The sequence below is a fragment of the Phascolarctos cinereus genome, unplaced genomic scaffold, assembly GCF_003287225.1.
Source record: "Phascolarctos cinereus isolate Bilbo 61053 unplaced genomic scaffold, phaCin_HiC Scaffold_7;HRSCAF=346, whole genome shotgun sequence".
Lineage (NCBI taxonomy): Eukaryota > Metazoa > Chordata > Mammalia > Diprotodontia > Phascolarctidae > Phascolarctos > Phascolarctos cinereus.
In genome coordinates this window covers 10,423,950-10,564,489 of record NW_027556180.1, presented here as the reverse complement: position 1 = coordinate 10,564,489, position 140,540 = coordinate 10,423,950, and the positions used below count along the sequence as shown (strand labels likewise).

At 49.7% G+C, this 140,540-nt stretch overlaps 3 protein-coding genes across 5 annotated transcripts; all 3 read left to right on the top strand.

Annotated features, from left to right (window-relative positions):
• Nucleotides 1–18,852: 18,852 nt before the first annotated feature.
• Nucleotides 18,853–45,028, top strand: PDCD1 (programmed cell death 1). Of its 3 annotated transcripts, XM_020989028.2 has the most exons (6): nt 18,853–19,149; nt 31,808–31,910; nt 35,185–35,532; nt 35,886–36,044; nt 40,496–40,530; nt 42,786–45,028. In XM_020989028.2, exons 1-6 carry the CDS (start codon nt 19,096–19,098, stop codon nt 42,969–42,971), a joined length of 885 nt encoding a protein of 294 aa, XP_020844687.1. In that variant the 5' UTR covers nt 18,853–19,095; the 3' UTR covers nt 42,972–45,028. The 3 variants fall into 3 exon arrangements, with proteins under 3 accessions (XP_020844687.1, XP_020844689.1, XP_020844688.1); XM_020989030.2 differs by lacking the exon at nt 35,886–36,044 and having other exon boundaries at nt 18,859–19,149; XM_020989029.2 differs by lacking the exon at nt 31,808–31,910 and having other exon boundaries at nt 18,865–19,149.
• A 15,836-nt stretch (nt 45,029–60,864) lies between these two features.
• LOC110210215 (receptor-transporting protein 3) lies at nt 60,865–70,320 on the top strand. Its single transcript, XM_078147370.1, has 3 exons — nt 60,865–60,974; nt 63,019–63,343; nt 69,805–70,320. The coding sequence occupies exons 2-3, from the start codon at nt 63,185–63,187 to the stop codon at nt 70,318–70,320; spliced, it is 675 nt and encodes a 224-aa protein (XP_078003496.1). The 5' UTR covers nt 60,865–60,974; nt 63,019–63,184.
• Nucleotides 70,321–76,589: 6,269 nt separating this feature from the next.
• Nucleotides 76,590–138,241, top strand: MROH2A (maestro heat like repeat family member 2A). The gene is made up of 42 exons (XM_078147474.1): nt 76,590–76,720; nt 76,859–76,964; nt 77,644–78,010; nt 79,145–79,276; nt 82,054–82,216; nt 82,562–82,660; nt 83,573–83,724; nt 84,576–84,719; nt 86,390–86,482; nt 88,102–88,180; nt 90,371–90,484; nt 92,247–92,323; nt 93,527–93,646; nt 94,574–94,684; nt 97,564–97,708; nt 102,881–102,921; nt 103,468–103,609; nt 105,269–105,321; nt 106,264–106,371; nt 107,451–107,570; nt 108,605–108,727; nt 109,657–109,809; nt 110,293–110,412; nt 112,527–112,606; nt 116,160–116,268; nt 117,177–117,272; nt 117,603–117,707; nt 120,926–121,049; nt 121,750–121,865; nt 123,548–123,700; nt 123,784–123,938; nt 125,447–125,606; nt 125,844–126,037; nt 127,779–127,916; nt 128,712–128,826; nt 129,789–129,935; nt 130,012–130,194; nt 131,444–131,596; nt 133,211–133,339; nt 135,320–135,422; nt 136,231–136,296; nt 137,180–138,241. The coding sequence occupies exons 1-42, from the start codon at nt 76,627–76,629 to the stop codon at nt 137,323–137,325; spliced, it is 5,328 nt and encodes a 1,775-aa protein (XP_078003600.1). The 5' UTR covers nt 76,590–76,626; the 3' UTR covers nt 137,326–138,241.
• The last annotated feature ends 2,299 nt before the right edge of the window (nt 138,242–140,540 follow it).

The window sequence follows — 140,540 nt, the reverse complement described above, 5'->3', positions numbered from 1 at the left end:
GTGATCTAACGTGTTCAGAGAACCTCAGAAATGTCACTTATTATTTTGATTAGAGGATCAAGAAAAGAGTGGTTGCCTTCGAAGCAGTCAGGAAACAGTGTGCCATAGCCTGTGGTGGTTGTTTCCTGTTTTTATTTTGTATAACTGTCCAGGTTGCCCGGTAGAAGTAAACTGAGGAATAGCTGGGGTGGCCTGGCAACCCTGGACAGCTCCCGGGAGCCTCACTGTCTCCCAAGCAAGACTAGGAAGTGGTCCTCCTCCCCCTGCCTCAGGAGCAGGACCCAGCGAGCTCTTGGGGAGTGGATTTGGGGTAGATCACTTTGCCCAGGGCCCTGTTTCCTGTCATTCTCTGTGACCTGGGTGTGGTTAACTTCATTCTGATGGAAGTGATAACCAGAGGAGATAGTTGCTGTGGTGTCAGAGGGACAGCTTTTGTAAGAGATGCCTGAGCTAACACTTCTAGGAAATATATTGAACCCATTGCGGAAACCAGTCTTGGGTTGATCAGGAGGGAGACCCCCAGGCTCCTTCCTGGAGATTTTTAGAGCACCTGGGGCATGGTGCAGAATTCTTGGAGGCACCTCAGTGCAGGAAGCACTGGATGCTGAGATCTGAGCAAATCCCAGATCTATTGTCAATTATCTACATAGCCAAAGGCAAAGCTATGCTGTATGCCTCAGTTTCCCTATATGTAAAATGGGAGAATTGATCTGCCTCCAAATCCTGTGTGGAGGTGTGTAACTTTCAGTAGAGAGCAGCGGACCACGTGCCATGCTGACAGAGGGCCAGATGCCCAGGGCCACCCTCACAGCATTACTGCTGTAAGCAAATCATGGGCTGGAATAAAAAATGACTTTAGACACCTTGAAGGGGGAACAATGACTGTGAGCCCTGACTGTGCAGTGCAGCTGCTCATTTGTTGTTGGCAATAAAAATTTCTCCTTGAGATCTTATTCCCAAAGCACTTTCAAATAGGGAAGCATCAGGCTATCTGGGAAAGTGCATTACTTATTACTTAACTCCTTAACTTCCTTCAAGATCCCCCTCAGGTGCCCACCATTAGGGGAGCCAGGCCTGATCCTCCCCTCACTGTCAGAGAGAGAAAAAAAGCTCAGAATCTTGCCTTCTATTGAAAGAAGGGGAGAGTTCCTAGGCACTACCAGCCCTTTGGAGAGAAGAAGGTAGTGCCCAAGGCTCCCTCTATTTCCCTGCTAGACAATCCACAATGACCAAAGTCATGACAAAGGGGAGCAAAAGACGTGGACATTTCCTCCACTACTGCTAGCTGGGGTGGGGAGCAACCCAGTTGTGTTTCCTTCCTGGGAAATCCTTCAGGCCAGAGGCCTGTGTGGCTCCTCTAATGACAAGGCACTTGCTGGAAGCTGCCCCTCTCTACCTCTACCATGAGGCAGCTGATGGCACAGGAGACATAATGAAGCCTGGAAGCAGGGAGACAAGAGCTCACAATCCTGCCCCAGATGCACTGGGAGGGAGGGAGGGAGGGATTCTTCCTCCCTGGACATCTCCAAGCAAATGCTGGATGACCCTTTGTCAGGCATATTGAGGAGGGGGTAAGGACAATGACTAAGGATTCTGGCTCCCGGGGCCAGTCTGGGAGAGTCAGGTGAGGTGAGTGCTGGGGGAGGGGTGCTACCCTGGGGATAGGGATGCAAGGCACAGAGTGAGGCTTGGTGGGCCAGAAGGCTGCTGCCCAGAAGAAGCATGCCGCCTGCATCCCAGAGGGCAGCGCCAGGGTAAAGCCCAGGACACCTCTGAAATGTCTCCCACCTTTGAGATTCTGGGAGGTCCAGGTGTTACAACACTGCCATCTTGTGGTCAAAGTCTCAAACAACTGGATTAGCCAGCCTACATTGAGTACCAGCCAGCACATCTATCTGGCTGGGGAGGAGAAGCTTCTTTTCATCCGTGCTCCCATGAAAAGAGTGCTGGGTTAAGACCAAGAGGACCCAAGTCTGAATCCAGGCTCTCCTAATTGCTATGTTCACGAATTTGGGCAAGTCACTTAACCTTTTGGTGACTCAGTTTCCTCATTTGTAAAATGAGCTGGAGAAGGAAATGTCAAACCACTTTAGTATCTTTGCTAAGAAAACCCCCCCAAAAGAGTCACAAAGAGTCAGATACGACTGAAATGATCGAAGCACAAAATTTTATAGAGGGGGAAACTAAGACAAAGAGAAGTTAGGTGATTGACCCAAGGCCATGTGAGTAGCAGAGCCAGATTTGGGAACCAGGTCCCTTGACTCCAAACTCACAACTCCTGCCTGAGCCCCCAGGACTCAGTTTTCAGTCACTTCATCCAAGTCAGTGGTATCGTTCACTGCTAATCTTCCCACCCTTGTAACCCTCCAACCCTAGCACGTGAGACAACCTGTCCAAACATCTGATTGGACAAATTCTGAGACCAATTCTAGCCCTCGGGGTCAAGGCCCCATCACTTGTGACTTGTGTCAGTGTCCCATGACCTTTGACACCAGGATGTTGTCAAGCTGTTGTCAAGGATACAGCCGTTGCTGTCCAGCCATTTGTCGGTCTCTATCCAAAGACCCTAGGAAGCTTTCAGCATTGTTTGACACAAATGGAGAGCACAGGGGAGCACAGAGGTGTCCAGCAAAGGTCTCCGGAGGGAAAACAAATCTGCACTCTGCCGTCACCAGAGGGCGCTATTCTCAAGTGAACAATGAAGAGGCATTTATTAAGTGCCAAGCACTGGACGGAGAACTGAGGAGACAAAAATAAGGTTAAGACAAACAAACAAAGACCAGTCCCTGCCCTCAAGGAGCTCGCAGTCTAATGGGGAAGAGAACACGTGAGCAACAAGGAAGTACAAGCAAGGCAGAGATGGGACAAACAGGGAACTGTCAACAGAAAGCGGGATTGGGAAGGGCTTCTAGTCGAAGGTTTTCACCGGCATCTGAAGAAGCGCAGGGAAGTCAGGAGGCAGAGATGAGGCGGGAGAGAATCCCAGGCGCGGGGAGTCGGAGAAAATGCTCAGAGGTTCTCCCTCCGCATCCCTCTTTCCGAGAGGATGAATGGGTCAGAAAAACAGGTACTTTCCTTGAGCCCATTGCTGCTTGTCTCGTCTGCTGGCTGCAGGAAGTCTCACCGCGAGAGTGGCTGGTAAAATCCTCAGGGTTATCGCCTGGAGCTGCAGCCTTCCTGTCGGCACCCACCGCCCTAGAGGAGTGGCTGAGGGCAAACGGAGCAGGACCCGAACCCCAACCCTAATTCTAACTCCCCACTGGGCAAAGCTGGGTTCTGGGGGAAGCCGGGCTCCGGGAGAACAGGTAGTGTCAAGTGGAAACAAGCAGGGGGTAGCGTAAGTCAGGGGCAGGTGGGATCCAGGATGCACAGGTCAGAGACCCTGCTCATTGCCGCTGTCTCCCTCGGCAGCGACCACATTGAATGGACTGGTTTACCTGACTGTTCTGCACACAGTCCCTGCGTCCTCAAGTAACTGTGCTTCATGTAAAACCTTGAGGTTACAGGATCACAGGACCATGGAGAGACATCTCAGAAGTTACCAGTCCAAACCCCTCACTTTACAGATGAGGGAACGGAAGCACACGGGAACCAGGAGATTTGCCCAGGTCTGCTAGGGCAAGGTCATTAGCTGGGCTGCCCCAAATTTCCTTTTGATCTGGGGCAAGAAAGTGTCTTTGGGGTAGAAGGCTCTACGGTGGGATTCTCCTGTCCTTTTCCAGTCCCCCCTTGTCTAATTTTCTGACTCTGCCCTTTCTTTTGCCCCTGCTGGGACTCCAGGAGGGAGTCCTGGGTCAGATAGCATGGGGTCAGTCTTGCTCTTTATTTCTGCTCATTGACTCAGCCTGGTGGGATAGAAAGAATGCTGCATTTGGAGGCAGAGAATCTGGGTTCAGACTTTCCTTGCTCAGTGTGATCTTGGGCAAATCACTGAACCTGCTTGGGGTCTCCATTCCTCATCTGTAAAATAAATGTTGGATTAGCTGGTCTTGAAGCCCCCCTCGAGCTTTGAATCTGTGGTCTCTGATCTTGGTGTGCAAGTTCCTCAGGGGCTGGATTCCTTGCCTTATCCCACACAGAGTTCCCTTTTCTACACGATGGTCCTATTCTACAATGACTGGGGGTCTTCTTCTCCTTTCATCTGTATTCTCTGCCTTATATCTCTTCCCCCAACTCCCCACCATTGGCTGGCTTTTTTTGCCTGGTCCCTAAATTCACCCCTTGCCTAGGGATCCTGCCTTGTGTCATATTCCCTCAGATCCTGGGTTTGCCCACCCATACCTGGGTCCCTGGTCCTACAGAGCACATTCCCTGAGCACTGCCCCTTAGACTTCTACTTATTGCCTGGCCTCCTCCTGCTGGGCCTCATGTCTTATGTCTAGGACTTGGCGTAGACCTTGGCCAATGGTCCCAATTATCCTTAGGCAGTCAGTCAACAAGCATGAATGGGCTGCATGCTGGGGATATAGTGAAAGGAAAAAAAAACATTGTCCCTGTCTTGGAGGAGCTCACAGTCAAGGTGGGGGGGGACCACATGCACACAAAATGGAGGGGAGGGAGGGCATCTCAGAGGAGGAGGCGCTAGCAGCTAGGCAGGAGGAATGCAACTGGGAAAGGTGAGAATGGAACCAAGTTTTGTGGGAAATCAGGGAGGCTGAGAAGTGGAGGTGAGTATACAGAACGTTCTGGGCATGAGAGGACAGTTGGTGCAGAGGGTCAAAGGTGGAAGATGGAGTGTCATGTGTGAGAATCAGCAAGAAGGCCAGCATTGCTAGATTATTGAGTGAGACCAGAAAGGTGGGGAAGCGCCAGCTTAGGAAAAGCCAAAGAGATGAGGTTGAGGTTGACCCTGGAGGGCATGAATAGCCATCGCTGAATGGCAGGGATTGGTGCATGGTCAAACTCGGCTTTTGTCAGCTGAGAGGAGGCTGGGGAGAGGCTAGAGGCAGGCAAAGCCATCTGTGGCAGGAGGTGAGGAGGGCCGGCACCAGGGTGGGGGCAATGGTAGAGGAGAGAAGGAGGAGTCTAGGAGGGATGTGGAAAAGGAAGTCACTTAGTATTGATGACTTTGGTTTATTTTCAGTTCCCTTCTTTAGGAAAAGCTGGCTCCAACAGCTAAGCCAGACTAACAGAGATAGGCATAGATAAGCCTGGGTTACCTATAGATTTAGTGAATAGATAGATTGATAAGACTTCATTATTTAATAGTAGCTAATTCAGAGGAATAAAATAATCATAGAATTACAAGATAGTTTTTTTAAAGGCTAAATTCCCCTTTCTGGCAGCTGGTAAAAGAGGGGCTAGCCGAAAGTTAAGTTCCTCTTTCTAGTCTTAGGGAATAAACTCTTTTTTTTTTCTTGAGCCAGAGTCCAAGTTGAGTAACAGACTCTTTTGAGGAAGATGAAGGGAGTTGACCGCTAACTCCAAACCCTAAGTTTCTCTTTCCCAGTGAGGTTTCTGGTCACTTGGACATCTGGGTTAAGTAAGCCGGAGAGAAGCACGCTAGTTACACGACCTGTCTTGTCCAATTGAATTGTGTTCAAAACAAGTTTCCTGTATTTTTTATTCGTCTTTTCTGTTATAAAAATAAGTTCTGAATATTACTCCTTTGTCACTAATTACTGAGAAATTAATTAGTTGACCTGTTTTAGTTGTAATTTGCTAGTCTTGCTATTAAATCATTTTCACTCAAAAATAAGCCTCAGAAATTTTTTTATGTCAGATAATTAATTTTAACAATGTGAAGGCAGAATAGTTAGGGGTAGGGTGAGTGAAAGAGAAAAGTGGGGGACGGTGCTGAAGTTACAAGCCTATGTGGCTGAGATGATGGTGGCATCTTTGACAGTAAGGGTGAGCCTTGGTTGCGATACCAACTGGTAAGGAGAAGAAAGATGAAACTCGTAAATCAATGTCTCATTCATCCAGCTAGCTTTCTTTGGGAAATTCACCTATTGTGAATGCCACATGAAAGCATAGAAGTAAGCAGAGAAGTCCTCCGAGCATCTTAAATCCATGGCACCAGGTCCGTGCTTGAATCTGGGCAAGTTCCTCTTGTAGACATCTTACACAGCTCTGACTGCTCTGGTTGTTTGACTTTCTAGCTCCCAGCAAGGAGAGGCAGCAAATTAGAAAAAAGATGAAGCTTTGAAGGACAAGTGTCTGACATTACTTTCAACTGATAACTTGGCAACCTGGCAATAAGGAAGAAAGTGGTGCAATTAGAAAAGGCACCAGACAGCCACTTAAGAGTCTGGGCTGTGGAGCATTGGGACAAACCATCTTCCACACCTCACAGATCCTAACAGCATCATTGCCTTCTACCATGTGACTCTGGGCCATGTCTGAGGTTCTCAATGGTGACCCTGAGTCATCAAGAAAAGGTTAAGTTAGGTTCCACACACTGTGCTTCAGAAGATAGAGAGATGCATGCCAGGCAGCTTAGGAAGTTTTCTGTCCAAAGCAGTTCTACTATGCAGTAGTAGTGACTCTTGACTCGCTTATTGGGAAAATTCACTTCTGCCTAGCAGTCTCCTCAGAGATGGCAGATATACGAGGTGTGACTATGTGTCACTGAGGTGTGGAAGGCTATTATCTTTCCTAACTTCTGAGAAATGCTTCACAAACAGAAAAGTACATGTTGTTATTTGCAAACACTATTAACCATTTCCTGTTCCTGACACAAAAGCAGAAGTTAATTGAGCTTCTGGGGTCTTAAAAAAATCCATGTGACCTAGTGGTTTAAAATGGAAGAACTCCACCCTCCTCATGCTCCAGCTTGGAATTTTAACTTTGCTGCAGATGACTTTTAATTCTGATACATGCCCCATCCGATGCTTGTCTTACGCACATGTTGAAGCTGACTAATCATTAACTGGCCAAGAATAGCTTTATATATGTAGTATTTTCCATTGAATATTTTTTTGTGTTAAATGGAAAAATCTCATCCTCATTTTCGTGTCAGAGTTAAGTTGCTACAGCATGGAGAATGTTTTCCATCTGAGCATATTTCTTGTCACATCATAGCTAATAGCTATCCCTTTGTATATCTATGCCACTGTGCCTGTGTGTTTCCCCCTCTATTTTTTAGTCCTTTTTATCTTTTTGAGGGTTCTGCTTCCTCTGCTACCTACCCACAATGGCTCAGACACATCTAGGTAATTATATTCTTTCATTCAGTTACTTAGTCATCTATCTATCCATTCAACATTCATTCATCAAATATTTACAGAGTCCTTCTGATGCGCAAGTTACTTCGAGTGGTGTTGTAAGGGAAATAAAAGAAATAAGACATATATTCTGACCCCACTGAGTACTCAGTCTAACAGACGACAGAAGATAAGGACAGGATAATTTTGCCGCAGAGTAAAATGTGAGAAGTTCCATTAAATAAGTATGACTGAAGCTTCTTTGTTTCATTGATTAGATTTCACTGATTTCATTGATTTAGAAATGCTGGAAGGCACTTCAGAAGTCATCAGCCCAACCTTCCCCCTCCCCCCCCATTTTACAGATGAGTAGCCTGAGGCGGTCAGAGATTAAGTGATTTGCCTAGGGTCACAGTTATTAAGTGTATGATTTGGTATTCAAACCCAGGTCTACCTGACTTCGAGTCCATAATCTATCCCTCCACTGTGCCACATTGTCTTGTGTGTACTCGCCACGTGCTAATTTTCATTAAAAGTATCACGTGTCTTATCTCCTTAGTAGGTGGTAAGCTACTTGAGGGCAGAAATCATGTGTCTGAACCAGCTCAGTTTGATAAACCCTGATCTTGTCATCTTCCCCAACGCCAAGCACAATGGCCGATACCAAAGCACACACAAAGTGAATCATCACTGTAACAGACTTACCGGAAGGAAGCCCACCGTTCCAGGGGCTGCCCACTCCATTTCTGGACAACTCGAACTGTTAGGAAGTTTCAAGTCCAAAGCAACCCCTCTGGGCTTCCATTTGGTATTCCTGGTCCTGCCCTCTGGGGTCGAACGGTACAGGCTACATCCCCCTTCCATGAACAGCCCTCCAAATATGTGAAGACAACCATAATGACCCCATAATGACTTCTCTTCTTCAGGCTTGATCTTATATATCACCAGCTTCGTTCCCTGGATCCCATAATAAATGGCATTAGATGGCACCAGGGTTGGCCAGGGAGCAGATGGCAGGTGCAGGAATACAGGGCTGTCCCTGGGTCAAGAATACCAAGGCAGCACTGTATACGCTTCAGACCCCTCAGGTTCACCCAATCTTAAGAACTGGAAGGCATCGGAGAAACCAGCTGAATTAGGTTACCTTCTCTGCCTTCTCCACAGAGGAGACCTCTGGTGGGCATGAGCTCCCTTCCTCCCACAACAGTCCTTTTCCTTTGGGATAGCTCTCAGTGTTAGAAAGTTTTTCCTGACAAACTCTCCCTCAGCGACTTGCATTTCTTATCCTTGCTCTGCCCCCAGGGGCCCAGCTGAACTACCCTACTCCCTTCTCCACTTGGCAGTCCTTGGGCGGCTGCCAAGGTTCCACCAAGTCTCCTTGTCTTCAGGTCTCATACCTTCAGTTCCTGAATGCTCTGAGGACTCTGCTTCTGGGGGCTACTTGCTATGGGAACTCAAGGGCCTCGAAGGTGTGGAAGCCTAAGAAAAGCCAGGTCCCAAGCAGCAAGCAGTTGACCCAAGGCGGACTCACGTGGCTCATCTTCTGGATTATTTTTAACAATCACAGATCAAAGACTAAAGAAGTTTAATTTTCCCTCTCTCTCCAAAGGATAATGGCCCAGCAAGAGGCTTCTGAACGTAGAAAGAGGCACAATTGTAGGGAGAGAACCTGCAGACTGGCTGTCGTTAGGGGCAGCACCTCAGAGTTTGAATTTTTTGTGAATTTCCAACAATTCCCTCCTTCAAATAAGGGATGGAGAGAACAAACAGATTTGAATCCAGCAAGCATTTATGAAGTTCCTGCTCTGTGCTAAGCATTGGGCTATGAGCGCACATTGTAGATAAGGAATGAATGAACATGAATTGGTCAAGCACTTACCACGTGCCATGCACGGTGCTAAATATGAGGAGCACAGAGAGAAAAGCAGGACAATCCCTGATCTGAAGGAGCTTAAGAAGAACACAGATATGGGAGGCTTCAGCTGCAAGGACAACTAAGGGAATCAGAACAGGCTTCCTGTAGGAGGTGGTGCTTCAGCCCAGCCCCAAAGGAAGCTTAGGGATGGATTAGTTAACAGTTCATATTTTCTGAGGGGGAAAAGACAAGAGATACTGAGAAGAAAGGATCGGGACATGCCCTGGTGGAAGGACAAGTAGAATCTGGTTCTCAATAATCACAACATAAGCTAATAGTAATAGCTAACATTTCATTTTAAGGTTTGCAAAGCACTTTACAAATTTTGTTTCATTTTATCCTCACGATACCTGGAAGGTAGATGCTATTTTTATTCCTATTTTACAGATGAGGCAACTGAGATACACCAAGGTTAAGTGACTTGCCCAGGGTCACAAAACTATAAGTATCTGAGGCCAGATTTCAACTCAGGTTTTCCTAAGTCTACATCCAGTGTTCTATCCATTGTACCACCTGCCTGTCTAGGAGAATGTTAATATTTTAGCTTCCCAGAAGGATAAAATAAGGTCCACCTTGTATCAGACCATTGACCCATCCAGCCCAGTTTTCTGTCTTTGACAGTGGTGCCAAGGTGGGGGAAGGTGTCAAGTGAGAGAGCATGGTAACTGCTTTCCATGACACCATCCTCACAGATTAGGGCTGTTCCTCAAATACTGCCAAGTTCCCCTCAATGATTTTCTACTGAGAGGTCATGCCAGGGGGCTTGAAGGAGATTCTGGACTTCCTTTGTCTCAGCCTGCAAATATCAAGATGGTGGATGAGAGTTCTGAGACTCCACAGCTATGGCTTTGGATTGACCACATCTTTCTCTGGTCCCATTTAAGCCACTTCCCCCGCCCTCCCCCCCCCCCAGTCTTGTTCACCTAAATGCAAAACAAGTTTCGCAAGGGTAGATTGCTTCAAAGGGCATGGGAAGGAAGTGCTAATAAAAATATTGTACACGAGTCGGCATAGAGAAGCTGTCTTGTAAGCAGAAGTGCCGCCCACTCATCGATAGGGTATCAGTTGAATCTCTCTGAGCAAAATAATCTCACTTTTTTTTTTTTCCACTGCCTGAGAGAGTCAGTCAGACAAACTGATTCGAGGTGTGAGAATGGGGCTGGAAAGCTCTTTAGAAGCACAGAAAAGAATGATTCCATCTCTCAGCTCCCCGACTTGTGTTTCAAAGCCCACTCCTCTCCTCTGCCTCCCTGCCCAAGTCAACCACCTGTCCCGTGGCTTTCAGAGGGTCCCCATTATCTTTTATAGTCTGCATTCTTCCTTTCTTAGCAGGGCCAGAAAAGATGTGAGGGGTGAGGACAGAGTTGGAAGGGAGTAAGATAAAAGAGCAGCAGAAGGGGAAAAGTGGGGACAGCAGAGAACAGACAGGAGTCACCTTTTCCTCTTTTCCCTTTCATGTCTTAGCCTAACGGTTAATCAGTGGGTGGAAGCCTGAGAGAGGGTAAAGTGGCTTCATAACAGGCCTTGCAGTTAGGAAAGAGCTGAGTTCAGATTCTACCCCTGAGACTAGCTCTGTGGACATGAGAAAGTTCTTAATATTTCTAAGCCTCAGTTTTCCCAAATGGAAAACGGAAATATCAGACACTACAGTACTTATGGCACAATAGTCTTTATGCAGGACCCTTCACTCCCCACCTCTGTGCCTTTGCTCTGACTGACCCCCGTGTCTGGAAAGCGTCCCCTCCTCATTTCCACCTCTGAATTTCCTTCAAAACTGAACACAAGCATCACCTCCTACAGGAAGTCCTTCCTGATTTTCTCCAGACTCTGGAGCCTCCCTTTGATTACAAAATCTTTATTTAGTATTCATTACATATATACATATACTATATATGTGCATATTGTCTACTTTTCTAGAACTTAATCTCTCAGGAGCAGGGCCTTATTCTTCAACATTTGGCACAAAGTCTGCCACATATTAGGTGCTTGGTAATTGACTGAAATTAAGAGGTGTCAATACGGTGCTTTGTAAAAGTGAAAGTGTTGTGTAAATGTCCACTGATGGAATTAGCGGAAAGAGCTGTGGCCTTGGATGTGGACGACTGGCTCTAGCTCTCCACCATGGGTGTGTATGCCAACCCCTTCTCTCCTCTGACACTTTGTCTTTGCCAAAGCTGTCTCTCATGCCTGGTGTGCACTCTCTTCTTGCTTCTGCTTCATAGATTCCTTCAAACCTTGGGTCAAGGACTACCACCACCTCATAGTGCCAAGCACGCAGTAGGAGCTTAATAAATGCTATTTGACTGACTGACTACCTGAGGCTTTTCTGAATCTCCTCCCCCTGCCCCGATTCTTGTGTCCTACTCTTCTTCCTGAAATTACCTTTGTATTTACTTTGCCAATGTTTTGTATCTGGGCTGATGGAATTTGTTCAAGCCATAGACAGAAGGCAGTGATTTCCCTTCCTGTCTTTGGAGAGGGCCTTAGCCTGATGTTTCTTTCCACTAGGCATGACAGGCTTATCTTGATTTCTTTTATTTAAGATTAAATTTTATTTTATTTTCACATCTGCATTCTCTTCCTCCTCCCACTGAGAAACAAGCAAAACATCCTCCCCCACTATAATCACCGATAGGAAAAATAAATTCCTGCACTGGCCACATTGCCCCCTATCCCCCACAAGTGGAGCAGTGTGTCCTCTGAGTCCATCATCGCTCTGTCAGGAGGTAGAGGACGTATGTCATCTGTGCCTCTAATGTAAACACCTGGAAGCACAGCTTCATTTTTCTTCTTGTATCTTCAGTATCAAGTGCAGTGCCCAGCATCCAGTAGGGGCTCTCTATGGGTTAGCCTGGTCACTGGGTATCCCTGGGAAGAGGAAGGACCTTCCCCACTGCTAATCCCAGGTCTCTAGTTCCTCTAGGCTTAGCTGCCATTCCGATCTGGCTTCCAGGGAGTCCTGACACTTCTTTGAGGTCCAGGGAACACAGGAGGAGGGACCTCAGGGGCTGTTGAGTCGAATCCCCTTCTTTTATCGATGAGGCAGAAAACTGAGACTCAGAGTTTGCTTGTCTTGTCCTAGTAAATGTCTGAGGTAGGATTTAAACTCATCTCTTCTTGACTGCAGGTCTACTCTGCCAGCGTGTGTGCGTGTGTGTGCGCGTGTGTGTGTGTGTGTGCGTGTGTGTGCGTGTGTATACTGAGGAATGAATGCAGATTGACTTGCATTACCAGATAAATATTACAGCTCAAATCTCTGTCACATATAAAGGTATTCAAAGCTTAGGAGACAGTCCATTTATTTCAAGCTAATACAATGACACAAATACTGCAAAATGTTGGTGGCACATGAGAATTGAGACAGCTCTGGTAAGGCAGTTTGACTTCTGGCCCCAGAATCAAGACGATCTGGGTTCAAATACTACCTCTGATCCTTATTTGCAGTGTGATTCAGCCTCCTGGAGTCATCTCCAAAGTGTGGTGGACACATCTCAGGGTGGGTGGGTGGGCAAACCAGTGCACTGGAGCTCAGGAAGAAAACATTAGGATTTCTATTTATTTTTTCTTAAAAAGGAAAGAAATTAAACTTGACTAATATTAATGGAATGCCAGTTCTCCGTCCCTTTTTTTGGTTTGTTTTAGTGGCATTTTTTTTTTTTAGGCAATTGGGGTTAAGTGACCTGCCCAGGGTCACACAGCTAGTAAGTGTCAAGTGTCTAGTCTGAGTCCAGATTTGAACTCAGATCCTCCTGATTTCAGGGCTGGTGCTCTATCTAGTGTGCCATCTAGCTGCCCCCAGTTCTCCCTCTCTTGATCCATACGTCAGAGGGTAACATGTTACTATGGTATGCTCAGAATCCTTAGGGGGAGAGTGAGAATCCCACAGTGCAAAGGAGTTTGATAGTGGTACCCATCCTTAATTGTTTGCCTTCAGTGAATTGGAAAGTATTGCAGATTAAGTGGATTTATGGATTATATCATCTAGTTTGAACTAAACCACATCTCATAAAATGGAACCAGTGGCTCAAAAAGAGTCCTGTCAAGATAGTGTAGATTAAAGAGAATAAATAAAGAGATGTGGGCGTAGATGAAGAGCCAGAAAATGCCCAGACTGACATTTCTCCTACTCTTGGTATCAGCCACATTAAAATGATAGAGATCTCAGATCCACAAGAAGCTGACCCATAAGGATGCAATTACTTGAAATGTGGATTAGCACCCACTCTCGCCTTGAGGACTGCCCGATGATGGCCTTCCCAATTGGGGAATGACTTATTGCCATCTGAATCAGGACCTTCATAGCTTGGACGTGAGGCCTTTACCAGAGAAACCAGCTGCAAAGATCTTTACTCTCAGCAATAACCCTCACCCTAAATGTAGGTTGTTCCTTGAGATGTTAGCTGAGAATCGTGTGAGGCCATCATAATTAGCAATGTGTGTAAAACTTAAAGGTTTTTTTTTTCCAGATGATGCAAGCCTGTTATCTGTATAAACTTTCATATCTGCCCACTTAAAAAATACTTGGAAACAAAATTTTCTGGCCTGTTTGAACATCTTCCAAATGAAGAGTTTCAGTGGGTTTTGAACCCATTTTAACAAATCTAAAAAAAATGCAACACCCTCTGATTACTTTGGAAGAACAGCTCACTGGTATTGGGGAAGCTGGAAACTTACTATCCGCGTTTTAATAAAAGCCTTTGCGTTATGAGTGGAGGGGATGGAGCAGCGAGGAGCACGAGTTAGTAAACTCAGCCCATGATACATTTCTTCCATTTATATCTACATATCTCTGTGAGGCATCTTTTTCTTCTCTGCTAGCCAGGCCTTCAAATTGCTCTCACATCTTGTTAAACCAAGATGTTCAAAATGAAGAAGCAGATGTAACCACATTGCTCTTACAAAATATGATAAATTCTTATGATTAATGAATCATTTTAACAAGAGGCCCTCCTCACCTCACGCCTGTACTATTACAATAGCCTGATGATGGGCCTCTCTGCCATATGTCTTTCTTCACTCTAGCCCATCCACCTCTCAGTGGACAATGGGCAGATACGATCAGATCACGCCCCTATTCAGTAATTCCCATTGGCTCCCTAAATGTAAGATTCTCTCTATGGTTTGTAAGGCTCTTCATAACCAGACACTTCCTAAATTTCCAGTCTTCTTACATGTTAGGCAATCATAGCCACCTAGCCAATCATCATAGCCAATCTAGCAAGCTTGGCTTTCTTGTTCCTCACACTAGACACTCCCATCTTCTAAAGTCATACATTTTCTCTGGCTGTCCCCATGCCTGGAACAGCCTCACTTCTCATCTCCTCCTCTTGCCTTCTCTGGCTTCCTTCAAGTCCCAGCTGAAATCCCACCTTCTACAGGAAGCCCGCCCATGATCCCTCTTAATGCCTATGCCCTTCCTCTCTTGATTACCTCCAATTCACCTTGTTTATGTCTTATTTTTACATAGTTGTTTGGGTGTTATCTCTCCCATTAGACTGTGAGCTCCTTGAGGGAAGGGACTGGTTTTTTTTTTAACCTTTCTTTTTATCTCTAGTGCTTAGGCCAGTACCTGGCATACAGTAGGCACTTAATAAGTGAATGTTGACTTGACTTGTGGAGAGCAAAGAAGTTTTTGTACCATTAATAAATAACACAGAATAAACAAGTATTGTTCGCATCACCTTTATTGCATGCTTTTTAATGTCCATTTTTCAGTGTGGTTCACAATGTACGTGATATGTCAGTACAATGGTAATTTATATTATTTGTAAATAAATATACATTCAAGGGGATGTGTGCTCAGATATTTTCTACTGATAGGGATGCGTGACTTAAGAAATTCGAAGTCCCTTGTTCTGGAGGGATACCCTTGACAGAAGGCAGAAGACCTGGGTGCAAATCTTGGGTTCATTGCTTACTGACTCTGTGTCTGTGGAGACCATCTGACTCTTTGAGCTCCAGTGTCCCTGTCAGCAAGATGGGGATGATACCCGCATGGAAATCAATTCCATAAGCATTTATTAAGCACCTACTATGCACAGACACTGTGCTAGGGTCTGGGGATACAAAAACAAAGAGAGAACAGTCACTGCCTCAAAGAGATCACCGTCCACCGGTGAGAAATATAACATGTGTACAGATAGGCATTTATACATTTGTACAGAATAAATGCAGAGGATTGGGAAGCCTGGGTCTTCCCAGCTCCCAGAGATCAGCTCTCTGTCTATACTTCCACTGCTGGTGGAGGACTAATGTCAGACATAGGTAGATGTCAGTTGAGCTGGAGGCCTCCAGTAGAGTGCCAGGTTCTGGGTTCTGGGTTCTGGGCTTAAGCCTAAGCTATTAACATTTATAGTCAATGACTTGAAGAAAGTCTTAGATAGCTTGCTCATCAAATTTTCAAGTGACACCAAGCTGGGAGGAGCCATTCCTGAAGGAAAGGATAGAGTCTGGGTCCCAAAAGATCTAGGGATTCTAGTATTGAGACAGATCTAATAAGGAGAAACTCAATATGGGCAAATGTCAAGTCTTACATTGGGGTTAGATAATCAACTTCACAGGTACAGGATTGGGGAAGCATGGCTAGATAGCAGTTGGCTTGAAAAAGATCCAGGGATCTTAGTGGATTGTAAGCACGATATGAATCATCAGTGTGATGTGGCAGCCAAAAAAGCTCACATGAGCTTGGGCTGCATTGAGAGGCAGAGATAGCATTCAGGAAGAAAGAAGTGAGCATCCCTTTGCACCCTGTCCTAGCCAGACCATTTCTGGAGTAGTATATTGAGTTCTGGGTACCACTGTGTAAAGAAGACAGTAATGAGCTGGAAAGTGTCTAGAGGAGGGTGACCTGGCCAATCAGGGGCCTTGAGTCCGTGCCATCTGAGGATGGAATTGGGGATTCTTGGTATGGAGAAGAGAAGATTCAGGACAGACATGATGGCTATCATCAGGTATTTGAAGGACTATCATGCTGAAAAGGGATCAGACTTGTTTTATTTGGCAGAGGGAAGCAAGAACAATGGCTTGAAGTTGCCCGGGTATAAATTTGGGCTTGATGTCAGGAAGGGCTTCGCTGTGGCACCATCATGGATGAATGCCTGGAGGACAGTTCTACTCTTATAAATTTTAGGGGATCCTGTGGAACTATGCTTAGACTATGAGCCCCTACCAGTGAGCTTCCCTTTCACTGCCAACGAGTAGACACAAGTAACTTACAGGGAAGGCATTTATTAAGATTGCGTAGTAAGAACAGTAGATACAAAACATTCCCTCTTCCTCCCCTCACAAAAACCTGTGGAATAGTCTTCCACAAATATACACAGTGTCCATGGGAAGAGTGGAAACAAACTTGGAGTAGAATGGCAGTGAGGCAAGCAGATAGGGAACATGACATCTCTGGCATTATAAAATCTTGATGTTTATTCCCTCCTCCTGGAGTCTTCTCTGCAGCTCAACTCTTGAGACAGATTCATTTTTAAGCCATGATCAACTCTTTTCTCTGCTGTCAGAGATCATTTACCTCAAAGATGCTTCATGCCTCAAATGGCTGCCTCTCTGTGTCCATGTGTATCTGGAGAATATGAATCTCTGCTCACTCATCTAGGTCTAGGTCTTTCAAACTGACTTGTATCTCTACCAAAAATGTCATGGCCAGCGGGGGAGGGGAGGGAGAGCACATGCCCCTGGGGTATAGGTGCAAGGGTTGTATTCTGCAAGGTGGCTCCCTTCCTGGACCCCCTCAGAGCAGATGGACTCAGCCTTTTAAGGCCCACCAGGGATGTGGTCCATTGATGCTGGTCAATGGTGTTTAATCAAGGAAATGCTTTCACACTTAAGAAATGGATAGAGGGTAAAGAGCCATTCTTATGGTGTAACCCTTTGCTGTTGACTCCTTACATTCTCTGATTGTGTCCTGGGCTTTCTGGGCTAAAAGCTTGCTCAGAAACTATCTCCCCTGCACTAACCATTGTCCTGAAGTGGAATGTGTTGTGTCAGGAGGAGATGGCCTCCTTTTTGCTTCGGGTCTTCAGGTGGAAGCTAGATGACCACTCATTGTAGACATTGCTGAAGGATTCTTGTTCAGGTGTGGATTAGACCATAGAGCACTGAGGTCCTTTCTGACCCTAGCTCCCAGGCTTCTGTGGGTATGAGAGCTAGCCTGAATCTCCCCAAGAATCTCTTCTTCTCTCTTGGCAACCTGAGTGATCTTCATGTCTCTTGACACCCAGCTTCTCCTAACCTGTCCCTGGTTTGGATGCCTGGTTCCCTTTGAATCTTATTGTTTTATTATCCTAGAACCATAAGTATTCTCTAGCCTGCCATTGGTACTAGAGTTGGTGAGACCCATCCTTTTAATTGCATCTGAATATCTAGTTACATTTCTATGCTTTCTTCTAAGCCCTGGCCTCTGTTTATTCCAGAGCAAGAGAGTAGCTGGGAAGCTCACTCCTGAGGTTTTAGGCACGAATTTAGGGGGGGCAGTAGTAGTGGGGTTCTCGACATGTCATGCAGGGGAACAAGTTTGGGATTTGGAGTCAAGAGAACCTGGATTCTAATCCCTGTTCTTGTCACTTTCTACTTGTGTGATTCAGGGCAAGTAGGTCACTTTCCCTCTCTATCTCTGTTTCCTTGTCTATAAAGTGAGGGGGGGCCAGACCAGGTGACCTCAGAGGTCCTTTCCAGTTTCAAGTGTTTAATTCTACAAACTTCCACAATCCTTTTCCCTTAAGGTCGAGTCAGGAGCATAGAGCCATCCCTTCTCATATTTCAGCTGCTCCAAATCTCCATCCCTCCAGTCCTTCAGGGTCAGAAGAAACATGTCAAATCAAGTCACTGACTATTCACTCCAAAGTATTAGCCTGAAATTCCTCCTTCCCCACCAGGTCTCTTGATTAAAATTGTGTTTGTAGACAGTTTTTGCACCTCGAGGTAGGAGGGACATGGGATGGATAGGTTTTGGTTGAGTTTATTTCCAGTGGTGGGATTAGTCAGCTGTCCTTTTCTCTCCCGATAGTCTGAGTCTTAGCCACCCAAATGCTATTTACTGCCCAGTGGGATGGGCAGCAGAGATGAGCTAGGGTCTGGGAAGGAGGCCCTGAGAGGAAGGATGAAGGCTCGAGGACTGCGGGAATGGGGGGGGGAGTAGTCCATGGACTGGCTCTTTCCATGGGGATCAGGAAGCCCTGACTGGCTCTGTGTCATGAGTATCTGTGGTCATGTAGTTGTGTCCTAGGTTGCATGCTTGTGTGAGTATGTGTGTGTGTGTTTGTGCGTCTGTGTGTACATCCTGGTATGATTGAATCTGTGTACCTGTGTGTTTATAGGTGTCATGTGATTGTACATGTCTATCTGGGTGAGTGTCAGTGGCTGAGTCTCTGCATGATTGTTTGTTGACACTGTGTGTGTATGTGTGTGTGTGTGTGTGTGTGTGTGTGTGTGTGTGTGTGTATCCATCCACCTCACCTCTTCCCTTTGAGGCTGCAGCAGAGTCAGAGCCTTGGAAAGGAAACAGAAAGGAGAGAAGGGACAGTGACATGTCACCTGTGAACTCAGATCTCTCTGTCTCACACACGCACACACATCACAGGGCTCAGAACATGTCAGCATGCCCAAGAAATGCAGCTCCTGCTTTCCCTTGTGGTTTCTTCCACTCTGTCTGTTACCGTCTCCTTTCAAGGCCCCTCTTTCCTCTGCTCTCTTTGGTGGAGCATAGCTGCCAGAAACTGTCGGTTTTTTCTTTCTTTCTTTTTCCAGGCCTTGGGGTGAGATGATGAGAACCAGTGGTAGGAGGAAGAGCACGGGGTGGCGGATGAGGGGGCGGGGGCCCTGCCAGGGCTTCCCTCGCTGTTGAAATGGGGCTTGTTTCCTTTCCATTACCTACTGGTGTCTTGTAGGGCTGAGGGTGAGGACCCTCTGTGCTCTGGGAGGCAGAGGCAAGGCAGGCTGTTGCTGAACTGGTCCCATACCTGGGGTCTAAGGAGGCCAGCCCCCAAGGATCCCACCCTGCCAAGGTGGCCATGAGGCCCTTTTGGGGGAATGGGGTTGTCTTCTGCATTGGGCTACTTCTCTGGGCATCACGACTGGCACCAGGTATGTGGGGAGCCCACAGGGGCAGGACTCTTCTCCGAGATCCATCAGGCTCCAGCCTGGTGAGAGTCCTATGTCAGGAGGGTGATCAGCAGGCTGGGTGGGCAAGGGGGTCTCCTCAGGCACTGAATCCAACCCTGCTAGAAGGCTTTTGGGAATCGGGCTCAGAATGGAGATCAGCACACTGATCAAAGGGTACAACTGAGTGACAAGGGTAGGTAGGAAATGGTCAGGGGAGTGAAAAGATTCATAATAACAATGGACACTTTTATACTGCGTTATCTGGGATGAGAGAGAGAGAGAGAGAGAGAGAGAGAGACAGACAGACAGACAGAGACAGAGAGAGAGACAGAGAGAGAGACAGAGAGAGAGAGAGAGAGAGAGAGAGAGAAGGAGAGAGAGAAAGAGAGAGAGAAGAGAGAGAGAGAGAGAGAGAGAGAGAGAGAGAGAGAGAGAGAGAGGAGAGGGGGAACAAAGAGAGTGAGAGTGAGGGTGAGAGAGAGAGAGAGACAGAGAGACAGAGAGAGAGAGAGAGAGAGAGAGAGAGAGAGAGACAGAGAGACAGAGACCCAGAGACACAGAGAGAGAGAGAGAGACAGAGAGACAGAAACACTTTGAAGGGGCCTCGGAGGTAATCTGCTCCAATGCCTTCATTTGGCAGGTAAGGATGCTGAGGCCCAGGCTGGTAAAGTGACCTCCCCGAGGCCACACGAAAGGCTCAAAGGCAGGACTTCCCAGGAAGCCCCTTATAGGTCTTCTTGTCCAACCCCCTCATTTGGTAGAGTGTAAGTGAACTGCCCCAGATGACTCCGGCAATATGTGGCCAAGGCAGGATTTGAACCCAGGTTCTCTTAGCCCAAAGCCAGGGCTGCCAGCTCTTGTTCTAGTAGCCCACAACACCTTTCCCTTTGTACGGGGCCTTTAAGTCCGGAGACCTGATTAACAGCGCCCAACAATAATGAGGAATAAAAGGGAGCAGAGAATGGAGGGCTCTCTCCTGTGGTTCAGACACTGCTGCTAGAGGGGGAGCAGTCTGTGAGAACTTCATGGAGGCAGCTGCTCATGAAGTCCAAACCCTGGCCTGGATGGCAGGAAAGGATAAACCTCAGCGTGTCCCTGTGAAGAACGATGGTCAGTGAGATCTATTATATGCTCCTTGAAAAGCCTGGGGGAAAGGCAGGGAGAAGCCCCAGGCCATCTTTTATTCACAGAGAAGCTGAGGCACAGAGATGTTCTGCGGTTTACCTAGATTCCCAGTCTGAGAATTGGACTGAGAGCTCAGAGCTACCTCTGGTTCATAGCTTAGTCTCTGAAAGGGGCCCAGAGAAAGAAGCAAATAGCAGAAATGGGATTCCCACCAGGGGCTTGGGAATCAGAGGGCCTGGGTTCAAATCTCACCCTGGATGCTTTCTTACCTGTGTGACCCTGGGCAGTCCCTTCATCTCCCCAGGCCTCATTTTCCTCATCTGTACAAAGAAGGGGTTGGCTCTGAGAAAATCAGGCACCCTCTGCCTTTAGACAGGGCTCCACTCTTGTCTCTTCATCAGCGAAATGGGGATGCAGATAGTGCTGGCCCTGCCCACCCTGTGGACTTGAGAGTTGACCAAATGAGACAATAGATGTGAAAGCAGGTGACCAGCTGTCAAGGGCTCAGCAGAGGCTTTCCATCTGTGAGGAGCTTTCTCCATACAAAGTATTCATTGCCGCTACAGTGTGTCCTCCTTTGGAGATGTTTCTAAGGCACTTGGGAAGGATACTCCAGGGGTTTAAAAACAATTATAAAACACACACACACACACACACACACACACACACACACACACACACACGACCATGCGTCACATATAGGCACATAATATACTCTTTCAGGCTTATAGTCTTTTTTTCTACCACCTACATAAAAAAGAAAAAAAGGAACCCAAACCTTCCCCAAGCTTTGATAATCCTGTATCAGTTTTTCAGAAACAAAACAAGCTCGTATTTTCAGTTTCCTTCAGGGATATGTTTTACTGCTTCACACAAGACTAGGGGACAACCTGCATAACTTGGAGAGTTCTAGGTCTGGAAGGGGAAATCAGCCAATCATTCCTGGGGCTCTTGAAAAGCCTCCTTCCGCCATGTACATGGGAGGGGCCATGGCAGCTGCCAGCAAGGTCTCCATGGATGAGACGCCTACAGCTTCCCTGCTCTTCACTTTGGAGGGAAGGAGACTGCTGAGGTCTTGAGCTCCTCTTGTCCAAGTAGACACCTAAGGGGATGAATGACCCAATGCTGTGGCCGTGCCTCAGGCCAGCTCTTCAGGCTGCCAGGGAGCTGACCCTGGGAGAGATCTCTGCAGGTGATCCAGTCTCTTTGAGGCTGAGCCTATAGCTTACTTTTCATGAATCCACTAGTGCTTTGGTGAGAGGGTTTCTTCTACCCTCTGTGCCTCAGCAAATGGTCTTTGAATATTGCAGGGGCTGAAAATTTCATCACTCCAAGGCTGAGCTGGTGATGGACCTCTCCCAACTGATCAAGGCTGGAACTTAGATGATAAACATAGCCACACAGTTTCTCAGCAGATCTTTCTAGTTTGGCAGGGGACACACACACACACACACACACACACTTTCTGTTACGACTTTAAAACCAGTCCAAAGATTCCTATCAAATCCAAGTGTTATACGAGACACTTTCGTGGGATGGGGGAGGACACAGCAGAGAAGACCCCCAGGCACATGCTATATACTACATGGTAAGTCAGATTAGCAATGTTCAGGAAGGTTCCATGACTATAAGGTAGAGTTTGATTACATTGGATAAAGATTTTATTAAGCATCTACTTTGTACGAGGGGGAAGCAGATAAGTTGCTCAGTGGATAAAGCACTGGGCCTGGAGTCAGGAAGACCTGAGTTCAAATCGGGCCTCAGATACTTACTAACTGCATGACCCTAAGGCAAGTCACTTTACCTCTGCCTTAATTCATTGCAGAAGGAAATGGCAAACCACTCTGGTGACTTTACCAAGAAAACCTCAGGAATACTATCGGTGTGCTATGTTCCACGGGGTCACAAAGAGTTGGACACCACTGAATGAGTAAACGACAACTATAACAACAATGTGCCAGGCATGTCACCCATATCTGTTGGGGGCAGACCTTGCCTGATGGTCTAAAGGTGTACTTTCACTAATCTCTGATTGACATTTATTATTTCCTTCAATTATTGAAAAACATGATTCTGAGAAGTGATCCAGACTGCCAAAGAGGATCATGGTTCAGAAAAGGTAAAGAACTCCTGTACTAGCTGGTGTAGGGGTCCCTTCTGACTCTTAGATTCTGTGGTTCTGAGAAATAAAAAAAACCAAAACATAAGTGACTAGGAAAAGACCACAGATTTAGATCTGACAGGAACCTCAGAGGTGATCCAGTTCAATACTCCCACTTAACAGATGAGGAAATTGAGACTCAGAGATGGGAAGTGACTTGTCCAAGGAATCCTAAATAAGAAAATGACAAGAGTAAGGATTTGACCACAGTAGAAGAGAAAAAAACTAGGATCAACTTCGGATCAACTTCTGAGTAACCTGGGGAATAGATAATGCTCAGTGTGCCTCAGCACAGGACACATGAAAGAAGAGAGGGGAGGCAGGGAGGAAGGAGGGAGGAAGGGGAAACCAGGAGAGGGGCTTGAAGACATGCTGGGAAGGAATAGCTATGGATGTGTGGGTGGAGGAGAGATAGACTCAGCAGGAGGGAATTCATAGGAAGGCAGAAATTACTAAATGGAATGGCAGCAAGCAAAAATAACCACCTCATAAAGAGGAAGATTTGGGAGTAAAATGAAAGAAAATCAGCAATAGGTGGAGAGAAAAGCCCTAGGGTAAGAACCGAAAAAGGAGACTCATTCATTCATTCAACACACACTTATTGAGCCCTATCCATTCGGGTCTTCAAGGAGATCATAGGTTAGGTGCTTTTATTAAGTGGATTTGTTCTGTGGGGTCTGAATTCAGTCAAAGGGCCACACTTGAGGACCTAGAGGGCCACATGTGGCCTCAAGGCTGCAGGTTCCCTCCCCTGGGCTAGCAGATTGGCTGGAGGGGGTACCTCAGGCCATCTAGCCCTTCACTTCCATTTCACTGCTGGGTCAGAGCCAGTAAACAGCAGCAGAAGGATTTCAACCCAGGCCTTTTAATTCCCGGAGCCCTTCAGTTGTACCAAGCTGTCTTCCCCAGACCCCACAGGACCCAGAACAACATTGGGCCGGGGTGGGCATTCTACCTATGTGCTTTGCTTTGCTTAGATCACCCCCCAGCATGGCACTCACTCTGCGCCCCCCTCCCTGAGATGGCAGAAAACACAGATGGCATTAAGCAGAGGACCCACCTCCCCTCCCCCCCCTGCACAAAGACCCACATTCCCCAGTGGAAGAGGCTGAGGCTTAGCTGGAACACAGGATTTAGAGCTGAGAGGGACCTTGGAGGGCATTGTGGCTAAAGAATTAGGGCCTGTCAGCATGGAAAAGAGCTCTTAGAGGGAGTGACTCAGTGATAGCTTGGAATAAAATGAGAGATTTGAAGGACACAGAGAACTGGTCTCCATTTCAAAGAGACGTGCTCAAACTTGCACATTTGTATGAAACATAAGGCAGGGTGATACAGGCAAAGTAGCTCCAAGATTTGGACTCAGGAGACCTGAGCTAGAGCCCCAAGTTTCACCACTTACTAGCTTCATGACAATGGATCTTTTTGGAGCACCCCAGTTTTCCTTATCTGGAAAATGGGTACCATAGTACATTAACATTAATGGATGAATTAACTGAAATTTGCATTAACAGTAATCTGTAAGATGGCTATAATAACACATGGGTCATTTGCCTCACATGACATGGAAAAAATTATGCAAAGTGCTTTGTGATCATACAGAGATATGGAACTGTCAGCGATAACTGTTACCAAGGGCAGAATAGGCTAGGTAGGGTGGGAAGGGCCCTATCGTACTGCCTTTGAAAAACTTAAATTCAGTCAGTCAACTATTGAGTGCCTTCTCCCGTGTGATGGGAATTCAAAGACAGTCCCTGCTCTCAGAAAGCTCCCAGTCTGATAGGAGAGACGATATGAAAACAACTGGAAACTATTGACAGGATCAGCTGGGGACCATCTTGGAGGGAGGGCTCTAAGATGAAGATAGGAGGCTACCCCTTTATTTGGGGGTATTGGGGGAGGAAAGTACTGAACATGGAGTCAGAGGACCTGAGCTGAATCAGCCTTGGGTCTGACATTCTAGTTAGGTAACTTTGGGCGAGCAATTTCAGCTCTCTGAGTTTGGCATTTTTTCATCTGTAAAATGGGATAACTGAACTACCTACTTCACAGGAGTGTTTTGAGAATGATGGGGTCTTGATACATGGATCTGAGGTGCCATATATAATTCAGAGCTTCCTGGTGACCAGGGAAAGGTGGGGTGAATTTCTAAACTTCTGTGGTTGCATGTGGTGAGAAAGGATCCCTTGGGTCACAGGAGGAACATGGCTGCCCCAAGGTCCTTCATATTTCTACCTTTTTGACTTAGGGAAATTCTGAAAGGGTAAAAGCCTACCATTTAAAAAAGGTGTGCCCAAGCCAGGGAGTGAGATAAGGAAACTGAACTCAACTTTCTGGCCCCCACCATGGAAAATCAAATTCTGGTCTATACCTACTGGATGTCTAAATTGGTATCCTGGGTGAAAGGAAAAGGGAATAGATGTCAGTCCAAGGTCTGCTGTGTTTATGTGGTCTCCTGCCTCACTCAAGCCTTGTGTGTCCTTGACCCAAGCTGGGACAGTGGCTACACCCTCCTAATGTCAGGCTTGCTAGACTGTGGACAAAGAAGGGATGGGAGCCAGTGTTCTTTTTGGCTTCTGATGTCCCCCGCCAGTGCTCTGCTTTTTGAGATGAATCCCTGAAGGAAATGTCCAAATCACCATCTCTTGTCTTTGGCTATGACATTGAGTCAGAGGACTTAGGGATGGAAGGTCACACAACCACAGATGGGAAAAGACAGGGTTGGATTTTTTTTTTCATGGTAACTATTGAGAAGCTGTTGATGATACAACTGGTGTGTATGTGTATGTGTGTGTGTGTGTGTGTGTGTGTGTGTATGTATGTATGTGTGTGTGTCTATCTTCTGTAGTTTTGGGGCGACCTGTCTCTTACAGGACACCGTGAATTGCCTGAGATGGAAATCAAGATGATGAGGAAATTTGCAGGGATCCAAATGATGACCCATCTTTTGTCAGCTCACACACCTCTTGATTCTCTGTTGCAACTTTGCTGATAGAGTGTGTTTTTATTTTTTTTAAATAATTTTTACTGATTTTTTAAACACATCACAGAATTTCTCCCACTATCCTTCTTCTCCCCCTACTAGAGTTATTTAAAATTTTTTTAAAAGAGGAAGAGAAAAAGTCAGTAAATCTAACCAATACATCAAAAAAGTTTTTACACCCTGGCAACATACCACACCCATGATCTCCCACCTGGGCAGAGGAGTAGGATGAGGGGCCTTCTCATTTCTCTTCCTTGGAGGCATACTCTTTTGGAATTCGTCAACATTCAATTTTGATTGTTTTGTGGTTAATCTTTCCATTTACGTTGTTATGGTCACTGGGGAGAGTGCTTTCCTGACTCTGTTTACTCCATTCTGCAACATAACATGTAAATCTTTCCATGCTTCTCTGTATTTATTATATTTGTCATTTCTTACAGCACAGTCATATTCCACTAGATTTACGTACCACATTTTGTTTATCTAGTTCCCAATCACTAGACTTCTACTTTGTGGTGCTGCTATAAATATTTTATCTGAGAAATATGATAAGATTTTTCTTCCTTCGACTATTTCCCTTCTTATCCTAGATGCATTATTATTTTTTGCTGAAGCTTTTAAAATTCATGTGATCAAACTTATCTATTTAATTAAAAAACCTCTATCCCTCTTTGCTTAAGAATCCAAATCCTACTCACAGCTGTGAAAAGTACACAAGCAGGGGCAGCTAGGTGACGCAGTGCATAGAGCACTGGCCCTGAAGTCAGGAGGACCTGAGTTCAAATCTGGCCTCAGACCAAACACTTGACCCTTACTAGCTGTGTGACCCTGGGCAAGTCACTTAACCCCAATTGCCTAAAAGCAAAAAAAAAAAAGAAAAGAAAAGAAAAGAAAAAGAAAAGTACACGATCTACTTCTTTTCTATATATTTTTTGGAGAGTATGATCTTTAATATTGAGGTGCTGTATCCGCTGTCAATTTGTTGTGGCCTAAGCCTATTTTCTGTCAGACGGCTTTCCAGTTTTTCCATCAATTTTATTTAGTAGGGAGTTCTTTCCTAAGTAATTAATATTTTCTGTAAAGTATCCATTTGATAGTTTGATTGGTGTAGCACTAAAAGTGTAAAGTAACTTTTGTAAAATTTTCATTTTTATCGTGACTTTATTACAGGCACAGCCGGTCTTGAGCAGTGAATCTTCCTTCAGCCATTTGAGTTGTTCTTTATATCTTTAAGGATCCCATTGCATTTGAATTGACACAAATATTTTGTGGATTGAATACAAGCATTCTATATATTTTGTAATTATTTTGAATGAGATTTCTCTTTGTATTATTATTTGTTGTTGTTATTCAGTCATTCAGTCATACCCAACTCTTCATAATCCCATATACAGCACTCCAGGCCCTTCTGTCTTCCACCATCTCTTGAAGGCTGCCCAAGCTCACATTCATTGCTTCCATGACACATCTAGCCATCTCAGCCTCTGCCGGCCCCTTTTTCCTTTTGTCTTCTATCTTTCCCAACATCAAGGTGTTTTTTCCCCGACGAGTTCCATCTCATTATGTGGTCAAAGTATTTAAGCTTCAGTTTCAGTATTTGACCATCCAGTGAACAGCCTAAATTAATTTCTTTAAGTACCGACTGCTTTGATCTCCTTGCTGTTCAAAGGACTCTCAAAAGTCTTCTCTATCACCACAATTTAGAAGTACAGATTCTGTGGCATTCAGTTTTCCTTACAATCCAACTCTCACAGCCATACATTGCTAAAGGAAAAACCAAAGCTTTGACTATATGGACCTTTGCTAGCAAGGTGATGTCTCTGCTTTTTAGTCTGCTGTCCCAATTTGCCATAACTTTGTTTCCAAGGAGCAAACACCTTTCAATTTCATGGCTGCAGCCACTGTCTGTAGTGATCTTTGAGTCCAAGAATATAAAATCTGACACTGCTTCCGTCACCTCTCGTCCCAATTAGTATTATTGGTAATTCCCCGTATTTCCTAATTAACCCATCATGTCACCAAAAAAAAAGATCAGGATAGTTTTGTCTCTTCTTTACTTACCTTTATGCTCTTAATTTCTTTCTCTCGTTTATTGCTGTTATCTAGCATTTCTAGAATCAAATAATAACAGGGAGAGTGGGCATGCTTGCTTTAGTCGTGTGTTTTATTAGTGCAGGGGCAGTGAACCTGTGGCCTTGAGGTCACATGTGGCCCTTTGACCGAAGCTAAATTTCACAGAACAAATCCCCTTAACAAAAAGATTTGTTCTGTAAAGCTTGGACTCAGCCTTTGACTGATAAACACAGGAATGGGGAAATTGTGGCCTTCTAGGTCCATTCCTGGTTCTTGGGTATCAACATTGCATATGATATTTGCTTTTGGTTAGACACTTTTTATGATATTGAAAAAAGTGATTCTTCTAGGCCTGTACTTTGTAGTTTTTTTTAAAAACAAAGCATAAATAAGTATTGTACTTTACCAAAGGTTTTTTCTGTATCTGTTGAGATATAGAGAAGAATCATCACATGGTTTTAACTGTTTTTGCTTTTAATATGATTGTGTTTATTGTTTTCCTAATGGCATAACATTCGGAAACATTAATTCGTATAACATTGATTTCTTGAACTGTTATAGGGGGCTGTGGTTCACAAGGCTTTCACTTGGATTTCTCTCAGTTGATTTTAGTCTAGGTAAACTCTGACTGGCACACGTGACACCAGCTTTTCTGAAGCTCTGGGGAAGCTTCTTGTGAGAATCCAAAAAGGAGAAAGAGACGTCAGGATTATGAGAGCAGCCCTTGATGCGTCCTACTCAGTCCTTGGGGGCAACGCAATGGCGTGATCACTATTCTAGACATGCTGGGTCAGCTTGCTGCACCTATGCCCTTGCTAACTCTGGGCTCTGCAGTAGTAAAGGCACTCAAGCCAGAGTCAAAAGACCTGAATTCAAATCCTGGCCTTGACTCTTACTAGTGGTGTGACTTTGGGCAAGTCACTTTATGTCTTATGGCTAGATCCCTCATCTGTAAAATGGGATAATAATACTTGATGCATAGATTTACCTTATGAGTACATTGAAAAGCAAGCACACTGAAACTTCAAGCGGTGATGAAGTAGGTTCTGGTGAGCTAAAGCACATTCACGTATTGAGAGACGGCAGCTATTGGTTACCATGCATTTCTTCTGATGAATTAATCAGTCAGCATCTACTCAGTGTTTACTAAGTACTAGGCACCCTACTGGGGTACAAATGCAGAGAATGAAGCCCTCCCTACTCCCAAGCTTACATTCTATAGGGAGAGGCAACAGGTACCAGTGTAAGTGTGTAGAGAATGAACCCGAGGTAATTAGAGAGAGGGAAGCTCTAATGTTGGGGAGAAGAGGAAAGGCTTCCTTTAGGAGGTGATGTTGAAGGCAAGTTTCACTGGAGGATGGTGCACGTGATGGGCACTAATGGACGGGAGAATTAGAAAGTTAAGCTGGAGTCAGGTTGTAAAGAGCTTTAAAAGACTAACGTGGGCGTTTGCATTTGGTCCTAGGGAGCCTCTTGAGTTTATGGAGTAAGGGAGTGACCCAGGCAGACCTTTGCTCGGATATATCACTTTCATAGCTGGAGGCTTGAGGGATTAAGACTAAGTAGGAGGCTGTTGAGGTAGCTGGGTGAGAAGGGAGAAGGGGACGGACTGATACGGGAGATGTTAAGGAGTGTGAAGGAACTCTCAACATGGAATCCAAGGATCTGGGTTCCAATCCCACTCGTCACTTAAGACTTGCGTGACTTTAGGCAAGTTGTTTAATCTTTTTGGGCCTCAGTTTCTTCATCTGTAAAATAAGAAGGTTGGACTTTATGACTTTAAAAGTCCTTTCTACTTCTACGTCTATGGTTCTAAATCTATGAGAAGGCTTAGCAACTGTTTGGAAATGGCGGGGTTGAGGGGGAGGGTGTTGGGGTGAGGGAGGGAGAGAGGCTGAGGAAGACAATTCGGTTTGGAAGATGGGTCTCTGAGCTTCAGGAAGGATGGTGGTGACCTTGACAGAAAGAGGGAAATCTTTAATGGAGGTGAGTTTGGGGAGGAAAATAATGAGTTTTGGTTTAGACAGGATAAATCGGAGATGCCCAGAGGACGTTGAGTTGGAAATAATTATTGGATAATTTGTGGTGTGGGACTGTACCAATGAACACATACATGTTAGCGGTGGACACTTTTTTCTAATAACAAGTTAGTTTTAAAATGCCTAGGCCAGCTAGAGTATTAGAGTGAGTCACCCATATTTCTCTAACATCTGAACATTTACAAAGAGTTTTCTCCCAATAAGCCTGATTGGCGTGTTCTGCAAGGGTTTTTATTTCCATTTTACAGAAGAGGAAACTGAGGTTCAGGGTTGGGCAAAGGGGGGAAAGGAATGCTCCACTGGCCCTTCTAATGTTTCTAATGCTAGTGTGACTGCTGCCCCTCAAGGGAAGTCTACACCAACCCTCTTGTGGGCATAAACTACACACACATATACCAACCCAAATACAGACATTGATGTGCACGCTCACTATCCATCTGTAAAATGTGGCTATGTCCTACAATGATATCTTGAAATCAAGAAAGGCCAACAGAGTTTGAAGGCAGCTTCCCCAAGACCAACTCAGCACTTGCTTTGATGGCAGTCTGCCTCCTTTATGTCTTTATTTTGAAGCCAGAAGGAGTCCAAACCGCTCATTTAACCGGGGGGTGGGTGTGGGTGTGGGGGAAACTGAGGCTCTGATGTGGAAATGACTTGCCTCAGGTCACACTGTGAATTAGTAGTGGTTATTGACTTTTGAGATTCATTTTCTTGTGGCATAAAAAAGTTTTATGGTGAGTGTTGGGATTGTGCTGATAAAAAACATGCAGGCAATACTTTTAAGTTTGATTGGCATATCAACACGTCTCCATCATTTTCTTAAGTCTTACATCAACAGAACAATAAGCCACGTCCTGAAGTGTAGGGGTTTTTGATTTCTGAGGTGTAAATGTTCACCCTGGAAATTTAACAATCAGCTATCCAGCCTGAGCTGGCTCCAGCCATGTTGGGAAAGTCCCCTAGTCCTTGGGTGTTGTCAAAGGCTGTAGACCTCAGGGAGCTGTAAGAAAATCTAAGGATGCCACTTCTGCTGGGTGCCTTCCTTGTGAGCATGAGCAGAACTTGGAAGTCAGCCTTCCCACAGCATCCGGCCCTCAGGCCCCTCCAAGGAGGGGCACAAACTGAGGAACTCTGTTCCTTTGTTTCCACTTCCATCTTTTCCCCATATTCTTTCCACCAATCAGCAGCCAACAAGCCCCAACTCTGGGCCGGCCATCGTGCTGAGCACTAGGGATACAAAAGAAAAGCAAAAGCACTTCCTGCCAGTCCTCAAAGGGCTTACATTCTAATGGAGAAGACAACATGTCTGGAAGTCAGTACAATCCGAGATGAATGCTGCGCAGACAAAAGGCCATCAGAGAAGGAAAGCAGCAGCTGGGGAGGGAGTGAGGCGCATTCCAAATAATCCCTTGAGTTGGACGCCAGGAGGGCAACAGCCTTGCCTAAGGTCACAAAGTAACAAGCACCGGAAGCAGGATCTGAACTCAAGTCCTGAGACTCCCCTGCACCACACTGCTGATCTCAGAGCTCTTGGCTACAAACCCACCATGCTCCGTGCTCCTTGTCTCACTAGACCGTAGGGAGTGGGCTTCTCCTTACTGTCACAGACTAATACTGCCTGTCTCTCACGTTGACTCTAAGGATTTCTCCTCCCTGTGTGTTTTAGGCCATTCTTTTCGAACATTCGGTTGTGCATGTTAGTACAGATCTGGAATAGATTGTCCTCACTCTGTCAAAAGTGAGTTGAATCAGCCTCTGCAGCTGCCTTCAGGCTCAGTTGCAGCCTCCACAAGGCCTTTTCTGAGCCCCCCAGTTGATGGGGTCTGCTCTCTCTTAAAAACCCCTTTGTATTACTCTGCATATACTTTGTAATCTTGGAATTACTCCTCTCTCTGGGTCATAAGCTTCTTGCAGTCAGAAACTGATTGCTTTGCCTGTCTCCCCTGGGCCTGGCACACAGTAGGTGCTTAATTACTATTTGTTGGGCACAACTGGATTGCATCCAATGAAACTACAACCAGCCACAAGAATGGGAGGTGAGTCGAAGTTTCTCCCTTTGTGAAATGGCCTAGACCTTTCGAGTCCCTTCAGCCTTTACTCTATGACTGAGTGTGAATGGTTGTTCTATCTTCCCCCCTTCCTCCTCCAGAGCTTACAACTCAGACACTGCCTTGGGTTTATCATCGGTGACATCACTGATGTTTCTCTTATGTATTTCTCAGGCCTTGGAGTAATTGACTGGGTTTTTATTGTTTTTTAAAGAAGCTGAGCCCTCTTACTGTACCGTCCTTCCCTGGAGAGGAAGCCGCATCAGCTCAAAGGAGCTTGTGCTCCCCACTGCCTCGTCCTCTTATCTACAGAGCAGGTAGATGCCGTCAGCCCCTCTTCTCACTACCCTGGCCCCACTCAGGGAAGCTATTTTCCTTGAACCTCGGGGGTGGGTGCAGCTTTTCAGCAGCCTGGTGCCAAAGGCTGTTAGGTTTCAGAACACCCACCCCCACAGCCCCACCCACCTGAAAAAGGCATGTTGACTATGAAGGCAGAAATGGTGGCTTGGCCCTAAGTTAGCACAGTCTGGGGTTCTATACTGGGCGGGTTAAACAAAACCGGATCCAGGGTCCATTAGAAGCTTGTAGAATCTTAGGACTGAAAGAGAGCTCTGGGGGTAACTGTTCTGACCCACACCTCAGCAGGAAGGCCCATCATGACATCCCCTTGTTTATCATCTGCCCTCAAGGCTTAGCTCAGGGACCACCTCTTCCAGGCTGCCTTCCTTGGCTCTTTGGCTGGCATGGAAGATCTTCCAACACATGCTTCTAGTCTCATTTCCATGCTCACACCTTTATTTCTGCCAAACCGTTCATTTTCCATATTTGCCACCCCATCTCTGAGCCTTTGTTTATGTTGTCCCTCATGCCTGGAATGCCTTCCCTTTTCCTTTTGGAATTGACCTCAAAGGCCACCTCCTACGGGGGTCTTACTTAATCTCCCCTTCATACCTGCGCTTCATCCGGAAATCTACTTTGTATTTACTCACCTGTGTACCTGATGCTCTGCCCCCTTCCCCTCAGTGGAATGGAAGCTCCCTAAGGGCAGGTGTTGCTTCCTTTTTGGCTCCTCCCCCATTCAGTGATCAGCACATGCCAGGCTCTTGTTAAATGCTTGAATTTTCTCTCTTTTCAATTTCTATGAATCTCTACTTTATCTTCACACCCCATTTTATGTTACATTCATAGGATGAGAGATTGGGAAGTGGGAAGGTTCTCAGGGGCCAGCCGTCCAATCCACTCATTTTGCAGATGAGAGAACTCAAGCCCAGAGAAGGGAAGGGACTTGCCCAGGGTCACACAACTAAAAGGCATCTGAGGTGAGAGATGTCTAAGCACGATGATTGGAGCAGGGCTGGTTAGTCCCCAAACACAGCAGCTTTGGTTGATATGTACACTTGCCAGGTGTTGTGGGCAACACTTGACTTGGTGTCAAGAACTTAATTGCATTATTAACTGGCTCTGGTCAGCATGGCGATGCTGGCATTCTCTAATGTCACAGCAAACACTCATCCATTCCCCACAGAGTGTGATCTGTGGCAGGGCAGTTTGTCAAATGCACGATCAGGGGAGCCCTGGCATTGTCTGCTAGGATGGCTCAGCCATGCCCCTCTGCATATGGTTCTTAGGGACCACTGAGGCCAACTGGCCTTGGACAGCACAGTCATTTGGAAAACTTAAAATAACATGCCTCCCATTCCATCTCTGGTAATAATTCATTGTAGGCTGATGTTAATGAAGGCCAGGCTTTATTCATGCCTCATTAAAGGCAGAGGTCATTCTTCCTATTCATTTGGGGGAGAAGCTTCTTGCTGATGGCCGATGGGGTGGCTTGCTGACAAGGCTCAGATATCTCTGCAGCCCCACAGAATGTGCCTACTTCTCCTCCTATTTGGGGGTCCTTCAAATACTTCGACTCTACTCTGCTGTTTTCTCTAGATATCCTGGATATTCAATGCTCATTCAATTTGTTGAATCATTGGTTCATTTAATGCTCATAGAATATGAGCTCTTGGCCCTTCATTCACCATCCTGGTCACCACCTTATGGATGTTTATCAATGCCTTCTCTAGTATGTAAATGAATGAATAGAAAACATTTATTAAGTGCCTACTATGTACTGAGTATGATATTAAACGTTGGTGATACAAATAAAAAAGATGGCCCCTGCACTGATGGAGCTCATGTTCTTAGGGAGAAATGGTACATATGGGAGGGGTTAACTGCAGGACAGATAGGAAGGCCCCTGGACCTAAGGGTAGAAGGGTCCAGGTGGTCCTGATGGTGGCACTTCTTCTTTGATGTCATTCCCATTAACAAAATCAGATCTATTTCTGGTGTTAAACCATGGGACAGCACCAAGGACTTAGCTGGTAATAACTTTCTTTTCCATGTTATCTTAGCTGTGGCTGGTGAGGATGGAAACTATGGCTCCTGCAGGGGCAGTCAGCAGGTTCTATTTCCCCAGAGTTTGCTTGCCTGAACGATGGCTTTGGGGAGAGACTGGAAGTGGGGTCAATGGTCTGAGGAGGTGCTGCTGCTGTTCCTGGGGCTCTTGGGTTTTCCTGCTGTCCATGAAAGTTGGTTGGCAGTGGGTGTTGGTGTTGGCATGGATGGTAAGGATGGCTCCTTGTCCACCAAGCAAGATTGCCCTTTCAGATGCTATGTGGTTCCTTCAAATGAACATGGTTCTTCAGATGTGGCCTGACCAGGGCAAAGGACAGAGGGCCTACACTCTCTCTTGTGCTGAACATTTTGCCTTTGGTAAGGCAGCCCAAGGCAGCTTTTGTTTCTTGTGCAGCCATGCCTGCCTCACCTTGTACTAGAAAAATGGACTTTTGGGAACCTAAGTGGTTCCCTTCTCTTTCATAAATATAGTGGGGATGCTTGGTTCCCCCCCCCCAAAGAAAAGATTGTTTAGTCTGATTCTCATAGGGTCTGGTTTTCTTTCCTGTCACCATCATAGGAATATTTGATGATATTAGAATTCCTTCAGAAATGCTTGGCTTGGTGGGAAACATGCTGGCTGCAGAGTCAAAGGACCTGGGTTTAAATACTTGTGATGTTTACTACTTATATAACCTTGAACTAATCACTTAACCTCTCTGGGCCTCAGTTTCCTCATCTGTAAGAGGACCTCAGACGGCCCTTTAAATTTAAGATCCTCCAATCCTCTCACTGTGTAATCTTTACCTCCATGGAAAGCCCTGTGCCCAGGACACAGCTATCTTCAGTATATGCTGGACAAATGGCTTTCTTGATGGAATTCCCACCAGTTAGACTGGCTAGGTTGGGGCTCCAGAAAACAATAGATCAAACAGGGGTTCTATCAGCTTGTTCCAAATCCCCTACCTTTTATAGACAATCACTTCCTTTGCCTGGTGGCTCTTTCACCTGTGATAACTCTTCAGCTACCAAATCTCAGGGTTGGGCAGGTCTCTCAGTGACTGGCTAGCCCAACCTCAACAAGGCTAGAATTAGAGAGGAGGGTAATACGGTGTGGCAGAAGGAATGTGGTGTGGGTATAGATAAGGGGTCAGAAGCCAGAGATGTTGTGGACAACAAATTCTCACATTTGATTTGTTTTTCCAGTGAAAACCCAGTATAGCCTTGGCTTTTGGCCACTCCAGCTCTCAAGGGCAGAAGGAGAAAATGCCACTTTTGTCTGCAACGTCTCTCACAGATTACAAGTTCCCATCTTAAACTGGTACAGAGAAAAGAACGGCAGTCAGCCAGAGAAGTTAGCTGCCTACCCCAAAGACACGCCCAGCTCCCACCTGCAGGCCAGGTATCACATAGCCATGCGGGAGGATAAGCAGACCTACGAGATGACTATTTTGGGACTCCAAATGAACGACAGTGGGAGATACTTCTGTGGAATTATCAATTTTGAAATGCCACCAGTGGAAGAAAGTAACCGGTCAGAGCTCACTGTGACAGGTGGGTTAGTCCTCCTACAGAAAAATGGACAGCGAATGCTGTACCAGAGACTGAGAAAGGGCCCTGCTCCAAGGCTGGGTCCAGCGAACTCGACAGAGTAGTCTGGGGCCAAGTCCATTCCAGCCTGGGTCATGTGCAGCTGCTCTGGCAACTTAGCTGCTTCTCTCGCGCTTTCTTACCCTGTCCAGCCCCAGTCCCACTGTTAAGAACACCCCCTGTGCTCCCTGGCTCCCCATAGGCTCGTATCTATAGAGTCGTGGCTGACCCACTGAGGAAAGCACGAGAATGAACTTCCCCAGGTGTCACTTAACGAGAGGCTTGAGATGTCTCCCGCCTTCTTCTCCAACCTCTAGAAAGAATCGTGGTCTCAACAACGACTCCTCCCTTCACCACCCCAGTGCGTCCAGAAAAATTTCCATGGATCATTGTGGTGGTCTCTGTTGTCGTGGGGGCTGTGCTGCTGCTGCTGCTCTGCTGGATTCTGTTTGTGGTAGAATTCCGAGGTCGAGGAGGTAATGGCTCTCCTTAGCACCCCTCCCCCACCCAGCCTCACCCTCCCCCTGCTCCTGTCTTCCTTGAGAGGGTTACCCTCCACCTGCTACTGATGGTCATGTCTCCTCTGTTGGGACATTCGCTCCTTGGGGCAGGGGCTGGTTTTGCTCTCTCTTTGTGTCCCTGGGGCTTGGGATCAGACTGGCCCACAGTAAATGCTTAATAGATGTTTATTAGTTGGCTGTTTAATTGCCTGTCCCGGGCTTGGAGGAGCTCAAGAAGTCATTGCCACCTCTTCCTCTTCTCCTTCCTCTTTTCTTCTTCATCCTCATCATCAGTGAAGTAGTGAGTAGAACGCTAGCCTTGGAGTCAGGAGACTTGGGTTTAAATATTTTTTTTGGGTGAACATGGCATCATTGTATTCTCATCTCTGCATTTTCCTCATCTTCAGAATGGGAGTAATAATGCAGCTTGCTCCAGCTACCACCTCAGGAAAGGGAGTGTGAATGGAATGCTGTGTTGTTCAACTTGCCATCTTGGTGATTTTCCTGACCACTACTCCCTTCTAGATGCTGTCTCCCCATGTTAGAACGTCAGCCCCTTGAGGGCTGGTGGATGGATGGATAAATGGGTGGATGGATGGATGGGTGAGTGGATGAGTGGATGGATGGATGGATGGGTGAGTGGATGAGTGGATGGATGGATGGGTGGGTGGATGAGTGGATGGATGGATGGGTGGGTGGATGGATGGGCAGATGGACAAAAAAGCATGTAAGGACTTACCATGCCAAGCATTGTGCTAAGTGTTGGAGCTATAGATACAAAAGATACAAAAGCAAACAAGTCTTCACCATGGGCCAATCATTTAACTTCTCAGGACCTCAGTTTCCTCATCTGTAAAAAGAGATCAAAGTAGACAATCCTTCTAGTTCTAGACCTATAATCCTCTGAACTCTCAAAGACCAAGATCTACCAGGCATGCAAGCTCTATGTTAGCTTTTTTTCAGCTACAAGCATATAATAATAAAAATAAACAATTATGACATAGCTAACATTTATATAGAGCTTACTTATGTACCCGGCACTGTGCTAAGTGCTTTACAATTATTATCTCATTTGATCCTAGAAATAACCCTGGAGGAAGATGCTATTATGATCTCCATTTTATAGATGATGAAACTGAGGCAGACAGTGAGTAATTGACTTGTCCAGGGTCACACAACTAGCAAATGTCTAAGGCTGGGTTTGAACTCGGGTTGTCCTGATCCCAGGCCCAGTGTTCTACCCACTGCCCAACCCAGCTGCTATTGGTTATTAAATGCTTCCTGTGTGCCAGGCATGTGCTAGGAATTTGTAACACAAAGACAAAAAATAAAATTGTCCCTATGCTCAAGAAGCTTATATTATCTCAGTGAGATAATGCCTACGTATTTGCATAGATGCCCCTGCTATTCCACTTCTTCCTCCCTTGTCTTCCAGTGGTCTTCCCTTTCTGTCTTCTTGTGACATTGATTTTATAGAGAAGGAAACTGAAGTCATTGGGCCCTTACAAGCGGCAAAGTGAGGATTAAAACTCACATGAGCTGGCTCTGTGCCCACCATCAAAAAAGGAAGGCAGGGGCCCTCATAAATGCTCCGATTGGTATTTCTGACTTGGGCCACTTACCCCCTCCTTCAGCACTCTGGGGAGCTCACCATATGGATGCCAGTCTTGGTGTGGACACTCAATTGGCAGAGCCCAGTGCAGTATTCCTCAGCACTCTGTGAATCTGCCAGTCTCAACTTCCACAGCACCTGGCATTGCAGGTGGATGCCCTCACACCCAGCTTCTAATGCATTTTCTGTCACATCAGGCTGGCTCTCTCTGGTAGCTCCAGGACTGGTTTCTGGACACAGAGGTGAGATGCCTACCTGAGGTAAGCCTAGACCTAGGCCTGAGGTGCGTGGAAGGAGAGGGAGCTGACAGAGGTACTTCCAGAATCATCAAAGGAACAGACTTGATTTTGGCCTTTGTCACTATGATAATGATCCAGGAAAGGTCCTTGGCCCCTGAGCCAGGAAACAGACAAGAGAAGATTGAGCTCAGTATGTCCCAGCCTCCTCCTGTCCTCCATAACCCAGACCTTCTGCTTTCAAACACTTTTGTATTGTGAGAAACTGGGACAGAGGGTGAGGAGTGGAGGTGCTGGTGACTAGCCACCTGGGGTTCTAGGATCCAGAGAGAGACCTGGTCTGTCTAGTGGTCATTATGGAAGCCATAGCAGCCAAGAAGCTTGGAACTCTGGATTCTGGCTTTCACCTCAAATTGCTGTGTGACCTAGAGCAGGTAACGTTCCCTCTCTGTCCCAGCTGCCTCTCCAGCAAAGGAAGCTGTATATGGAAGACAGTCCTCCCCAGGGGATAGTTGCTTGGAGAAATCAGCTATTTTTTCTTAAACTGTTAGAGTCTTTCTAAGGTGTATTTTAGCTCCAAATTATCTGGTCCATATGGCATTGCTTTGAAAGTATAATAATGATAACAATTTCCATCACTACTGCTACTGCTGCTGCTACTACTTGCTACAACTACTACTACTATTGCTATTGCTGCTGCTGCTACTACTACTACTACTATTATTATTGTTACTGCTGCTGCTGCTGCTACTACTGCTACTACTACCACTATTACTACTACTGCTGCTGCTACTGTTGCTGCTCCTATTATTATTACTGCTTCTGCTGCTACTACTACCATTACTACTGCTACTGCTGTTACTACTGCTACTATTACTACTGCTGCTGCTGCTACTACTACTACTACTGCTGCTGCTGCTACTGCTACTATCTACTATTACTACTACTATCTATTTTTAATATTCATTTAAAAAATTGAGTTCCAAGTTCTCTCCCTTCCACCCTCCCACTTCCTTGTGCAAGCAGTATGATATCAATTATACATGTGAAATCATGTAAAATATATTTCTGTATTAGCCATGTTGCAAAAAAGAAAATGAAAAAGTCTGCTTCAGTCTGCACTCAGAGTTTGTCACCTACTCTGGAGGTGGAGACCATTTTTATCATGGGACCTTTGGAATTGTCTTGGGGTCACATCTTGGTCCCAAGGAACTACGACATTCTTTCCTTCCTTCCTTCCTTCCTTCCTTCCTTCCTTCCTTCCTTCCTTCCTTCCTTCCTTCCTTCCTTCCTTCCTTCCTTCCTTCCTTCCTTCCTTCCTTCCTTTCTGGCAACTGGGGTTAAGTGACTTGCCCAGGGTCACACAGTTAGTAAGTGTTGAGTCTTTGGTCTGAGATCAGATTTGAACTCAGGTACTCCTGACTTCAGGGCCAGTGCTTTATCCACTGCACCGGCCACTTAGCTGCCCCTAGTTCATTTCTTTGTAAGTTCTTTTCTTGATTTCGTTAAAGATTTCCCAGGTACATGTAAAAACTTGAGTGTTTTTGTTTTCAATGAATGTTTATTCATTTATTTATTCATTAAAATTTTTGAGTTTCAAATTCTGTCCCTTTCTCCCTCCCACAGCCATTGAAAAGACAAACAAATGATCAACCCATGATACACGTGAAGTTATGCAAGACATTTCCATATTAGCCATGTTGCAAAAGAAACAGACAAAGCTCCCCAAGAAAAATAAAGTAAAACAGAGTCTGCTCCCCTCTGCACTCTGAGTTCGCCAGTGGTCTGTGGAGGTGGAGAACATTTTCAGCATGAGTCCTTTGGAACTGTCTTGGGTCATGTCTTGGTCAGGGGGAGCTAGTACGTGTCTGACGTGGAATGTCAAGATTTTCCTGGCTCCGAGGGCAGCCCTCCTCCTCCGGCACCCCCTCCCTCATAGGCAGAAACATCTGGAGACTTTGATCAGCCGTGGGTTTCTATTTCCCCAAGGTCCCACTATGCTCGGTTTAGGATGGGGGAAGTGATGATTTCTCAAAGTCCCTTTTCCTCCCTGTTTGCAAACAGTTGGGACCTGGAGCTGCAGGCTGGCCCCTCCTTGGCCTGATTTCCCCGCCTGTTTCCTTCTCTTGCCCTTCCTCCTGCTCTGACCCTCCAAGAGGAGGGATCACTGAGGAGCAAGGCTGGTTTCTATGTGTTTGTTTCACTGGGACAGGAGCAGCTGTTCTTGTCCTTGGGCTATTTGTTGGTGAAGGAGAGAGTGGGAAACAGGGAAGAAAGGCAGCCTGGGAAGGGGTCGTGGAGATCTCGCTCCCTCACCCTCCGCCGTCCATGATGAAACCTTTATGCAATGATGCTGCCTTATGCAACACGACTCTCCTGGGGGGCTCCATGGGGCCTCTCTGGGCTTCCCAACAAATCTCTGCTCCGTTCCAATGTTCTCCTTGGGGGTTTTGCTTCAGATTTCTCACCTTTCAGGACCAGAGCTTTCCTCTTCCCTTGTAATCTCTTGGGGCTGGGGAATGGTAGATTTAAAAATCTCAGCTCCGATTTTTTCTGACCAGTAACCATCTTCTTTGCAGGGGCGGGTAAGTCTGAGAGCAACAAGGACTCTCTGGTGAGTTTCTTTAAAGTCCCCTTCCTCTTATTTATCCAGAAGTATGATGCTGTGCATGTTTGTGGAGGCAGATTGGCATGCATGTCTCCCTGGAGAATCCTCAGGAAAACCTGAGGACCTGGGTTCAAATCCCAGCACTGCCAAGTACATCTGGCTGAGTCCTTTCCCTCCTCGATGCCTCAGTTTCCTCTGCTGTAAAATGAGTGAGTTGGGCTAATTGCTCTCTCAGGCCCATCTGGCTTTAGCTCCTGGGGTCACCAGGGTATGGTGGAAAGAACACTGAATTAGGAGTCGAAAGGACTGGGTCTGAAGCTCAGTTCTACCACTTTTCACGGGCGTAATGTTGGACACGTCACTTCAGGATAACACCATGGAAAAAACACATTCTAGAGCCAGAGGTTCAAATCCAGACTTCTCTTTGTGATTCTGGGCAAATTAATTCCAGCCCCTCTGGGATTTGAGCCTGGTTATCCTGACTCCAAATGAAATTGCTCTTTCTCCTTCATCTCCCCAAAAAATGAAGAGAGAAAGAAAAAGGGAGGGGAGGTAGTAGAGAGGAGAAAAAGGAGAGAGAAGGCAAGAAAGAGTGCATCTGGTGGGGGGGGAGGTGGTAACAGTGAACAGTGGGCTTCCCTAGTCTCCCCTTTGGCCTGAGAACGTCTCTGGAATCACCATGGAATGGTTTTACAAAATCGTTTACTGCCTTGTGTCTCATGTCCAAAAAAACAATCCGTCTCAGCTCTATAGTTCTTTTAACATTCCCTCCCTCCCTCCCTCCCTCCTCCTCCCCTCCTCCCTCCCTTCCTTCCCTCCCTCCTCCTCCCTTCCTCCCTCCTCCCTTCCTTCCCTCCTTCCTCCTCCTCCTTCTCCTCCTCCCTCCCTCCTCCCTTCCTCCTTCCTTTCTTCCTCCTTCTCCTTCCTCCTCCCTCCCTCCTCCTCCCTCCCTCCTTCCTTCCTTCTTCTCTCCCCCTCCCTCCCTCCCTCCCTCCTTCCTTCCTCCTTCCTTTCTTCCTCCTTCCCTCCCTTCTCCCTCCTCCCTCCTCCTCCTTCCTTCCTCCTCCTTCCCTTCCTTCCTCCTTCCCTCCCTTCCTCCCTCCCTCCCTCCCCTCCCTCCCTCCCTTCCTTCTTCCTTGTGTGTGAATTTAGCCAAGTCATTTGCCTTTCCTGGGTCTCAGTTTCCTCATTTGTAGAAGGAAGGGGAAAAAAAACCCATTTCTTAAGCACCTCCTATGCACCAGGCACTGTGCTAAGTACTTTACAAATATTGTCTCATCTGATACTTACAACAACCCTGGGATGTGGATGTTATTATTATCATCCTCATTTTATAGTTTTTCATAGTGCCCAGGGTCACACTGCTAGTAAGTGTTTGAGGCTGGAATTGAACTCAGCTCTCCTTGACCCCAGAGCCAGGGCTCTATTCACTGTGTCACCTGGTTACCTCTAAAACAGTGAGGGAATATCTAAGTATTTATTATGCACCTACTGCATCCCAAGCACTGTCCTAAGCATTACAAGTATTATCTCCTTCTATCCTCACAACAATCCTGAGAAACAGTTGCTATTATTATCATCCCCATTTTCCAGATGAGGAAAGTGAGGCAGATAGAGGAAAAGCTACTTGCCCAGGGTCACACAGCTAGTGAGTGTCGAGTATTTGAGGCTGGATTAGTGGCTGTGTTCTTTTTCGACCCTCTGGTATCAGGATACTACTACTGCTGCTGCTCCTCCTCCCTCCTCCCCCTCCCCTCCCCCTTCTCTCCCCTCCCCCTCCTCCCCCTCCTCCTGGTAGCACATTAAAGTTCAGAAGCCCATATTATCTCATTTGGTCACCACACTCACCCTGTAACATGGGTGGCATTATGATCCCCATTTTACAGGTGAGGAAATTGAGGCAGACGTTGGTTAAGGGACTTGCCCAGGGTCACACAGCTGTTAAGTATCTGAAGCAGCGTTTGAACTTGGGTCTTCCTGACCCCCGAGTCCATAGCTGCCTTTCAAAAGAGGCCAGAAGGGGGGTGGGACAGTCCTCGCTGAAGGTGTGGTCAGATAATGGAGGGGCAGCGCCTTCCTCTCACTTGCACACTTGGTCGGTGGGCAGAGCTGGCATTAGAGCAAGGTGTCTCTGGCTCCCCGGTCCCCACACTATAGACAGTGAGTCGTTTCGGCCCTGCCGGATGTTGCTAATGCTGAATGCTGATGGGTATTTTGGAAGTGATAATGCTCAGAGAATCTTTTGCGTTTTCTTCTTTTAGGCCTTGAAGAAGGCTGAGCCGTCTGTCGCATCAGTGTCCACCGTGGTCTATGGCCAGCTAGATTTCCAGAGGACTGAGGTCCCCAAACAAGGAGGGGCCGGCTCGGGTGAACAGACGGAATATGCCACTATCATCTTCCCAGCAGAGAAATCTGCCTTCTACGGCAGCTCTCCCCATAGGAAGTGAGCTGCTGCAGCCTCCGGAGGACCCTGGCAGACTTGCAGAGCCCCTGGATAGGAAGTCTCTAGGATTCCTGGAGGACTTTCCTCCAAGCTCAGGCTGGTGGAAGGTCCCTGAGGAGTGGGAACCCAATTCATTTCCTCCTCCCTATCTGCTGCTCCACCTGGGAAGGGCCAGTCCTGACAGAGAGGCAGCGGGTCCTCAGCCCTGTCCAGGGGTCCCAGGAGAATATAGAGGCTTGTGGGACTGTTTGCTTTGCTGCCCACCTGGCGTTTGCCCTGGGGGGCTGGGAGTGAGAATGGGAAGGTAGGGCTGCTGAGCCAAGAGGACATGTGTCCCCTTGGACAGAAAGATCCCAATGCTGGTGCTCCTAGTAAGCTAAGAAAGTACTCATGGAAATCTGTCCTTACCTAGGAGCTAGGCAAGGTGGGTGTCATTCCTCTCATTCCACGGATGAGAAAATGGAGGCTCAGAAAGGCCCCCAGGAGGCCCAGCTAGTTGCTAGCAGAGCTGGGTTGGGATCCCAAGCCGTCCCATGCTGTTCCCTGTCCCCCTTTACCTCCCTTACCACACTGTCCCTTCTGGGGGAATGGATCCTGGTTTGGGGTGGGGGGAGATTCCTGGTCATTCATAGAATGTACAGCTGGAAGGGGCCTTTGAGATCCAGCCCCTCATTTCATAAAAGAGAAAACAGGCCAAGAGAGGGGAAGGGACTCACCCAAGAACACTGTATGGATGGAGGGCATCTATGCTGCCTACGCAGACCCGCGTCTTCTCTGAAACTTAGTCTTAGGAGCTGCCAATAAGAAGTTAAATCATTTGTCCCAGGCCACACAGTGGGTATCAGAGGCAGCACTCGAACCCAGGCCACATCCAGGGCTCTTCCTATGCTTGGATAGGAAGGCTCATTCAGGAGGATAACAGATGAATGGGGCCAGATCTAATCCTCAGGGTTAGGGAAGGATGACAGAGTTTCTACTGGGAGAGTGGAGGGGCTGGGGGCAGAGCAAGGAAGGAGAGGGAGGGAGCACGTCCTGGGGTACACTCAGCGCTACAGAGATGCAAGGAGGTGTTGGCAAACCAGACACCCTTCCCCCCAAATCGGCCTGATGTGGGCATTTTTCATGAGAGTTAATGCAGACTCTGTGGGCACAGACTGCTAACTGTGAAAGTGAAAACCTTAGAGGTCCTGAAGGGGGTGGGGCCTGAGCAGGGCCTAGTCCTCACCTGCCTGGGGCTGCTCTAGCCCACAGTTTGAGGGCAGGAGAAGAGGGGATGGAGCCTCCTCCTCACCCACACCCCGACCCAGATCCTATCCCACTCCACCAGCTCAGCCCTTTTGATCTGCCTTGCTCCCAGCCCCCAGGACACTGATTTGGCTCCGCCAGTCTAGAGCCCTGCCAGGGTATGCCAAAGCCATTTGGGGTTTGATTAGCTCCTTAGTGCCAAGGACCCACACACCAGTCTCCAGGGTGGCTCCTGGGTTGTGCCTGGTGGCTTCTGGGGTAGTCTCAGCCCGGTTAACAGCAATGGAACTGAGGCTGATCTGACCTTTTCCTTTAAAGAGGATTTCTCATCTCTTCAACCAGCATGGACATCCCAAATCTGGGAGCCATTTCTCCTTGAATCTGTGTAAACTGTGATTTGGCTTCTTAAAGTTATTATTATTATTATTATTATTTATTTTAACATGAGGTACAGGTGAGCCCTACACCCCTGGGCTCTTGCCAGGCACTACCTATGCCTCTGACGGTGCTGTGGGCAATCTGCTGGCATTGCTAAATCTTGTATTTAAAATGGTGACGAGCCATAATTCTTTAGTTATTTTGCATATTTGCACTTGATCTTGGCCGATGAAGACTATGAGGAGTGGCTGAGATGAATCTAGCCTGTAGCTGCTCCCATGGACTTCTGGGGTGGCAAGAGAGGGAAGTGGGTGGAGAATAGAAACCACGCTATGTGTTGACATCCCCTAATTTTTTCAGTAGGCCCATTTGGGCTTTGGTGCCTCATTTCTATGAGTTTGTTTTCTACTGTAAATTTAAAAAGAATCTGTCTTTGAAGCTGTTTGTGAACATGGTCTTGTTTTTGGGGGTGAAGAGGTTGGGAGAAGGAGAGGCCTAGAAGCAAGTGGAGGAAGGGGAAGGAGCTCTTAAGGGATGTAGGCTGATGTCCAAGTCCTGCCCTGGAAGCTTAGATCAAAATCAGCATCCCCCACTCACTGACCTCCAGGGGTTCCTCCCAATGTGTACCCACCAACCAAAAAGCATGAATTGTTACCCCTTCCCTCGTGGCATCCACTGTGCTGGAGGAGGAGGGTGGGGTGGAGAGACCAGAGACACACAAGGCCCTGACCCCAAGGAGCCTGAACGTGGAGGGGAGAGACCAGAGCTTGGCACAAGAAACACGAATGAACAGTGCCACCCCCTTCATTTAAAGAGCATCTGCTGTGTGTCTGGCCCCCTCAAGAAGCTTACTTTTGCTTGGATGGTCCAAGAGCGTGTATGGTTGAAGTACACACAACAGACCAGAAATGCTGCAGGATTCAATCCAATTCGATGAGTATGAAGTCCCTACTATGTGCCAGACCCTGTGGCAGGCACCTGGGGTATGAAGAGAGAAAACAAAGCAGTCCCTGCCTTCATTGAGCACACCAGCTATGGGGGAGGGGAAATAACCTGTGTATCAATAAGTAGATAGGACATGATTTCAGGGGAGGGGAAGCACTGGGGGGCTCAGGGAAGGCTGGAGCTATTCCTCAGTTGAGCCTCCAAGGGAGCTAGGGGTGCCAGGAGGCAGAGAGCTGGAGGGAGAGTACTGCAGTCATGGAAGGAGTGGGGGGGAGAATGAAATCAGTCAATTAAATAGGGCCTGATCTGGGATGGGGGCCATGTAAAGGGGAGGGGGGGCAGAAGGGAGAGATGTTATGGAGGGAGGCCTGATAACTGATTGGGTTTGGGTGGAGAGGGTGAGCAGAGTCAAGGATGAGTCCAAGGTTGAAACCTGGCTGACTGGAAAGATGGTGATGCCTTAGAAAGAAGGGGAGTGGATTTTTTTGGGTGAAGATAATAAGTTCTACTTTCAATATATTGGGTTTGAGAGGCCTGTACCACATTGGCAGAGATTTCCAGTAGGCAATTGGTGAAATGGAACCGAAGCCCAAGAGAGTGATGAGGGCTGCTTATTTGGGAGTCACTAAGATGTTGACTAACCCTACAACATTTGATGAGATCCCCAAGAGTGAAAGAAGAAAGAGACTAGAGAGTGGACTGGAGGTTGCTGGACAGTCTAGTCTGAATTGCCGAAGGATGTTCAATCTGAGGCAGCTGGTGATTCAGGAATGGAGCTCAGGAGAGACACTGGGACCCAGTACATGGATGCAGGAGCCATCTTCAAGGAGGAGATAATTAAAATTATGGGAGCTGATGAAGTCCCTGAGAGAGAGGATGGAGACAGAACAGAAGCAGGCACAGACGATGCCTGGTGATTGACCTTTAAGGGAGGAGAGGTTGTGGCCTCATATGGGAAAGATGGTGGTGGAGAAATTGTCTGTAGGCAGCAGAGAAGTGAAGAATGGGCCTGGCCCACCTTTGGGATGTAGGGAATGTGGTAAAAGGACAAAGAAACTTCTCTGAGAGATCCAGGGATCCAAGAAATCACTCCTTTTGGGTGGAGACCAGGGAAGGTTTGTGGAGGAGCTGATCCCCAGGCTGGGACAGGTGTGGAAGCTGTGGCTGGAGAACCCCCTGGGAGGGAAAGGCTATCACCTCCTCATGCCCCTCTGGGGTGGGAAGGTAAATAGCATGCCCATTTTACAGATGAGTAAAGACACTGATCTGTAAAATGGGAGGGCAGGACAGCAGGAGGAGGACCACGGAGAGGAGAAGGCTCAGGGTTCACGTGGAGCTGTGTGGATTTGGAAGGCTCCCCGCTGGAAGAGAGATTAGCCGTATTCTGCTGGGCTCCGGAAGCTAAAGGAGATGTGGGCAGAAGCTGCTCTGCCTTCTGTCTCTTCGGTCAGGGCTGTCCCCTAGAGCAACAGGCCGCCTCAGGAGGGAGTGGGTTCCCTGCCACCGGTGGTCTCCACACAGGTCTGGGGGATTGCTTGTCGGGCAGAGGGCATTTCTGCTTAGCTCTGGGTCAGACTTGGCGGCCTCTGGGGTTCTTTTCTGCTCTCTTCTATGTTTCCATGAAATTAATAATAATGCTAACGTTAATTAAGCACCTTCTGTGTGCCAGGCACTGCGCTAAGCACTTTACAATTATTATCTTATTTGATCCTCACAACAGTCCTGACAGGGCTGATTATTGTCATCCCCATTTTAAAGGTGAGGAAACTCAGGCAAACCAAGGTTCAGCACCTTGCAGGATCACACAGCTAGCAAGTGTCTGAGGCTGGACTTGAACTCAGGTCTCCTGCTAAGCCCACTGTACTCCCTGGCTGCCTGTGCCCAGGGTTCTGCAGCCATGCTGAGGGCAGAAGCCAGCTCTCCGAGCTCCGGGTTCTGAAGTTCTTCAGCCTTAGTTACCTCATTTCTGAAATGGGGCTAACCATCCTCAGCGTGCCTCCAGGGGCTTTGCAAGCCTGGCGGGCAGCCCGCCCATAGCAAGGCCCATCCCTAGTGTGTTCTCAGTATCTCTGCCATAAAAGGGCCCCAGGAGGCTGGCAAGGCAAGGACTCTCAGGTCCCTTTGACCCTGACCTGGGGCCTGCCCTCACTTGCCAGGCACGAAGACCCAAGTGCCTGGGCAGCTGGCCCCGAGAGGCCCAGCCAGGGCAGATAAAGAGTCTGGCTTTTTGCCCTCTCCGGATGACATCAGCAGCCCTGCTCCCGAGCCTCCAGAGCTGGGGCTGAGGGAAGCCTGGCTGCTGGGTGCCCCAGGCAGAAAGCAGCCCCCTCCCTAGGGCAGTGAGACCGGAGGGAGGGGCGTGGAGGCGGAGGGGCGAGGCAGTCACTAGCATGCTAGCGGCTTCCTGTCGGAGGGCTCCCCTGGCTGGGGAGCCGCCTTGCCTCCTCACACTTTCCACTTGACTTTATTCACCCGGGGAGAAGGCGTCATTGTCCCCCTCCCCCCGGCTGCAGTGAGCAGGCTCTCCTGTGTTCACACACATCACACACATCCACACACGTACACCCTCATTGGCAGTCACCCGTACAGACACCTACGAGTAGCCCCTTGTACAGACAGACGCATACATCCGTATGTGTACTCATACAGTCCCACACCCAGGCACATCTGGTGAGCCTCACCCAGACACAGCCACACACACTCTTATGCATGCACCCGCAGGCAGACACATAAGCGTACTCACACATACGTGTCTAGATAGGCACAGAAAGTCTGTTTGGGAGGTGTACAAACACACACACACACACAATCCTGTGCCCAGACATGCCTACCCTTACCCATAATCATGTGCACACTGCTGGTCCCAGATCCACACGCCCTGACCCCACCCCCACCCTCCTGCCTCGTCTCCTCCCCTTCACTCCTCAGCCCAGACTTAGCCACAACAGTGTGCACTTTTGCGCCCACAGGCCTTCCTCTCCATCCTGTGGCCAGACTCACAGTCACCCCCCCCCCACTCGTCCCAGGCACGCAGACGCACACATTTGTGCTCACACAGGCATGTGCACACACAGAGCTTCTGTCCCCAGGCCCCGAGCAGAGGCCACTGGGAGGACCCCATGCTCGTCCTCCTCCACGCAGGCTCTGTGGTTGAGTGAGTGCGAGCTCCAATTCACTGCCTCAGCACCTTGCTGGGGCTCAGCTGATGCTCTTGAAGAAGAGAAACGCCGAGGCCGTGGAGGGGAGGTTGAGGCTAGCGAGGGGGCCATGAAGGGGGGAGGGACGTGGATAAGGGCCCAGAGAGACCTCCCTGACGCTAGAGAGGAGGACTTCGAGGCTCAGAGAGGACCGAGGACTGACCTGAGGTCGCGTGGACACTGAGTGCCTCCTGCTCTGGATGAGCCTGTGGGGCCTGGGTAAGTCGCCTCCCTCGTGGACCCCAGCTTCCTCCTCTCTGAAGTGAAGGGCTCACAGGCTCACGGACTCAGAGCTGGAAGGGCCCTTAGTGGTCATCAGGCTCATGGCCCTCACTTTACAGCTGAGGCAGCTGAGGCATAGAGAGGCAGAGAGATGTGCAGGTGTCTGAGGAGGGATTTGAACTCTCATCTTTCCGACCCTAGGCCCAGTGATCTCTTTTAGCTCCAGGGTGGCTGGATTCCCCACCCACACCTTCCAGTCTCACCTCCCACTGCTCCCCAATTCATCCATTCCATTCCATTCCATTCCCTTCACTAGCTCACACAGTGGATGGCAGTCAGGACCCACAAGGATCATGGCTTGGAATCTGTTTAGAAGAAATTCAGTAGAGTTCAATGAAAACTCTTGCTCAAGAGTACAAGTAATCAATTGAACAAAAATAAGATGGGGAAGCATGGGCAGACAGCAGCTGTTCTGAAAAAAATCTAAGGGTCTCAGTGGACCTCATCGCAAGTCAGGAGTGGGATGTGTCAGCCCAAGTCAGTGCCATCCTGGGCTGCATCAAGAGGAGGCAGAGCTTCCAGGACTATGGAGGTGATCGCCCTGCTGTGCTCTGCCCTTGTCAGACTTCATCTGGAGTCCTGTGCTCGGTTCTGGGCACCACAGCTTATGGAGAGTGACCAGCACGGTGAAGGGGCTGGAGTCCGTGAGATATGAGGACTGGTTGAATGACATGGGACTGTTTAGCCTGGGGAAGAGAAGATGGGGAGGGAGGGGGATTTGATAACCATCTTTGAGGGTCTGAAGGGCTGCTATTGGGAAGTGGGGAGGGGAGTGGAGGAAGCAGGAGGGGCCGGAGGAATCAGAGGAGGGCGGAGGAAGAGAGGAGGCAGTGGAGGAAGCTAGGCTTTGACTGTCCTTAATCCTTCTGGTCGCTCACACCACGCTGTCCCAAGGCTCTGAATCACGAGACTCATCTTTGCGCAACTTTATGGTTTACAGACACTTCCTGGCTGTGTGACCCTGGGCAAGTCACATAACCCTGTTTGCCTCAGTTTCCTCATCTGTAAAATGATCTAGAGAAGGAAATGGCAAACCACTCCAGGATCTCTGCCAAGAAAACCTGAGAAGGGGTCACAAAGAGTTGGGCATGACTGAAAAGACTCAACGACAGAAACGGCTTACAGAACACATTCCCGCGACATCGTTGTGAGAGGGACACGACGAATATTATTCATAGATGAGAGATCTAAGGTTCAACGAGGTTAGCCTAGCCTAGGGCTACGCAGCTGGTTTCTTTCCCAGTGTTCTTGGCTGGTCTCGAGATACAATTGGTCAGTCATTCAATCAATGAATCAATCAATTAACAAGACATTCTTTACGCACCTGCTATATGCCAAGCACCGTGCTAGTCTCTGAGGACACAAAGACAGAAGCAAAACCAGCACCTGCCCTTGAAAAGCTTACAGTCTATCGGGAAAAACAATATGTTCTATGGAGCTGTTCACCAAGAGGAGGGCTGGCTGCGTTTTGGAAGCTACTGCCACTACTGCTGAGGGAAAGAACCAAGCCGCCTGAGGGAAGATTCAGTGTCTCCTCCCTATCCAGCTTTGAGCGGCTCTGGCAGAACTCTGAGAGGACGGGAGCAGCTCCGTCTATGCTCAAAGCCTCTGGCGGCTCTGTGTTCTCATCGATTTGGGAGTTCCTTGCATTGGGGCACATCATAGCTCATCCATGCTTGACCATCTCTTTGGAGCATGTGTCCTCCATAGGGGCTCCATCCAACCCGCTGGAGGCCTCCTCACTCTGTCCTGACATTGTGAGGGTCCCAGGCGAGTGCCCTGGCGGTCTACCTCATCCTTGTCACTGCGGGTGCCTCCCTTGATAATGTCCTTGATAACGGTTCTTCTTAGGAGCTCTTTACTGGCTCATTGATGTAGCCTGCTCCTACTCACCTTTCACCCTCTTCCCATTGTGCCTTGGGCAATGTTCATCTTTAGTCTTTCAAAGGCGGGAGTGTTTTAGGTCTCACTGCCATATCAAATACTAAAATGTTGATGTTGAAAAGATGGGCCTTTGTTCTCAAGAGTAAAAGTGCTTTGAAATTTCCTAAAGGCAATACAATCCATTCCTCTTCTCAACTCAACAACTTCATTGTCTATCTGTACTGTCTGCCTCAGATAAATACACTGTTGGAAAGCGCTGTAGAGCTTGGGTGAAAGTTTGGAGGGGAAATAAGCAAGTGAGACTGACCAAGTGGATGCATGCTGGCATCTGGGCAATAGCGATTCTTCATCCACTTGGTCTTTCCTGTGTGGATGGTCAGGCCAAATACCTCTGAGTGAGCCCAGAACCTTTCTGGGAGCCTCTGTCATGTCATGGGGCTTGATGTGATTGTCAGAATGCCATCTGCAAATTGAGCAGAGCTAGCTGTATCTAGAGGACATAGAACATTGACATTTGGCAGCCTAGAAACAACAAAGCAATTATTACTTGGTTGTCAAAAATTGTTGCGTAAAGTGGTGGGCTACCAGATAGTGGGAGAGCTCTCCTTGCTCTCTGCCTGGCTCCCTCCACTCACCGTCTCCCAAGCAGCTGCTGCCTTGCTCTGGTGAATGAAGTCTTTCTATGGGCTCGACAGGCCCACGGGACCCTCCAATGCTACCTCATCTCCCCAGAATACCACGGCTCGTTCCAACCTAGGTTAAGGTATGTCATCTTGGAGGGTCTTGCCAACATGGAAAAGCTTCCAGTATAGACCAGGATGACAGGCTAGTCTGCTGTCTGAGGTCTGGCCCGGCTAGCTTTGGAATGGCTGCAGGGTGACAGACTTTGGGGCCTCAGTGACCCAACTGCAGGGTCATAAGTCATCATACCTATAATGGAGAAATCACGGGTTTTTAAAGTAGGAAGGTGATGTGTATCCTACATGCCTCCTGGTCTAGTGGTGAGGGGCAAAACTGCCGACGTGGTGAAGCTGGGAGCAATGCTAGAGGTGATCTGACAGATGGGGAAGCCGAGGCCCAGCCACAGTGGCACTTCCTCCTTGAAGCCTTCTGTGGCATCACCAATTCACTGAATCACAACTATAGGATTTTAGAAAGGGAAAGGACCTCACTGTCTATGTAGGCAAGCCCCGGGCGACAAGAATCCTCACCTCCATATCTCCATGAAGTGGTTGGTGTTCTAGCCTCTGCTTGTAGACTTCCAAGGACAGGGAGCTCACTACCTTCCAAAGGAACACATTCCACCTTGGGAAAGCTCCGGTTTGGGGGTTTTTCCTGCCATCCAGCCTAAACTGGCCCTGAAATGTCTACCCATTGCTTTTGGTTCTTCTCTTTTGGGGGCCAGCAATGTCCATTCCTTCTTTCACATGGCAGCCCTCCATGTGCTTGAAGATAGTCATCACAACCCACCATGCCTCATTTTCTGAACAACTGCTGTCCTTTCCACCCTTCCTCAGCATGAACCTGAGGGTCTTCAGGTCCAGCTGATCAACCAATCAATCAGTAAGCATTTATTAAGTACCTACTGTGTGCCAGGCACTGCGCTAAGCCGGTCAACAAGCATTTATTAAACCCTTAATAGGGGATATGCCAAAGGCTGGGAACACAGATGTAGGCAGACAGACAGGCAGTACCAGCCCTCGAGGAGCCTCTACTCCAATGGAAGCAGACAGCCTATAAAAGGAAGCTGAAGAGTGTGTATGTGTGGTGATGGTGGTCCAGGGGGTCAGGAAATCGCCCTGGGGGTGTGGCAGGAGAAGTCTGGAGAATCAGAAGTGGATCCCAAGGAGGAAGATCCCATGCAGCTGCCTTAATTGTCCTCCTCCAGACATTGATGTCCTTCCTTAAAATATGGTGCCCAGGGCTAGACACAAAATTCCTGATGCGGTCTGACCAGGTCCAGAGTGCAAGGGGCTTGTCCGCTCCCTAGAGGCAGTTGGGGAGCACCACAGTACACAGAGTGATGGACAGGGAGTCAGTCTGAATCCTGACTCAGGTACTTACTAGCTGTGTGACCCTGGGCGAGTCCCTTAACCTCTATCTGCCTCAGTTTCCTCAATTGTAAAATGGGCATCATAATAGCACTTACTTCTAGGGCTGTTGTGAAGATCAAAGGAGATAATGTTTATAACCCGGTAGGTAGTAGGTGCTTAATATACACTTGTGTTCTTCCTTCCTTTCTGGATACTTTTCTCCTCTTAAGGGATCCCAAGATCTCATGGACTTTATTAGCTGTATGATTACAGTGTTCCTTCTTATCTATCTTGTCATGCTTTGTTTTCAGGCAATATCCTATCTAAACAAATCTCCCTCTTCTTGTATTTGGGAAGCTGATGCTTTGATCTGAAATATCTTTATTCGTACCCCTATCAAACTTATTAGATTCAGCCCAGGAAAGTAGGTGACTCAGTGGTTAGAGCGCTGGGCCTGGTGTCAGGAGGACCTGAGCTCAAATCCAGCCTCAGACACTTACTAGCTGCGCGACCCTGGGCAAGTCACAATCTTTCTTTGCCTCAGTCCACTGGGAAGGGAAATGGCAAACCACTCCACTGTGTTTGCCAAGAAACCCCACGGACAGTCTTGGTGTGTTATGGTCTACAGCCTTACGAAGTCAGACATGACTGAATCACAGTAGAGGTTTAGCCCAGTGCGTTAGATTGTTGTTTCCGGTGGGCCTTTGTACGCGGATCCCCAGTGCCTAGCACAGTGCTCAGGACATGGTAGGACTGGAGCTCTTACAGACTCTTTATGTGATGGAAGACCTTTTGGGCTCCTGCTGCTTTCCTGTGGCCTGGGAGCTTCTGGCTCTGGCCATCTGCTACCTCGGCTTTCATCTGTGTCCCCGCTGCCCGCCTCTCTCCGCTGCTCAGTTTTCTTTGTAGTTTACTTACCTGCAGCCCTGCCCCTGGAGGCTGGGGGCTGGTTTGGTTTTGTCTCAGGGTCCCTGGTATGCCAGCAGAGTGCCTGGGCCAGGGTAGGCACTCAGGAGATGGAGGATGAAGGGAATGGAGAGCTTGGAAGCCTGCCCAAGGCCACAGGGCACAGCTGGATGCCCCACCTGGCCACAAAGCTCCCCTTGAAGGTGATGTATGTACAGAACAAAGCTCCCAGGAAGACAGGAAGACAGGTGGCCTGTTCTGGCCGCCCCCCCCCCCCCCAGGCCTCTAGCCCTGCCCACCCCTGTGGTGAGTGTGGTTGCTCAGGCTCACAAATTCCTGCCCCAGTCTGCCAGTGCTTGTAACCACTTCCGTCCACTGAATTGAATGTAGAGCGGTTGCCTCCAATCACGGTAAAAAGCTGTCTGTGTCCTTAAAAATAGAGAAAAGCCTCTTGAAGGTTTAGCTACGGGCTCCTGGTCAAGCACCTGGCTAAAGCTGAAGAGTCAGGGGAGGGATTGAAGAGGAAGCCTTGGCTGGCCCCTGCTTCCCTTCTTGCCCTTGCTGGTGTCCGAGCTGGAGGTCAGGCAGGCTTTCTTGGGCCTTTTGCAGGTTCATAGGCTCATAACTCTAGAGCCAGGAGGGACCCCAGAGGCTGTCTCATCCGACCCACTCAGTGACCTCTGGAAAGAGAACAGTGGGTTCCAGGGGCTAGGAGGACTCTTCGTCACTGGGCAAACCGAGTCAATAAAGCCAGGAGCGAGACTGGCCATGGGGCAGGGCTGGGCGAGCACCCAGCTTGGAGTGTCTGCAGGCTACCCAGCTCGAGAAGTCTGAGGCTGTTGGCCCAGCTCAACTGATTGCCCTGATGGGATGGGAAAGTGAGGGGGAGATGAAAGGGAGTCAATGGTATTCAATACACCTCTGCGTACCTTGAGTGGACAGCGGCCGCCCTAGAATGGTGGGAGTAGAAAGCTGTTTCTCAGGTTTGGCTGAGCCTTCAATTTGATTCAGCCAATACCTATTTAGTACAGACCACGTGATCCAACCTAGTAAAAGTGTTGCCAACCTGAGAGAGCTGTGCAGATGTTTATTATTGTTATTATATTATTGCTATACAGGGTGGGCGAACACACAGGTATGCATACGATTCTTTGCCACTTGTGCTAATTTTGGCCTAACAAATAACATCAAGAGAACAGGTTCTCCACTGGCAGTGCCATACCATCCATATGCGTTTTGTTTTTGGTTTTTTTGGGTTTTTTTGTTTTTTTTTGGCTAGGCAATGGGGTTAAGTGACTTGCCCAGGGTCACACAGCTAGTAAGTGTTATGTGTCTGAGGCTGGATTTGAACTCAGGTCCTCCTGAATCCAGGCCCGGTGCTCTATCCACTGTGCCACCCAGCTGCCCCCATACCATCCATATGTGGAAGCATCCATTACAGCAAATGGAGAGATTTTGAATACTGTGGTTAAGTTCACTTACCTTGGTCGTATGCTTTCCAGGGATGTATGCATAGATGATGAGGTTGACGCAGTGTTTGGGAGGCTCCAAAGGACAGTGTGAGGGAGAAGAGCTATTAGACTGCCCATCAAACTGAAGATCTACCGAGCCGTTGTGCTGACCTCATTGTTGTATGCCTGTGAAACCTGGACAGTCTACCAGTGCCATGCCAGGAAACTGAGCCACTTCCATTTGAATTATCTCAGGTAGATTCTGAAGATCACCTGGCAAGATAAAGTACCAGATTCTGAGGTCAAGCTGAACTGCCAGGTATTTAAACTCTACTGCTGAGCGTGCAACTCTGAAGGGCTGGCCATGTTCAAATGCCAAATGTATGTTTACCTAAAAGACTATTTTATGGAGAATTTGCACAAGGCAAGTGCTCACCCAGAGGTTGGAAGAAGAGATACGAGGATACTTATAAGGTCTCTCTGAAGAATTTTAGTACCAGTTATGAGACGTGGGAGATGCTGGCACAGGACTGCCCAGCACGGTGTGCTTTCATCAAAGAAGGCTCTGTGCTCTGAGTGAAGCAGAATCTCAGTAGTGCAAAAGAAATGAGAGATGAAATGTGCAACTCCAGAGACATCTCCATCCCAAATGTTCACACGGACTATTTGTGCCCACCCTGTGGCAGAGCCTTTCAAGCTTGTGTTGGCCTGATCAGCCACACCTGAGCACACTGTCCCTTGACCCCAACATTGTGACATCATTTTGGTCCTCTTTGAGTATGAAGGACAAACAATAACAGCAGCATATTATCATTATTTTATTATATTATTGCTATAATAGGCCAAACTTATGCACACATGAAAATGGTCAATAATACAACTAGGTCATGGAGAAATGAAAACTTGGCCTGTGGATGTTGGCTTTATTTATGGTACCTTTCCATCTCCCACTCTTTGGAGAGTCAACAGTAGTCAATAAACATTTATTCAGCATCTATTATGTGCCAGGCCCTGTGCTGAGCACCAAGGGTACAAAGAAAGGCGTAAGACAGTCCCTGCTTTCAGGGGGCTCACAGAAGAGGAATTTTGGGGTTGAGAATCTGGGCATTCCAACCCTAAAGGCAAGGGCCAAGGGACAATTTGTCTGCAGGGCAGCCTCTAAAACAGATGCTCACCAGGTATAATCTAGTCTCTGGCAATTAAAAAGGAAGACATAAGAATTACTCCCCCATGGAAAAGGAAAGTTTCTGACAGAAACACCATCCTTGGTGGTCACGAAATACCAGTGAAAAATTGATTTAAGGCTGAAAGAACTAGTTAGTTGGAGATAGCTCTGCTCAGAGTTCCACAAAGCTTGACCCCTGAAATCAGCAATCTCTATTTGGAGAGGAAAGTCCTTTGTAGTCAAGGCTCTGAGATTAGGCAGACCGTCCTCTGTGTGAGGAATTTTTCCTTTCTACAAAGAACTGTAGCAGAAAAAGCCCAAGAGCTTTAAGATAAAAGAAAGATACCAGAGTTCACTCATGCTCCTATAAGGTGGAGATAACAGCTGAGAAGATTCTGTGGAAATTCTGTGGGAAAAATAGTGTGAGGAAATATTGTAATTCTCTAACTCCAGCTGAAGCCAGAAGTCGGCAGCAGAGAAAAACTCCAGGACCTAGGACCCAGGGGAATTGTGGTGGACAATGACCAGCACTGACCATAGGCACTGACCACGGGACCAGCAGAGCATTTAGCAGTAGACCCCTGAGTTGTGGAAGGCCAGCACGGCAGTATCAGTGCGGCACATAATGACAGCCCTTCCTCACTGGAGGCATGAGCTTGCCGTCCATCGTGTCTGATGTCCTCGCCTGACGTACTCCCAATACGTGTGCATATCCATACACGTGCCCTGGCTGCAAGTTTCCCTAGATGTACAGCTACTTGTGCGTACACTTTCCATTGCTGGTGTGTGCTTTTAATTGTTCTCTTTAGGGGCAGTTAGGTGGCGCAGTGGATAGAGCACCGGCCCTGGATTCAGGAGGACCTGAGTTCAAATCCGGCCTCAGACACATAATACTTACTAGCTGTGTGACTCTGGGCAAGTCACTTAACCCCATTGCCTAACCAAAAAAAAAAGTTCTCTTTATTAAATGCTATTGCTTTGAACTAATGGTGTCTGACTGATTATTAATGGTAAATACACTGATGGGGGCTTGTGAGTTCTAGTTTTCAATAGATGGAAATTCATAAAATAGAGTATGGTATAATCTTATCTGTGGAGGCTACTATGACAACTGGGGCATGGCCTTCTTCCTTTTCTTCTTCCTTCTTCCTCCTCTTCCTCCTCCTCTTCTTCTTCATCTTCATCTTTCTTCTTCTCCTTCCTCCTCTTCCTTTCTTCCTCTAATAGGTTCTGGAGTTACAAAAATAAAAAAAAAGTAGTGTTCCTTCCCTCAAGGATTCCCTGTTGAGAATTACAAGATATAATGTACCTAGATAAGCTAATACCAGACAATTCAAGGAGGGAGAGGCTACTGAAAACTGGGGGAAATGTGGAAAGTCTTCAGGTGGAATAAATGATTCCTGAGTGCAGTCTTGGGGGACATTCAGGACCCAAGCCAGAATTTCTTCCTGGAGCAGCTGCTGAGCACCAGAACGGTTCAGCCAAACTCGTGCAATGTAATGTGCTCCCTGTCTTGCTGGGTGGTCAGAATGCTCCTGTGCCTCAGAGAAAGCTGGACAAGAAGCCGTCTCCCTGTGTGGCCAGGGGGCAGTAGGAAAGTCAGATGTTGTTCATGGTGGGGGCCCTTGTCTCTTTTCCTAATAACTTAGAACTGAGACTCTTTCAACACAGTTTCCTGTGCCCATGAGTGTAGGGAAGGTGAAGCTGCTGAGCCTTCAGAAAATTTCCAATGTCATCTGCTCTGCTGGGAAGGGGAGGGAGAGCGCCTGTCTGGGCTGGCAGGAATGGATGGCAAATGAGGGGAGAGAGAGAGAGAGAGAGAGAGAGAGAGAGAGAGAGAGAGAGAGAGAGAGAGAGAGAGAGAGAGAGAGAGAGAGAGAGAGAGAGGAGATTGTGGGGCTGTGGGGGGTGTGCTCGGGTGAGGAGAGAATGGAAAAGGAGACGAAGCAGTTTTGATTCCGCTAGATACTGATGGGAAAGTCCCCTGGGCCCAGAAGAAACAACAACAATAACAGAAAAAGTCATCCAGCAAGTCTAGCCTGCTCCCCTTTTCATGATCCCAAAATGAAACTCTGCCTTGAAAGGGCTAAGGAGTTGTGACCTTCACTGGGAACCGTGAGGAGAGTGACAGCAGGGTGTGATGGAGGGCCAGGGCTGGGGTTCTGCTCCTGGCTCACCCCTCGATGACTGTGGGACTGTGGGTACATGGCTTCCTGGCTCTGAGCCTCAGTTTCCCCACCTGTAAAATGACAGGGTTGAAATAGATGACCTCTGAGGTACCTTCTGAGGATGATCCTGTGATCTGAGTGACTTCCCTTCCCTGGGCCTTAGTTTCTTCCTCTGTAAAATGATGGAGTTGAACTAGATGATGTCTCTGAGGTATTTATTTCCCCCCTCTTATCTATAATGATCCTATCACATAACCAGGAGTAGATCTGGTCTCATTTCCTGGCTGGTGACAAATCTCTGGGGGAATGCTTGGTTTACCCAGCTGAGCCTCGTTCTGGGCTTCCATCTAGGGCTCGGGCCCATCTCTGTCTCCATCTCTCTATGAATCTTCCTCCCCCCTTCTCCCTCCCCCCTGTCTCTCCCTCTATCTATCTCTCCCTCTATCTCTCTCTGTCTCTTTCTCCATCCTCTCTCTCTGTCTCTTTCTCTCTCTCTCTCTCTCTCTCTCTCTCTCTCTCTCTCTCTCTTCCTCTGTCCTCTCTGTTTCTCTCTGTCTCTCCCCTCCCACTTCCTCTCCCCCATCTCTCCCTCTATCTATCTCTCCCTCTACCTCTCTCTGTCTCTTTCTGTCTCTCTCTCTCTTTCTGTCCTCTCTCTCTGTTTCTCTCTCTGTCTCTCCTCTCCCTCTTCCTCTCCCCCCTTGTCTCTCCCTCTATCTCTCTCGCTGTCTCTTTCTCCATCCTCTCACTGTCTCTCCTTCCCTCTCTCCCTCCCCTCTGTATCTCTTCCTATCTCTGTCTCTCAGTCTCAGTCTCTCTCCATCCTCTTTCTCCCCCCCACCCCATTTCCTTTCCTTCCTCCCGCCCCAGACGACAGTACGGCATTTTCATGGCAACCTTCTCTCCTCCCCTCAGCTCTGTGTGGATTTCTGGCTGGTGCCTTGTGAATGAGGGTCTAAGGATGCTAGGGTGAAGACTTGGGCTCGCTTCTCTCCTTTTGACTCAGCAGGGAGAAACATTGTACTCAGCCAGGGTTCAATGACTGATAATGAGAATCCTCCTTATGAATGTGTCTGAAAGCTGCCCTTTGACGGGCAGAGTAGAGACCAGCAGACCCAAGATCACAGGATGCTAGCTCTAGAGCTCAGTACGCCGTTGGTGGCCATCTGGTCCAGACCCTTCATTTGACGGATGGGGAAACTGAGGCCTATGGAGTTTAAAGCCACAGGCTCATTCCATAGAGCTGGAAGGGGCCCCAGAGGTCACTTAGTCCATCCAACACCTTAATTTGAAAGGGGGAAGAGGAATTCAGAATCTCATAGAGTTGAAATTAGTTGCTTAGGGTCAGGCAGGATTCAAACCCAGGTCTTCTTGTCCCAGAATTAAAGCACATTATCTGGGTCTGGGTCCAGTGCTGCTTCCTTGAAGGACCAGGGGCCTCTTCAGTCTTCACTGTTTTTTTTTTCCACTTAAATCTAACCATTTTCTCACAGTTGACAGAATAGAAAACCTTCCTTTTCCATGAGCTTTCTCACTTTCCCCGTGTCCCATCCCCATCCCTGGCTGCCCTCCTTCGCCTCACTTCTCTTGACAAAACCACAGGGCTGCCTCGAGGCAGCAAGCAGGGGGCCTTATAGGTGCTGCCGACAGAGTCCTGGACCGCTCCCTCCTCAGACTGATGGGAGGAGGAGGTCATTCTCTCCAGAGGCTGGGCCTGAGCCTCCTGCTTCCTCTGACCCCCAGTCTGCTTTGCTTCCTAGGTCAGCTCAGGAGCCTGGTTTGATTCTGAAATAAAACCCAGGGGGCATACATTCAGGGGGTGAGTGCCTCCGCTGATGGCAAGGGGGCTGGGCATGTTCAGAGAGCCTAGAAACCTGACCTGTAGCCGGCTCATCAGGCTAGAGCAAGCCAGATGGGACCAAAAGACCCTGGAGGAGGAGGCAAGAGGCCTGAATTCTGGCTCCAGCTCCGAAACCCCACTTGTGAAACAGTAGCACAGCTTCTCCATGCCTCAGTATGCTTACCTGCAAAATGGGAACAATAATGCCCTCCTCGCCCATCCTCACTGGTATGCTCCGAGGCTCAAGTGACATTGTAGTTTTGTGATCCGGCTTCTGACCTTCCCCCTCCTCTGAACTTGCTCTTTACAGAGTCACGGGGCATCTCCTAGGTACCCAAATGCATGCCTTTTCTCAACCTTTTCTCCTTGACTTCTCTGCAGCAGCTGGCGCTTTCTGGTGGCCCTTCCCTCCTGCATGCTGGGCCAACTGGGTGACTCGAGGTTGCCGCACGTAGACCCAATCTCTTTGCTGAACTGTCTCCTGGACATTTCAAGGCGACGTTTGTAAGCAAGGTGAGTTTTAGGGTGTGTAAGGAGGGCTTTGTTATTGTCTTTAGACATAGTTCCAGGGTCCTTGATACTATTTCCCAAGAATTATGGTTGAAAACATCACCACGCTTGCATGGTGACATACAGGGATGACGTGACATACACCTGCGCTGTGCTAAGTCACAATGATATTGCTGAAGTTAACCTGGGAGCTTCATGCTGGCAAGATGCCTGTTTTGTCTGGTGCCCTATAAAGCAAGTGGGCACTGGTCAGTAAGTGGGGAACCCATTTTGGGATTTGGGTAACGCATAGAGGAATGCATGTGCCTGCCTTGATCGGCCGCCATCAAGGCTTGGGGGGAGTCTGTGTTTGCCTCAACCGGCCCCCACTGAGACTTAGGGGATGAGGATTTGTACTCCTATTCTTGCCCACCCCTGGGAGAAGTGTGATTAGGGAATACTGGAAGAGGTGGTGCTCCCATGACCAGCAACCCTATTGAGAAGACTAGACTAGAATAAAGAAAGCTCATTTAACCCCTTCGAAGCTGTCTTCCTGTCTGACCTGATCAAAAGTGCTAGAACACCTCTTAGCGTTAGGAACTGTCCTGTCTTCTCCTGTCCAACAAATAGTGTTACCTGTGTGTTTACCTGTGAAACAATGTCCCAGACGCATCTCAAACTACAGAGACTTCCAAGTCAGCCCTGAGCTTCTCTCCCGACTGAAGAACAGAAGTGGGGTTCTCTGAAAGGCCGAGGAAGTTATTGTTTGCCTGCCCTGCCCACCCCATCTGTTTTTTCTCTCATCCCTTGGGCTTTGCTTTCCAGAGTGATAACCAGTGATCTGATAACTGGAATTCCTTCTAACCAGTCAGGCCCCAAACATTTAATATGGGGGTGAACTTGCCTTTTCCCCCTTCTGGTCTAGCTATTATCTAGTTATGGTCTTCCTTTGGGGAGTGAATCAATCAATGAACCCATACATAAGCAGTTATTAGGCACCTACTGTGTTTTAGGAGCCGTGCTGGATAAATTCTGGGAATACAAAGGCAAAAAATGAAAGAGTCCCTGCCCTTGTGGAGCTTCCAATCCAACATAATGAGAAAAGCTATTCTGTTATTTCTCAGCTCTCTCCCATCTATTTTTTCCAACTTTAATAGGGCCTTATACATTGGTATAGGACTATTTCTAGCTCTCTAGCTGTGACATTAGTGTTTTTGTAATGACAATAAAACCTTGGAGTTGAGTGAAAGCCTGGGCGAGTCATGTTTTTGTCTCTAATGAGCTGAGTTAAAACCTCAGCTGTAGACTGCACCACAGACATGGAGCCTGGCTATGGCTGCTGCTTGGGACAGATGGTGGCAATGGGCTTGGTGAGTGAATGGGAGCAAGGAGTTGGGAGGGTGGAAGACCCCACGCACGAACCACTCAACGTAGCCTCGAAGCCCCTTTCCTTGATCGAAATAATCACTGGCCCTTTTGCCTTCTCCATTCCCTCCAGAATTGCTGAAGAACCTCTGCTAAAGTGAGGCTTCCTGAGGTACATGGGCCCATCTCTGGTTACCCTATGATTGCCCGTCATATTATATGTGGGGGAGGCTGCTAGGTGGCACAGTAGATAAAACGCTGGCCCTGAAGTCAGGAGGACCTGTTTATAACTGGTCTCAGACCAAACACTTGACACTTACTAGCTGTGTGACCCTGGGCAAGTCACTTAACCCCAATTGCCTAAAAAAACCAAAAACCAAAAAAAAACCCACATTATGTGTGAGGTACTTTTTGGGTCCCATCTTTAGGGGAGAGCCTAGACATAGATTAAACCTACATTTCAAACAATTTATCCTTGAGCATCATGGCAGGGTTTACTAAGCCAGAGTGTGAGAACAGACCCTTTGGGACCAGGAAGGCTCCAGCAGGACAGAACTCAATTCAAACCTGGTTGACCTGTTGTCCCATTAAACTTTGACTCTTGGGTGGAGGGGCTGGAAGGATTAGCTTATCTTTTCTGTTTCATTTTTAAAACTTTGAGGGAGGAGACCAGATATTTTACATTGTTTATGACTCTCTACAGGCCTGATACAAGAAAGTATCCAGTGTTCATAGCACCCACACCTGATGCACCCAGCCTCCATGCAGTTGTCTTCTATGGGCTGGAAGCCCCATTTCCTACTCCTGCAGAGGCTCTTCTGGGACAGAAATCTGGGTGCAATTGCACCCAGAATAGACCATAGAGAAGAATGACTAAGAATATGAACCTATGGGAGCAGATATTTCAACAGATAATTAGAGAGAAGAAACCTCAACACAGATGGACACTGGAGGTGGACAGTGGCCTTGAAGTCAAGAGCCTACAGCGGGGGTGGAGACAAAACAAGCATAAAGGCCTTGCAAGGTCAGTGGGGAGCCATGGACAGGGACCCTGTGGGTGCTTTGCCTGGGACAGAATGGGTGAGTGTTGGGGGAGAGTGGATGGGAAGTCACCAGGAAGAGAGCTCTAATCCACGGTGCTGTGATCCCTAGAAAGTGGTCAGCCATTCAGGGAGGCAGATATAACCACAGGACTTGAAAATTCAAGGAACTTTGAGAGTCATTTAGTACAAAGCCTTCATTTTATCAAAGAGGAAACCGAGGCGCAGAGAGGTGAGCTTGCTAAAGGTCACACAGTGAGTAAGAAGCAGACCTCAAATCCCAATGAACTTGTAATTTTGTGCACTTTCTACTTAATGTGAGTTAGCCCCCCACGTTTCCACGAGTAAGGAATTAGAGTGCAAGGTTGTGAGGGGAAGCAGGTGGGTATAACCTTGCCCTCAGGTGGATTGATCTGGGGCCAACCTTTGGGACCCTTGGTCAGGAGGAGAAGTTTTTGAGAGTTTGGTAGGGAGCTCCCTTATCGAAGACTTTAAAACCTTCTTCCCAGCAGCCTTTCTAATTAGTCTGCTTCTTTATCCTTTCTGCCTTAAGGATGCTTCCACCTACCAGATATGGCTTTAGGCCAGAGACTGGTTGTTCAGGGTCCCTGGCTCTGAGTGACCCTTTCATTGAACCTGGAGGGGGATAGGGACCCCAACCTCACCATACCATGTTACAAATTGGGACGCACAATACTATAGCCACCTAAAAGCGGAGATTTGTGCTGGGTGACCTCTTGAGGACTTTCCAGGCCATACTGCTGGGCTCTCTACCTGGTCCAAAGGGATAAGAAGCCAAAAGGAATCACCTGGTTTGTGATAAGGCTTCACCATAAGGGCAGTGGATATAGAAAGCAAAGCCTGGAGGGATAAATGTCCATTCTTAGCCAGTGTGGAGTCCAGTTTCAGGTTTAAGGGAGTTTTACAGCTAGTTGCTTGCTCAGGGCTTTTGTAGATCAAATGGCCAAGAAAGCTGCTCTCAGTCTTGGTGAAAGTGGTTCCAGGCTGGTGACCTTTCAGTGCAGCTGATGTGAAAGGTTGGGTTCTGGTAATAACTATGAACTCCAAAGCTAACTTTATTTTGTATTATTTCTGTATTCAAGCCCTCCTTTTGACTCATACTGGCTATGTGGCCCTAGACAATGCTGCATTGCCCCCAGGCAACTCTTTCAAGTCTAAAAGTTGCAGAGGTGCTGACCTGCACGGTGGAAGAAGTCTCTTCTTCTGGGACTTCCCTATATAGAATAATGTCAGTTTGAAGGCAAGTGACCATTTCAGGCAGTCGTTAGTCACACTGACTAGGACCTGGCCATACAGATGATTTCTTGGCTTCGATCCCTATCCCTAATTTTTATTGGTGATATTTTGTTTTTAGGTCACCTTCACTGCACATGTCTTTCCTCCCCCCCTTAGACAAACATCCCTTAGAACTGTGATGGGCGAAACTGCAATAACCGAAGGAACAAAGGTTTGAGCTTCTGAGCACATCGGAAAGTAAAATGTGCCAGTTGTCCAACACACGGGACCAGGGCCCCTCAGCTTTGGCATTGGACCCCGAATACAGAAGAGACAGATTTTTTGCATTCAAAACAATTAACCAAATAAGACCAATTAATTAAAAGAAAACAATTAACCAGAACACAAAATTAGGTGATCTGATTTCTAATGGAAGGAGAGGTTAGGGACTTTCCAAGTTGGGAGGAGGATAGTGAGGAGGCACAATTCACTGAAATCGGAAAAAGAGGTGTCCTCCTCCTCCTCCAAGTGTCTGTATGCAATCAAAGGAATATGGACACATTATGGGACAGGACCACTACCGGGATGGTTGTCAAGTAAGACGTCTGGTTCGCTTCAGATGTATAAATGTGAGAAGACTCCTTGCATTTAGTCTTTGGGTCTGACCGCATTTTTGGTCCTTAGTTAGGAGTCTCTAAGCAGCAGAGAGAGGCGGTCCAGCTTTCCAGCCATGTAGGGCTAGGTTCCAACAACGCAATAAAGTTTTATCACAGTTCCCACAATTAAATCAAGTTTTCTCAGAAGACGTAAATTGGACCAGATCCATGACTGAATAGAAAGGAACTAGGATAGCTCCAGAACTGAGTCACAAGGTGGAGTCAGTGAGATTCACTTAATCGCCACCACCACTCACTGTTCTAATTTCCTAAATTTCCCCTTTTGATTCATGGGGGAAGGAGGCAGTTATCTATAAGCCAAATCTATAAAGTTTTTCTTATAGTCATAATCAGAATTACATAAGTCAGGTTACAGATCCAAACTGCTTAGAGGACTCACAGTGGGCTAGTTTCAAGAAGGGAGATTTACATGTCCCCAAGACAGTCAAAAAAACCTCAGCAAACATGAACACCATGAATCAAAAGGCCAAAGCAATAATTCAATGATGATCACCAATATTAAATAACATCAAGTCTCCTTGGATCCTAGTAACCCATTCCCAATACCCATTTAATCACTTCATCTTCTCTTGAGTCCAAGATACAGTCACCTGGTCCTTGGAAACATCTTCTCTTGGACCTTCTGGAATAGGCCTCATTCTCAGGGCAGCTTTGAAGGGGGCTCTGCTTCTCTGGTTCCAAATCACTTGAGAAGTTCCTAGATAATTCTAAAATCTGTCAACAGCAAGATTTAATACAATTGAATTCAATCTCTTAAATGTGGTTTTCTAATAACTGCTTCATGTGATCAAAACCAGTTGAAGCCTAATGGAACTAACCCTATTAACAACAGAGCTATAAGAGGAACATAAAATTAGGAACCCATAATTCACCTGAGACTTTAGAGAATTTCAGTTTTTATATACCACTTGCTGTTTTTATACTTACTTAATCCCTGAGCCCGATACAAGAATTCCAAAAAAAATTGGTGAGGTTCTGACTTGTAAAATGAACCCTCTTCTATTTTAAAATGATCATACAGCTACTTTTAAATGGGACAATAATTTCACTTTCTTTACAATTATCAATGCCATTTTGTATGTGAGATTCTTAAATTCAATTCTGAGAATTTAACATACTCAAAGCCCTGAATTTCAATGCCAGATACATTTGGAAGCCAATCATATATAGATGTAAATATAGTTCTTAGAGAAAGCAGTCTAATCCTGTTGCTTTCTCCAAATTTACTATTCCATCTAATTAGAAAACTTTTGTGTCTTTGTCTTATCAGATTGTCTAGCGCCCCCTGCCCCTTAGGAGGCTATCATCCCCATATTATAATTTGACCACAAATACAGATTAAAATTGTAAGCTTTTTGTACTTTCCTCCTATTATAGTAACTCAGAGATGTTTCAGTATCAGTATATTAATTAATAGATTTAGTATTATACTTACAGAATTTCCTCTGCTCACCTGCCCTGATTATAGAAATTTGCTATGAAAGAAAAGGAGGGATACAGTTATAATAAGAAGAATAAGGAAAGACAGAGCTAAAAGACAAAGAAGCAGTCCAGAAAATTTAACCAACATGCCCAATGTGTCCTCCAACATGTCCTCCAGCTTGGTCAATGTTCCACTTCTTGGAGGCCACCACCTCTGCCAAGAAGGGAGGAGGGTACATTTTAATGTGTGGGCTCAGCTTGCTTTTTGTAACTACATATCACTGAGGGTGGTTGATATGCAGAGATCATGGTGTCTGGATCTGAACTTGGTACTTAGATAAGGTCGGGTGAGGGCAGAGTGCAGGGGGATCATCCTTTCTTCTTACTGCTGAAAGCTATGCCCCTCAGCACAGCCCAAGAAGATGTGAGCTTTTTTGCTCATTGCATCCTGCTGCTAGCTGATGTCACTCTTGCAGCCCACTGAGACCTTTAGATCCTTGCAGAACAACTGCCGTCTATCCAAGCCTCACTCTCTACTGTATGGAATTTCATCTTAATTGGTTCAGTCTGGTGCTCTTGCCTGGCAAAATCCTTCTGGATCCTCTCTCTCTCTCTTCTCTCTCTCTCTCTCTCTCTCTCTCTCTCTCTCTCTCTCTCTCTCATCTGCCATGATAGTCATCCCTCCAAGCTTTGGGTCATTGGCAAATTGGATGAGACTGCCCTCTAAGTCTTTATCCGATATCAGAGGATGAAAGATTTGGAGCTGGGAGGGGCACTATAAGTCATCTGGCCCCATATACACAATAAAGTCAAAATGGCTTCATGATTTAGATATAAAGGCTGATACTGTAAGCCAACTGGGAGAGCAAGGAATAGTTTACCTATCAGATTTATGGAGAACAGAAAAATTCATGACCAAACAGGAGATACAGAACATTATGAAATACAAAATGGATAACTTTGGTTACGTTAAATTGAAAAGTTTTACACGAACAAAGCCAATGCAACCAAGATTAGAAGGAAAGTAGAAAACTGGGAAAGAATTTTTACCACCAGTTTCTCTGATAAGGGCCTCATTTCTAAAATATAGAGAGAATTAAGTCAAATTTATGAGAATACAAGTCGTTCCCCAGTTGATAAATGGTCAAAGGATATGAACAGGCAGTTCTCAGATGAAGAAGTTAAAGCCATCTATAGTCATATGAAAAAATGCTCTAAATCACTGTCGATTAGAAAAACACAAACCAAAACAGCTCTGAGGTACCACTTCACACCTATAAGATTGGTCAACATGACAAAACAGGAAAATGATAAATGTTGGAGAAGATGTGGTTTAATTGGAACACTAATGCATTGTTGGTGGAGTTGTGAAATGATTCAACCATTCTGGAGAGAAATTTGGAACTATGCCCAAAGGGCTATAAAAATGTGCATACCCTTTGACCTAGTAATAGAACTTCTAGGGCTGTATCCCAAAGAGATCATAAAAATGGGAAAAGGATCCACATGTACAAAAATATTTATAGCAGCTCTTTTTGTGGTGGCAAAGAATTGGAAATTGAGAGGATGCCCATCAACTGGGGAATGGCTGAATAAGCTGTGGTATATGAATGTAATGGAATACTATTGTGCTATAAGAAATGATGAGCAGGCAGACTTCAGAAAAACCTGGAAAGACTTGTGTGCTCTGATTCTGCGTAAAGTGAACAGAACCAGGAGAACATTGTACACAGTAATAGCCATGTTATGTGATGACTAATGTTGATAGATTCAGCCCTTCTCAGTAATACAAGGATCTAAGACATCTCCAAAGGCCTCATGATGGAAGATGCTATCCACAAAGAAGGAAGAATTATGGAGTTTGAATGCAGATTGAAGCACACTATTTGCTATTTTTTTTCCTTCTGTTGTGTTTTGTTTCCTCTTTCTGGTGATTCCTCCTATTGGTTCTAATTTTTACTTACAACATGACTAATGTGAAAATATGTTTAATAGGCATGTATATGTATAGCCTATATCAGACTGTGCTCTGTCTTGGGGAGGGTGGTGGGGAGGAAGGGAGAGAAAAATTTTAAACTCAAAAGCATATGGAAGTGATTGTTGATAAAATAAATTAATTAAAAAAATGAAATAAAATATTAAGTCATCTGGCCCAACCCCCTCACTTATTGATGAGGAGACTGGGTCCCAGAAAGGGAAAGTGTGACTTGCCCAAGACCACACTTTGAGTAAATAGCAGAGTCAGGTTCACTTGTGGGCTCTGCTGATCTGGGGAGACCCAGAGAGGAAGACATCTCCAAAGGACCCTTCATGGTATTGCTTTACACAAATTGTCCTCTTGCAAACCACTGCTCATATTTACATACCACCTGAAGGTTTACATCTGAGTAGGTGGTTTCCTCTGGTCTTTTCTCCCCACAACCCTGTGGGGGCCTATTACATGTGCCATTATCTCTGTATCAAAATCTAAGTGGCTGCTGAGTCTTGTGAATTCAACCTCTCCCACACGTCTTGTGTTTACTCCCTTCTTGCCACTCAGATAGCCCCAGGTTGGGCCCTCATCCCCTCTCCCCGAATGATGTGGCATGGGCCTTCTCATCGGTTTCAAGGCTCTTCTCTTTCCAATCTACCCTCCACAAAGCTGCCCAAATCACATTCCTGAAGCTCTTAACCCTATAATTATCCCCATTTTACGCTGGAGCAAACTGAGGTGGGCAGGTTAAGAGACTTGACAGTAAGTATCTGAGACAGGATGCAAGCTCAGGTTTTCCTGACTCCCAGTTGCTCCACCCATACCTAGAAATGCTTATTGGTTGAATTCACGCCATGGTTTTACCTAGTTATGGAATCTTGTGCCTCAACCTGAGAGGCAGAATGGTGATATGAATAATGGGTCATGACCACCTGGGTTCAAATCCTGCCTCAGACTTTTTCCACAGCCATAAAATAAATGGTTGGCTTCTAAGATTCCTCACATCTCAAACTCTAGGATGCCACGAATCTCCTCTGCAGAATGAGGAGTAGGCTTAGATGTTATTGATGGCCCCTTGAGCCCCACGGGGTTGTGGGACCACTCTGGACAGACTGCTTGACTCTTCTCTCTCCTGCCTCAAGTTTCAGTGCTCCTTGTGTGGACACAGCTGGGTCTCGGCCCAGGTGCTGATTCTCTTCCAGATGTGCCTGCAGAAACCCTATGGCCAGGTCAAGATGAGGGTCTTTGCTCAGCACTGTCAGAAGTGCAGCACGACCCTGTTTGAGGAGCCCGAGTTCAGCCAGAAGGGCATCCAGGGGGTCCTGGGCTGTCTGGTGGCACAGATTCTGCTGAAGTGCTACGGGGAAAGTGTTCCCCTTGGGGCAGCCCGGGAGGACCCTTTCAGATCAGCCATTGTCAGTGGGCCTCATGACACTGAGAACTGCGAGGCATGTTTGCTGGGCATCTTCTGCCAGAGCCAATCAGACAGCAAGGTCTCAAATCCACAACCGGCCCTTCCCGGAACCATCAACAACTCCACCCAAGACCAACAACCTGCCTTTAAAAAGAGGAAGCTGCTCCTGCTGTTTTCCTTTTGTATTGTAATGATCGTGTTTGTGGTGCTGATGGTCAGTCTTCCAGTCACTGGGCTCCTTTAGCCAGAGCCCTATCCAGCCTGCGGGACGGTCAATGTCTAATGACCGGTGGCTCTCCAAAGATACACAGGTATCTGGATATGCGTTCACATACGTGCATGTTCACACACTATTAAGTTTGATTGGTATGACTAAACGTCTCCATCATTTTCTTAAGTCTTGGCAAGTAGCTAAACAATGCAGCCGGCCTTTGCCTTACGGTTTGCCTTTTTTCTGAGATGTAAATGCTCACTCGCAGAATTAGCGAGGGTGGGAGTCTGTTCGAGCTGGCTCCAGCGAGCTCCTTCCTTGACAAAGACGAGGTGACTGGACCCTTTCCCTCGGATGAGACATTTAGAGTGTTTGACAAGACTTAGGCTCCTTCTGAAACCAGAAACACAAAGCTTAGTTCATACTTAGCAAGAGAAAGATGGCCTTTTGTCTTCTGGGCTGTGAGCACACTTCCCAGAAGCTTGCCCTGCCCCCTATTTTGACTGAATTGCACCATGTGCCCAAATTACTAGTTGAGACTTTGCAGTGGATAGAGTACTGGCCCTGGAGTCAGGAGGACCTGAGTTCAAATCCAGCCTCAGACACTTGACACTTACTAGCTGTGTGACCTTGGGCAAGTCACTTAACACCAATTGCCTCACACACAAAAAAGGCAGATTCTTCAACATTCCAGAATTTGATGCACCAACATAATGGCACCCACACTCCTGCAGGACCTAATCATCCTCAGAAAATCTCCCTTCAAGTTGGACTTTGTTCTGGATCTCCTCCTTCATCAATGGTATATGCCTTCGAACATTTATTTTAGGGCAGCTAGGCGGTGCAGTGCATAGAGCACTGGCCCTGAATTCAGGAGTACCTGAGTTCAAATCCAGCCTCAGACACATAACACTTACTAGCTGTGTGACCTTGGGCAAGTCACTTAACCCCATTGCCTGGCCAAAAAAAAAAAAAGAAAAGAAAAGAATATAGAAGGTGTGGGTGGAAGTGGGGGCGGTGGCTCCAGTATGGGTGGTTGCTCCAAGAAGGCTTGGGATGGCTGAGAAGTTTAAGGGTAGTCCCTGGGATGATCATGGTGGCTACATGGGTTATTCTCCCAAGGAATGAGAATCATTTCCATTTTCATGTTCATGGTGGCTGTGTGGACCCTGCCCTCATTCAGGGACCACTGATAATGCCAGGAACCTATCAACCTATCAAATGACTGTCTCCAGGTTTGCTTTTATTCGAAGCTCTTTGTTTGGATAGGATTGTTTTCCTGGGGGTGGGATGGGGAGGCTAATGCAGGGGCCAGGGGATGGGAGGGATTCCCTTCTTTGGGAGCCTCTTTCTTTTGTTGCTATTGAATAGGACTTTTAACAGTCAGCAGAAAAGAACTTTGGTGAAGATCAACAATGGGGGAGAGAAATGCCGTGCTCTTTGAGACTTCACCCTCGGAGAGCAGGGGACCCGTCTCCTTCATGACTGCGCTGGTGGGTGGCCTCTGCTCACCTTGATACTCCAGGGGGTATGATCAGTGTGGACTTACCCAAAGAGAATTTTGGCACAAGGCTCGCCCGCAGGGAATCTGTGCCGTCCTCCCTGATCTGCTGTATTGCAATGACCCCTAAACAGCGAGTTTGGCACAGTGGAGCCAACCATGAATGTGATTTAGTGGTATGGTCTTCACTTGCGAGCAAAGACGTGAAAGGAGTAAATGAAGAATGGATAGGAAATGAGTGCTGTGGAGACGCTGTCTGCGGCACCTCCCTTACCTAGGCTGCCTACAAGCCTAGAGCGATGTCCCAAAGCCAGTCATTCCAGAGAGAGTATAGTGCTTAAGTTCTGCAGCCCTCTTGGGAGCTGCCAGCACCCCAAATGGGGCAAAGCTTTCCCACTACTGGCCTGTGTGGCCCATTGGCTTTCCCTCTCACTGCCTTCTAGAAGGTCACAGTTGAGTTAGCCAGAGACCTCCTGAACAAGGGCAGCATGTCAGGCTTTCCCTTCTGGATTCAGGCTGGATTTCTTGTCCATCCCCTCTTCAGATGCCACTCTGTCTGCTTGAGCCTTTCTGGAAACCTCTTCTGACTTGGCGCTTGCCCCACCTCCTTAACATAAGAAAGTAGGTACAGGGCCAGAGAGGCTCTCTTCATCCTGACAGCCATCCTGAACGCCTCTTCTCTTGGCCTCAATTTGCTTCTCAAAGGGTACCTGCTGGCTGCTCCGGTAGCATTCCCAGCTCTGTGGCTCTTCAGGAAAAAGGGGAGAGTAATGAGGAAGAAGGGACATTTATCATGTGGATGTAGAACCCTGAAAGACACTCAGACTCATGTAAATCATGACCTATTTCTTTTTTCTGAGATGTAATAATCACAGAGACAATTGACCTTTTCTTCTGCCCCATCTTGTCTTAGCAGGGCTTCCTACTACTTCGTCTTTCCGTGCCTTCATTATCCCCCTGGAAACCAAGCCAGCTCTGGGACAAGCAGAGACTTCTTTGCAGATTAAAGCTTCCTGACTTGGGGGGCTGGAGCTTAAAGGATTCTTGCCAAGTCCTTTGCTTAACCATGGAATTACCTTGTACTGATAGAAATCATCTCTTCCTCTCCACCATGAAGGTTTCATAGATTACTAGGTTCAGTATGTGTGTGTGTGTGTGTGCGTGTAAGCGCACACACTCCCATGTGTGCCTGAGCATCTGTGTATGTTCTGGTGAAGGGAGAATAAACTTCAACTGATTGGAGCTCTCACTCAAAGGAGCTTCAAATGAATCAACCAATCAACAATGATTTTGTAAGTAGCCACTATGTGCCAGACACTCTACTAGATGGTGGAGACATGAAGACAAAAATGAGATGGCGTCTGCTCTCAGAAGAGCTTGGCTTCTAATAGACTTGAATGCTGGGAATTTTGCAAATTGTCTGAACTCTATTTGTACCAGCCTATTCTACAGGACCATTAATTTTATTTTTAATTTGAAAAGTCTTGTAGATTAAAAAAAGTCATTTCCTTCATTTCCAAATTCTATCTCGTAGACTTACTAGCTTTGTGACCCTGGGCAAGTCACTTTAACCTATCTATGCCTCAGTTTCCTCATCTGAAAAATGAGGAAAATAATAATGCCTATCTCACAGGGTTGTTGTGAGGCATGAATAAAATGGCGCATTTATGCAAAACACCTTACAAAACTTAAAATTCTGTATAAATGCTAGCTATTATTAGAATTGTAATGATTTCTCTTCCTTTCCTAGGAAACCACCCCTTTAAACAAAAAAGAGGGAGAAAAAGGCAGGTCATCAGAACTAACCAATACATTAACCAAGGCTGACAGGGTATACCATGCTCCATCTCCACAGTCCTGCACCTCTGAAAAAAAGGACAATCATGAATTTTAGATTTACTTAAGAATGAAAATGAGTAACAGAAGAATGGTGAAAACACACTCTGTAGCCACCAGGAGATTAAGCTCTCCTCTCCAAGAAAATAGCGGTGGTGGGCTGTGGTGCAGAGTGGGGAACACCATCTCCACAAAGACCTATACTGCAAGATAGGAGAGCTGGTTGTCTTTTCTGTGGGAAATATGATGAATGAATGATCTCTTAACTTGTGCCCAGCTCAATATCCCTCCCTCCCTCTCTCTTTCTCCCTTCTTCCTTCTCTCTGTTTCTGTCTCTCTTCCTTCTGTCTCTCTGTTTCCCTCCCTTTCCCCTCCTCCTCTCTGTTTCTTTCTTACCCCTTTTTGTCTCTATCTGTCTGTCTGTTTCTCTGATAAGGTCAATTTTCCAGGCCCAGACATATTGCATTCTAGCATATTGAGAAAACTGATTGCCTGACCACTGCCAATGATCTTTTTCTTTTCTTTTGGTGGCAATTGGGTTAAGTGACTTGCCCAGAATCACACGGCTAGTGAATGTTATGTGTCTGAGACTGAATTTGAACTCGGGTCCTCCTGACTCCAAGGCCAGCGCTCTACCCACTGCACCACCTAGCTGCCCCAAAGCCAATGATCTTTGAAAGATATTGGAGAGCCAGAGGGGTGCTAGAGGATTGGAGAGGGGCAAATGTCTTAATTTGACCCCCAAAAAACAAAATGTGGAGTTTTAGTGGGGGAGCTGGGGAAAGAAGTTGGCCCTGCCAACTACAGGTCAGTGGGCTTGATGTTGACTCGAGCATGCATATAGAGGATTAGATGATTAAAGAGATGGCTGGTGAACGTGGAGGAAGGGGGGCAATGATCACAAAGAGTCAACGTGAACTCCATTCTCACCAAGAAAAGGTCATTCCAGACCAACCTCAGCTTTCCTAGTCTGGCCAGTTTATCAAGGCTTTAGCACGACACTTGACAAAATCTCTGACACGCTGTATTTGTGGACGAGGAGAAGGGATGCGGGTTAGATGACAATCCAGTTACAGAGATTCAGAGCCGACTGGGTTGCAGGGCCCCAGATTCGTCGATGACCCGATATTTCCTCGGAAGGTCTTCAGTAGAGCGCTCCCGGGCTCTGTGCTTGGTCCAACGCTGGTTAACATTTTTATCAGTGGTTTTGCCGCTGCTAGAGATGGGATGCTTAGTTAGTTTGCACTAGGGCATAGCTAACCCATTGGACGAGAAAGTCGCCTCTCCATAGGTGAGAGGCTAATAGAGACAGGAGTAAACGTCTGGGCCACCAAGAGCTTAATTAATTTGTATAATGTTTACTGTCTGCTCTGATGGAGGGAGTGAATTTACCAGGAGCTCTCCACGCTAATGGAATCACGTTTGGGCTGGGGGGGGAATGAAGTCTTATTTCATTTTATGTTTTTATTAATTTATTTTGATCTATCAGCAATCACTTCTATAAGCTTTTGAATTTAAAATTTTTCTCCCCCTTCCTCCCCACCTCCCTCCCCAAGACGGCGCACAATCTGATACAGGCTATACATATGCATTCCTATTAAACGTATTTTCACATTAGTGATGTTGTAAGGAAGAACCAATAGGAGGAACAATGAGAAAGAGGAAACAAAACAGAAGAAAAATAGCAAACAGTCTGCTTCGATCTGCATCCTAGCTCCATAGCTCTTTCTCTGGATGTGGGCAGCATTTTCCATCATGAGGCCTCTGGGGATGTCTTAGATCCTTGCATTGCTGGGAAGGGTTCAGTCTATCAATATTAGCATCGCACAACGCGGCTGTTGCCGTGTACAACGTTCTCCTGGCTCTGCTCATTTCACTCGGCATCAGTCCATACAAGTTTTTCTGAAGTCGGCCTGCTCATCATTTCTTATAGCACAATAGTATTCCATTACAATAAAGTCTTATTTTTAAAAAATGACTTGACCAGGATGGGGGGGGGGTAGCAGTTTATCTGAGAAAAGTCCGGGGGTCCCAGTGGCCAGCAAGCTTGTGGGATAGACCTTTGAGGGCTTCGGAGAGTGAAGGTCCTGACTCCCCTGCCCTGGCTGGGCCCCATGGCCAGGGCTGTGGTCAGCCCCGGACCATCTGTGTTGGGAAGGACTTGGCTAGCCCGGACGGGGCCAGAAGGGCTGTTCAGAGTCGTGGGGCGCTCTCCTAAAGGCCTCCTTCCAAAGGACGCCCAGGGGTCAGGGCACTCTGCTGTCAGCTGGGCCTGCAGGGGGTGGGCGAAGGTCAGCAGAGGCTTCCAGCCCCTAGAGCTGCCCCTCCTCCCCGCCCCTCCCTGCAGGGCCTGGGCCTCCCCTCTCAGGCAGCTGCAGGGGGCGCCAGAGAGCAAGAGGCCTGGCCCGGGAGGAAGTCCTTGCTGGCCAGCCTGGGGAAGAGGCTGGGGCGCTGCCGGAGGGTAAGAGGCCGGGCCCGGCTGGCGTCGTCGGGGGGGGGGCAGGCCAGGGGACCGAGGGTCAGGGGTGCCCCATCAGACACAGGGGGAAACTGAGGCCCGGGAGGGGGAGGAAGGAGGAGGGAAGGTCACACAGGGAGCCAGCATGGCGGGGGGGCCTGAACCTGGGACCTCTGACCCCAGACCACAGCTGGACCCTCCCGGCCACCCTGATGGCCTCTGTCCCTCCCTCCCCTCCTCCCTCCTCCCTCTCTCCTTTCTTCTTTCCTTCTCTTGTCTCTGTCTCTCCCCTTCCTCCCTCCCTCCCTCCCTCCTTCCTTCCTTCCTTCCTTCCTTCCTTCCTTCCTTCCTTCCTTCCTTCCTTCCTTCCTTCCTTCCCTCCCTTCCTTCTTTCCCTCCTTCCTTCTCTCCTCCCCTTCTTCCCTCTCTCCTTCCTTCCTTCTCTCTCTTGTCTCTGTCTCTCCCCTTCTTTCCTTCTTTCCTTTCTTCTCCAGGGTGAAGCATCACCAAAGCTGTGTGGTCCGAGGAAGAGGACGGAGGGGGCATGGAGAAGAAGGCTCTGGTCCCTGCCAGGCTGAGCATCTCAAACCCGATGCTGGCCTCAGAGCTGCCTGGGTCACCTGGGCCGTCGTCCGGAGGTACAGAAGGACGCTGGGAGGGCATTCCTCCCTGGGATTTCGGACCCTGTCCCGGCTGGACAGAGGAGGAGAGAGAGGCTCTGGTTCACCTGCCCCAAGGGGCGCCCTGACCACTGCAGTCTTCCTGCCCTGGGCCAGCTGCTCACAGAGAGCACTCCTTGTCCTGGGGCCGAGCCCGAGTCACTGACCCAGGCCGCTGGTGCTGGTCTGCTGGAGGCTGGCGGCTGCTCTGCCGGAGAAGAGGGTCTTCGTCCCTTTCCTGCCTCCCAGGGAGGGCTCTCAGTAGGGTGGTGATGTGGGCAGACTTCCCCAATCTCCCCTCGTGCTCTTCTGAAGCCCACCCACTCACCCACACACCCACCCTCCCTCCCGTGACTCCCAAGTGCTCTGGGCTCACCAGCTGCCCTTAGGAGAGGGAAGAAAGAAAAGACAGCAGGGCATCTATTTTTGTTGGTGGTTAAAGTTTCCCAAAGGCTTTTCCTCCACAACTTCATTTAGTCCTCCCAATGGTGCTGTGATGGGGAAATAGAGGCCCATGCTTCAGCTTCTGGCTCAGGGTCACTGAGGCAGGTTTGAACACAGTTCTCCCTTCTCTGGGTCAGGCATTCCTTCCACCCTACCCACATTGGCCTGTCTGAGCCTGTGTGAGCCTTCCTGGAAGGTCAGCTCATCGAGAGGAGGAATCTGTTCATTCCTGGCTCTTAGCAGAGCTCTGGGCACATAGGAGACCCTTGATAAATACTTGTTGGTGTATTGAATTTAAGGAACTAAAACACACACACAGAGGAAACTGACTATATTGGAATATAACGATCAAAATATTTTTTTAAAAAGTTCACGGATTCCAGGTTAGGAGCTTCTGGGATACAGCAAGTGTTTAAAAAACTCCCATTATGAGTAAAAGATGATGCTTTAATCCAAAGGAATCAATCTCTCATGGTAAAATTTCAGGCATTTGTCACGTGGTCATGGGAAATGTTTTGGGCCAAGAATGGGCTCCCCAGCCCTCCTCACAGCAGCTGGTATAGGGTACCACCTTCCTTACGCGTCTGTGTGTGCAGCGGCATCTGTCACCAGAGTAGCCTGGCTCTTTCAGGGGTTTACCAACAAGTCACCAACCTCCTGAACATCGTGGATGAAGATGACCAGGAGGGTGCCGGTCTCAGCAGTCAAGAGGGTCACGGGTCCAAGATGCGCAAGGCGCTGGCCAGCACAATCATCATCCAGAAAGCTAATGAGGAGCCCTCAGAGGTCATGACGGTGCTCATCCACAGCCTGCAGCTGGGGGAGGTAGGATGCTCCCAAGAAGCCCCTACGTGCGTTGGCATGCACTCGCAGGGGCCACGTGGAGAGGGTCGAAAAGGATTCCCTGACTGTAAGGGGTTGGAGTCAGGGCCTCAGACACATGCTGGCTGTGTGACCCTGGCCAAGTCACTTAACCCCTGCCTGCCTCAGTTTCCTCAACCGTGAAATGAGAATAATAATAACAACACTGACCTCCCAGGGTTGTGAGAATCAGATGAGAGCATCTTTGTAAAGTACTTTGCAAACCTTACAGCACTATTAAATAGAATATGACTATTTCTGTTACTCCACCATGGTGCCATTCAGGAAAGGGCTTACCAAAGACGAGGGACTTAAGCTGGGCCTTGAAGGTTTGAGGGTGATGAAGTTGATGAAGCTGATGAAGAGGGTGGAGGAGAGGCTGCCCTCAAACGTGGCTGGGGGATGGCGCCCTCTCTACTGGCCGGTCTTGGCCAGCTAAAGCCAAGCTTCTCCTATAGGAGAGGATTGAGAAGCAGGACAGGAAATGGAAGTTGGGGCCCTGTGATTCTCTGCGTGCCAGCCCGCCTCAGGCCCAGGGCTTTGGGGAATCAGAAGATCAGAGGCTTTTGAGCTGGAGGGGATGGGGGAGGTCATGCAGCCCTACCCAGCTGGGCTCAAGACCATACAGGGAGTGAATCTCAGAGCCGGCTGAGTTTGAGCCCGGGTTCTTGCCACGGCTCAGTCACAGAGGTGAACGGACCTCTTAAAGGGGTGAAAAAGCCTTTATTCCAGGCTCGCTGTGTGGTAAGCTCTGGGGCTATAGATACCAACGTGAGATAGGCCGGAGACCCTGCTTTCAGTGAGCTTCTGTTCTAATGGGGAGACCAAACATACACAGGGGAGGGGCGGCCAGTGACGGGAGCATCTGGGCAGCCCAAGGATGATGAGCGAGTCAATTAACAGGCAGCCTGGTGGAGTGCTTGACATCAAGGTTAGAAGACATGCCCAAGGTCCCCAAGTTAGGCAGCCGTGGGAGTAACAATGGACATCGACAACTCTTAGAGATCTTATGTGGGGGGAGTCAGCAGGGCCCAGGCCCCGATCCCAAGGCCAGCCGGCTTCCCAGGCCCATGGCCAAGTCCTCTGCTTCCTCCCCAGATCTCCATCAAGCGGAAGGTCAGCATCTACACCATTCTCCAGGGCATCATCCAGCAGGAAGGGGAGCTGGACGAGGAGTGCGTGCAGACACTGGTGAACCTCGCCTCCAGGGAAATGAGGGAGATCCAAGAGGTGCGGTCATAGGGTTGGGGGGGATGGGGTGGGAGGGGGGTTTCGAGGATTGCCTTTTCCTAGGACTCTCATCCTCACCCAAGCATTAACAGCAGCAACAACAAAATGCAAACAAAATAAACAAACTAAAAAACCCTGAAGAAAGTAAAGCAATGCAAAAAATGTTACCGATGATTGGGTGAGAGTAGATCCTCGGGTTATCTCCTGGCTGTTAAAAGAAGCAAAACCTGCATCTGTTAGCCTGGGCAGCACAGGCAGCCGCATGCCTGTCTGGGGCATGGAAAATGGCTTTTGGGGGCTGGTTAAACTGCGGAAATTCGCAGCATTGCAGCCCTCCAGCCCCCTCCCTTGCCCCACTCTAAGACAGTTTTCCGTCGTTCTTTGACGTCATCTCACAATTCATTCCTTGGGGCGTAGTAGCATTCCGTTAAGTTTTCCATGAAAAGTCCAGTTCTTCCATTGAGCGCAAATAGACTTCCCAGTAATATCCTCTCAGGAGGCCACTCTTGTAAACCCATACACACACACACACACACACACACACATATGTGTAATTTGTTTAAGTGTGCTATAGCTTCTCTGTTTAGTTGTCTTAACGCTTTGTACTTTGAATTTAGTTTGTCTGGAATCATGTGTATAACTCCTAATTTTCAAGAATCAGCTGAAATTGAATAATCCAAAATAGTTTACTCTAAAAACAGACAAAAGATATTTTATTTATTTTATACTGGAGATGGCCTAGCACAGGCTGAACCAGATTAAAATATATTGGGAATACCTTTTTTTTTTTTGAGGCAATCAGGGTTAAGTGACTTGCCCAGGGTCACACAGCTAGTAAGTGTCAAGTGTCTGAGGCTAGATTTGAATTCAGGTTCTCCTGACTCCAGGTCTGGAGCTCTAACCACTGGGCCACCTAGCTCCCCCTGTAATTGGGAAGTATTTAACAAAATAAATAAAAATACAATAGAACATAGATAATGTTAATATGTGGTTTTCTAAGTCAACATGGAACTCACAGGGCTCCTTATGGATGGTCACTGCTTTAAACCTTTAGTGTCTTGATGCCTCAGGTATGTTTCTTATAGACCCTACATTTTGGATTCTGCTTTTTAAACCCTTTTTGAAACTCTTTCCTTTTTCATAAGGATGTACTTTTCATTTATACAACATTATCACAGTCTAGGTTTTTTCCCCTCAACTAGATTTTGTGAATATTAATTATTTTTACATGCAATTTTTATAAATTTAAAAACATGTAAACATTTTATTTCAGTGATGTTAACCCTGCCACTGCTTCTATACACGTCCCCCAAGATTCTCCCCAACAAGAGTAAATAATTCCCAAATTTCTGCTGCTGCCGAAGAAGGTTTTCAGAGCTTTTCCTGTCCTTCTCATGGTCCCAGACAGGACGCCTCTTTTGCCGTGGCTTCCTCCTCAAAATCACTTGTTTTTTCATGTATAAGTCCCACTCTCATGGCGATCCTATTCCACCCCTCCCTCTTCCGCAAGGTCACTGGCTGGCTTTTGTTCCTCTTTCACGGGATTCGGTTTGCAGCGAGTCTTTCCCAGATGTCTGGCCATCTGACAAACTGGGACCTCAAAGTGACGCTAGTGAGATCTGCTCACAGCAGACTGTAGAGTCAACACTCATTCACTCATTGGTTTAAAACCACTCTGACTTATTAACCTGTTTTATGGTTGAGCTACATATCAAAGGCCCTGGATGGACTAGACTTCTTCTTTAGGACTGTCTGGAATCTCTTTCTTAAGTTAATACTGTTTTCTCTCTTATAGTCCTATTTTTCTTGATTTGTGATATTTCCCATCCCATTTCTCCTTTCATCCTTATGCTGGATGAGAAATCTTGTGCGATTTGGATCGGTGTTTTAAAATATGTGATGTGTTTCCTTCTGGCCGTTTGCAATATCGCCTCTCTCGTTGAATCTGAGTTTGATGACAACATGTGGACAAGTTGAACTTAGCATGCATTTCTGTGGGTGTCCCTTCACTCACAGCCTTCTTAAATCCTCTTCCCATTGCCCTGACTCTTAAATTCCTTTTTCTCTTTGGTTTGGCTTATTCAGCTTTTTCTTTGGCCCACCATCAGAACGATTCCATTCCTCAGTGAACCCAGAATGGATCTCAGCACTGAACCGCCTGGCCATCTTTTTCTTCCTCCCTTACTGGTTCCATCTTTGTTGATGCTCTCATCTTTCACTATCTCTCTTCATTAACTTATTATTTACATGGAAGAGTCTTGAGGGTTCCAGGTGCTGTTTCATTTCTGGGGCTGTGGCTCATATTATTTCATCGTGTTTTTCCTTCTGGCGTCTTGTTTTCTATTGTCTCATGATACTTATTTGTTGTACCCCAAGGTGCTTCCATTTGAAGGGTACCATAATGGCATCAGAGGCAGGGTTTGAGCCTAGGTTCCCTGGCTTCAGAACCAGTGTTCTTTCCACTATAGCGTGTTGGGGCGTGTCTGTGTGTATCTGTGTGTCTTTGGGGGTTCTAAGGTGGGCATCCTTCTCTGAAAGAGCAAAGAAGGAACTGGTTCGTGAAAGAGAGCATGAGCCTCTCTGAGAGAATGTAGAGAGAGGGAGAAGAGAAGGAGGAGGAGGAGGAGGAAGAGAAGGAGGAAGAGGGCCAGGGGGAGAGGGAGGAAGAGCAGGAGGAGGAGCAGAGCAGAGAAGGCCTTTGGTGTGGCTGTGGTGGTGGGTCAGGAGGTTTGAAGCTTGAGCATCTCTCTCTAGGTTTGTATCCTTCTCTCTTCCAGATCGAGGGGTACCTACTGGCAGAGACGGCCAGTGACACATTGGTGGCTCTGTCCCGAAACCACTTTAACCTTGTCATGTACGAGCTGCAGCACCATCTCAAACCCTTGATCCTGACCGATGAGTTTGTCCTCATCACATTAGCCAATTTGGCCAATGCTAATGGTAATGGTGTGTCCCCTCTGCCCTTCCCCTCTAGCCCCCTCCACTTTCCATCTTCTCCGTTTTCTTTTCTGTCTTCTCCTTCTCTCCCATGTCTGTCCTTCTCCATCTCCTCTCTCTTTCCATAGCTATTTCTATCTTCCTTTCCTCTCCATCTCTCTTCCCTCTCTCACCTTCTCCTTCCCCTTCTCTTTCCCTCTACCTCAACCTTCCCCTCCCTGTGACCACAAGTGTAGATGAACCAAAGGCTGCTCTTGGTGGGTCTGGAGGGCTGGGGAGCTTGGAAGGTGATGGGGACAACTCCCTCATGCCCCCCTCTGCCCAGCTCATCTTGTCCCTCCTTCACAGTATTTGAGTTTATGCCCTACATGGGGATCACACTGGCCACCATCTTCACCATGCTGAGACTGGCCAGCGGGGCCAAGATGCGCCAGGTGTTCTGCAGTGGTGAGTACACTTCCACGGTCTGGAGGTTTCTGAGGGGCAGGCAGGGGGAGGGAGTGAAGGGGGTGACTTTCTCTTTTAATTGTTCATTCATCCACCATGCATCCATTCAATAGTACTGAGGATCTATCATCGTGCTGGATACTGGGGCTGGGGTACAACTGATGACAAAGGCAGTTTTTACCCTCAAGCCAGGTCTAGAGTCAGGCAGACCTGAGTTAAAATGTGGCATCAGACATTTACTAGCTGTGTGACCCTGGGCTGGTCACTGTTCCTCATCTGTACAATGAGGATGATAATAGCGCCTATCTCCCAGGCTGTTGTGGGACCAAATGAGATAATGTGTGTGAAGTGCTTAGCACAGTGCCTGGCACACAGTGACAGCCAGGCCAATGTTAGCTTTTATTATTCATGAGACAAGTACACAAGTAATATAAGGCCTACTGCAGTGTGAGAAAGGTTCAAACAAAATTCTCTCCAAGTTCAGAGGAAGGAAAGGCCACACCTTTCTGGGAGAATCAGGGCAGACTTTACAACCAAGGTGGCATTTGAGCTGAATTTGGAAGGATGGGTAGGATTTCAATAGGTCAATATAACATGGAGAAGGGTATTCTGGGCAGAGGGACCATCTCTGGAGATTACCTGCTATCTAATGACTGCATCCTAGATTTTACCATGAAATCTCTTTGTGGATGAAGGCATCCAGGGCCCTGATATTAAATATTCTAGGATGTGACCTCAGAACTGGGGAGGGATACAGGGATGGCTGTCCTGGGAGTGACCTTGACAATCTACAGCTTTGGAGCTTCAGAGCTGGAGCAGGTTCTGGGTGTGGAGACCTCGTTGAGTGAGATGCTGGCTTCTTCCCCCCTTCTTCCTCACTGCTTCCTTTCCTCTGCTTTGCTTAACATGCAGCTATGGAAACATTTTGTGAGGCAATCCAATTTTATTTAAAGCACTGGGAGGACAGTGTGTATCCCATCATGACCGGAGAGCACTTCATGAATAAGCTTCTGCCCGTGTACCGTCATTTTGTCACTGTGTGGCTCCGAAGTGAGAACACTGAGGTGAGCAACGGCCACTGTGGAGGCCGTCCAGAACAGCAGGGGCAGGCAGCTGCCTCAGTCAGCTCCTCTTCCTCATCCTCCCCTCTTCTCTTCTCTTCTCTTCTCTTCTCTTCTCTTCTCTTCTCTTCTCTTCTCTTCTCTTCTCTTCTCTTCTCTTCTCTTCTCTTCTCTTCTCTTCTCTTCTCTTCTCTTCTCTTCTCTTCTCTTCTCTTCTCTTCTCTTCTCTTCTCTTCTCTTCTCTTCTCTTCTCTTCTCTTCTCTTCTCTTCTCTTCTCTTCTCTTCTCTTCTCTTCTCTCCTCTCCTCTCCTCTTCTCTTCTCTTCTCTTCTCTCCTCTCCTCTCCTCTCCTCTCCTCTCCTCTCCTCTCCTCTCCTCTCCTCTCCTCTCCTCTCCTCTCCTCTCCTCTCCTCTCCTCTCCTCTCCTCTCCTCTCTCTCCTCTCCTCTCCTCTCCTCTCCTCTCCTCTCCTCTCCTCTCCTCTCCTCTCCTCTCCTCTCCTCTTCCTTTCCCCCTCCCTTCCCCTTCTTTTTTCCCTTTTCATTCTACTTTTTCCTTCCCCTTCTCCTTTGCCTTTTCCTCCTTCTTCCCTTCCCCTCTTCCTTTTCCTTTTCTTCCTCCTTCTCTTCCTCCTTTTCATTCTCTTTCTTCCCCTTCTTCTTCTTTCCCTTCTCCTTCCCCTTCCTTTTCTCCTTCGCTTTCTCCTCTTCCTTTACTTCCTCTTCTCTTTCTCCCCCTTTCCTTCTTCTCTTCCTTCTCCTTCTCTCTTCCTCTTCCTCCTCTTTTTCCTTCTCTTCCTTCATGCTGTCTGGGGAGATGGAGGATGAGGCCTAGCTGGTCTTCCTCTTGTGACAGGTCAAGCTGGCCGTGATCAAGTCCCTGCACCCCATGCTCAGTCTCCTCCTGCCCATTGAGAAGCTGCGGGAGCAGGTGTATGACTACATCCCCCTGCTCCTGGCGGAGTACCAGGGCAGCGTGGAGGCTCTCTTCATCACCCAGGTGAGCGGCCAGGCTCCATCCTGCCCCAGGAAGCCCAAGCTCTGGCTGGCTCTCTGGGGCGTCCCCAGGCTCATGTTATCTTGCGGCTGAGCACTGGCGTGATGGGTGGGAATTCTTGTCCAGGTGCTTTGACTCCTTCCCAGGGTGGGGCAACCAGGGAACATCCCTAAGGTATTGCATATAGAGTGGTGGGGAGCGTTTTCTGGGTGAATTTGCAGGGACCAGAATTTGAACAGTTTTTCAACAGAACAGGATAGGATGTGAGATCCAGAGTCAGGAAGACCTGGGTTCAAATCCTGCCTCAGTCACCTACTAGCTGTGTGATCCTGACCAAGTCCCTGGACTTCTCTGTTCTAGGGGCTGGGGAGACAAAGAACAATGAAATAATCCCTGCCCGCAGGGAACTTCCATTCTTCTGGGAGCCTGAGGGGGAGGCAGGGTCATGACACATACACAGATCCCACAGCGTTGCTGGTTGCTGTGTACAGTGTTCTCCTGGTTCTGCTCACTTCACTCAGCACCAGTCCATACAAGTCTTTCCAGGATTTTCTGAAATCCACCTGCTCATCATTTCTTGTAGCACGATAGTATTCCGTCACATTGATATACCACTGGGGACAATGCAGAGATTCAGACAAAGTCCTCTGGGAGTGTGTGTGTGTGTGTGTGTGTGTGTGTGTGTGTGTGTGTGTGTGTGTGTAATGTTTTTGGTGGCCCCTTCCATGGCGCCACACTGCCTCTTGATCATCGGTAAATATTTCTCAAGCGCCCTGTGCCAGGCTCTGGGAAACAAAGGGGACAGGACAGAGTTCCTGCCCTCAGAGGGCTTACGCTCTATTTAGGAGCATGACTTGTACACATACAATGAGACCTGGGTAGGCAGAGGGGCCCCTGCAGAGTCTCGAGTGGATGGCGCAGAATGTAAGAACATGACTTGGTCGGAAGGGGGAACGAGGCCGGGGCAAGGCCTTACAGAGCCTCCAGCTGGGCCTTGAAGGCAGCCCAAGCCCTAGGCAAGCAGTGTGGGCAGTATTCCACATGGGGAGAATAGAGCACACCACAGGCCTGGAGTGAGAAGAACGTCTGGCAATGATGGGGCCCGTGAGTGCATCAGCCTGGCTGGAGCATAGATACATGTAGCAGACAAGTAAGGTCATAACTAGGGTGGGGCAACTGGCCTTTGTCCCAGGGCACCAACATTTAGAAGATGCTGGCAGCAGTTCCGTGCTTTTATTGGTATTGAAACAACTAAGATTTCAAGTCTAGTTATTGGGGACAATTAATTAAAACAAGAGGCTGCTGTAGGGGATGCTTGCTCCCCCATCCCCCAGCTCCCTACTCAGCAGCAGTCTTGCAACGTGCTGAGGTCTCTAAATGCAGAGACTAACGTCCCAGTCTCTGTGGGGCAGTGGGTAATGTCTTGGGATCTTGCAGTCTCCCCCAGCTGAATTTGTCTTTAAAAAGTGGATTGAAGGGTGGATTCCATTCTGTTTGCCCAGGTATATTTTAAAAGTTTTCCCAAAATGGCTCATTGTTTGTTCAGGAGAAAAGATGGTGAGGGAGGCTGGGGTTTTGGGGGTGGAGCGGAGCCTCAGCCACCAGGCTCCGGATGGGGAGGTCAGCCCGGGGGCACACGGGAGCCCTGGCCCACTGCTGTCTCTCTTTGGCAGATCTTGAGGCAGATCCTGGAGGTCTCTGTCTCCAGCAACACACCAGTCCCCAAAATGCAGCTTCACACCATCTTTACCGAGCTGCACATCCAGGTGAGGGGGTGAAGCTGTGCCTGTTCCCTTTAGGTCGCTGGATTCTGGAGCTGGGCAGGAGCAGAGGGCCCCTAAGGGCTACACGGGGTGGTGCCCGCCTCCATCCAGCGCCCGCCTCCGTCCAGTGCCTGTCCAGCATCTGATGAGGGTCTTCAAGGATTACAAAGGGCGTTGCTGCTGGGCTCGTGCTCAAAGAACTTTAGGTAGACTTTAAAGAAGTCTTTGATGCTCTCTACTGCAGCTATGGAGCCATCTCTAACTGGCTCGTGAGAGCTGAGAGTGCATCCCCCCTTTTTATCCTGGGAGAGCTGGTTGTTAAACATTTACCAGCAGGTCACTGGCTGGAAGCCTGGCTGCTGCTGATCTAATGATTGTGCTCTGGGACACGGAAGAGGAGCAGCTGATTCTGTCCCATCTACCCTCATCTGGCAGAACTGAACATGGCGCCGTCTGCATCTGGACAGAGTTCAGTGGACCGATTTTTCCTCCCTTGTTCTGGGCACTGTGGCCCTCGCTGCAGACAATTAGCTTTGGGCTGTCGTGTCACTCTGTGAACTCATCTGGAGCTTGTAGCCCACTAGGACCCCCGGATTGTTTTCTCCCTTGGAGGTGGCCATAATAGGGGTTATAATTTAAGAAAACTGAGGCTCAGAGTGCTTAAGCCTGCAGCTAGTGAGGGAGATGGGCTGAAGATCCTTGTCTCTCGTCTCTTATTTCACTCTGAATTCATTTCAACCAATCAATTGGCAGGTAATTGACCATTTAGTCTTTACTCTGTGCCAGGCATATCTCTGATAGATGCATGGAGGAAACGGTGGATTCATTTTATGCTGGAAAACAAATAACTCTTGTCCCCTGGCTCACCAGGGCTTGGATAAAAAACAATAACAACAACAATAGAATAAGGCCAGACGACATGAGAAGACGCAAGCCTATCTCAGAGGACAAGCACGGGAGAGGAGTCGCAGGGCCAGCTTCTGGACCAAGAGGCCTGGGGTGGACCTGCCTCCGGCCCCCCCAGCCCGTCTGTGCCCCCGGCACCTCTCGGAGCCTCAGCTTCACGGGAGGTGCCCGCCTGTATCGGTAGAGGGAGCTCCCTCATCTGGGAGTTACCCTGTCACCTGCAACCATTTTGCCACATCTGAGTTCAGCAAACTTGCTTACTCTTCTGAGTTAGGCAAAGCCAGGCATGCCCAGCTGTTTGGGAGAGATGGTGGTCTCTGGAGTGCTGGGTGTCAATCAGCAAGCATTTATTAGTCACCTACTGTGTGCCGGGCACTGTGGGAGCCTAGGGCCTGGGAGGCACCGTTTGGTGGTGGGTGAGGGGTATTCAGGGCCACACTGGTGGGGCCACTGCTGGAGGCCTATTTCAAGGGACCCTCGGCTGAGACCTGGGAGGGCCTTCCAGTCCGACCCCCTCCTTCTACAGAGGGGGAAACTGAGGGCCAGAGAAGAGAAGCAACTTTGACAGGTAGTAAGGGACAGAGCCAGGGCTCAAGGCTGATGCTCCCCCCCCTCCTCCCCCTTCCTCCCTCCCCTCCTCATCTTCCTTCCCCCCTCCCCCTCTCCTCCCTCTCCCTCCTCCTCCCCCCTTCTCACCCCCTCCCCCTCCCCTCCAGGTCTGTTCCAAGGCTCCCACCCTGCAGCAGTTCAGCAGTGAGAACCTGGCTGAAGTTGTCCAATGCTTCATTGCTCTGGGTGAGTAAGAGCTCGCTGTTTCCCCTCCTGTCAACCCCCCCGCCCACCCCACTCTGTTGTCTTGTTCTGCTGTGGGCCTGTGTCCCCTGCCTCTCAATCAGAGAACAGCTAGCGACTTGTCTCTTTTGAGAAATCTGGGGGTGAGTCTCGAACTTATTCAACAAATGAGACCCTTGAGGGGGCAGAAAGCCCGCTGCACTATAGAAAGGTGGTCCCATGGGGGGGCTGCTGTGGGTGGGGGAGGGCTCCCCACTTCATTCATGTGTGTGTCTGCTGCTCATCCGCTGCGTCTGAGCACATCCTGGTTGACAGGTGACCCACCAGGGGTCTGAGTGTGCTTGCACCTGAGGACCTGGGATGTTACAGGCCTATTTCAGAGGCAGAGCAGCCAGGCTTTGAAGTCAGGAAGACCTGGGTTCAAGTCCTACTTTTGACACCTGCTGGCCAGGTGACCCTGGGCAAATCACTTCCCTCAGAACCCCAGGGAACTCTCTAAGACTAAACCCTGCTGGTCTGGTGCTTGTCTGCCCTGGAGGAGGGAGTCCCCATATACTCTGGTGTCTAGTGTTAGAGGCAGAGAAGGAGAAAGCAGCCCAGGGTGCTTGGAAGGGGAGAGGAAGAGCCTAGAGCCAGGCTGGGGTCAGAAGGAGAAGGGGAGAGGGAGGGGACAGGCAGAGACAGGAGACACAGAAAGAGACGGAGTCGGGGGGAGAGACAGAGAAGAGAGAAAGGGACAGAGATAGAGACAAAGAGACACAGAGAGAGACACAGAGAGAGACATAGACAGACAGAGAGAGACAGAGAGAGGAACAGTGGCAGAGAGACAGAGACAGAGAGATACAGAGACAGACAGACAGACACACAGCAGGCCATCTCCAGCAGCACTGTGAACCCGCCTGCGTCCCAGGGCCCTCTGTCTCCCTCTGTGCTCAGGGAGGGTGCAGGGTGGGGGCCCCTTCTGAAGCATGCACCACATCTCTGGAGGCCAGGTGCCTGAGTGTCCTGCTGTCCCTGCTGAGGTGGGTGGGTGGGTTCTAGGAAGCCCAGAGCTTGGCCTGAGAGTGAGTGACCCCTGGGGCCATGAGGAGGGAAGAGCAGAACAGCTTAATTTATACACGTTGCAAGGTTGCCTCCACTGTGGATCAAGAAGAAATGACAAAATGTGTCTGAATTTAGAGCCAGATAACAACAGCCATAACAACAACAATGACAATGGTGACAATTTCTATGATGCCTTAAGCTTCTCAAAGTCCTTTACTTGGGTCTTCTCTGGGAAGACAGAAGCTACAAGAGGCAGGATGGGCTAGTGGAGAGGGCCCTAGGATTTGAGGCCAGAGCACTGGGCTGGGCATGCATGCCCTGGCTACCCTGGGCACAGCCCTCGCTCAGCCCTCCCTTCTCGGCCCACAGTTTGCTCTTCTGTGAAATGAGATGCGTGGACCAGTTGGCCTCCGAGGGCTCTCCCAGCTTCCCCTGGGCTGTCTTCCACCATTTTATTTATGTCAACCTGGCATGAAGCTCCCTGTTGGGCAAAGGCAGGCTTGTCTATAGAGATGTTAGCTGCTGCTATTATTATTATTATTATTAGTGTTATGTTAGGAGAGCTTCCAGACTGAGGTAGAGACGTTATCTGCGTAAGAGCCTTGAAGCCAGCTACTGCCCCAATGGGAGAAGGCTGCCTTCCCTTAGCCAGTCAGACTGTCTCTGTCTCTATCTCTCTGTTTCTGACTGCCTCTGTCTCCCTACCTGTCTCTCTTTTTCTTCCTCTCTCTCTCTCTGCCCCACTCTCCCTTTCTCTCTATGTCTCTTTCTCTCTCTGTCCTTCTCTCTGTCTCTCTCTGTCCCACCCCTCCCTCTCTCTGTCTCTATCTCTCTGTTTCTGACTGTCTCTGTCTCCCTACCTGTCTCTCTTTTTCTTCTCTCTTCTCTCTCTCTCTCTCTCTCTCTCTCTCTCCTCTCTCTCTCTGCCCCACTCTCCCTTTCTCTCTATGTCTTTTTCTCTCTCTGTCCTTCTCTCTGTCTCTCTCTGTCCCACCCCTCCCTCTCTCTGTCTCCGTCTCTCTGGCTGTGAGCCCGGCGTTCTCCTTTTTTCTCATTTCATGGCTCAGGGCTTGCTGGTTCCAGGTGACTGTGGGCTCTGTTCTCCCATACCCCAGCACCACTAGCCTTCCTTCCTTCTCTCCTCCCCAGCCTGCTCCTACCCTGATGAGCTGATGAAATTCTTCTGTAACCAAATGCAGACGGGGAAGGAGGCCATCCGTGTGGGGACGCTTACCCTGCTCCGGGCCGTCCTCAGTGCTGACAGTGAGTGGGCCCCATTCGAGCTGCTCCTGCATCCGTCCTGCCCATGAGGCCCAGGGTCCGGCTCTGCCCTCCCCTGCCTGCTGGGGAGCTGCTGGGTGGCCAACCTCAAGGCTTCTGATAGCCCCTTTCCATCTTAGAAATACATTTCAGCGGTGTTCTTCTGGCCCTACTCCCCCTGCCCTCTCCCACCCACTGTTTGGCAGAAGTACTTGGCACAGCAACCACACCTGTACCCAGCATTCTGCCCTAGCAGCCCCTACCTCACTGCTGGGCCCTTTTAGCAGCCTCTCCCTGTCCCGTCTACACCTTCCAGCCCTCATCCACTCAGGGACCAAACAATAAGCATTTGTTAAGCACCTACTGTGTATCAGGCACTGGGCTAGCTTTGGAAACACAAAGACAAAGTCCCCCTCTTAAGAGGCTTACATTCTGGAGGGGGAGACTGCAGTGCAGGAGCATATACAGAATCAGTACATCAATCAATCAGTCAACAAGCAGGGATGAAAGGGTTCAGTCCGAATAATGTGACTGACTCATCGTAGACCCAGCACCTTGCTAGACTGAGAATAAAATGTGCACTGGTTGGAGAGACCTCAGGTCATCACAGGTGGGGGTGGGGGCCTGGGGTCATCACTAGTGAGGTGGGGGGCCTGGGGTCATCACTGGGTGGGGTGGGGGCCTAGGGTCATCACTGGTGGGGGTGGGGGCCTGGGTCATCACTAGTGAGGTGGGGGCCTGGGGTCATCACTGGTGGGGGTGGGGGCCTGGAGTCGTCACTGGGTGGGGTGGGGGGCCTGGGTCATCACTAGTGAGGTGGGGGGCCTGGGGTCATCACTGGTGGGGGTGGGGAGCCTGGGGTCATCACTAGTGAGGTGGGGGGCCTGGGGTCATCACTGGTGGGGGTGGGGGGCCTGGGGTCATCACTAGTGAGGTGGGGGGCCTGGGGTCATCACTGGTGGGGGTGAGGGTCTGGGGTCATCACTGGCGGGGGTGGGGGCCTGGAGTCGTCACTGGGTGGGGGGGGGGCCTGGGGTCATCACTGGTTGGGGTGGGGGCCAGAGGTCATCACTGGTGGGGGTGGGGGCCAGGGGTCGTCACTGGTGGGGGTGAGGGCTCGGTGGGGACAAGCTTGAGCCAGGAGGGCAAAGTTAGGCCTTGCCATGAATTTGAATATAAGTAGTTATTAAACAAGAGCAGTTATTTGTGTTGGTGGTCCATGCTGTTTCTAGCAAATCACTGAATTTTAAACAAGATACAGGCCCTGACTGCCAGGGCCCCCAGGTCTAGCTGGAGAAGGAAGACACACTAAAACGCCCAGATTACAGTTCAGGGCCAAAATGTAGGGCACAGGCGCTGTGCTCTGGACAAGGTTGGTTGAGAAGAAGGTGAAAGCAGGCTGCAGCAGCAGCCCAGGAGGTTTTCCTAGTAGAGGAGGCCTTGTGCTGGGCCTTGGAGGGCTTTTTCTGGAGGAAAGAGAGGATTGAGGAGTTGCTCTCTAGGACCTTGGAGGCCTTCTGGTCCAACCTCCTTCTTTTACCCAGGAGCAGACTGTGCTGGAGGGGCTGAGGGATGTGCCTGAGCTTACTTGGGGAGCAAGCATACCTTGGACGCAGGCCCCTGAAGCCCTTGCCAGTGTGAAGACGGGCTTGCAGGACGGGACCCAGCGCAGGAGGGAGGGGAGGCCAAGGTGTCTGCAGTCTGTGGGGCAGGGGCTGTGTCTCAGCAGGACTTCACACACACGTGGGGCGTCTCTCCCTTTTAGTGCCGGAGATGAATAGCAGGACCCTGCACTTTGCTGTCAAGGTGGTTAGAAATGCTCTTTGTGACCCCCGAGCCAAGGTGAGATGGGGCAGGGAGACGGGGGGTCCGGGAGGGGTCTGGGTCCACATGGGCCAGGGCAGACAGACACCTGTGGCTAGACCACAGCCGGATGGTCTGGAGTAAGAAGAGACCAGTTGGGCCAAGTCATGACTGGGCAGGAGCCCCCTTCTCTAACGTCCCCCAAGAAGCTCCTCTCTGGAGTGTGGCCAGCCCATAAGGCGGTGGTCGGGCAAATAGATGAAGGGCCAGAGAGGCTGATTCTGGCTCTGCTCTTAGGAAAACCTGCCTGCCCCTCTCCTCCCCCTCCCCAGCTCACCACCAGTGGGGTGGGATGGTGGGATGCCTGTTCTTGGAGGTCCTGAAGAAGAGGTAGGATGGCCCCTTGTCAGGGAGGTCAGGAGGGTCTCTTGTTCAGGTCAGGGGGCCGATGGCCTTCAAGGTCCTCCCCCACTCTGAGACCCTGGGGTTTTGTGATAATGGTCATCCAGGGTCTGCCTGAAGGCTGCCAGGGAGGGGGAGCCATGCTGCTCTGTCCCACTGCACGCTGGGAAGGGCGAGGAATTGTTCTTTTCTTCGTTCCTGCTTTGTCCGGACCTGTGTTATCATTGGCATGGGAGACTCCTGATGTCCAGGGCCATCCAGTAACTGCCCCCATCTGTAAAATGGGAACAACAAGGAGGGCTCTGGTGATCCGGCTGGTGTGTCTCTGTGATGCTGGCCCTTGCTAAGGGACCCCAGCCCTTGTGGTCATGCGTCAGGGGGCAGGAGGAGGCTCTGCCCCAGCAGGGGGGAGTCACTGAGAGACAGAGTTAGGTCTGACATGAGGAAAAGCTTCCTGACAATCAGAGCTGTCCCCAAACAGGACAGGCTTCCTTTGGTGCTGGTGGCTACCCCTCCTTGGACGTCTTCAGGCAAAGGCTGGGTGGAAGTCAAGTCCAAAGTCCTAACTTTGCAGATTAGGAAACAGACCCAGAGGAGGGAGTTACTGCAGCAAAGAGAGTTATCTAGGTCTTCTGACTCCTCAGCTGGAGCTCTGTCCACAGCACCACGGGTACCTGTGTCAGTGATACAGAGTAGATTAAGGGGTACTTCCTACCTTCTGGGAGCTTAGAGTCGAATCAGACCCAGGAACCGTTGTCCTCTTTCTTGGGGGATAGTCTTGGCATCATGCTTCAAACCCACTGCCTGTCATTGAGGTTGTGTCCTCTCTTCCTCCATCAGGTGAAGCTGGCCATTCTCCGGGTCATTGGCCAGCTAGCCATCTCTGGCTACCAGGAAAGGGTCAGAGGCTGGGGCCTAAGATATGTCTCCCTGCAACTTATATTATCTACCTACAGGCTGGTAAGGAGACAAAGCTGAACCGTTTCCCTCGGGCTCAGAAGAATGACAGTGTGGAGGAGCTCAAGCTGTGTGTGTGTGTGTGTGTGTATGTGTGTGTGTGTGTGTGTGTGTGTGTGTGTGCGCGCGCGCGCGCGTGCGTGCGTGTGCATGCACACTCACGTGAACACGCATGTCCACATGTGTGTGCATGTGCGTGGACATGTGTGTGTGCATCTGTCCTTTTCTTTCAAGGAATTCCAAATTGTTTCATATTGTTTTAAAATACTTATTGTGAGCTTATCATCAACAACTTAAAACATTTTGACATACAAAGAAGGATTGTAGTCAGTCAACAAACATTTATTAAGGACCTTCTGTGTGCTAGGCATTGTGCTAAGAGCATTATATATGGAGTTTGTTTTTGAAATGGGCATATAATTTAAAAAAGTAGTAACAAAATTTCTGTCTTCTTCTGAATTTCTTTTTGCTTCTTTTAAATGTTTTATTGATCTTTTCTTTCCTTTCTTCCTCCCTTCCTTCCTTCCTTCCTCCCTCCCTCTCTCCCTTCCTTCCTTCCTTCCTTCCTGTCTCTAGCATTACCTACCATTTACCATCACAAACACTCACTGTTTCAGTGTTGAATTTGTCCACCTATTAACACTACCAAGGGGTTGTGTAGTAGCTCAGTGGACTCTCTGCCCCACGTCATGTTGACCATCAGGTCCATTGGACACCAGCCAAAGAGTGATCAGAGTGTGGCTTAGTGGATAAGATTCTGGCCTTGGAGACAAGACTTCTGGGCTCAGATTCTTCTTCTGACACATACTGGCTGTGTGACTGTGGACAAGTCACTCACCCCGTGTGATCCTATGCTCTTACGTTGGCCTCTCCTGGTGCTCAGCAGCCCGCTCTCCCTCCATGATGTCATGTCCTTATTTTGTGTTCCAGATGAATCGTCAGGAGAGCTGTTCTCAGGCTGATCTGGAAGAGAAGATGGTTCATAAGGTCACCATGGACACTGTGAGGATCATCACAGCTTCCGTCAGTGGGGTGATCAATGTGAGTGATCTCTGCAGGGCACCTCCAGCTGGGCAGGACCAAGGCATGAAGCCTTCCTAAGGTTCTAAGTCAGTGAGCATTTATTAAGCACCTACAGTGTGCCCTAGACCGTGTTACATGCAGTGGTGGACGAGAAGGAAGTAAAGGACGTAGCTCCTTGACCTTAGTCATGGCCTTGGCTGTTCCAGGTCAATGGGACACCCAGCCGTCTGGACCATGAGGCCAGAGTTTGGGTTCCATCCTCCACCTGGTGGTGGCTTACCCAGATTGTGGGCATGAAGCCTAGGAGGACATAGCTTGTGGAAATCTGGCCTTGCCCGTCAGAACAGAGAAAGTGAGAGCAAATATCGTAGCAGTAGACAAGATGCACAGAATAACCCAAAGCAATTCTAGCTTAGCCTAAGCAATAACAGGGTAGTGTGGCCACCTTGTTATGCCATAGAGTCGCAGAGTGGTAAGAGGCCTCAGGCTACTGGTGAGGACTCCTGTATCAGGACAAGAATTGTCTACCGCCTCCCTCAAGAGGCGCTCCCCAGCCTTGGCTTCCAGACTTCCAAGGAGGGTGGATGCCAAACTTGGCACAGACCCAGACATATGGTGCAGCCATCCTTCCTGGAGCTCAGAGTGACTTGGGGCCACCTGTTAATGCAGTCATTCAACCTTTGAAGAGTTCTAAGACAATGTGGCCACTTGCCTGAGGAATTAAAATGAGGTAAAGGTCACAGGCTCTTTTGGAATGACTAACCAGGGGATGGGTCCCTGCATTTGATGGGCTGTATAATTGGAGCAGGTGGAGGGAATGGGGGAAACCTTTCTATGCCAAGTCAAGTCAGCAAACATTTATGATGCCCTTACTGTGTGCCAGACAATGTATGAAGTGACTGATACACTGTGCTGGGGGTACAAATACAAGAGAAGGAAGTTATCCAGAGAAAGTCTGGGAACCCAGGAGGGCTGTTGGAGCCATGACTGGCCTGGGCCTCTTCCTTAAAATGGAGGGTCTGGGAGGAGCCAGCCAATCAGGGGCAGAGGGTACTTCCACTGTGAGAGGCCGGAGTGGATGGACTTCCAGGGGAAGGGGCTTCTGTGTCCTGCCTGGCAGGCACAGTCAAGAAGCAGAGCCAGGAATAAGCCTGGAGGGGAAGGGGCATGAGGGCTTGAATGCAGGACTGAGCAGAGGATGCTGAAGAAATGGGCCTACTTCTAGCAGATGGTTGGGCTTAGTCATGACAGCTGGGCCTTCAGGGAGCCATGGAAGAGATGGAGGAGACCGCAGAAGGCCCCTGGTCCAACCTGGGCCTGTAAAAGCCTTCCTAATGCCGGTTCTGCCCCTGGGCCCAATCCTTCTCTCAAAGAACAGCCTTTCAAGTTCCCAATGGCAGACTTCTATTGCATGCTCCTCCATCCCCCCCAAGCCTTCTCGTCTTCAGGCTCAGCACTCCCATATCCTTCAGCCCTTCCCTGAATGGCATGTGCCGGAAGCCCTTCACCAATCTGAACCGATGTCCTCTAACTTGTCAATAACCTTTCCTTAAAAGGGGTGCCCAGAACCAGACACAGTTCTCCAAGTGTAGTCTGACCAGGGCAGCACACAGTGGGACTATTGCCTCCTTCGTCCTCGACACCATTCCTCTCTGTGCAGCCCAAGATTAGGGTAGCTTTGTTCATGGTCACATTATGCTGGTAATTCACATAGAGCTTGTGGTCCACTACAACCCCCAGATGTCTTTCAAACCAACTGCTGCCTGGTTGTGCCTTCCCCATGGTACACTTGTGAGGCTGATTTTTTTCAAACCCAAGTGCAAAACTACATTAATCTTCATTAAATATTTTAGACTTAGCCCAGTATTTCAGCCTGTCAAGTTTTTTTTTTTTGTGTGTCCTGACGGTCATCCTATATGTTAGTTACCCCTCCTAACTTGTAGTCATCTGCAAATTTGATAAGGGTACCATCTATGCCTTTCTTCAAGTCATTGATAGAAATGTGAAACAGTACTGGGCTTTCCACCAGACACCTCCCAAGTTGACATCAAACCATTAAACATTCTCTTTCTACCAGTTTCTTTCTTTTACTTTTAATTTTCTTTTTCTTTTCTGTTCCAAATTCTCTCCCTCCCTCTGCTCTCTTCCCCAACCATTGTGAAGGCAAGAAATACAATACCCGTTATACATATAAGGTCACACAAAGCCTGTTTCCACATTTCCACTTTTCAACTAGTTTCAAATACCTCGTACCTAGCCCACAACTCTCCTTTTCCACAGAAAATCGTGAGATACTTTGTTCAGTCTTTGCTAACTTCAGATGTCAACTACACCTGAAGCATCGCCTTGACTTTTCAGTTCAGTAACACTGACAAAAAAACGAAGTAAGGTCAGTCGGGCACAGCCTATGGTTGATGCAGCCACAACGGCTCCTTGTGATCACTGTTTCCATTTCTAACTGGTTGCGAGCCATCCCTTTAACAATGCCTTCTCCGGCTTTGCCAGGAATTGAAGTTAAGTTCGCTGGGTAATCTTTGAGCTTTTACTCTCTTTCCTTTTGGGGAATCAGGACAACACCAGTCCTTCTCCAGTCTTGGGGTGCCCCCTCCTGTTCTCTGCTGGCTAAGCAAGCCTGTCTGCCCATGTTTTCAGCACCTGAGGACACTGTTCCTCCAGGCTCTCTGGTTGGGATTCCTAAGGGGATTTAAGTGTTCTCTTTTTATCTCCTTACTTATCCTGGGCATCAGCCTCTAGGACAAGAACATTTTTGTCCCGTTCTTCCCAGTATCCACCTTCGTGGCTTGTAACTCTGGGGTTATTTCCTTGCCGAGGCTAGCTCATCTGGGCAGGCTAATCCTAGTGTCTCTCTCTTTCCCCCTCTTCTGCTGACTCTGTAGGAGTTTTGGTTGAAACTCTTGGGTTACATCATGGAGACAGAATACACGGAGGCCCTCACCCCCATCTGCATCAGCCTGACCAACCTGGCCGAGCGTCAACGCCAGCAAAAAGAATCCGGCGCAAATGTGGGCAGACGCGGACAAGGTCAGTGAGCCGTCCCTGGCTTCCTTGGGCTCCCCAGCCTGGCGACGGTGAGCCAGGCTTAAAAAGCATCTGCTTCCTCTTGTGGTATTGCACCCCCTCTGCCCCTGTCGAAGGGGGACATTGTTTGCCATCACTTACCGGATGTTTCAGGTATTTCTTTATTTTTTTTTCTATCTTGAAACACGCGTTCTAGCAGGCTCCCTAAAGGCAGAAAACCTTTGAAGATGACTCACTGAAGATCAGGGCCTAGGGAGGTGTGAGGGCATTGGGGCACAGATGACTCATCTCTGAGAAACAGGAAGTCGGATCAGGAGAGGTCCACCTGCCCAGCCAGGATGTGGCTTTCTTTCAGTCCTAGCACAGAGGCGGGAGGCCGAGTGGACAGATGCTGGGGTTCTAGGGGCTTTTGGAGTCTGGGAAGAGGGCTGTGGGACCCCAGGGAACCTGGGTCTTCGCTCTTTGAAGGAGTGAACAGTGACCTCTCCCAGAGGCCAGGGCAGGTTCCTGGTGGGCCTGAAACTCAGGTGGCCTTGTCTCGGGCTGGACCCCAGACTCAAAGATGGGGCTTCTCAAGGTGGGGCTAAGGGCCCGGAGCCTGATTTTAGACAGCCTTGCTGAGTTGGAGAACCAGACCGGCAGAACTGGGCCAGCCGGCTCCAGTAGGGGCTTTGATGTTAGTCCGGCAGAAGGGGAGGGCTGAAGAACAGGGCCTCGTTCCCTGCTCCTGCTGAATCTAACTTATGTGACGTCCGGAAACAGGAACTTTTCTTCGTCGGTTGTTTCAGCCAATAGCACTTAGTCACTTAACTAAATCACTAACCACCCTCTGCCTCAGTTTCTTCATCTATGAAATGGGATAATAGTACCCACCTCATCGGGTTGTTGTGAGCTCAGATATAAAGTGCTTGGGAAACCTTGTTAGCCAACAGTAATAACAATTCTAGACAACATTCCAAAGGAGGGTTTTTGGTGTCTTCAGGGAGCAAGAGAACCAACGGAGGGCGAGTGGAGGCACTGAGAAGCTGGAGAGGCTGAGGCTGGCGAGCAGGAGGACCCGGTCACGGCCTGGGAGGGTCAGGGGCTGGGCCAGCGCTCGCGCCTCCAGGGAGAGAGCCCAGTCTGAGCTGGATGGCGCAGGGCCAGCCAGGGTGAAGCTGAAATAGGGCAGCGCGCGTTCTCACGCCGCTCCGTCCATGCCTCCTTTCCTGCCTGGCGTCTCTTGGTAGCTTCAAACTGACCTGCATAACTAATGATGGATTCCCTCTGAGCCTAACCGAGATGACCTTAAGGGCCGATCTCTCCCTGGACTCGCTTCCGCTAACATGCAAGGGTGGATGTGTGCGATTCTGTTGTCACTGTTCGGTCAATTAGTCGTGTCTGACTCTCTGGGGGCCCCATGTGGGGTTTTCTTGGCAAAGATACTAGAGTGTTTGCTGTTTCCTTCTCCAGCTCATTTTGCGGATGAGGAAACTGAGGCCAAGAGGGTACAGTGACTTGCCCAGGGTCACACAGCTAGGAAGTGTCTGAGGCTGGATTTGAACTGGGGAAGATGGGCCTTCCTGACTCCAGGCCTGGCACTCTATCCACTGTGTCACCTAGCTGCCCCGTTTGTGTATTAGAAGGGGGTAAAAACTGGGAAAGGAAGGGGCCTTTCAGATGTAAAGGAAGGTCCTTGGAAAGGTTCTGTAGATTAAATAGCTGTATTGCAGTAATGGCCTTTGTCCCGTGGCTACTCATCTGCCAAAGGAAGCTGGGAGGTGGGGCTCACTGATGTCCTTCAGTAAAGGAAGGTCCCCTCCCAGGGCAGGAAGAGCCTCTCTCAACTCCTGCCCATAGGTGACAAAGCTCAGAACTGAGGCTCTGGGAGTGTCAAAGAGGAGAGGCCTGCCTGTCCTGGGCTCGGGCGCCAGTACACTCCAGCTGAACAGAGTGCGGTGACATTTAACCAAGCCAGCAGTCAGTCAGAAGCGTTTAAGTACCTACTATGTGCCCATCTGTCCTAGTCTTGGGCACCAAAACACTCCAGATGAACAGAGTGTGGTAACATTTAACCAAGCCAGCAGTCAGTCAGAAGCATTTAAGTACCTACTATGTGCCCGAAGCTTCCCACTGAGGAGCAAGCCCAGGGCATCTAGTAGATTAGCCATCCAGCATAGGTGCTGTGTGCTGCGGAAAGCCTGGCCTAGCCTAGGTGGGGCTGGCAGCCTTGTTTCCTATCTGGGCCTGCTCATCAGCAGCTAAGCTGCCTCTTCATCTCTGTGCTCCTTTGCGCCCTGCCCAGCAGCAGATCGACCTGTTCTGAGCCCCAACAGCAAGCCTCATTGACTGGGGAGGAGGGCATGGGAGGCACTCATCCATCACTGATGCCACATTTGGCAGGGAGCTTTGTAAGGACCCTCAGGAGAAAGAAAGGAGCCCAAGGGCCTGTCCTTCCACACTTGCCTTGGTCGTATGTGTTCCCTATGGTCTGTATGTTATGTTTGTGCCAGCTCATTTCCCCATGGACTTGCGTGTATTTGTGGAAGGTAGTGGAGCAGGACTTGTAGCTTCTTGTAACTACCAGGTGGCTCAGTGGGGAAGCGTGTGCAGCGGTAGACCTCAAGTCAGGAAAATTTGAGTTCCAATTCTTTTTTAGACTCTTATGAGTTGTGTGACTGTGGCCAAGTTCCTTCATCCCCTTCAGTCTCATTTTCCTCATCTGTAAAATGGGGATAATGATATCACCTACCTCACAGGGGTGTTGTGAGGATTAAGTGAGGTCACGTCTGTAAGGCAAACTTAAACCACTACAGTAATTCCAGCAGCTATCATTGTTGTTGTGGTTGCTATGTAATTTGAACCAATCCCTCTTCTAAAACTCTAATTGGGTCTATGAGCTGATTGTTAAGAGAGGCCCACAACTGGGGGCTCATGAGCTACAGTGTCAGAAGGACATCACTCCTAGAACCCTCAGAGGAGAAGCCAGGGCTCCTCTGGGAACCTGCCCTGCCCAGAGTGGGAGGCCACAGATGAACGCCTCTGTAGGCCCCCAAAGGCTTTAAGACCCAGAGGTGGGAATCTCTAGCAGTGTAACAGAGGGACCGACGGACAGGAGGCTCTCCAATCCTGGTGCTTTAGGTACCACTAGCTAGACTGATCCTGCCAGACACGCCACCTCACCTGGGTGGGCCATGGTGTCCTCGTCTCCCAGAGGCGGGTGTGAGATTAGGAGATGTGGAGGCTCTGTGGCGGGGCTGCTGTGGTTTAAAAATTTGTTTGTATGAATACCATTTTATTTTGACACATAAGTCACTTCCCAATCACACCCTGCCCCAAAGCTGAGAACCTTCCCATAAAAACTGTAAAGAAAACCACATTTGTAATGTGATAATGACACTCTGCCTCGTGTTACCAACAGAAGGGAAGACTATATGATCACAACTGGGTAAACTGGAACCACCATGTTCCATGCTAGGTGACCTCAGCTCTGTGGCGTGTTAACACTGGTCTCGCTTAGCGTCGTCATCGCAACATTTGATACACGACAGTATACCACATATGATATGCATAACAGACATCACACTGTGTAGAACGTAGCATACTCTATTATAACATAATGTAATGATGTCCCGCCTGGAGATCAGAGTGCTGGGCCTCGCCCTTCTCTTGGGCTCCGCTGGCTTCTGCAAGCCTTCCTCTGTTTCTCTGAGTTCTGCGTATTTGGAGCTCCTTGAGCATAATCGCATTCCACCAAGTGCCTTTCGTGCATTCATCTCACCCCTACACCACAGCTCGTTCAGCCGCTCTCCAGCTGTTAGCAGCTCCCGCAGGTCGGGATGCTGGGAACGTTTTGGTCTGTGCGGGACCTTTCTGGGCTCACCTCCCTGGGACGTGCCCCCAGGAATGAGACCCTGGGTCAGGACACCATTCCCGACTGTTTTCCCGAATGGCTGCACTTCCTCTTTCAGCACTGAATTAGTATGTCCATGTAAAAATAATAGTAATGACTGACATTTCCATGGCACTTACTGCATGCCAAGCACTGAGCTGAGAGCTTTGCGAATATCGTCTGATTAGATTCTCACGATAAGCCTGAGAAGGGAGTGCTGTCATTATCCCATTTTGCAGATGAGGTAGCTGAGGCACAGTGGTTAAGTGACTTGCCCAGTATCACACTGATAGGAAGTGACTGAGGCAGATTTGAACTGAAGTCTTTCTGACTCCAGGCCCAGTGCTCCATCCCCCTGAGCCGCCTCCCTGCCTCTATGGTCCTGAGTCCCTCCAACAGTGACTCACTGGGCATTATTTGCCCCTCCCTCCTTCTGTGGTCCGACCAAACGGTCCTCTCCCTGTGCTTCGCGCCCGTTATCTCCCACCTCCAGACCTTTCCATCTCATGCCTGGAATGCACACCCTCCTCACCTCTGCCTTTGGAACACAGCTCAGCACCGTCTTCTCTAGAAAGCCTGTCTGGATCTCCCCAGCTAAAGCCTTCCCCCCCAAACGCTCTTGTATTTAATTATTTTTTAATACGTTCTCTGTATCCTTACATCTGTGCTGGTCATCTCTCCCACTGGAAAGCAAACTGCTCACGAGCAGGGGCTGTTTGCTTTGTTACAGGCGTGTTCTCAGTGTCTGGCATGGTGCCTGGCTCCTGGTGGCTCTTTGGAGACTAGTTGACTGATAGGTTGTTGAATTCTTCCCTTGTTTTCCGCTGTGAAAGACTTTAATTTCCATTGTCCTTTAATTGTTTTAGTGGTGCGATGTCCTATTATATTTTGATAATTTACCAATTTGGAATTTATTGGGGCATGTGGTATAACAGGTTGGTCTAACCAGATTTGCCACCTAACTGCCGTCAGGTTTTTATTATTATTTTTTATTTTTTAAGGCAGGTGGGGTTAAGTGACTTGCCCAGGGTCACACAGCTAGCAAGTGTCAAGTGTTTGGTCTGAGGCTGGATTTGAACTCAGGTCCTCCTGACTCCAGGGTCGGCGCTCTATCCACTGTGTCCGCTAGCTGCCCCCTGCCTTCAGATTTTCACCAGGGTTGATGCTGAGAGAGTCCTTGGGGTGATATTTATGAACCAGATCTCTTTGGGGTCCCTTAAGCCACCTGTTCTGCATGGTGCCGAGACTGGCACCAAATGGTCCATGCCCGGCCTGATCGTGACGTGGCTTGCTCTTCTTTCCAGTGGAACTCCCTGCTCCTCAGAAGCTTCTGGCCCGGCTCCTGGTGAGTAGGCTGACCCTGCTGGTGACTGGGCAGGGTGAGCATTTGCTCATCCCTTCCCTGTCTCCGATGCCCACCAGAGAGGGGTCCTGCCTGACTTTACTCCAGGCGGCGCTCCTTTGGGGGTGGCTGGGAGTGAGGAGGGTTCAGGAAGAATCCCAAGATACAGACCACCTGGCAGGGGGATGTCCTGAGCTTAGTGGCATTTCCAAATGTCCTTGGCTCATTTGGAATGGGCACACTGACCATCTTTGTGTGCAGTGAGGGAGGAAGGTGGAGGAGATTTGTTTTGGGGGGATCAGATGTGGAGTTGCAGAGAAGATGCCCTGTGAGATGTGAGATACCTGATGTGAGAGCCTGTGTCCCTGGCTCAGAGTTATGACTTCTGGTCTGTCCCGAGGCCCTCCTCCTGTCCATCCTAGGCTCCTATTTCATGCTGAGCCCTACCTCCCCCAAATGGCTTCATGTCTCCTGAGAGGAACCTCCGCCTGACTCTGACCCGCAGACTGCAGGCTCAGCTGTCCTTGTCTGCTCTCCTCCCCACCGCAGGTGCTTCTCTCGGCCCCTTACAAGGGGGAGGGCCGCGGGGTGGCCATGCTCCAGCTGCTCAAGACCCTGCACCAGAGTATCGCCCCCTCCATGGCAGACCTATGGGAAGCTGAGATTCCTGCTCTGATTCAGTACCTGGAAGGTGAGGCACCTGGGGGTGCGTCTGTCCATTGGAAAGCGGCCTCAGAAGGTATCCTTCAAGCAGGTCCTGCATACAGTTGGTGCTTAGGAAATATCATTATCTTATCCCCCCCCCAAATCAGTTAGCATTGATTAAGTGCCTCCTATGTGCCAGACATACAGTAGGTGTCTTCATTGAGGCTTGTCATTTGTCTGTAATTCCCCCAGGGCCCTCCGATGCTTGTGCCCAGGGACTCTCAGTAGCTGCTGTTTGATTCTGAGAGAGTTGCTAGGGGTGGGATGGTGGCAGTGGTGTGACATGGTGTGATGTCTGCTCCCTAGGCCCCGTGTCGGACATGGAGCATGGGGCAGCCTTGCCCGCATCCTCTGATCCCTCCGTGGTCGGCTTCCTTAGCGATGGTGGCAGTGGTGTGGTGTTGGTGTGGTGTTGGTGTGACGTTGGTGACGTTGGTGTGATGTCCCACACCGAGCCCTGCCTCAGACACGGAGCACGGGGCGGCCTTGCCCGCATCCTCTGATCCCTCCGTGGTCGGCTTCCTTAGCGATGGTGGCAGTGGTGTGGTGTTGGTGTGGTGTTGGTGTGACGTTGGGTGACGTTGCTGATGTCCCCACACCGAGCCCTGCCTCAGACACGGAGCACGGCGGCGGCCTTGCCCGCATCCTCTGATCCCTCCGTGGTCGGCTTCCTTAGTGATGGTGGCAGTGGTGTGGTGGTGTGGTGTTGGTGTGACATTGGGTGACATTGGTGTGATGTCCCCACACCGAGCCCTGCCTCAGACACGGAGCACGGGGCGGCCTTGCCCGCATCCTCTGATCCCTCCGTGGTCGGCTTCCTTAGTGATGGTGGCAGTGGTGTGATGTTGGTGTGATGTCCCAGCACCAGGCCCTGCTATAGAACTGGGGCGGCCTTGCCCACATCCTCTGATCCCTCCGTGGTCGGCTTCCTTAGCGATGGTGGCAGTGGTGTGGTGTTGGTGTGGTGTTGGTGTGACGTTGGGTGACGTTGGTGTGATGTCCCCACACCGAGCCCTGCCTCAGACACGGAGCACGGGGCGGCCTTGCCCGCATCCTCTGATCCCTCCGTGGTCGGCTTCCTTAGTGATGGTGGCAGTGGTGTGATGTTGGTGTGATGTCCCAGCACCAGGCCCTGCTACAGAACTGGGGTGGCCTTGCCCACATCCTCTGATCCCTCCGTGGTCGGCTTCCTTAGCTCGATGTCCTTTCCCCAGCTCTCTGTCATGAAGCCTTGGTTTCCCCATCTGTAAAATGGGTCTGGTAAGCCACGTCACGCTTCTCTCATGGGGTTGTCAGGAGGCTGTGTCGCAGTCGCTCCAGAAGCGTCGGCTCTTGGTGTAGTCACGCCCTTCCCTTCTGACGGTGTCCTTGTCCCGCCTCCTCTAAGCTTACCTCCTCCTTGCACCATCTGCGTACCTCTTCGCGGGTGCGTTCTCCCCCAGTGCAATCTCAGCTCCAGGCGGGCGGAGGCTGTTTCTCTTTCGCCCTTGTGCTCTCACTGTCTTATGCAGTGCCTCGCACACATCAGGTGCTCAGTAAATGCTTGTAACTTGGCTGACTGACTGCTCATCCCTTTCCACTGCTGGGAAGAGGCTGAGGAGAGGGAAGGCGCTCAAGACGCACCTCCGTTCCATCCTTTCTGTAGAGCACACCCAGTATACATGGAACCAGAAGACCTGGGAGGACAAGCTGATCCAGGTAGTGGGATGGGTGGGGAGGGGCAGTTGGGGGGATGGTCTAGAGCCAGAAGGAGTCCATTTCACAGATGAGGAAACCAAGGGCCATACAGGCAGGAAGGGACAGAGTCGGGATTTGAACCCGGGACTCTGCCTCCCGAGCTCTTTCCTCTGTGGTATGCCCACCCAAGATGTCCTGCAGCCCTAGGCTTTAGAGGTCTTTGGGGATTCCAAGAAACTTCTTCCATCACCACTTAGTCATTAAATACTGACCAAGCACCTACCTTGTGGGTGTGTCAGATGGCTCTGATGGAGGTGGGAGGAAAGCCCCTTCTGCCTCAGGCTGTGTGGCGGGGTAGACTTACAGTCAAGAGAGCCCTGGGCTCGAACCCTGCCGACACTCTGCTTTTCTGAGGCTCCTTTCCCTTACCTGTGAGAAGGAGATGAGAATAGTCTCTGGCAGCAGGTATAGCTCAGGGTTGTTGCGAGGCCCAGATGGGACAATGTCTGTACAGTGCTTTGCAAACAGTAAGGCACTAGGGAAATGCCACGAACTGGTATCTTTGTTGTTGCGGGTGCGAGGACTGGGAGGCAGGGTGGGCAGAGTGGGTACTGGGTAGAGGGACAGCTTTGGAGTCTGGGAGGCCGGGAAGGCCATGGGTTCAGTGGACAGACGGGGGAGTCGGAGGAGCCGGGTTCCCTTGGGTTCTGACCCCAGCTACGTGACTGGGCTAGATCACCTCCGAGGCCCCTTGTCTAGGACCCCACATCCTGGGCAAGGCTACTCTTCCAGAGGGCTGATTGCTCGGCACTGGTGGAGGAAGTCTCCCGTGCTGGGCTTTCATGTGGCCGATGAAATCGCAGTTCTGGACGTCTGCAGAGTTATTAAGTGTGCTAAGGGTGACTGAGTGGCGCTCCCTCCTGCTCCCGGCCAGACTGACAGGGCTGTCTGTCTCGTTTGCAGTTTCTGAGGATCTCCCTCAAGAGGACGCAGGGGACCACATGGAGCCTGCGGCTGAGCCAGGAGCTGAACCACCAGATCGTCAGCTACAAGAGCCCTTCGGTGGAGAAGGTGGGCTCTCCACCTGCCCCGAGAAGGCGGCAAAGAAGGGGGTGCTCGGGTGGTCGCTGTTTCCAGGGGCCGATGGGGGAGATGAGCTGTCACGGCAGGTGACCTTGGGCCAGCCTCTGCCTCAGTTCCCCCACCCCTAGGATGACGGCTTTGGATGCGATGATTGCTCTGGTAGTCTGCGTCCCCATGAAAGAGGCAACGAGTGGTGACAATGGTGAACGACAGATGGGGGCCTATCCACAGAGAATGGGGCCCGAGGGACGTTCCCTCCAGAGAGGCATCACGAACTCCCTGGGTGACCTTACATAAGCTCCTTGCCCTCTCTGGGCCTCAGTTTCTTCATCTGTATAATAGGAATCACATTAACAGCTACTTCTGGGATCACTGAGCTTGAAGGGACATAGCGGACATTTAGCTTAGCGCCCTCATTTTACAGATGGAGAAACTGAGGCTCATTGAGGTGAGATGTTGCCCAGGGTCTCATGAAGTTGTCCCAGCTGGGATTCAAACTCAGGTCCTTGGACTCCAAGTCCACTGGCCCACACTGCCTTCCCTGACTTGTCTCAGTGAGATAATGTATCTGAAGTGGTTTTTCATTTAAGTTTTTTAAATTGACCAGCTTAGATGTTCTCTTCCTCTCACTCCTTTCCTCTCCCCATATGGAGAAAAAGAAAAAGAAAAACAAAACTCCTGGAGCAAGCCAGAACAGTCAGACAAAGCAGATGCCCAGAGCATATGCCTCATTCAGCACCCTGAGCCCCCCACCTCTGTCGGGAGTTGTCTGTCCCCTGGGATAGGATTGGTCACCAGGTGCCTTCCTCACCAGGCTCTGTGGAGATGTCAGCTAGTGTGGGTAGGGGGCAGAGCCCTGGCCCAGGGGCTCTGAAGCCTGTCTCCCCACCCTGGAGCTTGGAGGGGGCCTCAGTTTTCCCATCTTTAAAATGCGGGAGTTGTCCCCTGGGATCATCAAGGTCTCTGCCCCCCTAGTGGCTTATGAATCTTATCTCTTCAGAAGATGAGATTCTGGGCTCGATCTTTTGTGGGGATGTCTCAGCCTCAGGAGCTCCCTTTCCTCCCAGGCCTTCCTGTACCGGGCACTGGGCTTCACACTGGCCACGGGGCAGGAGGCTGACAAGGTGGAGACCCAGCTCATGGAGCTGCTGCACAAGACAGATTATGGCAACGACTTTGACCGGGAGGTGAGGCCCCGGCCCAGCAGATCCCACATTCATGGGCTGCCCTCTACTGTGCTGTGGGGGTCACGCCCAGGCACAAGGCATTGGTAAGCGGGAGGGCTTCCAGGCACAGCCACCCAGGGTGGGAAGGCCCTAGCCTGGCAGCTTCCACATTCACGGCTGTTCTCCACTGTGCTGTGGGGGTCATGTCTGGGCATAGGGCACTGGTGAGTGGCAGGGTGTCCAGGCACAGCCGCCCAGGGTGGGAAGGCCCTAGCGTGGCAGCTTCCACGTTGACGGGCTGTCCTCTGCTGTGCTGTGGGGCTCATGCCTGGGCACAGGGCATTGGTGAGTGGGAGGGCATCCAGGCACAGGCACCCAGGGAGGGAAGGCCCTCCTTTGGCTGGTGCAGCCTGGAGAAGAGATTCAGGCTGAGTGAGCAGGCGTGAGACTTGTTCCCAATGGCCCCTAGTGGAAGGGAGAGCAGGGACCGGTAAAAGCTGGAGATGCATTTGGGTTTGGAGTCAGGAGCAACCTTCCTTAACAGTGTGAGCTTTCCCAGAGTGGGCCAGGCTGTCTCAGGAGGCAGTAGTTTCTCCCTTGGGGAGGTCCTCAGGCCCAGACTTGATGAGCCCTTGGAGCAGGGAGGGTTCTTACCCAGGGTTTGTGAATGTGTTTAAAAACAATATCGATAACTGTATTTCAGTAATTCGGCCTCCTTGGTAATTCTATATGTCTTATGCATTTAAAAACATGATTTGGAGAAAGGTGAGTGCGTGGGTTTTCTCAGGCCAACTGCCCAAGGGGTCCAGGATGCACCAAAGGGGGAAGATCCCCCGACTTCAGAGTGCTGTAGGGGACTCCAGGCCAGAGACCTGGCCTCTGAGGTTCTTTCCCACATTGCCATTTGGGGTTCTCTGATTTCTCTGGGGAGCTGGCAGTGACCCCTCTGCCCCAAGCCCAGGAGGGCTGGGCCCCTCACCGGCCAGGCCAACTTAGCAGCCCATGCTCTCCCTGCTGTTCCTCCTTCATCACCCCTGTCCTCTTCCCCTTTCCAGGGAGTGATCCTTTGCTTGGGACTCTGCACCAGGGGCCAGGTGGTCACCGTGCTCCATGTGCTCCAAGAGTTTGAAGAGAAAATTCAGGAGACGGAGGATTCCTGGCACATTAGTGCCTGGAGGGTGAGGGCCTCTGGGGGGGAGGAGGAGGCCAGACTCTGGGGGCCCAGAATCGCAGCACCCATGGCTGGATGATTCACGGGAGCCTGGTCAGAAGCTGGAGGGAGGGTCCGGCTCACCCTCCTCTGTGCCCCACTGTGCTCATCTGCAAAATGAGGGGTGCAGCTGGTCACTGAAATTCCTCCCTACGCTAAGACTCAGTGACTTTACTGGGTCGGGGGGCTGGGGTACATAGGGGAAGGAGACCCTTTCAGGCCCATCACTGTGGACCTGGAAGCCCTGCCTGTGGGCATCAGGGTGGCTCCCCCATCTCCTATGTCACGCCATCAGTGATTCAAACCATCCAATTCAATGATTGAGCACCTGCTGCATGCTGGTGCTTGAAAAATGAAAAATGGCCCCTACCCTCAACTACATTCTAGTCGGGGGGGGGGCGCAACAAAGAATCTTGGATCTATAGTGGGAGGGGCTTAGCGGTCATCTGTCTGCAGAGGTCGGGAGAAGTTCCAGGGACTCTCCTATGGTCCTACAAGCAATAAATAAAAAGGGGCATCTGGACCCAGGGCCTCTAGCCCCTTGGCTCTCTCTGCTGAGCTGCCCTGCTCCTCGTGCATCTGAAAAGCAAATGCAAGCTCTCTACCAAGAATGTGATTTGTTGGGAGAGGGACTAAAGCACCAAAACAGGGGCTTGGTGGGGTGGGGGAGGTTCAGAGTCTCCTAATTTGAGAGCCTCAGAGAGCATTTCAGGGCTGTGGGGAGAGGGAGCAGTCTCTCTGAGCAAGAGAAGGGAAGTCCAGCAGCTGTCAACCCTGGGGCTCAGGGGCCTCAGTTTCCCTATCTGTAAAGTGAAGGGCCTGGGTTCGAGGTCCTTGAGCTCTCAGACCTTCTTACTGGGAGGCCAGGACTGACAGGGCTTCTTTGCTCCCTTTCAGAGTGACCACCCCTGGAGGAGGGAGGTGGTGAAGAGTGCCCTCATGGTGATGTATAGCAGTGTGGCTGCTCACTGCCACCCAAGGATGCTCCTGTCCCTTGTGGAGAGGGACATCACCAGGAAGATCCTGCATCACTATGCCACCAGCTGCCAGGTGATTCCGGGGGCTTGGGCCTGGGTCTCCCAGAGCTTGGGGCAGTGAGGCTGGCTGAGGTGTCTAAGGGAGGAGGCCAGAGGGTCTCCCCTGCCTCCCAGGTGATCCCCGGGGGCTTGGGCCTGGGTCTCCCAGAGATATATGTCCTCTGGGAGGGGGCAGCTTGGGTACAGTGAGGCTGACTGAGGTGTCGAAGGGAGGAGGCCAGCGGGTCTCCCCTGCCTCCCACGTGATCCCGGGGGTTTGGGCTTGGGTCTGGCATGTGTGTCCTCTGGGAGGGGGCAGCTCAGGGCAGTGAGGCTGACTGAGGTGTCCAAGGGAGGAGGCCAGCGGGTCTCCCCTGCCTCCTGGGTGCCCCTGGAGCTTCCTGCATGCTAAAGAGAAGCCAGGTGCCCTGGGGTGGGAGTCCACAGCTCTTCCATCATGACACAGCTTCCTTTTTCCTCTTGGGCTGTGGCTCCTGCCCCATCCTTGCGGTCGCAGGACATTTCTCTGAAGCTAGCCTTCGTCCAGAGCATCATTCAGATCTGTCTGGCCATCCAGGCCTTGGGCAAAGTGGACTTTGACTATGCCTACAAACCAGAGCTCACAGCTAACCTCATGGTAAGCTGGGAGCGGGTTCTGCCTGATTTTGGGGGGACTGGGAGATGTTCCTGGGACTGTCTGGGCCTGGCCGTTGGACAGGCTGATTGCAGCAGCAGGCAAGGACAATTCCATTTCCAGAGCTCCTGGCTTTTGCTTGGGGCCCCTTCATGAGTGGGAATTGGGGGCCTGGGCTCCCTCTAATGAGATGTACACTGAGGACCCAGGAGTAGTAGAGAGGTGTATGTGTGTGTGTGTGTGTGAGTGTGTGTATGTGAGAGTGTGTGAGTATGTATATGTGAGAGAATGTGTGTGAGAGAATGTGTGAGTGTGTGAGATGTGTGATGTGTGGTGTGAGTGTGAGTGCATATGAGTGTGTGAGAGTATATGTGACAGTGTGTGAGAAAGAGGGTGTGAGTGTGTGTGTGAGAGTATATGTGAGAGTGTGTGTATGAGTATGTCTGTGAGTGTGTGTATGTGAGTGTGTGTGTGTATATGTGAGAATGTGTGAGAGTGTATGTGAGAGTATGTGTGTGAGAAAGAATGTGTGTGACTGTGTGTGTGTATGTGAGAGTATGTATGTGAGAGTGTACGTATGTGAATGCGTATGAGTGTGTAAGAGTATATGTGAGAGGGTGTGAGAAAGAGGGTGTGAGTGTGTGTGAGAGTATACGTGAGTGTGTGTATGAGTATGTCTGTGAGTGTGTGTATGTAAGAGCGTATGAGTGTGTGTATGTGAGTGTGTGAGTGTGTGTGTATATGTGAGAGAATGTGAGAGTATATGTGAGAGTATGTGTGTGAGAAAGAATGTGAGTGTGTATGTATGTGAGAGTGTGTGTGTGTGTGACAGTGTGTGTATGTGAGAGTGTGCATATGTCAGTGCGTATGAGTGTGTGAGAGTATATGTGAGAGTGTGTGAGAAAGAGGGTATGAGTGTGTGTGAGAGTATATGTGAGTGTGTGTATGAGAGTGTGCGAGTGTGTATGTGTGAGAGAATGTGTGAGAGTGTGTGTGAGAAAGAATGTGTGAGTGTGCGTATGTGAGTGCATGAGTGTGTGAGAGTATATGTGAGAGTGTGTGAGAAAGAGGGTGTGAGTGTGTGAGAGTGTGTATGACAGAGGATGTGTGAGAGTATGTGTGTGAGTGTGTCTATGTGACTGTGTGAGCATGTGTATGAGAGAGTGTGTGTGTGTGTGTGACAGAGTGTGTGTATGACAAAGATTATGTGTGTGAGAGAGTGTGTGTATATGTGAGAGTGTGAATGTATGTATGTATGTGTGTGTGTGTGTGTGTGTGTGTGTGTGAGCATGTGTGTGGTGCCAGAGACAGAGACACACATGCAGAGCAGAGAATAATCGAGGGAGGCTGAGAACAGGGCTGAGGGGGCTAGGGTGAAGACCTTGCTCCCAAACTCCTTTTTTCCTCATCAGGCATGTGGGGGCGGTTCTAGACTGCAGGGGTCTTAACCAGGAGGCTGTGACCTCATTTGAAATTCTTTAGTACGAGTGTTTCAGTATAGTTGGTTTCCTTTGTAATGCTCTGTATTTTCTCGTGTGCATTTAAAAGACCCTTGGGCCTCCCTGGCCAGCCACACAGAACCCTGGATCTGGGAGTCCCTGGGTTAGGAGTGCTGAGCATGAGCGGGGGGCCTTGGGGTGGCTTCCTTCTGGGGCCTGGTCTGGGATTTTGGGGGGTGCTATTGCACAGTCTGGGGGGCCATGATGCTCAAAGGGAAGGGGCGGACGACCTCTGGAAAGTGAGCTAAGGACTAGGCAGATTTTCTGTTTAATGTGGAGAGACAGTGTTCCACAATGGTTAGAGCTATGGACTTGGCGTCAGAAGACAGGACTTGAAACTCGTGTCGGATGCTCATTTTGGCTAGGGATTGTTTCATTGTTTATACTTGTAACCCCAGTACCAAGACAAGTGACTGGCAAGTAAGAGGTGCCAAATAAATCCTTGGCTAATTGTGGGGCTGTGGATAAATCATTGCAACTCCCTGAGCCTCAGTGTCTGCATCTAAAATGGGGACGATGATACCGTGGTGACAGTAAAGCTCTAAAGGGCTCTGTGTGCCTGTTACCATGATTAGGATCATCGTCATTCTTACTCGCTTCCTCGTTTGTACTGGGCAGGTGATCCTCAAGACAGAGCCTCTGGACACGCTGGTGTCTCCTGTGCGCTGCCTGACAATGACTGCGCTCTGGCGCCTCAGGTAGGCTGAGTCTGCGTGCGAGAGGCAGGCGTGGCCCCATCTCGGAGATCGGCCCTCGGAACCCACATTATCATCGGAATGCCCTTTGCCTTCTCACGGCTGGGCGACAACTCACCATCCTAGGGACAGAGTTCCAAGAAAGCGTGACTGAGGGACTGATTCCTTCAGGGAGATGGCCTGAGAGGAGGAGGGAGGGCGGCATTGAGAGCTTCTCATGGTCAGAGTGACAGCTGAAGTAAACCAGGCCCGGCTTCCTGGGGGGAGGAAGCCAGCCACTATCTTTATAGGCCAGGGACAGTCTGACCCTGGGGTCTGGGAAGATGGGGCAAGTGTCCAGGGAAAGGGAACCCAGTGTATCGAACAGGCTGCTCACGCCCTGTGTGTTGTGAGCCTCCTGGCTCACGTTGATTAAAGACGAGAGCTTCATTAGGTGACCTCTGAGATCCTCCTGCTGACACAGACGGGACTGGGAGGCACGGCCATCTTCCCTCCTTTGTCACTTATTATCTTTGGAATCTGGAGCAAGCCCCTTCCGTCTCAGGCCTCATTTCCTCCATCTGTAAAACGGGGAGGTTGGACTTCGTGATGATGGCCTCTTGTTTGGAATCCTAGGGGCCCTGTAACCCAACCGGCCTTTGTCCCATAACTCTGCTGTCCGCTGGAGAAGTATTTTGAGAAGGCCCACGGGCCCGACTCCTGCGGCACCTCGGCTCTCCTGGGCTTGCCTTGGACATGTCCGGACTAGTCCAGGGGCTTACAAAACAGGAGGATGACGCAGAGGCTGTCACCCTGACAGGCAAATTGATTCCCTGGAAACCGCCATAATAGGGCGGCCTACGTCATGCACTTAGTGGATAGGCACGCAACCTCTCCCATCCAGGGCACAGGCGTGTGTGTGTGTGTGTGTGTGTGTGTGTGTGTGTGTGTGTGTGCACATGAGCGCACGCGCGTGACATTACTGTGGACGTTGGTGACTGGGGCAGGCCTGGGAGGCATCATGGGAAGTTCCAGAGCCAAGCTGGGTCCAAGTTCTGCTGCTGAGGCAGGGAGCTCTCGGTGCCCCGTGGTTGATAGCTCCCTCTTCTGGGAAGTGGAGATGATACTTCCTGCCCTTCTGGGGTGATGGGCAGATAAAGAAAGAGCTCAGGTGAGATGCTGTGAGCATCTCAGAGGCCTGGTGGGTGAGAAGTAGCCTAACATTTAATAAGATGTCATCCAAAGGCATAGACAGCTGACCTTCCTTCCTCCCTTCCTGTCCCAGTGGCTGCAGGAAGCTCAGCTCTTTTCCATTGAAGGCAGAAGTGCAAACCAGCCATCGCCTGCTAACCCAGCTGGGTAGAGCCGAGTGTGAAGGGCAGCAAGATGTGGAGGGGATGCCCAGGGGAAGGGCACTGGGGTCTCTAGCCAGAGCGTGGGTGCCCACACCCAGCTGACTGACTGGGCCACGGGCACATCAGCCTCATTACTGGGGAGGAAGCAGGAGCAGCAGCTTCATGCCAGTCCTGTGCCCTCGGGTGTCAAATAACAGCCTGCTCAGGGGAGGGCCCAGACATTGCCACTTCATGTCCCGCTCAACTCACTGTCTGGTCTTCACCTCTACAGCAACCCCCCTCCTCAGCCCCATGAGGGCCTTCTGCCATCATCGTCCTCAGACATGCTTTCTTCCCCTGGTGTTTTCCTTCAGGGTAGGGACGTATGGTTTACTTATATTTGTAAATGTAGCTCTTGGCAAAGGGCCCATCACAGGGCAAGTCCTTGATAAATGTGATGAATGCTCACTCACTCTTTTATTTATCTATCTATCTGTCTGTCTGTCTGTCTGTCTGTCTCACTCCATCCACCCATCTCTCCATCCATGCATCAATCCATGAATCCATCTGTCTATATCTCCATCCATCTCTCTCTCTCTCTGTCTCTCTCTCTCCTCCTCCTCCTCTTCCTCCTCCTCCTCCTCTTCCTCCTCCTCCTCCTCTTCTCCTCTTCCTCCTCTTCATCCTCCTTTCTCTCTCTCTCTCCTCCTCCTCTTTCTCCTCTTCCTCCTCCTCCTCCTCTTCGTCCTCCTCCTCCTCCTTCTTTCTCTCTCCTCCTCCTCCTTTCTCTCTCTCTCTCCTCCTCCTCCTCCTCCTTTCTCCTCCACCTTCTTTCTCTCCTCCTCCTCCTCCTCCTCCTCCTTTCTCTCTCTCTCTCCTCCTCCTCCTTTCTCCTCCTTTCTCTCTCCTCCTCCTCCTTTCTCTCTCTCTCTCCTCCTCCTCCTCCTTTCTCCTCCTCCTTCTTTCTCTCTCCTCCTCCTCCTTTCTCTCTCTCTCCTCCTCCTCCTCCACCTCCTCCTCCTTTCTCTCTCTCTTTCCTCTTCCTCCTCCTTTCTCTCTCTCTTTCCTCTTCCTCCTCCTTTCTCTCTCTCTTTCCTCTTCCTCCTCCTTTCTCTCTCCTCCTTTCTCTCTCTCTCTCTCTCCTCCTCCTCCTCCTTTCTCTCTCTCTCTCTTCCTCCTCCTTTCTCTTCCTCTTTCTTTCTCTCTCCTCCTCCTCCTTTCTCCTCCTTTCTCTCTCCTCCTCCTCCTTTCTCTCTCTCTCTCTCTCTCCTCCTCCTCCTTTCTCTTCTTCCTTCTTTCTCTCTCCTCCTCCTCCTCCTTTCTCTCTCCTCCTCCTCCTTTCTCCTCCTCCTCCTTTCTCTCTCTTCCTCTCCTTTCCTCTCCTCCCACTCTCTCCCCCAGCCACCTCTCTCTTCAGTGACCATTCAGTAAGTGCTTACCACGTCGTCCCAAGCCCCGTGCTGTCCTTGTGCTTTGGCCAGACCAAGATACAAACAAAACAGGTTAGACCAGATTGGCCACCTGGGGGAGGGAAGCTCTTGAGGAGAGTCCAGGAGGTTGCTGGGATTCAGGGGAAGCCAGCTGGGGAGAGTGAAGAGTGGGAATGGGAAATCAGAGACACAGGATCATATGCTTATCGCTGGAAATGGCCACAGAGGCTAACAAGTCCAACCTCCTCATTTTGCAGGTGAGGAAACTGAGGCACAAGGGGCTTGAGTGGGTCTCCTGGAGCTGAGCAGCTGGGATGTGTCTGAGGCAGGATCTGTTGCACCAGGAGCTGCAGATTGGGATTCTAGGCCAGACTGTGCTCCTCCTTCTGGCTGTCACTTGGGGTTCTAGGCCAGGCTGAGCTCCTCCTTGCTGACTGTCACTTGGGGTTCTAGGCCAGGCTGAGCTCCTCCTTGCTGGCTGTCACTTAGGGTTCTAGGCCAGGCCGTGCTCCTCCTCTCTGGCTGTGGATCAGAGTTCTAAGCCAGGTGGTGCTCCTCCTCGTTAGCTGGAGGACCTGATGTAGGTCACATGGCCTCTCCTTCTTAGGCTCGCCCAGCATGCTGTCTTCCTCATAGTAGGTGTCCGACAATGTTTGCTGAATTGCACTGAATTGAGGGGGCAGTCCTGTCCTGAGTCCGCAAGTTGGCCATTGCATCTTCTTTCAGTCTGTCTTTGGATAATGGGACCCTGTCCAGGGGTGGGGCTTCTGCTGGGCCAGCATCGAGCTCCTCACTGTCCCTTGCTCTCCCCAGCAAACTGAGGCCTCCTTTTACCCTTGAGGAAAACCACGAGTTGATGGACAGGAGTGTCCAGTGCGTAATCCCTCTCCCCCCTCCAGGAGAGGACAGTGAACAGGTCAAGGTGAGTTCTTGTCTCAGGCTTCCTCATCTGTTCAGTGATGAAGGTTTGTGCTAACCTGGGTCCTGAATTGGACCTCCCCACTTCAGACTGTTACATTGCCTGAGGCTCGGGCTACGTTGGGCTCCTTGGCCTGGTCCCAGGCACACCCAAGACCACGGGAAGAGCTGTGGGGGTGTCACCCAGGTTGTAGCCATTGCTGACCCTGTGACCCACCCTTTGGGACACTCTGATCCTACCACCAACCTGCGGCCATTTATAGCAATGAACAAAACCTTCGCAGAGAAGCTCACACAGGGAGCCACAGAGGGAAAGCCATGGAGATAATGGGTGCCCCCAGGCACCCTGGCCTGCCACAGGGAGAGCCCCACCCCTCTCTCAGAGTCTCAGGACAAGGGCAGGTGCAGACCAGACCAGACCAGAGCTGCTTCTCTGGGAACTCCCCACAGGCAGCCTGGGGAGGAAGGGGGCCCTGCTGACCACCTTCCTCTGTCTCCCTGGTCATGGCAGGGAAGGCAAAGTGGCCTCTCCTCTGTGTCTGCTCCTCTGGCCAATGAGGCCAAGAATAATCTCCTGATAATTGTCAGCCTTCCCCGGGTCATAGCTTGAAAGTTGGAAGGGACCCCTGCATCATCTCCTTGAACCCTTTCATTTCACAGAGGAGAAACTGAGGCTCCAAGCATTTCAGTGACTTCCCTGTGGAGCCAGCCCCCCTCCTATGTGTCTTCCCCATGGAGCCTTGGGGGGCAGCCTCCTTCCCATGTGACTTCCCTGTGGAGCCTTGGGGGGGGTAGCCCCCCTCCCAATCCCTCTGCTGTTCTCCCTTGGCTCAGGCAGACCAAGGGGCCCTACGGTCATGTCATCTCCTCATGGGTGTCATGACTCCCATTCGGTTCTTCTCTTGGTCGCAGACATTGTACGAGAACTCCATGAGTGCCCTGATGAGGCTGATGCAAAGCCTCCTGGAAAGAGAGCTGGACCCCAAGGGCCTCCAAGAGGCATTCCATGTGAGTGTCTTGGACAGCCCCGCTCCCCACTTGCCACAGAAGCTGCCCTCTGTGGTGGCCGTGAGTGGGGCATCTTGGGCTGGGGCACGAGCCTCCAAAGCTCTTGCTCCTTCTGGCCAGGCTTCCATAGTTCCTGGAGGACAGAACAGTTTGCACCAGAGGAGCGTGCAGGAATCCTAGCGGGAGTCTGAGGGCCCTTCATGGCTGAGTGTAGGGGAGACTGTCCCGGGCTCAGAGGGGCCCCTTCCCCGGAGAAGGCTGGGGGAGCCCCGCAGTTTTCCAGGCTGTCAGGGCTTCTCCCTTGTTTTCTCACCTCCCTCCCTCCGCCAGCTCCTTGAGAAGTGGTTACACTCGGAGAAGGACTGGGAACGCGAGAGAGCGGTCATGCTGAGCCTTCACCTCCTGCAGGTCTACAGGGAGGGCGTCACCATCCTGGTGAGTACGGGAGACCTCCCGGGCCAGGCCTCGGCCTCTGGCTTAGCCCATGGAGTCTGGAGAAACGCTGGTCCTGGGGAGGCGGGGACGGCACAGCTCCCAGGCCGGGGCTGGTCTCATTGAGAGGTGGCGGAGCCGCAGTCCTAAATTACATTCACCGTACTTGTTTTAAAGAAGATTTAAAAACCACTTTCCCAATTAACCAACATTTATTTTCCCTCCCTCCCACTTGGCCTCCTGACCCCCACTGAAAAACAAATGCAAATCAAATCTTGGTAACAAAACTTTCGTCCTTGGCTGCGACTCGCGATGTCTGCCTGAGGATCCACTCCCAGTCCCTCACCTCTCTGTCTGGGGGTTGAGGGGAGCATGCTCTGCCTCCATCGGAGTTCATGACGTTCTCCTTGTCCTCTTCTCCTCGCCCCTTTCCTCTGGAACTGTCCCTTTCCATCGCATGCTCCATGATCCCCACATGCTGCGGGTTTCACGATTCCTGGGGAGGCTCCAGGTCTGCTGGGTAGTTCACGCTTGTACGGCATGGTTTCAGGTTTGCAAAGCTCTGTACACATTGATGGGGGCACAGTGGCTTCTCACACAACCGTGGGAGGTAGGGGATAATATTATCCCCTTTCTGCAGATGGGGAAGCCGAGACAGGTTAAGTGACTCACTCTGGGTCACAGAGTACGACTATGATAGGATTCTAACTCAGGTCTTCCTGACTCCCCCCTCTCAGCCCAAGGTCGTTTAGGGAGACAAGTTTTTTTTTTTTTAAAAATAGGGCTTTTTGGGGTGTCAGCATGGAATAATGGCTGTCTGGCTGTCTGGCTGGCCTTGGAGTGTGGAAGACTTGGGTTCCAGGGTTTGCTGGCTAACCAGCTCTGGAGAGCTGCTTGTTAAATTTTCAGTGTGAACATTTGCCCCTTGTTGAAGCCAGCAAATGCTACACTACAAAGCACAGTTTTAGTTTTAGTTGTGTGGATTGTTGGGACTTAAGAAAGTGATGGAGAAAATGTCAGTAATATGGATTAAGTTTCAAAATGTCCATGGCCCCCGGAGAGCCCATTGTTAAGCACCTAACAGTGTGGGGCAGTACTGGGTTCAAGTCCTAATTTTGCCAGCCAGCGGCTGTGTAACCCTGGGCAAGTCCCTTTACCTCGCAGTGCCCAGGCAGGACTGGGCTATTAGCAGCTATTAGTTAACAGCCCTGCACAAACAAAGCCAATGCAACTAATATTAAAAGGGAAGCAGAAAGCTGGGAAACAATTTTTACAGTCAGTGTTTCTGATAAAGGCCTCATTTCTAAAATATATAGAGAACGAAGTCAAATTTGTAAGAACACAAGTCATTCCCTAGTTGTAGCCATTAGTAACTATCAGTTACTATTAAGACTATTAGTAACAGCTCTGAACCCTGCCTTGTAATCAAACTCAGAAACATTTGGACAAAGCCAACCGACAACAGATGCATCTTTTAAAAAAATTGATTAATTTTTAGTTTTTCACATTCATCTCCACAAGATTTTGAGTTTTACATTTTCTCCCCCTCCCTCTCCTCCTCCCTTCCCAAGATGGCATGCCATCTGATATAGGCTCTACTTATGCATTCATATTAAACATATTTTCACATTAGTCATGATGTAAAGAAGAATTAGAACTGACGGGACGAACCACGAGAAAGAAGAAATAAAACAAATCAACAAAAGAAAAGGAGAGCAAATCATCTTCTTCCACCTGCATTCAGGTCCCATGGTTCTTTCTCTGGATGCGGATGGCATTTTCCCTTGGGAGACTTTTGGAGATGCCTTAGATCCTTGCATTGTTGAGAAGAGCCAAGTCTATCAACATTAGTCATTGTGCAATGTGGCTGTTACTGTGTACAACGTTCTCCTGGTTCTGCTCACTTCACTCTGAATCAATCCATACAAGTCTTTCCAGGTTTTTCTGAAGTCCCCCTGCTCATCGTTTCTTTTTTTTCTTTCTTTTTATTAAAATTTTTTTTTTGCTCATCATTTCTTATAGCACAATAGTATTCCATTACATTCATTTACCACAGCTTGTTCAGCCATTCCCCAATTGATGGGCATCCCCTCAATTTCCAGTTCTTTGCCACCACAAAAAGAGCTGCTGTGAATATTTTTGTACATGTGGGTCCTTTTCCCATTTGTTTGATCTCTTTGGAATGTAGCCCTAGAAGTGCTATTGCTGGGTCAAAGGGTATGCACATTTTTATAGCCCTGTGGGCATAGTTCCAAATTGTTCTCCACAATGGTTGGATCAGTTCACAACTCCACCAACAATGCATTAATATTCCAATTTTCCCACATCTTCTCCAACATTTATAATTTTTCTGTTTTGTCATATTAGCCAATCTGATAGGTGTGATGTGATACCTCAGAGTTGTTTTGATTTGCGTTTCTCTAATCAATAGTGATTTAGAGCATTTTTAAAATGACTATGGAGAGCTTTAATTTCTTCATCTGAAAACTGCCAGTTTATATCCTTTGACTATTTATCAATTGGGGAATGACTTGTACTCTTATAAATTTGACTCAGTTCTCTATATATTTTAGAAATGAGGCCTTTTTAAGAAACACTGGCTATAAAATTGTTTCCCAGCTTTCTGCTTCCCTTTTAATCCTGGTTGTATTGGCTTTGTTTGTGCAAAACCTTTTCAATTTAATGTAATCAAAATAATCCATTTTGCATTTCTTAATGTCCTCTATCTCTTGTTTGGTCATAAATTCTTCCCTTCTCCATAGATCTGACAGGTCAGCTATTCCTTGCTTTCCAAGTTTGCTTATAGTGCCAGCCTTTATATCTAAATCATGTAACAATGAATGCATCTCAATGGTGTATGCCACACTCCACACTCCCAGTCCTCATCTTCCTACTGAGAGGAGGAAGAAATGTTTCCTAATTAATTTTTCAGCACCAAACTGAATCCTCTCTGGGTTGACATTTGAGCCTGTGAGTGTAATGAAAGTGAGAGGGTATATGAGAGAGAGGGAGAGAGATATACAGAGACAGACAGAGACAGAGGCAAAGAGACAGACAGAGACAGATAGAGAGACAGAGACAGAGGAACAGAGAGAGAGAGAGAGAGAGAGAGAGAGAGAGAGAGAGAGAGAGAGAGAGAGAGAGAGAGAGGGAGAGAGAGACAGACAGAGACACATACAGATTCTAATCAGTCCAGCCATTTGCCCTTTCTTAAAAAACAGATTCCCCTGAAATCTGGCCAGTTTGGCACTCTGATCGGACTCCTGGCTCCACATACCTGTGACTCCCAAGTGAGGACACGCCAGTCCACCATTGACGTCATCTGCTGCCTTCTAGACCTCCAGGGTAAGAAGACAAGAAATCAGTTGGCTTCTACTCTGCTCAGGGTGGGGAGGGTGGCGAGTGGAAATTCAAAGGATTGTTGGACATTGGCCCTACCCTTAGGGAGCTTACATTCTTACTGAGGAGAGAAAGCAAAGATACATAAATAGCTAATGGACTGGAGTTCAGAGGTGGGAATTCTCACCATGGGCGGCAGTGGTCGGGCCAGGCTGTTGGGAAGGGGAGAACTAACTTCTCCATGTACCTTCAAACTCTCTTTCTGCAGTTTATTTTGCCAGTTATTGTCTCAATCCGAGTCAGTCGGTCAGTGAAACGTTCATTAAGCACCTACTATGTGCCTGGCACTGGGCTAGGCCCTGGGGGTAGAAAGAAGAAAATATGAATTAGTCCCTGACCTCCATGAGCTTATATTTCACCTGGGGGGTGGGGGATGCAGCAGGTAATTATATACTGACAGTTGGGAGGGAGGAGAGCCCATGGGCCACTCAGGGGAGCAGGAACAGCGGAGCCAAGTCTCTCATGGAACCGGGAAGACCCCAAACTTGGGTGCTGCTGGGCCGAGCCCTGGGAAGTGGCTGGGGGTGATATGCAGATGTGCTGGACACAGTTCTCTGCCCTTGACCGGTTTGCCCTGTTATTGTGGGAACTTTGGGGGAGCAGATCTTGTCTTGGGGAGTGTTTTCATTGTCCTTTTGAATTGCAGCCAGGCCCTGGTCCATACAGGACACGGTGACGGACAAGCTGCTGCTGGACATCAAAGATGACCTGAAGACGACCGACATGGAGAAGATTTACTCCCTGTCCTCCAAAATCGCCAAGGTGACTAAGGCCAGTGGCCTGCACTGCGTGCGGTGGCTGTCCCCAGGTGGGAACTGGTGCTGGGCCTCCGACTCTGACTGCTACCCTCAGTCTGGTTCTGAGCACGTGGTGCTCCCCGTGCGCTGGCTGGCAGCGGCAGTGCAGGGCTCCTTGGTCTTCCCAATGGTGCCGCTGGCACTACCAGCTCTACTACTACTATCACCACCACCACTGGTGCTAATACCACCACTACCACTACTACTGCTGCTGCTGCTACTACTACACTATTACTGCTGTTAGTGCTATTATTACTACTACTGCTACTGCTACTGGCATGACTATGACCACCACCACCACTACCGCTACTACCACTACTACTATTACTACTGCTACTACTATACTACTACTACATTATTATTACTACTATTAGCACTATTACTACTACTAGTACTACTACTACTACTATTGCCACCACTCTTACCACCACTATACTATTACTACTACCACTACTATTACTAGTTAGTATTTATCTAGTGCTTTAAGGTTCATAAAAAATTTACATGTATTAACTCATTTGATCCTCACAACAGCTCTAAAAGGCTGATGCTATCATTATCTCCATTTCACACATGAGGAAACTGAGGCAGATGTAGGTGGAGTACCTTTTCCGAGGATCATACTTCTAGCAAGTGTCCGAGGCAGCATTTGCACTCAGGTCTTTCTGACTGGAGAACCTGTGCTCTGTTTGCTCACCCACTTGCTGCCATGGCAGACCAGGCCCAGGACACTGAAGGGGCAGCCCCTGGGGGCCTTCCCTTGCCTTCCCCATCTGTTCTCTTTAAGGCATTTCTGCCTCCCCAAGCCAGGCTGCTTCTCCCCAGGCTGTGTGGTAACCTCCAGCCTCGGAGTCAGCTTCTCTCTGGGGAGCTCAGGGGCCTCTTTAATGATGGACTGAAGGGCATCGCTTGAGATTTCACCTCTGGTGCCATGGTGTCAGGGCTGCTCTCTGTTCTCAGCCTGTTTGCTTGTGTGTTTGGGAGGCTCCTGCTTGTAGGTTGGGCATCAGAGACCTACTGGGGACAGGAGGAAAGAGAGGGGTGCGTTGGCTCCACAGGACTCAGACATGGGGTGTGTCAGCCCAGAGGGCCAGTGAGATCACTGGCAGTCCAGACCCAGGGAGCTGGCGGTCCCACTAGCCCCTTCCCTAGTCAGACCTCAGCAGAGTTCTGGATACCATATTTTAGGAAGCATGCTTAGAAAACTGGAGATGGTGAAAGGCCCTAGGGCCACACTGGGCAGAATGGGGTGCTAGGGGCAGGGAAAGGTGTCTAAGCTAATTGTTTCCAGTTATATGGAGGGCTGTCACATGGCAGGCCAGCAGGTCTAGGAGCTGTGGGTAAAAGCTGTCAAGAGGTCAATTTAGGCTTGATTCTGGGTAAGACTTCCCCACAATGAGCTCTGTCCCAGTGTAGAATGAGCTGGTTCCAGTTCCCTGGGGCTGTGCCGGTAGTGAGGATTCTGGGCAGCCACTGTGTTTAAACAAAATACTTGGGGCTGTGAAGGAGACCAGTGATAATGAAAGGCATTAAAAAGCCAACTGGCCCACCCAGGTAGGAAACCTCTGCTCCTGCAGGTGGGAGCTGAGGAGCTCCCTGATGGCCTCTGCCTCTGTCTCCACTGGCGGGGTCTTGGTTTGTTCACAGGTGATTAGCAAGGAAGTGCGATGGGAGGAGCTGGTCATCCTTCTGCAGAGCACCTGCGAGAGCCTGGGGGCCACCAACCTCACCCACGACAGGGCCGCAGTCATGTGGCTCAACACCATTCTCAGGCTGCGGGGCCATGAACTGGAGGACAAGGTAGAGCGGGTGCAGGGTCTGAGGGCAGCCTGCCAGCTGGGAGAACCAGCCTTGCCCAGGGCCATGGTCACCATCCTTCACAGGTGCCGGAGATCTTGAGTACCATCTTGGCACATCTGCCCTCCGTGCTTCATCCAGATGTGCGTCGCCCACTGGTGAAAGCTGTGCTGTGGCTGGCCCACTCCTACCAGGAGACCGTCATTACTTCCCTCTTGAGGCAGCCGCTGCCTCTGGACAGGTAGGTGGACATTGACCGGGAGACCCATGTCTTAGTCCTGAATCTGGGCAAAGACACATGCTTTTTGTCCCCTCCCTCCATAACTAAACATTTTTATTAGAATCAATACACATGGCCAGATAGGTTGAACAACTAGTCCCACTTAAGCAAATTGATTTCACACCTTACAGGCAAGGTGGCATGTTGGATGGAGGGTCAGGTGTAAAGTCTGGAAGACCTGGGTTGAGTCCCCATCTCTGACACATCCTGGCTGCATGACCCTGGGCAAGTCAGTGAGCCACTCTGTGCCCAAGGCGACTCTCTAGGACTGTCAGTCTCAGAGAAGATGCTGACCTGCTCTGGTAGATGGAGTTCCCTAGTCCAGTGCGACCAGAGGTGCAGCCCAGGAAACCCAAACCCAAATCATGCCCACACACGCATCTAGTCCTTCCAAATCCCCTCAGGACTTGTCTGCTCTCCCTGCCTGACCGTGGTTAGCATGCACACCCATCCCTAAGACCATCCACAGGTTTAGCTAGAAAGTATCTTAGTGGCCATGGAGCCTCCCACCCCATCACTGCAGAGAGGAGGAAGGAGGCCATGGGGATGAATGACTTACCCAGAGTCACAGCAGGAGTAAGAAGCAGAACGGGGCTCCACCGACTCACAGAAGTTGAGATTTCGAAGGGAGAGTTTAGAATGCTGAGCCTGGCCTTGGACTGGGGTCCAAGCTCAGGAAGCCCTGCCCCTGGGGGGGAGCCACCTCCACTCGATCAGGTGGTTATTTTGTCAGTTCATTTGATCTCACCTGACACGTGTCAAAGACCTACTGTGTGCAGAGCACTCTGCAGGGCGCTGGAGGGGATGGAGCTGCAATTTAGCTAAGATGTGGCTCCGCCCACTTGGAACCTGCAGCTGGGGAGGGTGAGACACACAGAGAACTCACACCCAGGATCACTCAATGGGCACCTTGGAGAAAGGTGAAGAAAAGGAGTAGGAGGCATCCAAGGGGGATCAGGGAAGGCTTCAGGGAGCTGGAGTGCAGAGGATGGGCAGAAATTTGCCAGGCTAGGAGGAGGAGAGGGGGCATCCTAGGGAGAGGGCATGGGCTGAGGGAAGGCGTAGAGATAGGGAGGAGGAGACCAAGTGTTTATTAAGAACCTACTATGTGCCGTGTTTTGTCCTGGGAGGTCCTTTAATTATCCCCATTTTATCATTGAGGAAACTGAGGCAGACAGGTTAAAGTGACTGGCCCTGAGTCATGCAGCCAGGAAGTGTCTGAGGCTGAATTTGAACTTGGGTCTTCCTGACTCCAGGCCCAGTGCTCTCTTTCCTGTGGCCCCACCTAGATGGGAGAACACAGTGTGTGTGTTGGTAGGGTCCAGTTTGGTTGGACTGGAGAGTGAGTCAAGGGGAGTGATGTGGGATCAAGCTGGTGGTGTGGAGCAGTGTTAGTTGGTGGAGGGCCTTGAATGCCAGGCAGAATTTACCTGGTGAGTGCTGGGGAGCCATTGATGTTTCCATTATAGCAACATCACCGAGTTGTGGGAAGCACTGGCAGAAGATTCTACCTTTGCTCGGAAAGTCCTTCAGGCCTTGATGGCCAGAATCCAAGCAAAGAAAGCTCCCAGGGGCAGTCCGATCTCCAGAAAGGACGCCTGGCGCCTGGCTGCTGTGGACCCCATTATGGTGAATCAGTGCGGGGGACTGGAGCTGCTTAGCTGGAGTGGGGGGCCTCAGAGTTGCTCCGCCGAGGGGGGGGCGGCCCTGGGAGCTGCTCAGCTGGAGTGGGGGGCCTCAGAGTTGCTCCGCCGAGGTGGGGGTGGTGGTGGCCCTGGGTGGGGGGCGGCCCTGGGAGCCGCTCAGCTGTGCTGAGGACAGAGCGTGCGGCGGGAGCCTGGACGTGTGGGCACGCTCCTTCCCCAGGCGGTGTGCGCCCTCCACAAGATCACCATGGCGCTGGACAGCGGGGAGAAGCTGCAGGACATCTTTCCGGAGCTGTCCTGCACGGTCCTCCAGGAGCTGAGCAGCAGCTCCGGGCCGTGGCAGCTCTCACTGATCCCAGACGCCTGGGGAATCATCCGGACGGGAAACCTGCAGAACAAGATCACGCCCCGCAGGTACGGCCGGCTGGCGGAGGCCGCGGCCCATGAGGACCAGCAACTCGCTTTAGTGAGGCAGCCCCTGGCCCCGGGAACTTCCCGTGTCACAGAGCTCGAAGAGACCCCCCGCCCCCAACTTAGTGCAGAGCCAAGAACAAAAGCCTTTGTGCCCTTCATCGATCAATCAGCGGTCCTAAAAAGCACTTACTATGTGCTGGGGCGCGGAGGCCGCAGAGGCAAAGAGGCAGACGAAGGGCACAGGTCTATACACGAGCAAAAAACTGAGAGCCGAGTGAAGGGACTGGGGGGTGGGGCGTGAGGGCCTTCTCGGCGGTAGAGGGAACGCGGAAAGTGAAGATGGCGCTGTGGGGAAGGCTGGCATTCCAGGCCCAACGGGTAGGGCGTCACGGGCGAAGGGTACCGCAGAGGGGTGTAACAAGGCTGGGAAGGGCTTTCAAGGCAGGCAGAGCCCAGAGGCGCTAGGAGCATTCAGGGCAGTGGCCGGTCAGGTCTGCGGGACCATTTGGTGCGGGGAGAGGCTGGAGGCAGGGAGACCAGCCAGGAGGCTTCCGTCATTGAGATGGCGGACGTGCGGGTAGAGAGAAGGCTATGGATTCAAGAGATGGAGCGGTAGCAAAGGCAAGCAGACCTCGGGGGACGGGAGCCTCACTACAGCCCCCATTTGGACAGACTCAGAGGAGACGTGCCTTCGCATGTCTGAAGGACGGTACCCATGCGGACAGCTCCCTGGGATGTGTCTGGCTCCTTGAGGCTCACCGTGGCCTTTCCTTAGGACAGAGGTGGGGAGGGATAGGAAGGGAGTCCCGCAGTATTGCCCCCATTTTATAGAGGAGAAGATGAAGGTTTAGGGGCTTAGGTGACGTCCCTAAGTCAGATTCACAGCTGGAAGGGACCTCAGAGGCCACTGGGCCCAGCCCCCCTCCTTCTACGGAGAAGGAAACAGGTACATAGGTGGCAGAAGCCGTCTGTTTCCCTGTCCCAGCGTGTGCTTCCACCTGCGTAGCACCGGAGGGCAGAACCGGGACCAGGGCGTGGAAATCAGTGGGGGTCAGACTGCGGATCAATGCGAGGAGGCTGTTTTTGTTTTTGTTTTAAAACAACCGGGGATGCTCCCCGATGCACCATGTGCCTGGGAAGGTAGTGAGCTCCCTGTCACTCTGCGTATTCTGGATTGTTGCATTGAGTGAGAGGCTGGACCAGGTGACCTCTCAGGTCCCTTCCCCCTCTAATAATCTGTGGTTCTAACCCTAACTTTGTCACCACCACCTCAGTAAACCCCAGGGCTCCCTGCCGCCTCCAAGGAGCAAGTGTAAACTGCTGTGTCTGGCATTCAAAGCCCCTCCTAACCCGGCCCTCTCCCCGCTCTCCATCAAACACCTCACCGCCCACCATGTGAGCTTGCAGGCAGTGCCCCTAGCCTCCCGGCTGTCCCCTGAGCAGGATCTTCCGCTCTGGGGACTGGGCATTTACTCCGGCTGCTCCCAGGCCTGGAATGCTCCTCCTCCTCATCTCCACCTCCTGACGTCCCTGGCTTCCTCCTCTCCAGGAAGCCTCTCCCTCCCACCCCATTCGTCCTGTCTACTGCTGGCTTTGTCTGCACGTTCTCTCGCCCCTTAAGACTGTGAGCTCCTGAGGGCAGGGACTGTCTTTGGCCTCTTGCCACAGCCCCAGCACTTAGTGGCCTGTTGTAGGCACTTAGTAAATGCTCGTTAACTGGATGGCTGGTTCTCTTTTCCAGGCTTACCGTCAAAACCCTGCAAAGTGTGCTGAGCCGCGCTGGGAGTGAGGAGATGATGTCTAGCCTGGTGGACCAGGGGGTGTGGACGCTCCTGGAGGACCCCAGGACTCACACCGATGGAGTGTGTCTCCTGGCCAGGTAGATGGGCCACTTGTCTGCTCCCTATGGGGATGAGCGTGAGGAGGACAATAGGGCCCCCGGGTGGGGCTGCTGGGGGTGGCATCTGGCTGAAGGAGTGCCAGGGACCCAACCGCTCCCATCCCCTCTCTGTGACTTCCTGCTGTCTTAAAAAGGCCCTTGTGAGGCGGGGTGGGTAGGGAGTAGTCTCCCTAGTGATGGATGAGGAAACTGAGTCTTCAGGGTGCTCTGTGTCTGGTGGGATTTGATTCCGGGTCGTCCCGACTCTGAGCCCGGTGCACAGCCTCCTGAGGTCCTGGGAATGAGGCGGACAGCTTAGAATTACCTTAGAGATCACTGGGAAGGCAGTCAACCAGCTAACCAAAAACCCTGGATGAAGCACCTGCTACGTGCCAGACTGTTGTAGGAGCTGGAGACACGAAGGCCAGTGTGAGGTAGTTCCTGCCCTCCAGAAGCGCAGATTCTAGCTGGAGGAGACGGCACGGGCGCGTGTGGGTATGGACTGAACAGGTACAAGGTAGTCGGAGGTGGGGGCATCAGGACAAGCTTTCTGTAGAAAGTGGTGCCTGAGCTGAGCCGGGTAGGAAACTTCAGAGAAGAGGGAGGGCACTGAGTGAGGCCGAGGCGTGGAGGTGGGAATGGAGGCAGTATGAAGGTTGAATGTATAATCAGGCTTGGCAGGGATAAAATAATGAGACGATGGCCTGGGTTGCTTCCTGGGGCCCAGCTCCAGAGCCAGCACCTGTTCTTCGACCACGGCCCTGCCTTCCTTGAGCTGCCCCTCTCGCTCCCCAGAGCCATGATCCTACACATCAACTCGTACAGCCAGAGGTTTGCACAGCTGCTCCTCCCCGGCTTGGACTCCGAATTCCTGCCCTGGCGTCTCAGCAGCACGGCCTTCTTCATAGAAGTGAGTGCCAGAGGGGGTGGAGGCAGGGCAGCGAGCCGGGTTCTGATCAGCCCTTCTGAGCCAGGCCTGCTGCTTGGAGGCCAGGGACCTTGCACGCCCTCCTGCTCTTCCCCTGCACTGCCTCTGCTCGAATTCGTGGCTGTGACTCTGTGCTGCATTGACGTGGACAGCCGAGGGGAGTGGCCCATAGGTGGCCATAGGTCAGATCACTGGCCTGGGCTTTGTCCCCGGCTGCTCCTTGGTAGGAGGCTGAGGGCAGCCCCCGGGCTGTGAGGGTGTGTGGCTCGACCCCAGAATGTGTAGTTAGCTCAGTGTCCCTTTGATGGTCAGACAAGGGACTTGTTTCCAGCATAGCTATGCTTTTCTTTCACCCCTAACAGTCCAACACTCCCCTTCCCTCCTCCGCCTTCCCTCTTCCCAGCTAGTCATGGGCTGCTTGGGGCAGGGGTAGCTGATCCCAGCCCAGGACCCTGCTGGTGCCCAGGAGCACCAGCTGCTCACATGCTACTGCAAAATCCTCCCGTTCTCTACCTTGCCCCCAGGGAGACAAAATACTGGTGGGAGATTGAGAGAAAACAATCATACTCTGGAGACCCCATCTTAAGGTGCTGTGGGGGGGAGGGGGAGGAGGAGACCTGGCCAGATTTCTAGGGTTGCAGAAAAATGGACCAATTGATCCTCCTTCTTTGAGGTTTATTTTGTGCTTGGCACAGACACTCAACCAATCAACAGGCACTGATGAGGCAGCTAGAAAGTGCCAGGCTCTGGCCTAGGTGCTGCCCACAGTAGGGGTTTAATCAGGGCTTGTTTTTTGTTCTGAACTTGACAAGTGCTGATGAAAATGGGGGTTTTGTGCACAGACTCAGGCATCTCTCTCCCTGGGCACCCTTTCCTCCCAGAGCATGGGGGACGCCCTGCTGCTGATCAGAGGCTCCTCCTTTCTGAAACCTTCTCTTTCTCAGCTCATGTGTGACCCAGTCCTCTCCAGGAAGAAGATGCTGAAGTCTACGGTTCCAAAGTTGGCCAAGGGGGCCAGCCACGTTCACAGCACTCTGCGCCTGCTGTCCATACGGGCCCTGGGCAACCTGGCCGTCGGGGCTCCGAGCAAGGTGAGAGGAGGGGCGGCCGGGGCCCCTCACGCTGGGCGATCTGGGGCTCACTGCTCTGTGCCGTCTCCCCTCCCAGGTGAAACGCTACCAGAAGCTACTCCTGAAAAAGTTCCTGTGCTCGCTCAGTGACCCCGTCAGTACCCAAGTGATCTCGGAGACCATGGTGGCGCTGACCAAGGTGCTGGGGCTGATGGCCGAGGACGACTTGGGCTCCTCCTTCGAGGCCATCTCCATGCAATGCAGGGTCTTCTTTGACGACGTGAGTCAGCGCCATGGGTGGGGCAGGGCCTCAGGAAGCACCCAGCCCACCCCCATCAGCCCCCCATTTTACAGATGGGGAAATTGAGGGGTGGTGAGCTAACTTTCCCCACGTCACACAGGTGGGAAAGGGCAGGGCTCCGTTTATTACATAGTACTCAGCTTCCTTCCAGGCTGGGGCCCGGTGCAGGACGTCACTCACTCAGCTTTTCCACGAAAGTCAGTGCACATTTATTGAGCTCTTTAGAGGCCCTAGGCAAGACACAAAATGGGACTTTGCGCGTCTTGCCCTCCAGTCATGGGCCCAAAGTTGAGGGGAAAGGTGTGTGAGGGAGTTCCCAGGGTGGAGGGGGTTCTTGGAGAATGGGGGGAGTGTTAGCCGGTGGAAATTTAGGATATTCCCTGCATAGCTCACAGTGTGAGCATCATCACGGAGCCAGGAGAGGGTGGGGTGTGCCAGTGGTGCAGAGCTGTCTAGCGTGGACTGGTCCAGCAGGGCTGCATGAAGGGAAGGGTGTGAGATGGCTCCACAGTGGAAGGTTGGAGCCACGTCACTGGGGGGCGCCAAAGCCCCGGATTCAGAGCCTGGACTGTGGAGGTCAGGGAGCCTCACTGAAGAGCTTGGCAAAGTTCGAGGGTGGGGGGGGATGTGGCTCAGGCCTGACTGAAGGCACCAGGAGCCGATAGGGGCTGGAGGAGACCCCAGGGTCAAGGTGGCTCTGTCCCTTTTCTCATGGGGCTTGTAGCATAACAAAGCAGCTCAAGGTGCATTTGGACAAGCAAAAGAACTGTGGCTGATCCACCATGAAGAAGACATTCCCTGACCCAAGGGGCTTACACTGTCCTGGGGAGGAATATACAGATAAGCGCGATAAAAGGAAGGATGTGATGGGGGCAAAGGGGAGGTCAGGGAAGGCTGCTTGGAGGAGGTGGCCCCTGACACAAGCCAGGAGGAGCCTCAGACAAGGCCTGGGACACAGAGGGGAACGCTTGTCCAGGAGGACAGTTTTTCTGGAACATAGAGGAGATGGAGGGCAGTCGTGGGCAAAACAAGGTGGCTAGGGTAGGTAGGAGCGTTTTAATTGCTTACCCATGTGGGAGAATGCAACCTCCTTGAGGGCAGAGCTGGTTCTGTTCCTGCCGCGGTCTCCTCTGTGCCTCACCTGGGTGTGGCCCCACAAGGTGCTTATGAAGGAAGGTCCCTGTGTGTTTGTGGGCTCTCAGGATTTGTCCGGCTCTCTTGGCTGCAGGAGAATGAGATGCTTCGCTTGCAGGCCATCATCCTGTTTGGGAAGCTTGCCATCTGGGCTGGGAAGAAGAGGGACTTCTTCACAATGGAGGTCAGGAAGAGCTGGATCCCTCTGATTCTCCACCTGGAGGACCCCTGCCCAGAAGTGGCCAAGGTGAGCAGCTTCCTCCCCCCCCCGGGGCTCTGATGGACAGAGCACAGAGGAAAGTCGCCTACTGGTGGGCTGGCTCGTTGTCCGGTGCTGTCCATTTGGTGTGAACCAAGGGACCCTTCCCACAGAGCTGGGTGGAGGGCATCCTTCATCTGTGAAATGAGGGAATGGGACTCAGTGGCTTCTAGAGCCATGAGCCTGTGGTCTGGGCACAGAGTAGGTGCTTTATGAATGTGGATTGATTGACGATGGACCACCATCTTGTGATTACCTGTAAAAGGAGGGTCTAGACTAGGCATTCCCTGAGGCTTCTTCCTTAAAATGTCCTACAGACTCCAAGATGATCAGAAGACTGCATCTACAAGGTTAACATGTTATATTAAGAATGCTAACAGAATATTATGTATAACTTTATATTGTTATTACATATATGTGCACAACGAATGCACAATAATAAATTTTTTAGCTATAACTACATTATGAGGCAATTATACATTAATTTATTGTATATTTAAACATTTATGTTAATAAGCTCCACATAAGAATGAGCATTGCTAGTTACAGAGATGGTCTCAGAGTCAGGAAGACCTCTGGGTTAAAGCCCTTCTTCTGACATATCCTGACTGTGTGATCCTGGGCCAGTCACTTTATCTCTGAACTCTCTGAGATAAGGGGGTGCTGCTTGCACTGATAAAGGGAGTTTCTTCCCCTAGAAGTTTCCTATACTGATTAAGTTGGAGATTTTGACTGAAAAGTATAGCCCATATCCTCATCCCCCAAAACCCCCCCCCCAACCCAAACCAAGGCCTGATAAAGGCTTTCCATCATGGTGGTCAGGGTGTGGCATGTCCATCTTTCTGAACTTGGTGCCTTTGCCTTGTAATCTCTGGGGCAGACCCTCCCCTCTCCCACACACATTCCCCTCCTGTCCTGCATGGCTGTGGGGTCAGTGCTCTGGGCTGTTATAGGTCCATCTTCTGCATTCTCATTCCATCAACCAGCAGCTTCCAATCTTCTTTGATGACATAGGATGCAGCATGAAATGATCTTGTGTAATGAGGTCAGAGTTTTCTTTGGAATCATTTTGGGACATCAGAATCCTGCTCTCATGGCTCCTCTGGGTGCAAAGGGACCTGGTTCTCAAAGACGGTGGCGTGTTCTTGGGCAAGTCATTTGGGCCCCTCTGATCTTCTCTCCCTGTCTTTAGGAGGGAGAGGTTTATAACCTTCAATTTTTTTTTTTTTGTGGTGGAGCTTATAGAAACTTTTGAATGTGTAATATGAAATACATAGGATTATTGAGGAAGCCAATTACATTGAAATTCAGTGATAAAAATATATTTTTAAAAATTTCCCAGATCCTGGTAAAGACTCTTGTGGAGCCTAGGTCTCCTCCTTTATGATTTCTTGCCTTAAATGAAGGCATTTTCTCCTGGCTATGGCAGTGGTGAGCAGAGTTTAATGTTAGCTCTAGCCCCACACCTTCTTCGGCCTGACAGCTTTGTGCCCAGAGACATTATGCCTTGGGGCAGCTTCAGCTCTACCTTCCCTGCCCACCCCAGCCAACAAGGCCAGGACTGAAATGTGCCAGCCCTAATTGGATGTTTTCCTCTCCCAGGCCTGTGAAGCCACCATTTGCCTGTGCATTCCTTTCTGGGGCTGGAGGAGACTGCAAATCACCCTAGAGAAGTTTGTTAACGAAGGCATTGACCTGAACCTCTTCCAGATGGAGATGTGCAGTTACCTGGTAAGTGGAATTCTCAGATGGGCCAAAGAAGAGTGAGTGGTTAGGGGTTCCAGACTGGCCTGGCAGGAAATCTCTAGCGGAGAGCCCAAGGGATCTATGCTCGCCCCGTGCTTTTTAACATGTTTATCACCTTGGATGAAGGATTAAAAATGTAGAGATGATACTAAGCTGGGAGAAGAGCTCAGGCTCTTGGTGACAAAGTCAGAATCCAAAGAGATCCTAGAACTCTAACCAACCCAATGACCAAGCATGATTTCTGAGGACCAGTGCTGAAGCCTGTTGCCCCACTCCCGAAAAAGAGGTCATGGGCCCAGGGAAAGACTGATGGCCTCTGAATACAGACTGAAGCATCCTTTTATTAACTTTATTTTTCTTGAGTTTTTTGTCTGTTTACTTTTACAATATGGCTATTATGGATATGTTGTGCATAATGTATAATCTATACTGAATTGCTTACCTTCTCAATGAGGGTAGATGGGGAGGGAGGAAGGGAGAGAATTTGGAACTCAAAGTTTTAAAATTAATATTATTGTTTTCACATGTAAATGGGGAAAAATAAAATAATAAAAAACAAAAAAGCAATTAAAACCCACCCCAAAACCCCAAAGAGGTGATGGGCCCAGGATTAGAAATAAGACATATTTTTCTAGGGCTGGCCAACATGGGAGTTTGTTTTACTTAACTACAGCTGCCCCTTCCACATTGCAACTTTCCCATCACACTTTCGATTTATCGAAGGTTAGCATAAGAAATAAAATGGGAATTTTTTGGGAGTTCTGCGGAAGCCCCAGATGACACACAGGCAGCAGACAACACAAAAAGCTTAGAAACTCAGAAATGCATGAAATACGCGTGTGGTATTGTATAATATCAGACCAAATTTAACAAAAAGCTACTGCAAACACTCCACAAAAGAAAAAGAACAAATTCAGACTTTTACTCTGGTTTGAAGGGAAGGCCAAAAAATCTTACATGGATTTGCTAGATCATGGGGGCACCACAGCCCTCACCCCCGGGATGTGAAAGGGATAACTGTGTGTACATATATTTGTTACAAGGGTTTTCGTTTTCTTTTTCTTTTTAAGGGCAAGGTAAGTGGGAGGGGGAAAGGATAGATTTTTGTTAATTAGAAAATTAAATTAAATTGAAAAAATTCTTGACAGCCTAGAGCCGATCAGACTGAGTCTAATAAATTGGAATTTAATGGGAATAAATGCCACCTACATTTGGGTTTTAGAAAACATCTTCACAGCCACAGGATGCATAGGCATTGCTCGGCCACGGTTTGTGCAGAAAAGCTCCTTGCGGCAGGGAGCTGCCTCCCCTTTTCTTTTGTCTCTGGTGCTGCTCAGTATCCCAGACACCGTGGACGCTCAGCTGATGTTTGTTGGGTGGCATTGAGCTGTCTCTTTCCCAGGCCAAGCCTCCCTGGGTCCATCGCTTGGCCCCAATCTCCATCCCTGCTCAGCTAATCTGAGTGACTTGACTAGGACAGGAGCCTTCTCTCTTATTGGCACCATCTTTGGGGGGCAGAGTTTGAAGGAAGGCCTTATTACCTTCTTGCTATTCAGACAGCCTGGCTCCTTCCTCTACCAGTGCAGGCCGCGGTCCCTCTGTGGCTTACGAGGGGGTCCTTGCAGGCTGCTCTGGCCCCTCAGGGCTTGCCACGCTGGTTGTGGGTCTTCCTGTCGGTCCCTGGCTCCCCAACCCAACGTAGGACTCGAATCCACGACACCTTCAAGGTGGAGCTGAATCTGTTGGAGCCTGGACTTGGCTGACCCAGCCTCTACCATGACCTCAGGCTGTGAGGTGCCCAGAGCCCAGCCTCTGAGACTGCCTGGCCAGATGCTTCCCTCCTTGGGACATCTGCTGGAGGGGCTAAGGGAGGGATTGCAGGCAGACCTTTGTCAAGCACTGCGGCTTGAGGCATTCCAGGTTCTCCCATGCAAACAACTGGACTTTGTCCTTTGCTTCATCCAGGCCAGGAAAGACCCTGTCCTCTTGGACACATTCTGTGCAGAAGCCATCAGCTACTATGACAGCGAGTGGGCCAAGGTTAAGGCGGCTGCCTGTACCTTTACAGGTGAGCTGGTGGGGCGGCCCGACCACTCCCATTCATCGAGCCAAGTATGAAGCCCATTCCACTGGGGCAATGCTGGGGCTGTTACCCTTCTTGTTTGCAGATGAGGAGACTGAGGCTCAAGGAGGTGACTTGCCCAGGGTCCCACAGCTAGGGAGCACCCGCATCCAGTTCCCCTTCCTTCCACTGACCCTGCTGAGTTTCAAAGGGCTATTTTTTTAACTTTTTTTTTTTTTGCAATTGGGGTTAAGTGACTTGCCCAGGGTCACACAGCTAGTAAGTGTCAAGTGTTTGGTCTGAGGCCGGATTTGAACTCAGGTCCTCCTGACTTCAGGGCCAGTGCTCTATCCACTGCGCCACCTAGCTGACCCTCAAAGGGTCCCTTAGCTTCCCTCAAAGACTGACTCAGGAGCCCTCTCTTGTGGGAAGCCTCCCCTGACCGCCCCCTGTGAGCACACTCCTGCTTCCCTTCTCCTCACCCATGCCAGCTCTAGCCAGGTGCCCTGGCCTGATGACTTGTTCTCCAGCCTGGGGTCGTCGGCGGAGGGCTGGGCTTGGAATCCGGAGCACCTGGCTTATCGACCAGCCTCCAGCACCTTCTGTGTGACTCTGGGCAGACCCTGGACAAGGTGCTCCTCCTCTCGGCCTCAGTTTCCTCATCTGTAAAGTAGGGATAAGAATGTCACCTGCCTCTCAGGGTGGCAGGTGCTATACAAGTGTGTCATTGGGATGATGGTGCTGATGCGGGGCTGGGGAAGGGGTGGAGAGCTCCAGGAAATACAGAAAACTTCTTTTTCTGTTGTCCCTGCAGGGTACATTCTGGAGCAGGTGGTCCCCCAGAACCTCGGAGAGATGGACTTGGAGCGCCTGTGTCAGTGTGAGTCATGGGGCCTCTGAGCTGGTCAGTGGGCTGGGCTTCTGGCCCTTCAGCACCACGGACAAGGCAGCGGCCCTGCCCACCCCAGAAGCTCTGTGGAGGTCTAGGGAGGGTCTAGAGGGTGGGCAGGTGGAGCTAGCTAATGTCTTTGCGGGGGGCCAAAGGCTCCTTTTGGAACCTCATTTTGGGGGGACTCGGTCCTCGTTTGGAGCTGTCCATTCTGCACCCAGAGCTGTGTCTGAAAGCTTGGAAAGGGCCCCCCCCCCCCCCCCCCCTTGCCAGGTCCCAGTGCCTGTCTATCAGCCATGGCTGATTCCTGAGATTTCTGCACTCAGCGACTTTCCAACAGATTCTCAAAGGGCCCAGAGAGCTACCTGGGAAGTCCTTGCTGATCCAGGCCACAGAGGTGGCTCTGGTGTAGACACCCCAGAAAACCTGCTTTAGGACACAGAGGCAGTTCTGGTGTAGACACCCTAGAAAAGTAATCTGTTAGACAAAACAGAACAAGCTGTATTTCCATATCCCATGGGACCTCATTTTCTTTCTTTTTTTTACTCCCCCCCCCCCACTTAAGGAACATTTATTTTCTCTTCCTTATACTGGCCTCCCACTGACGAAAATAACATGAAAACAAAGCCTTTGGCCCAGAGATGCCGATTAGGCCAGAGGAAGGCGTGCCTCGGCCATGATGGGAAGCGGAGTCTCCTGTGTCCTGAGTCCTTCCCTCTCCCCTCCCCCTCCTCCATGCCCAGGAGCTGAGAGGCTCCAGCCTAGGGCCAGCATCATAAGCTCGTGCTGATTGCCAGGCCCCAGGCCACATGCTGGAAGGTTCTTGGCTGAAATTTCCCACAGCCTACGGATGTCTCCTCTTGTTCACTCTCAGGTCTCCAAGCGCTACAGATGGACCCTGAGCCCATTGTCCAGAATGCTGCAAAGGAGACCCTTTCTCTTCTTCAGGCCTGGGAGCTAGAGAAGAGTGAGAATATCCCTGAAGCCCTGGAGGAGAACCCTGCCCCCTCAGAGTCATAGCAGGGGGCTCCTGCCCTCTGCTCTCCTGGGAATGCTTGCTATGGAATGGGACAGACCCAGAGCTCAGGGAAATGGTCCACTGTCATTGAAGAAAGTCTTGGCCCACTTCCCCAAGCCAGGGGCCAGCAGGGGCAGTGGTGCTCAGGGCAGGTGGGCGTCTTGGCCTTGGGTGCTCCCTGAAGGGGTGCTGGGTGGTAGAGCTGTCAACTTTCTGGCAAGGAAGGAGACAGACAAGGATGGACGGGGTTGGAGAGGCGGCAAGTCCACCCGTGGCCAGGAGAGTCTCTGAGGGACACTGCCAAGTGTCCCCTACCAGAAGCCTCCTGCACATTTGTCTTCCTCCTCTGCCTCTTTCTTCTTCCCTTCTCATTCTTCTCCTTGTTCTCCTCCTCAGTGCTTTCAGGGCCCAGAAGAGGCCTCTAGGATCCAAAATCTCTAGGCCTGAACGGCCTGAGATTTTAATCTTCCAATTGAAATAACTCCCATGGGGACTCCCCAGAGTCATGACATTTAAGGAAGACTGGCACTGATGTGGCTCCTCTTGACTGGGGAGGCCCTGAGCTTTCTACTGCAGAGGACCATGGTTACCACTCGTTCCCTGGCCCGCCTTGGGTCGAGCTCTGACACTGGTCCATAACTGTGGCAGGAAGACTCCTGCCCATAGCTGCCAACGTCCTTTGAGTCTGAGCTGCCAACATCTGGAGGGGATTTTGTGGGTCTTTCTCAGGGGCCTCTGGAGCACGAGTCCCATCAGCCTCCATCTTGGGAGGGAAGAGAAAGAGGTTTTGTCTGGTTTTTGTTTGAACTGTTGTCTTGGCAGGGGGTTCCCCTCCAGGGCCTTTCTTGGTGTTGGTTTTTCCTGAAGCTGCTTTGTTTTTATTCTTGGTGGATTCTAATAAAGTTTCTTTCTCTGTCACTGTTTGGACTCATTCTTTTTCAAAACCATCCAGCCCAATCTTTGATGACTAAACATCATGATGATACTGAATTACGGGCTTGTGAAACATTGCTTTACAGAATGCTTTCACTTATATCCCCTCCCCCATGTCCTAGGGTGCTCTCTATTTAACAAATAGAGGAGGGGGCTTGGTTTGCCCCAAATCATTCATCAACAGTGCCACAGCTAGGACTCAAACCCAAGCCTTTTGGCTCCCAATCCAATGGGCTTCATGTTTGCTCAAGCCACTTTTGAGGACACCAGCCCCTTTTTTCTTGATTTCCCAGATTTCATGGTTTAGTTGAAGGAACTGGAGCCATACCTCCAGGAAAAGACTCAGAGAAGGCATGAAATCACCTGGTAGAGGGATAAGCTTTGTTCTCCTGAGTCTCAGAAGGCAGGACTTGTATCCAAGAGTGGAGTTTGCAAAGAGGCAAGGTTAGGTTTGCTCTCAGGAAGAACCTTCTGACCATCAGAGCTAGACAAAGGCATAATGGACTGGCTTGGGGGCAGTGGGTTTCCCTGCTGGAAGTCTCCAATCAAAGATCAGACACCCACTTATTGGGAATGCAATGGAGGGGATTCTTTGGAGGGAAGGGCATGGGGTGAACATGATAGCCCCTGCTGTCCTTTCTAGTTTCCAATCTATGATTCTGAAAATCCCATCTGAAATAAACGATAACAGCTTCACCAGCAAAGTACCTTGGAAATGCCGACCTTTCTTGGTTCTGCCATTCTTGCTGTGGTAGCCCTGTGCCTTTGTTGGTAATAATGAGAGTTAGCTCTAGGAGTGTTCAATTAGACAGCATCCTAGCCCACTGGGCTGAACTAAACCTGGCTCTGTGCTGATGGGAATTGCATCACCTGGTTAAAAAAACACACACAACCAAATCAGCAGAAGATTCCCACCCTCTGTCTTTTTGTTTTTCTTCACTGGGGCTCATTATGCCTGTAGCAGGCAAGCAAGTCTATAGGGTTAAAGCTTGGTGGTGGTTAATAAGCTTGGCAGGCTGCCAGACAATTAGCTCTTCAGAGGCAGCAGTCACCTTGACTCTGGGGACGACCCCAGCCCTGATTCTTTCTTGTGCCAGCTTGGATTTCCATAACAACTGACAGTTGATATGCGGAGTTAGCCAGGAGCTAGGCTAATTCCTTGCTTGGATTGGTGTTTTACCATTTAACTCTTCCAAGAGTACAGATCTGAGGGAGTGATGCTCTGACATCCCGGAGTCTCTTGACAACAGGTTTGGAAGGGACTTTGGATGAGTCGAGCCCAACCTGGACCCAGGCAAGAAAGTCCCTAGACAAGATGCCAAGAAGTGGCCATCCAACTAGTGCCTGATGGCTCTTGGTGAAGGGAAGCCTTAGTTCCAGTGGCCCTGTTGTTTCCGGAGCTGCACCATCAGAGGCTGTTAGTCTGGACCTGAGGAGGCCACGGACAAATTTCAGGAGAGTCTGTGAACTTGGATTGCATTACATTCTACTGGGAGAGAAGTGACAGCAATCAATTCATATTAAAGGGAGCCATCTGGTTTATGGCATATTGTGCTACGTAAAATCACCAATTATTACTAATTATCAATATATTAATAGGCAAATGCATTGTATATGATAAATGAACACTATAGCAATATATAGCATATATAACATGCAATTAATAGGAATAAATAAATGCATATTATAATAGGAATAAACATGTCATTTCATTAATATATGGATAAATATATATAACTAATAAAAAGTAACTGACATCTTTTGAGCTTGCTATCTCATCCCAAAGGATTTGCTGGAATGTCTTAATCTTGGCTCAGATAATTTCATTGTAGTCCAGTGTTGATTTAAATAAGCGTCAGTATCATCTGATCCACTTACTCAGAGCATCTACAGAATGTAAACTCTTAAAGTCTTGGAGGCTCTTCTTGTCATAGTCTTCAGTGCTTAGCATATAGGAGGTGCTTAATAAGTTAGTGCTGAATTGAATCAAACAGCAACAATTCATTCAACCCTGTTATATGCCAAGCATTGTGTTAGAAGCTGGGGATACAAACATAAACAATGAAATTGTCTCTCCCCTCAAGGACCTTACATTCTACTGGGAGACAAATGACATCAATCAACCCACTCATAAACATTTATTAAGCACCTACTATGTGCCAGGGATTTTGCTATATGCCTGGAGTACAAAGAAATAAGTATGAAATAATCCATGAGCTCACAAAGCTTATATTTTATTGTCACCAATATGGTTACCATCTACTTTAGCCAGCTCTGGGGGCAA

Excerpts from the sequence above, each read along its gene's own strand:
- MROH2A (XM_078147474.1), top strand. The coding sequence starts at position 76,627 with ATGGAGAAGAAGGCTCTGGTCCCTGCCAGGCTGAGCATCTCAAACCCG. Across the intron at positions 94,685-97,563 it reads CCGTCAGTGGGGTGATCAAT|GAGTTTTGGTTGAAACTCTT; the intron begins GTGAGTGATCTC and ends CTGACTCTGTAG. Across the intron at positions 127,917-128,711 it reads GGAGTGTGTCTCCTGGCCAG|AGCCATGATCCTACACATCA; the intron begins GTAGATGGGCCA and ends CTCGCTCCCCAG.
- PDCD1 (XM_020989028.2), top strand. The coding sequence starts at position 19,096 with ATGGGGTTGTCTTCTGCATTGGGCTACTTCTCTGGGCATCACGACTGG. Across the intron at positions 31,911-35,184 it reads TCCTCTTATCTACAGAGCAG|TGAAAACCCAGTATAGCCTT; the intron begins GTAGATGCCGTC and ends TTGTTTTTCCAG. Across the intron at positions 35,533-35,885 it reads GTCAGAGCTCACTGTGACAG|AAAGAATCGTGGTCTCAACA; the intron begins GTGGGTTAGTCC and ends TCCAACCTCTAG.
- LOC110210215 (XM_078147370.1), top strand. The coding sequence starts at position 63,185 with ATGACTAAGAATATGAACCTATGGGAGCAGATATTTCAACAGATAATT. Across the intron at positions 63,344-69,804 it reads ATAAAGGCCTTGCAAGGTCA|TTTCAGTGCTCCTTGTGTGG; the intron begins GTGGGGAGCCAT and ends TCCTGCCTCAAG.